The 144,179-nt window shown below is 36.0% G+C and overlaps 4 protein-coding genes across 7 annotated transcripts; all 4 read right to left on the bottom strand.

Annotated features, from left to right (window-relative positions):
* Positions 1–11,360: 11,360 nt before the first annotated feature.
* Uro (Urate oxidase) lies at positions 11,361–18,133 on the bottom strand. The gene is made up of 3 exons (XM_073969947.1): positions 17,707–18,133; positions 12,071–12,388; positions 11,361–12,013 (listed from the first exon to the last, which is right to left on the bottom strand). Exons 1-3 carry the CDS (start codon positions 17,915–17,917, stop codon positions 11,529–11,531), a joined length of 1,014 nt encoding a protein of 337 aa, XP_073826048.1. The 5' UTR covers positions 17,918–18,133; the 3' UTR covers positions 11,361–11,528.
* A 16,542-nt stretch (positions 18,134–34,675) lies between these two features.
* Positions 34,676–65,455, bottom strand: LOC141394866 (uncharacterized). 2 transcript variants are annotated; one of them, XM_073969945.1, is made up of 4 exons: positions 65,101–65,455; positions 36,145–37,362; positions 35,183–36,073; positions 34,676–34,839 (listed from the first exon to the last, which is right to left on the bottom strand). In XM_073969945.1, exons 2-4 carry the CDS (start codon positions 37,286–37,288, stop codon positions 34,829–34,831), a joined length of 2,046 nt encoding a protein of 681 aa, XP_073826046.1. In that variant the 5' UTR covers positions 37,289–37,362; positions 65,101–65,455; the 3' UTR covers positions 34,676–34,828. The 2 variants fall into 2 exon arrangements, with proteins under 2 accessions (XP_073826046.1, XP_073826047.1); XM_073969946.1 differs by having other exon boundaries at positions 36,145–37,359.
* A 4,690-nt stretch (positions 65,456–70,145) lies between these two features.
* Positions 70,146–101,335, bottom strand: LOC141394865 (uncharacterized). Its single transcript, XM_073969943.1, has 3 exons — positions 101,219–101,335; positions 82,539–83,849; positions 70,146–71,761 (listed from the first exon to the last, which is right to left on the bottom strand). Exons 2-3 carry the CDS (start codon positions 83,812–83,814, stop codon positions 70,179–70,181), a joined length of 2,859 nt encoding a protein of 952 aa, XP_073826044.1. The 5' UTR covers positions 83,815–83,849; positions 101,219–101,335; the 3' UTR covers positions 70,146–70,178.
* Positions 101,336–103,085: 1,750 nt separating this feature from the next.
* On the bottom strand, positions 103,086–136,703 carry LOC141393184 (uncharacterized). Of its 3 annotated transcripts, none has more exons than XM_073966138.1 (5): positions 136,192–136,697; positions 136,040–136,127; positions 126,038–127,003; positions 125,169–125,971; positions 103,086–103,278 (listed from the first exon to the last, which is right to left on the bottom strand). In XM_073966138.1, exons 3-4 carry the CDS (start codon positions 126,978–126,980, stop codon positions 125,169–125,171), a joined length of 1,746 nt encoding a protein of 581 aa, XP_073822239.1. In that variant the 5' UTR covers positions 126,981–127,003; positions 136,040–136,127; positions 136,192–136,697; the 3' UTR covers positions 103,086–103,278. The 3 variants fall into 3 exon arrangements, with proteins under 3 accessions (XP_073822239.1, XP_073822241.1, XP_073822240.1); XM_073966140.1 differs by having other exon boundaries at positions 136,215–136,697; XM_073966139.1 differs by having other exon boundaries at positions 136,040–136,703.
* Positions 136,704–144,179: the final 7,476 nt, after the last annotated feature.

Raw genomic sequence — 144,179 nt, 5'->3', positions numbered from 1 at the left:
CGTGGATTTTTAAAGAATAATTTTCAAGGGACAAACAGTCCCGTGCTCGTGGATTTTTAAAGAATAATTTTCAAGGGACAAACAGTCCCATGCTCGTGGATTTTTCAAGAATAATTTTCAAGGGACAAACAGTCCCATGCTCGTGGATTTTTAAAGAATAATTTTCAAGGGACAAACAGTCCCATGCTCGTGGATTTTTCAAGAATAATTTTCAAGGGACAAACAGTCCCATGCTCGTGGATTTTTAAAGAATAATTTTCAAGGGACAAACAGTCCCATGCTCGTGGATTTTTCAAGAATAATTTTCAAGGGACAAACAGTCCCATGCTCGTGGATTTTTAAAGAATAATTTTTAAGGGACAAACAGTCCCATGCTCGTGGATTTTTAAAGAATAATTTTCAAGGGACAAACAGTCCCATGCTCGTGGATTTTTAAAGAATAATTTTCAAGGGACAAACAGTCCCATGCTCGTGGATTTTTCAAGAATAATTTTCAAGGGACAAACAGTCCCATGCTCGTGGACTTTTAAAGAATAATTTTTAAGGGACAAACAGTCCCATGCTCGTGGATTTTTAAAGAATAATTTTCAAGGGACAAACAGTCCCATGCTCGTGGATTTTTAAAGAATAATTTTCAAAGGACAAACAGTCCCAAGCTCGTGGATTTTTAAAGAATAATTTTCAAGGGACAAACAGTCCCATGCTCTTGGATTTTTAAAGAATAATTTTCAAGGGACAAACAGTTCCATGCTCTTGGATTTTTTAAGAATAATTTTCAAGTGTCAAACAGTCCCATGCCCGTGGATTTTTAAAGAATAATTTTCAAGGGACAAACAGTCCCGTGCTCGTGGATTTTTAAAGAATAATTTTCAAGGGACAAACAGTCCCATGCTCGTGGATTTTTCAAGAATAATTTTCAAGGGACAAACAGTCCCATGCTCGTGGATTTTTAAAGAATAATTTTCAAGGGACAAACAGTCCCATGCTCGTGGATTTTTCAAGAATAATTTTCAAGGGACAAACAGTCCCATGCTCGTGGATTTTTAAAGAATAATTTTCAAGGGACAAACAGTCCCATGCTCGTGGATTTTTCAAGAATAATTTTCAAGGGACAAACAGTCCCATGCTCGTGGATTTTTAAAGAATAATTTTTAAGGGACAAACAGTCCCATGCTCGTGGATTTTTAAAGAATAATTTTCAAGGGACAAACAGTCCCATGCTCGTGGATTTTTAAAGAATAATTTTCAAGGGACAAACAGTCCCATGCTCGTGGATTTTTCAAGAATAATTTTCAAGGGACAAACAGTCCCATGCTCGTGGACTTTTAAAGAATAATTTTTAAGGGACAAACAGTCCCATGCTCGTGGATTTTTAAAGAATAATTTTCAAGGGACAAACAGTCCCATGCTCGTGGATTTTTAAAGAATAATTTTCAAAGGACAAACAGTCCCATGCTCTTGGATTTTTAAAGAATAATTTTCAAGGGACAAACAGTTCCATGCTCTTGGATTTTTTAAGAATAATTTTCAAGTGTCAAACAGTCCCATGCCCGTGGATTTTTAAAGAATAATTTTCAAGGGACAAACAGTCCCGTGCTCGTGGATTTTTAAAGAATAATTTTCAAGGGACAAACAGTCCCATGCTCGTGGATTTTTAAAGAATAATTTTCAAGGGACAAACAGTCCCATGCTCGTGGATTTTTAAAGAATAATTTTCAAGGGACAAACAGTCCCATGCTCGTGGATTTTTAAAGAATAATTTTCAAGGGACAAACAGTCCCATGCTCGTGGATTTTTAAAGAATAATTTTCAAGGGACAAACAGTCCCATGCTCGTGGATTTTTAAAGAATAATTTTCAAGGGACAAACAGAAAGAATAATTTTCAAGGGACAAACAGTCCCATGCTCGTGGATTTTTAAAGAATAATTTTCAAGGGACAAACAGTCCCATGCTCGTGGATTTTTAAAGAATAATTTTCAAGGGACAAACAGTCCCATGCTCGTGGATTTTTAAAGAATAATTTTCAAGGGACAAACAGTCCCATGCTCGTGGATTTTTAGAGAATAATTTTCAAGGGACAAACAGTCCCATGCTCGTGGATTTTTAAAGAATTATTTTCAAGGGACAAACAGTCCCATGCTCGTGGATTTTTAAAGAATTATTTTCAAGGGACAAACAGTCCCATGCTCGTGGATTTTTAAAGAATAATTTTCAAGGGACAAACAGTCCCATGCTCGTGGATTTTTAAAGAATAATTTTCAAGGGACAAACAGTCCCATGCTCGTGGATTTTTAAAGAATAATTTTCAAGGGACAAACAGTCCCATGCTCGTGGATTTTTAAAGAATTATTTTCAAGGGACAAACAGTCCCATGCTCGTGGATTTTTAAAGAATAATTTTCAAGGGACAAACAGTCCCATGCTCGTGGATTTTTAAAGAATAATTTTCAAGGGACAAACAGTCCCATGCTCGTGGATTTTTAAAGAATAATTTTCAAAGGACAAACAGTCCCAAGCTCGTGGATTTTTAAAGAATAATTTTCAAGGGACAAACAGTCCCATGCTCTTGGATTTTTAAAGAATAATTTTCAAGGGACAAACAGTTCCATGCTCTTGGATTTTTAAAGAATAATTTTCAAGGGACAAACAGTCCCATGCTCGTGGATTTTTAAAGAATAATTTTCAAAGGACAAACAGTCCCATGCTCGTGGATTTTTAAAGAATAATTTTCAAGGGACAAACAGTCCCATGCTCGTGGATTTTTAAAGAATAATTTTCAAGGGACAAACAGTCCCATGCTCGTGGATTTTTAAAGAATAATTTTCAAGGGACAAACAGTCCCATGCTCGTGGATTTTTAAAGAATAATTTTCAAGGGACAAACAGTCCCATGCTCGTGGATTTTTAAAGAATAATTTTCAAGGGACAAACAGTCCCATGCTCGTGGATTTTTAAAGAATAATTTTCAAGGGACAAACAGTCCCATGCTCGTGGATTTTTAAAGAATAATTTTCAAGGGACAAACAGTCCCATGCTCGTGGATTTTTAAAGAATAATTTTCAAGGGACAAACAGTCCCATGCTCGTGGATTTTTAAAGAATAATTTTCAAGGGACAAACAGTCCCATGCTCGTGGATTTTTAAAGAATAATTTTCAAGGGACAAACAGTCCCATGCTCGTGGATTTTTAAAGAATAATTTTCAAGGGACAAACTGTCCCATGCTCGTGGATTTTTAAAGAATAATTTTCAAGGGACAAACAGTCCCATGCTCGTGGATTTTTAAAGAATAATTTTCAAGGGACAAACAGTCCCATGCTCGTGGATTTTTAAAGAATAATTTTCAAGGGACAAACAGTCCCATGCTCGTGGATTTTTAAAGAATAATTTTCAAGGGACAAACAGTCCCATGCTCGTGGATTTTTAAAGAATAATTTTCAAGGGACAAACAGTCCCATGCTCGTGGATTTTTAAAGAATAATTTTCAAGGGACAAACAGTCCCATGCTCGTGGATTTTTAAAGAATAATTTTCAAGGGACAAACAGTCCCATGCTCGTGGATTTTTAAAGAATAATTTTCAAGGGACAAACAGTCCCATGCTCGTGGATTTTTAAAGAATAATTTTCAAGGGACAAACAGTCCCATGCTCGTGGATTTTTAAAGAATAATTTTCAAGGGACAAACAGTCCCATGCTCGTGGATTTTTAAAGAATAATTTTCAAGGGACTAACAGTCCCATGCTCGTGGATTTTTAAAGAATAATTTTCAAGGGACAAACAGTCCGATGCTCGTGGATTTTTAAAGAATAATTTTCAAGGGACAAACAGTCCCATGCTCGTGGATTTTTAAAGAATAATTTTCAAGGGACAAACAGTCCCATGCTCGTGGATTTTTAAAGAATAATTTTCAAGGGACAAACAGTCCCATGCTCGTGGATTTTTAAAGAATAATTTTCAAGGGACAAACAGTCCCATGCTCGTGGATTTTTAAAGAATAATTTTCAAGGGACAAACAGTCCCATGCTCGTGGATTTTTAAAGAATAATTTTCAAGGGACAAACAGTCCCATGCTCGTGGATTTTTAAAGAATAATTTTCAAGGGACAAACAGTCCCATGCTCGTGGATTTTTAAAGAATAATTTTCAAGGGACAAACAGTCCCATGCTCGTGGATTTTTAAAGAATAATTTTCAAGGGACAAACAGTCCCATGCTCGTGGATTTTTAAAGAATAATTTTCAAGGGACAAACAGTCCCATGCTCGTGGATTTTTAAAGAATAATTTTCAAGGGACAAACAGTCCCATGCCCGTGGATTTTTAAAGAATAATTTTCAAGGGACAAACAGTCCCGTGCTCGTGGATTTTTAAAGAATAATTTTCAAGGGACAAACAGTCCCATGCTCGTGGATTTTTAAAGAATAATTTTCAAGGGACAAACAGTCCCATGCTCGTGGATTTTTCAAGAATAATTTTCAAGGGACAAACTGTCCCATGCTCGTGGATTTTTAAAGAATAATTTTCAAGGGACAAACAGTCCCATGCTCGTGGATTTTTAAAGAATAATTTTCAAGGGACAAACAGTCCCATGCTCGTGGATTTTTAAAGAATAATTTTCAAGGGACAAACAGTCCCATGCTCGTGGATTTTTAAAGAATAATTTTCAAGGGACAAACAGTCCCATGCTCGTGGATTTTTAAAGAATAATTTTCAAGGGACAAACAGTCCCATGCTCGTGGATTTTTAAAGAATAATTTTCAAGGGACAAACAGTCCCATGCTCGTGGATTTTTAAAGAATAATTTTCAAAGGACAAACAGTCCCAAGCTCGTGGATTTTTAAAGAATAATTTTCAAGGGACAAACAGTCCCATGCTCTTGGATTTTTAAAGAATAATTTTCAAGGGACAAACAGTTCCATGCTCTTGGATTTTTTAAGAATAATTTTCAAGTGTCAAACAGTCCCATGCTCGTGGATTTTTAAAGAATAATTTTCAAGGGACAAACAGTCCCATGCTCGTGGATTTTTAAAGAATAATTTTCAAGGGACAAACAGTCCCATGCTCGTGGATTTTTAAAGAATAATTTTCAAGGGACAAACAGTCCCATGCTCGTGGATTTTTAAAGAATAATTTTCAAGGGACAAACAGTCCCATGCTCGTGGATTTTTAAAGAATAATTTTCAAGGGACAAACAGTCCCATGCTCGTGGATTTTTAAAGAATAATTTTCAAGGGACAAACAGTCCCATGCTCGTGGATTTTTAAAGAATAATTTTCAAGGGACAAACAGTCCCATGCTCGTGGATTTTTAAAGAATAATTTTCAAGGGACAAACAGTCCCATGCTCGTGGATTTTTAAAGAATAATTTTCAAGGGACAAACAGTCCCATGCTCGTGAATTTTTAAAGAATAATTTTCAAGGGACAAACAGTCCCATGCTCGTGGATTTTTAAAGAATAATTTTCAAGGGACAAACAGTCCCATGCTCGTGGATTTTTAAAGAATAATTTTCAAGGGACAAACAGTCCCATGCTCGTGGATTTTTAAAGAATAATTTTCAAGGGACAAACAGTCCCATGCTCGTGGATTTTTAAAGAATAATTTTCAAGGGACAAACAGTCCCATGCTCGTGGATTTTTAAAGAATAATTTTCAAGGGAAAAACAGTCCCATGCTTGTGTTTTTTGAAACAATAATTTTCAAGGGACAAACAGACCCATGCTCGTGGATTCTTTAAGAATAATTTTCAAGGGACAAACAGTCCCATGCTCGTGGATTTTTTAAGAATAATTTTCAAGGGACAAACAGTCCCATGCCCGTGGATTTTTAAAGCATAATTTTCAAGGGAAAAACAGTCCCATGCTCGTGGATTTTTAAAGAATAATTTTAAAGGGACAAACAGTCCCATGCCCGTGGATTTTTAAAGAATAATTTTAAAGGGACAAACAGTCCCATGCTTGTGTTTTTTGAAACAATAATTTTCAAGGGACAAACAGACCCATGCTCGTGGATTCTTTAAGAATAATTTTCAAGGGACAAACAGTCCCATGCTCGTGGATTTTTAAAGAATAATTTTCAAGGGACAAACAGTCCCATGCTCGTGGATTTTTAAAGAATAATTTTCAAGGGACAAACAGTCCCATGCTCGTGGATTTTTAAAGAATAATTTTCAAGGGACAAACAGTCCCATGCTCGTGGATTTTTAAAGAATAATTTTCAAGGGACAAACAGTCCCATGCTCGTGGATTTTTAAAGAATAATTTTCAAGGAAAAACAGTCCCATGCTTGTGTTTTTTGAAACAATAATTTTCAAGGGACAAACAGACCCATGCTCGTGGATTCTTTAAGAATAATTTTCAAGGGACAAACAGTCCCATGCTCGTGGATTTTTAAAGAATTATTTTCAAGGGACAAACAGTCCCATGCTCGTGGATTTTTAAAGAATAATTTTCAAGGGACAAACAGTCCCATGCTCGTGGATTTTTAAAGAATAATTTTCAAGGGACAAACAGTCCCATGCTCGTGGATTTTTAAGAATAATTTTCAAGGGACAAATAGTCCCATGCTCGTGGATTTTTAAAGAATAATTTTAAAGGGACAAACAGTCCCATGCTCGTGGATTTTTAAAGAATAATTTTCAAAGGACAAACAGTCCCATGCTCGTGGATTTTTAAAGAATAATTTTCAAAGGACAAACAGTCCCATGCTCGTGGATTTTTAAAGAATAATTTTCAAGGGACAAACAGTCCCATGCTCGTGGATTTTTAAAGAATAATTCTCAAGGGACAAACAGTCCCATGCTCGTGGATTTTTAAAGAATAATGTTCAAGGGACAAACAGTCCCATGCTCGTGGATTTTTAAAGAATAATTCTCAAGGGACAAACAGTCCCATGCTCGTGGATTTTTAAAGAATAATTTTCAAGGGACAAACAGTCCCATGCTCGTGGATTTTTAAAGAATAATTTTCAAGGGACAAACAGTCCCATGCTCGTGGATTTTTAAAGAATAATTTTCAAGGGACAAACAGTCCCATGCTCGTGGATTTTTAAAGAATAATTTTCAAAGGACAAACAGTCCCAAGCTCGTGGATTTTTAAAGAATAATTTTCAAGGGACAAACAGTCCCATGCTCTTGGATTTTTAAAGAATAATTTTCAAGGGACAAACAGTTCCATGCTCGTGGATTTTTAAAGAATAATTTTCAAGGGACAAACAGTCCCATGCTCGTGGATTTTTAAAGAATAATTTTCAAGGGACAAACAGTCCCATGCTCGTGGATTTTTAAAGAATAATTTTCAAGGGACAAACAGTCCCATGCTCGTGGATTTTTAAAGAATAATTTTCAAGGGACAAACAGTCCCATGCTCGTGGATTTTTAAAGAATAATTTTCAAGGGACAAACAGTCCCATGCTCGTGGATTTTTAAAGAATAATTTTCAAGGGACAAACAGTCCCATGCTCGTGGATTTTTAAAGACAGTCCCATGCCCGTGGATTTTTAAAGAATAATTTTCAAGGGAAAAACAGTCCCATGCTAGTTAATTTTTTAAGAATAATTTTCAAGGGACAAACAGTCCCATGCTCGTGGATTTTTAAAGAATAATTTTCAAGGGACAAACAGTCCCATGCTTGCGGATTTTTAAGAATAATTTTCGAGGGACAAACAGTCCCATGCTCGTGGAGTTTTTAAGAATAATTTTTGAGGGACAAACAGTCCCATGCTCGTGGATTTTTAAAGAATAATTTTCAAGGGACAAACAGTCCCATGCTCGTGGATTTTTAAAGAATAATTTTCAAGGGACAAACAGTCCCATGCTCGTGGATTTTTAAAGAATAATTTTCAAGGGACAAACAGTCCCATGCTCGTGGATTTTTAAAGAATAATTTTCAAGGGACAAACAGTCCCATGCTTGCGGATTTTTAAGAATAATTTGCGAGGGACAAACAGTCCCATGCTCGTGGAGTTTTTAAGAATAATTTTCGAGGGACAAACAGTCCCATGCTCGTGGATTTTTAAAGAATAATTTTCAAGGGACAAACAGTCCCATGCTCGTGGATTTTTAAAGAATAATTTTCAAGGGACAAACAGTCCCATGCTTGCGGATTTTTAAGAATAATTTTCGAGGGACAAACAGTCCCATGCTTGCGGATTTTTAAGAATAATTTTCGAGGGACAAACAGTCCCATGCTCGTGGATTTTTAAAGAATAATTTTCAAGGGACAAACAGTCCCATGCTCGTGGATTTTTAAAGAATAATTTTCAAGGGACAAATAGTCCCATGCTCGTGGATTTTTAAAGAATAATTTTCAAGGGACAAACAGTCCCATGCTCGTGGATTTTTAAAGAATAATTTTCAAGGGACAAACAGTCCCATGCTCGTGGATTTTTAAAGAATAATTTTCAAGGGACAAACAGTCCCATGCTCGTGGATTTTTAAAGAATAATTTTCAAGGGACAAACAGTCCCATGCTCGTGGATTTTTAAAGAATAATTTTCAAGGGACAAACAGTCCCATTCTCTTGGATTTTTAAAGAATAATTTCCAAGGGACAAACAGTCCCATGCTCGTGGATTTTTTAAGAATAATTTTCATGGGACAAACAGTTCCATGCTCGTGAATTTTTAAAGAATTATTTCCAAAAGACAAAAAGCCCCATGCTCGTGGATTTTTAAAAAATAATTTCCAAGGGACGAAAAGTCCCATGCTCGTGGATTTTTTAAGAATAATTTCCAAGGGACAAACAGTCCCATGCTAGTGGATTTTTTAGGAATAATTTCCAAGGGACAAACAGTCCCATGCTCGTGGATTTTTTAAAGAATAATTTTCAAGGGACAAACAGTCCCATGCTCGTGGATTTTTAAAGAATAATTTTCAAGGGACAAACAGTCCCATGCTCGTGGATTTTTAAAGAATAATTTTCAAGGGCAAACAGTCCCATGCTCGTGGATTTTTAAAGAATAATTTTCAAGGGACAAACTTTCCCATGCTCGTGGATTTTTAAAGAATAATTTTCAAGGGACAAACAGTCCCATGTTCATGGATTTTTTAAGAATGATTTTCAAGGGACAAACAGTCCCATGCTCGTGGATTTTTTAAGAATAATTTTCAAGGGACAAACAGTCCCATGCTCTTGGATTTTTTAAGAATAATTTTCAAGGGACAAACAGTCCCATGCTCGTGGATTTTTAAAGAATAATTTTCAAGGGACAAACAGTCCCATGCTCGTGGATTTTTAAAGAATAATTTTCAAGGGACAAACAGTCCCATGCTCGTGGATTTTTAAAGAATAATTTTCAAGGGACAAACAGTCCCATTCTCTTGGATTTTTAAAGAATAATTTTCAAGGGACAAACAGTCCCATTCTCTTGGATTTTTAAAGAAAAATTTTCAAGGGACAAACAGTCCCATTCTCTTGGATTTTTAAAGAATAATTTGGATTTTTTAAGAATAATTTTCAAGGGACAAACAGTCCCATGCTCGTGGATTTTTTAGGAATAATTTTCAAGGGACAAACAGTCCCATGCTCGTGAATTTTTAAAGAATAATTTCCAAGGGACAAACAGTCCCATGCTCGTGGATTTTTTAAGAATAATTTTCATGGGACAAACGGTTCCATGCTCGTGAATTTTTAAAGAATTATTTCCAAAAGACAAAAAGCCCCATGCTCGTGGATTTTTAAAAAATAATTTCCAAGGGACGAAAAGTCCCATGCTCGTGGATTTTTTAAGAATAATTTCCAAGGGACAAACAGTCCCATGCTAGTGGATTTTTTAGGAATAATTTCCAAGGGACAAACAGTCCCATGCTCGTGGATTTTTTAAAGAATAATTTTCAAGGGACAATCAGTCCGATGCTCGTGGATTTTTAAAGAATAATTTTCAAGGGACAAACAGTCCCATTCTCTTGGATTTTTAAAGAATAATTTCCAAGGGACAAACAGTCCCATGCTCGTGGATTTTTAAAGAATAATTTTCAAGGGACAAACAGTCCCATGCTCGTGGATTTTTAAAGAATAATTTTCAAGGGACAAACAGTCCCATGCTCGTGGATTTTTAAAGAATAATTTTCAAGGGACAAACAGTCCCATGCTCGTGGATTTTTAAAGAATAATTTTCAAGGGACAAACAGTCCCATGCTCGTGGATTTTTAAAGAATAATTTTCAAGGGACAATCAGTCCCATGCTCGTGGATTTTTAAAGAATAATTTTCAAGGGACAAACAGTCCCATGCTCGTGGATTTTTAAAGAATAATTTTCAAGGGAAAAACAGTCCCATGCTCGTGGATTTTTAAAGAATAATTTTCAAGGGACAAACAGTCCCATGCTCGTGGATTTTTAAAGAATAATTTTCAAGGGACAAACAGTCCCATGCTCGTGGATTTTTAAAGAATAATTTTCAAGGGACAAACAGTCCCATGTTAGTGGATGTTTTAAAAATAATTTTCAAGGGACAAACAGTCCCATGCTCGTGGATTTTTAAAGAATAATTTTCAAGGGAAAAACAGTCCCATGCTCGTGGATTTTTAAAGAATAATTTTCAAGGGACAAACAGTCCCATGCTCGTGGATTTTTAAAGAATGATTTTCAAGGGACAAACAGTCCCATGCTCGTGGATTTTTAAAGAATAATTTTCAAGGGACAAACAGTCCCATGTTAGTGGATGTTTTAAAAATAATTTTCAAGGGACAAACAGACCCATGCTCGTGGATTTTTTAAGAATAATTTTCAAGGGACAAACAGTCCCATGCTCGTGGATTTTTAAAGAATAATTTTCAAGGGACAAACAGACCCATGCTCGTGGATTTTTTAAGAATAATTTTCAAGGGACAAACAGTCCCATGCTCGTGGATTTTTAAAGAATAATTTTCAAGGGACAAACAGTCCCATGTTAGTGGATGTTTTAAAAATAATTTTCAAGGGACAAACAGACCCATGCTCGTGGATTTTTTAAGAATAATTTTCAAGGGAAGAACAGTCCCATGCTCGTGGATTTTTTAAGAATAATTTTCAAGGGAAGAACAGTCCCATGCTCGTGGATTTTTGAGAACAGTTTTCAAGAATAATTTTCTAGGGAAGAACAGTCCCATGTTCGTGGATTTTTTAAAAATAATTTTACAGAGCTGAACAGAGTCATGCTCGTGGACACGAATCTGCGTTTTTTGCAATTTATGCTGAACTCTGCTACATATTTATGCCTTCCATTGTTAGAAAACTCACATGAACTTCGGAATCATCAGCCTTAACGGAAACTGTTATAAGAATAACCAACCCATAAAGAATCCATTCAATTACCACAATAAAACACTGACTTAAAAAGGTGTTAATTTGCAAATAAACATTAAACGAAACATAATTTCAACAAACTAAAGATTTCATTACAAAAAACTTTATTAAGAATAGAAGACCAGAAAAAATACCTACATACATGAGATACAAAGAAAATAACATATCCACCGCAACCATTAACTAACTGTTTTCCCCCTAAAAAATATTTCGCATAATTCCGCAAAGACTACAATGCCATCGTCTTTGTTCCGCTTACAAGTGACTGGCTAAATCTTTACGTGCCAGCTGAGCATAAATGGTGCCGTGGGGTTTGTCGACGGGAATAAAGACTTCATTATTATCGCCGGGTACAATGGCCTGGAAAGGTTTTGTATCGAAATTGAAATAATGTTTATTTGGCATTGTCATCGATATGACGGACACTTCTGGCAAAGTGTCCAAAACTTCTTTCTCTGTTAGGTAGAGGGTGTTTTGTACGGATGGTGATGAAGTGCCGACCTTTGGATCACCAGCAAATTTCCTAATAATGATGTTCTTGACAATATTCCAGGCTTTGCAGAATAGCACCTTATCCGTATTTGAATATTCCCATGAACAATCAACCACGGTGCTAAAGATGCGATCATATTGATCGGGTAAGGAACGGAATTCATCGTTGACAAAGTTCACAAACGAGGATTGTGTTGTCTTCAGAACACGTAAGCCACGTAGGCCGCTGATGACAGTTTGTTTGGGATCTGCAGGAAATAGAAATTACTTTTATTTTCGAAATATTTATTCAAATTTACACTCACCCGATCTCCTTAAAACCACATCACAATAACGTATCTCAGTTGGAGTAAATATAAAGGCATGATTATGTCTGGGTCTATTGTTGATATTGGTATAGTTACAGTTACCACTGTCCCCACAACCGGTCTCCTCGGAACTGACTCTTTGCCATGGATATTCCTCAACGTGGATGTGAACTTCTTCAACATGGGCATATTTCTGCATAAAGTGACGTGCCAAAAGAAGGGCAAATTTTTCGGGGTTTTCTACACCATACTTCTTGGCCAGTAAATAGACGGTATTCTTCTGCGAGTCGGTAGCAACAATGTCCGAATTATCACCTGCAATATAAAGGGAAAATTAATTTAAAGACTTTGTTTTATGGGGAAATCTGTATAAGAAAACGGAGGTAAACCCTTGTAATATTGAGAAAAAGAACAAGTCCCGCACAAGTTAAAAAAAAGATATTTTATGGTCTATTTCTCTAAGGCGATACGATACCGAATTCGTTTGAATTACAACCAAGTGGTGACTGGGTGACGTACAGGGATGAAATATGATAAGCAATGGTCCTGACCGGCTTTAACATGGTAATGCTTATCTTGGTCCGTAACATGGTAAGGCTTATCTTGGTCCGTATTTCATCTTAAGTGGATTCTGACATACATTTTGTGTTACCTGGGTTGCTGCCTTTAAGAACTGTTTAAGGCTGTGATATGATAGTTAGCAGTACCAGATTTAAGAATCTTGAAATTCATAAGAACACCTGGCTGTCATCAGACCAAAACACAAGAAATCCAATTGATCACGCTGTGAAAGATGGAAGACCTTCAAGAAAACATCGGCCCGGTCACCACTTTGTCTTGAGTCGGAAGAATATCATGGTTGCCGCGGTGCAGGAAACCAAGTTCAACAACAACTGCAGCTTACAGCGTACTGATTATTACAACGTTCTGAGGAAGGGTCGTACCAGAAATGGAGGTGGGGTATTAGCTTTCTGTCCAGCCTGTTCAATACAGACCTATGTCGCTTGAGCCTGGCTCTAATCGTCCATACACCGAATGTATGGGTGTAGCAGTCAGGTGTGGAACTGCCGAGGTAGAGTTGTTTAACGTAAACGTTCCGCCAATAAATAGATCCACTCAAGGTTAAAGGGCCAACATTAGCTCGCTCCTCTGGTCTTGGGTGGCTTTAATGCTCATCAAGTGTTGTGGCATTCGGTCCTCGGAAACGAGATGGAAGACATTGATCGAGAAAATATCGACTCGGATAATGTCAGGGTGCCACCGTGGTGCAATGGTATGCACGCCCGCCTTGCACGTAGAAGGTCGGGGGTTCGATCCCCCGGCCAGTAATGTTAGCGACATTTTCTGAGTATTTCAGACTTGAAAAACTTCTCCACAAGTGGTGTCTTAAGACACGCCGTTCGGACTCGGCGATAAACAGTAGTTCCCATATCATTGAGCTAAATATGAATCGGGGTGCACTCATTGATATGAGAGAAGTCTCCCTTGTCCCGTATGGGATGTTGTGGAACAATGTTTTTGTTATCATGTCATGAATCGGAAGAATATCATGGTCGCGGCGGTGCAGGAAACCAAGCTCAACAACATCTGCAGCATACAGCGTTGTGATTGTTACAACGTATTGAGGATGAATCACACCAGAAGCGGAGGTGGGGATTAGCTTTCCTATTGCACCAGTCTGTTCAATATAGGCCTCGCTTGAACCTGGCTCTAATGACCCCTACATGGAATGTATAGAGGAAGCAGTCAGATGTGGAACTGCTGATGTAGGGTTGCAACCAGAGGGGTATAGTCCTGGCTGAGCATACTGATAGCTCTACGTCTGACACGGTCAATGAGAACCCCCCTACTAGAATTAGCGGAGAGTGTGACAGTTCGCCTGACATAACTATCGTGCCACTTGGTCTGACAAATGGCGTAACCTGGTAACCTGTTGTTTTTCTTGAGTCGGACCATCCCTCCATAATTGTCTCCATCAGCAGACCGCCCGATTTCATCAATCACGGGAAAGCTAATTTCTGAGAGTTTACTAATCACCGCTTTAGAGATCTACCCAGCCCTTCTAATGTTCGAGTAGCAGAAACGACAACATGGGCATATTCCGAGACATCATCACCGCTGCAGCCCATCGTCATATACCTGCTGCTCAAATACCCAAAGTGAGACCAAATTTCCCAGCAGAGGCGACGATCAATCGAGCGTGATGAGCTTCGTCATGCTAACCTCAAGGACCACAGAGCCAGAGATCTGAGACTGGATGTTAACATTTTTGTCGGTGAACGTTAGCGGAACAAGTGCTTAAATCATCTGAAGAGTTACCACATTGGAGCCGGAATAAGTGAATTGTGGGCAACGGCAAGTCACGATCGAACCGTAGAAAGAAAGAAGATAAAAGCAAAATCACCTTTGGCGACGTAACGCTGATTGATCCGAAGAGGTGCGCAAGTTATTTAATCGACAGTTTGTCGTGAACCCGAGTCGCATCGAGTATCTCATTAAAGTTCTCAACCTGGAAAATTGGCAGGGTGGTCGTGCTACTAAAGCCAGACAAGGATGCCAGCAAAGGTGAATCGACAAGACCGATCTTGCTTTTGGCACCCGTAGCAAAGACTCTTGAGACTTTACTACTCCCCAGTGTCCGAAGTAATTATCAAGTTGGCGATTATCAACATTGTCTCCATAAGCATCATAGCACGACAACAGTGGCAACCAGACTTATCAAATACTGTCAAGAATCCCTCGCTGCTTGAGGACATTGAGCAGACAACTCTCCGGCCAAGTTTGAAACGTTGGATAATCAATTAAATGTGTGGACGCCAGATGTACATGGAATTCAGGAACAATAAGTGGAAGCCCTGAAGAGTGTAATAGGGATTTCCACAGGGTGGAGTAATATCTCCGGAATTGTTTATTCAACTCAACCTCTCCTGTATTCTGCCCTCTCCAGACGGCAATTACATACATACATATATTGTAACGTATGCGAATGATTGTACGATCTTGGCGTCAGGTGCCTTTCTTGATTGATGTCCTTTGTGAAAGACTGAACTCCTATTTGACTGATCTTATCAAATTTTTTCACGCAAGGAATATGCAAATACCCCCACTAAATCTACGGCCACTCTGTTTACCACATGGACTGCAGAGGTGAGCACTGAGTTCAATGTCATTACCGATGGTAGCAGATTTCCGACCACAAACTACACCAAGATTCTAGGGTTCACAATCGACATTATGTTCACGTCGTCCTCACATGCCACAGCCATCTGCGATAGCTGAGATGAAGGAACAAGGTCCTCTAGTCCCAAGGCGACAGCACTTGGGGTGCAGATAAAGAAACCTTGTTGTGTCGGTCTGTGGTAAGCTATGTGGCGCTAGTGTGGCGCTAAGTGCAACACGATTTAAACCTTTCAACGTTGCAGTAATTGCTTGCGTGTTACCGTGAGGGCCATTCTAACCACCATATGGATGGTAGGACCCGACTACAAGGCATGTCAAGAGGGATCGTCATGATCTAGATAGAGAGGTCCAACGTTACAAGAGAGAACCCTTAGATTAACAAGTCTTTCAAGCACGTTTGAATATCATTCACACAGATGCAATCATTTACGCCATAAACAACGATTGTCCTGGGGGAACATTCCCCATCTATCACAGCTGAGCCACGACAAACCAGAGTCGTTTTGGCTCAACTAAGCTCGGAATGGTGCAGACGTCTAAATTCTATGGGTCAAGGATTGATGAGGCATGCGACACAGTCCCGCACAATGCACTGTACCTTTTCAATTGTCCTGCCAAACATACTTAACTAAATCCAGTATCTTTGTAGTTATAACCTATAGAAGCAGCCACATTCCCTGAACTGGAAATAGACCCAGAACCAGATTAAACAGAAAAAACGAACTTACAAGCATATCATATGATGTTACAACAACAACAACGATATTCAAAATTATAAAAGAAATTCAGCAAATAGAGAGGAGTGGTGGAAATCCATTCTTACTTCCGTTTAGGACAAATGTTCTGTAGAGATGCACTGAAATAAGTAACAAAGACCACAATGAATATTAAAAACTTAGTTCGAGAAGTGTATATTCCTGTTTATTCGGACGTTTCTTGGACTCACATCTCAGAAGTATTGGCTTCCATTAGCACAAAGCTACATAATGATGATAACCGCCTATCGGCTATTAACACGATCCGAGATGTGGCTTTAATCAGGATTAAAGCGCCAAAGTGTTGAGCTTTTACTGAGGAGGTACCTAGAATTCATATTGAATTGTAGTGGTCGTAAAGCTTATTCAGCAACATAGATCCAGGTTTTGGCATTGCCCATATATAACGGTACCTCCGGATTTTAGGTGTTTTGAAGATATTAGCTAGATATTTTTCACCGCACTAATTTCAATTTGACATTCAACATAGGTCCATGTTTTGGTTTAGCCATCATATAACGGTACTTCTGGATTTTATGTATTTTGAGGATATTAGCTGCATTTTTTGAACTATCTGTAAGTTCACATGTGAGGTTTCCAGTGGTGACAAAACTTCTCTACCAATTGTAAATACATGTCCATGTTTTGGTTTAGACCTTATAAAACGCTACCTCCCGATTTTAGGTATTTTAAAGATATAAGCTAAATTTGTTTACTGAACTTCCTGCAATTTGATATTTTAGGTATCCAGTGGTCACAAAACTTCTCCACCAAAAATTGTCAACATGGATCCGTGTTTTGGTATAGCCTCCATATAAAGGTACCACCGAATTTTAGGTATTTTGAGAATATTAGCTGCATTTGTTGTCTTAAGTGCCAGCAATTTGACATTTGAGGTTCACAAAACTTTCCCAAAAAACTTTAATTATTCTATATTAGTTCAGAATATTTTATGGTAGAAGGTATAAATCGTTCGATACGGCCGAATAAAGCGCCAGCGTCGTCTGCGAGAACCCACTATCTGCCCCCAGGTAGATATAAGATAGATACTCTGACCTCCCTATATAACATTGATCCCGTTATCCTATTGAATTTTGCCAAGTACTTATCCTTGCTTGGCAAAGCAACCGACTAACCATACTGCTACAATCAGGTAATCTACTCCTCATCACCTCTAATACAACAAGTAATAACCATAAACCTCATCATCAACTCCACATTACATTCTTCTTCGTCTTCAACTCATCGAGCAACAACTCTCATCACTCTATAATCATCTTTACTTGATAATCAGCTTCACCTCATCTTCCCCTGTACTGCATCATCATCTTACCAAAACATCATCTGTACTTTTTTACGTCATCATCAATGGACCAACGGTCTCCAAGTGAAGCATTCACCTATAGTTTTATGTGTCTGAAAAAATTTGTTACTTTTTTTTTTTATAATTAAATTTTTAGGAAGGAGTATTCAATTAAAAATCGATTTAAATGCTTCTTCGCACATTCATTCCCATGTAAATGTCATCACTGTGCAATGGTATCACCTGTACCACCCATTTAAGGTACAAAGATTAACGAAAAACAGGTGAAAATCGATTGTGTTCCAAGCCACTACTTGCATCCGATTTATATATCGATGATTTATATAATGTACAGTTCTTCCTCAAAACTTTATAAACTCACTCTTCATACTCACCGCGAAAATAATCCTTTTTACTGTACAATTTCAAGTGGGTACCAACTTCGAATTCTTTTATCGAATGCACTGGCCCGTCCCTCTTAACATGCAAGATTTTGACAGCATCTTTACCATAACCGTAATCGGATATAGCATATTGATGTGGTGCTTCAGGGTCTTGGAAGCTCTTTCCTTTGCCGGTGGGCTTTTGCAATGGACTGGCGAACATTTTTCCGATTGCCGGTTATTCTCCTCCAATTGTTTAAACTCAAAAGACGATGACTTTTTATCCGATTTCAAGAGAACCGGTGATGAAATTTCTACGGGTGCACACAGTTTGATTGCGATTCAGTCAAAGACTGATTAAGATCAAGAACTTAGACAGCATCTTTATATCACATCAGCTGTCATCGTGCATTCATTGCATTCTCCTTCGACCAATGTCAGGGATATCTAAGATCTGTTTTGATAGTAATATGTTTTTGTTTCTTCTGTTTGTTGAATTTGTTGTCTTATCTAAAGAAAAATTTAGATAACAACTAATTCCCATGAAAAAAAACATGAATTTACTTTAATTCTCACCTGAGATTAACTAAAGTAAACATGAATTGTATATTTTATGTCAAAATTTTGTGTCGCCTACAGATGGAGGAGATTAGATTTGTTTCTTTTTATTAGCCTACTTGAAGTGGTTATGTCTTAAGGGCATGTCCATTACCAAATTTTCCCAAAAAAAAGATGTTCATGGCCCATTGTGCTGATAAGAAAAGTTAAAACAAAATAACATCTGGCGCAGGGTAAATTTTGTGATAAACTTCTTCTAAAATGTATTTTATAATAAGTAATTAAAATTAATATTGGGTGCCACCGTGGTGCAAGAGTATGCACACCCGCCTTGCACACTAAAGGTCGTGGGTTCGTTTCCTCGGCCAGGCAACATCACAAATTTCAACGGTGGCAAAATACCCCTCAGTAATGCTGGCGACATTTTCTGAGTATTTCAGCCATGTACAAGTGGTGTTTTAGGACACGCCGTTCGGACTCGGCAATAAACAGTAGGTCCCTTATCATTGAGCTAATATGAATCGGGGTGCACTCATTGATATGAGAGTAGTCTCCCTTATCCCGTATGGGATGTTTGTGGAACAATTATATTATTATTATATTTAAATTAATTAACCTTCCTCTCCTTCTGATACAGCAAACGGAATTCTCAAATTACTTGCCCTTGTCATATTTTAAACACCTGTTATAGTCATGCGAGGGTACCAACATGAAGGGCGGTCAATTTGTCTGAAACCTCCCCAGATATTGGAAAGCTCCCATTGTAAATGCAAGTCATATTTCAAATGCGCACGGTAACTCTCGAACATAGCAGGTTGTTTTTACGACGCCTATTACGACGCACAGTGGTTTAAGAATCGAATTTCCTGGCCAAAAATCCAATTTTTGTCATCACTGATTGTTAATTTCTATGTGGGATTCGATAGTAAACATACTGAAACTAAGGAAACCAAAAAATTAGGTCAAAATATAGGAAGGTGTGGTCGTGGCGTGCTCCTTAAGACGACCATTTTTTTCGCAGTTTTGGAAAATACGTCATTTTTGCAAATTTCTGGAGAAAGAAATAGCTATTTCTCGGAAATATATATATACAGATATTAGGTCTGTACGATAACCCAAAAATTCGCACAATTTTTTACTGAATGCTGTTCGATAACAAAATTATCCAGCAAAATATAGCGAGTTGGGATAGATTTTTGGAAAGGTCTGTGACTGAGAACTTGCAAATTTTTGCTAGGAAAATTGGTCCGGTAAAAATTGTAAGTTCGGCCAGCTGACTTTTAATCAGCTGTTGAATGTAAACAACTTGAAATGTTAACATTTTTCAACAAGAGCATTTCAGAATTTCACATTTTTTTTTTAGATTTTAAAGCGTTGTCGATAGGATTACAGCTTCAAATAAGTCAAATACAATTTTAAAATTTATGTTTTTGATCCACTTGGTTTAAAATATCAAAAGAAACAAAAACAATTTTCATACATTTTTGGAAAAAGCTGACTTTCTTGCAAGTTTTTGCAAATTGTTGTTCGATAACTTTCTGCAATTTTTCTTGCTTGAAAGAGTAAAATTTACAGAGAGAAGTTGCTGGAACTTGCTGAGTAATTATTGCTGGGAAAGTTATCGTACAGACCTAATAATTACTCCGCAAGTTCCAGCAACTTCTATCAGAGGGCGGATATTCTGATAGATGTTTCTAGCATCTGCGACTGCATCTATGTATTTAAACCTGCTTGATAGGCTTTTTGATCCAGTCATTCTCTCTTGTAACGTTTGTCCTCTCATTCTAGATCATAAATATCCATCCTGACATGCCTGGGCGAGGCGGTCCTATCCACCATATGGTGATTAGGATGCCTCTCATGGTAACACCCAAGCAAATACTGCAACGAGAGCACGACATTATGTTGCTGCACTGGAAAAATCTTTGTCTCCTCATGTAGATGGTCCACTAAAGACATGAGTAGGCATCCTGTTGCAGTTCTCAGTGCGGCATTCTGGCAGGTTTTTTTCCGTATCGGATCACACTGGCGCCGCATAGCTTACCACAGACCGACCTATCGCGTTATATGTGGTCAACAAGGTTTCTTTTTCTGCACACAAGTGTTGCCGGCTAAGGACTTAGGGAACTTGTTCCTACATCTTAGCTTGTCGTAGATAGCTGTGGCATGTGCGGACGACGTGAACATGCTGTCGAATGTGACCTCTAAAATTTAGGGGTAGTTTATTGTCGGAATTCTGCTGTCATCGACCATGACATTCAACTCTGTTCTCACCCTTGCCCCCCATGTGGTGAAAAGAGTGACCGCAGCTTTAGTGACGGATATTTGCATATTATTCGCGTAGAAAAAGGTGGTAAAACCGATCAAATATGAGTTCAGCCTTTCACAAACGACATCAGGGAAGGTGCCTGACGTCAAGATCGTATCATACCGCATACGTTACGACCTTAATGCCATGTGGAGGGGGCGTAATACAGGAGTGGTAGAGGTTAAACAGCTCCGAAGATATCAATCTACATTGGGGAATGACCTGTTTCACTCTACGGGGCTTGGACTTATTGTTTCAAACTTGGCCTGAGGGTTGTCTGCTCGATGTCCTCAAACAGAGTGGATTGTTTGACAGTATCAAAGGCTTCCGATAAGCCGAGCGTGACCACCACTGTTCTATCGCACGACTTGCTCGGGATGAGTTCTCGACTATTATATGTGGAAATGACGTGCAACGATGTTGTTGTTGTTCTAACAGTGTTTATTATTATATTTGTATGTTCGTTCTTCTGTTCAATCTGGCTCTGGGTCTATCTCCATTTCCAAGAAAGTGGCTGCTCCTATGGGATGTAACCCCAGATCCACTGGAGTTAAATGAGTCGGTTTGGCGGGGCAGTTGAAAAGGAGTTTTCTGTCGTGCGGGCCCATGCCGCATACTGGGCAGATGACCTGCATGGCGCGGTCGATTTCCGCCCAATAAGAATTTAGGCGACTGCAATATCCCAAAACTACTCAAGTTTGTCGTGGCTGCTGCGATAGATGGGGGATGTACTCCAAGGACTTTATTCACACTATATTTGCTTATGGCCTTAGCAACTGCATCCGTATGAATACTGTTTAAACCTGCTTGATATGACTGTTGATCTAGGGGTTCTCTCCTATATTGTTGGACCTCCCTCTCTAGAGCATGAATATCCTTCCAGTGGTGCTTGCTGAACCCATTATACTGATCGACAACTGGAAACAACAATTTCTGACGCTGGAGAGGACTAAAGCCTCAGGGATCTTTGCAAGGGGCGACAAAAGCGAAATCGGTCTAAACTATTCAGATTTGCTGGCATCCTTGCCTGGCTTGAGTAGAGCCACCACCCTGCCAATTTTTCAGACTTCGGGAATGATTTGGGTGGATAGCGACAGGTTGAGGATTTTAGTGAGATACTCAACTCCCGGCACATCCAGCTGTTTCGGAATTACCATGGAGGTTCCATGAGGGCCCAATGTTTGGATGATTTAGCGTTCTTGATGACATTCGCAACATCATCCATTGTAAATTGAGGTCGTTCCTCGTCGGCAGGAAGAAATCTAATGCGACGTAGTACTCTTTTCTTCGCCCTGTCACTCGCCAAACGTAACTGAGGTCCTATGTTCCTTCTTTCCTGTTGTCGAGAGTGATTTATCCGTTGCCTTCTATTCACTTATTCCGGCTCCGGCCACTTGTTCCGCTTTTTCACCAACCAACCTGTTAACCTGTGCCAGATCCCTGACTCTGGGGTTGGCACTTCCTCTCTGCTACCCGAACATCACAAGGGTTGGTCAGATTTCCGAAGGGGTGATTAGTGAACTATCTGAAACTAGGCCAATTGCCTTTCCCACAATTGATGAAAGTCCGGTGTTTAGTGGTGATGAAATCGGGCTGATGGACAATTAGGAGGAGATGGTCCGACCCAAGAGAAACGACGGGTTGCCTGGTAACGTCATTTGTCAGACCATGTAACACGATGGTTATATCTGGCGAAGTGGGACTCTATACGCTAATTCTGATAGGGGCGTTCTCATTGGCCGTGCAAAACGTAGAGCTATCAATCACTCAGCCAGCAGTGTTCTCCTCTGGTCGTTTTCCAGGGCCGAATGCCACAACTCATGATGTGCGTCTCCCAAGACTAGACGATTATGACCTTTCAAAATCGGGCTAATGTTGGGCCTATAACCTGAAATGCAGCTATTTATCGACGGGATCCCATACCTTCCATGTACGGGTCACTACGAGTAGAGTCAATTTCAAGCGAGATATATTTGTATTGAGCAGACTGCTGCAATAGAAAAGTTAATCCCCCACCTCCACTTCTGGTGCGATCCTTCAGTATGTTGTAACCATCATACCGCTGTAAGTTGCAGTTGCTTTTCTGCTTGGTATCCTGCACCGCAGCGAACCTGATATTCATCCGACTCATAAAATCCAATATTTCCTCGTTCTTACCTCGTAGTCGACTGTAATTAAATTGCAACAAGGATGCATTTTCAGGGAATTGAACAGCAACGGTTGGTGTTAAGTGCTGGTGTGGGACTGCTGTTGGGGGACTACGGAAGAGTCTTGTATTCTGATGACGACGACAACTACTCAATGGTTCAATGTGTTCACGCCGCATGCAGTAGGCATCACATGGACGAGTCCAGAGCAACAACTGAGATGTACCCACTCCCGTTATCTGATCCATCTTGGTCCTGGGATTTCCTCTATCCCGGCAAGGACCAAAAGAATACGGAGCATTTATTAAGGGACAACCTGCTTCCAAGACAAAAAAAAAAAACAATACAAATACAAAAATGCGTACACTGAGGTGGCAGCCGGTGTCCGGAACACGGTTGTTGTTAGGTTCGTGGTCAATCCGGTATTGAAGAACCCGTCGCTGTGGGATTATTGATGTCCGTGGTAAGCTATGGTTCTAAAGCATGGGTACTTGTGCAAGCAGAAAAGGCATTACTTGGTGTGTTTGTGAGAAAAATCCTTTGAAAGATCTATGGGTCAATTTGGGTTGGCGGTGAACGCTGACGACTATACAACGACATCGGCGTAGTTAAACGTAACGTGTTACAACGATTGGGTTGGTTAGCCTTGTCATGCGAATTAAACTAGCGTTTAAATACGGTCCGAGTAAAACGGGAAGGCCAAGGCTCCGATGGAGTAAACAAGAGGAAGAAAAACATGATGTTCAAAATTGGAAAAGAAAGGGAACAAATGGAGTGAAGTGGAAATATAATCGTAGTGAGGTTTATAGGAAACATTTTCTGCAAACACAAGGAAGAATGGTGTTAAATTCGGTCGGGCAATTAGATATCTTTCCTTTATAAAAGTAGTACGGCCTTCCTCCACGTTAATGTTACTTCCTTAGAGGAGTAGAGCATCTTAACTGTGACCTGAGATAATAATAAAATTGCCCCCAAAACTGTAAACAGTGACATAGAATATTTCTTCATAGTGAATGTCTGCATCATTGTCTTCCAAACTAGTAACTATTCGTATAAGCAAAGAATAAACATCTTTCTATCTCTACATTATTTTGTTGACAAAATTTTACATTTGTAAAAAAAAACATTCAGAGATAAAAATAAAACTCCGTTTCTCGAGGCGCTGCAACGTTGTTAATAATATGTAAGAAATTTAAAATATAATTCTTTACATTTGGACTGCATTGGAGATAAGATACAATTTTAGAGAAATTTCAAATTATGATAAAAGTTAAAAGATTACAATCGCGTTTTTCATTTCCGGTACAAGTGTTTGTAGCCTTTATATAGGGGCTACACCAAAAAGTGAACATACACTATCTGATTTTTTTGCAAGGTATGTTTTGTTTCTTTAGAGAAGAAATAAAGTTTTATACTAATTTCCAAATTTCAGCAATTTTGGTGGGTTATTGAGGCCACAACCTATATGAAGACGTGGACCTATACCGTCAAATTTTTTTTGGAAAGTTGTATACCCCCAACGTAAAATAAATTCCAAATTTCGGTGAGATATTGAGGCCACAACCTTCAAATTACCGAATATCGGGAGGTACCATTCTTTAAAACTGCAAGCTGTATCTAGATTTATATCGACTTAGAATTTTATACTTATCAAGATTATATATACTATATCAAGAATATATCGTCACCATAAATTCCCAAAGACGTAACTAACAAAATAATAATTTTACAGGAGAAGCAAAAAACGTTATAAAATGATAAACTGTTTTATGGAATATTTATCTTATGAGGGTGAGTATTTGAGATATTATGAATCATATACGGAAACGCTTGGTTTTGGGATCCGTCATTACAACAAAATCTGCAATGTTATCACATTTTCCGTTATTTTTGAACGTAGAAGCTTGAAATTCAGCAAGAGCATGTATTTAATCATATGTATTAGATTTCATAAAAAAACGAATTTTGATTTTTTTTTTTTTTGAGATACGTCTTGGGGCATTTTTGGTGACGATATATACAAACGGAATGACAAATACATTGTACCCTCCATATAATGGTGGAGGGTATAAAAAGAGTATAGAACACCAAACTGTAGATTATGGTTAGCAGATATAGATCGAATCATTACTCTACGTCAAATCTTAGGGAAGACCCATGAATAAGTTGCAGTTCCTGCAAAATTGATACGATTACACTGTGCGACAACAAAAAATGACAAGGAAAACTGAGTAGATTATGAAAGTATAGCTAAAAATATGAGACACGTGTATCGGCGTTTTTAAAGTTTACATCGAAAAGTAACCAAAGAAGGCGGGGCAAGTTCCTCTCATTTCTAGTCTTTTTTTCGAAATATTCGTGTTAATAGATCTTGGAATCCTTGAATTTTGGGTTCATTGTGTCTTTGGCAACTTTACAGAGGAGGATGTGGGGAAATTTTTTGTTAAAAATTTTAACCCTTATGCTGTTCATCAAAGGGGTCGTTTTGGTCCTTTTTTCGAAAATCTTTCAAAAACTCCTTTAAAGTGTGATCATATCATATCCAAATATTCTACAAAATTGTTCGCCATAAAATTTTACTATAGGTCTCAGAATACACGAAAACTGTAAATCTTATCTAATCGCCAGGAATTTCTAAAAATGAAAAACATGTTTTAGGGTTAAAGTCGGACTTCATCTGAGTTTATTCAAAATTGTCCCACGAAACATAATTTTAGAGAGATGACGTCACAGAGAAAAATATTCTTCGTCAAATTTCACTGTGGGTGACCAAAGACATGAAATGTCTATTTATATTATCTTTATATATAAAACTCAATTGTCGTTTGTTGGTAATTGAATCAGTTGAAAACGGCTGGAGCGATTTGGATAATTTTTTGTGGAAATGTTAGTCATAGTCCAGTTTAGGTTTTTATGCAAAGAAAAATTAGCCACGCCCACTTTTCCGCCCACTTTTATAAATATGTTATATCTACGAAACTACTTAACAGATTTTCCTGAAATTTTCAGGGAACGTAGAGTGATGGCCACCTGTTGAAATAGGCTACACAATTGATTGAATTTCGGATCGGGCGGGGTACCTCCCCTATGCCCTATTTTTGTAAAAATGCAATATTTGCAAAAATTATAAATGTATCGCTTTGAAAATTAATTTCCGAGTCAATGGCGATTGTGTCTCCGACCTTACGTGCTTATTTGGGGCATTAAGACTGGACAACGCCCACTTTTTTAAATATGTTATTCTACGAAACTACTGAATCGATTTTCCTGAAACTTTCAGCGAATGTACAGGGTTGGTCCCCGATAAAAATAGGCTACATATTTTTTGACTTTCGGATCGGGCGGATACTTCCCCTATGCCCTATTTTTGTAAAAATGCAATATTTGCAACAAATACGAATGCATCGGTTTCGGAATTTATTTGCGAGTCAATGGCGATTGTGTCTCCAACCTTACGTACTTATTTTGGGACTTAAGATCCGCTCACTTTCTAATTTGGTTATATCTACAAAACTACTGAAGGGATTTTCAAAGAAATCGCGATTTGTATAAACTTTTAAATCTTTAAAAATAAAAATCAAATGTCGTTCGTTGGTCATGGCATCAGTTGAGAACGGCTGTATCGATTTCGATATTTTTTATGCAAAGAAAATGTACGCCCACTTTTTTCAATTTTCATCATTTCTACAAAAACTACTGAACCGATTTTCCTGAAATTGCCAGGGAATGTACAAGGATGGCCCCCGCTTAAAATAGGCTACAAGTTCAGTTGAATTTCGGAAGGTGGCGGGGTACTTCCCCTATACCCTACTTTTTTAAAAATTGTGTATTTACAATAATTACGAATGTATCTATTTCGGAAGACCTTACCCACTTTTTTAGGATCCAATGACTTGACCACACCCATTTTTTAAAATATGTTACATCTACAAAACTACTGAACCGATTTTCCTGAAAATGTCAGGGAATATAGGGGCATATTTTCTTGAATTTTGAAGGGGGCATATTTGAAAAAAACGCCTTACATTTATGAATAAAAATCAAATGCTGTCATAACCCAACTTAGGTTTTTTGGAAAGGAAAGTTTACCACGCCCCCCGAAAACAGGTTACATATTTTATTGAATTCCAGAGGGACCCCGCCCTCCCCTATGCGATATTTTTAAAAAAACGTTATATTTGCAAAAATTATGCATGTATCGGATTAAAAATTTACGGATTAATCTACAATCTAGGTACTTCTTTAGGGCCTATAGGCCCGACCACGCCTGTTTTTTTAATATGTCATAACTCCAATACTACTGAAGGGATTTCCGTAAAATTTGCGACAAAAGCTCAATGTTTGCCGTTGTTATGTATATATTTTGAATTTCGGAAGAGGTGGGGTACCTTCCCCATGCCTTTCTGTTAAACGCTATACATATATAAGCCAAATGTATGATTATATCGGTTTCAGCATACATTTTGGTAGGCAATGAAGTTGTGTGCACCCTAGGTACATATTTGGAGCCAAAATACCGGAACAGGCCTACTTTTTTTAATATGTTATATCTTGAAAACTGATGACCACGCCCACTCTTTTCAAAACATTATTTTTCCAAAACTACTGAACCTAATATTCAGAAAATGTTCAGGAATGTCCCGTGGTCCAAAATGCTATATATTTGTAGACGAATTTCGGGGCCTATTATTTTATAATCGCTATATTTACTAAACTTATGAGTGCATCGGGTTGCAAATTAGTTTTCGAGACAACGGTGGTTGCGCCCCCTATTAAGAAAAACTATATATTTACAAATTTACTTGAATGGTGAGGTTCAACGGTCCATCAGCCATGAAAAGTCTCAATAAGCGGGAGAATTCGATTTAACTGCTTTTTAACCTTTAAAATTAGATCGCTTTAGGATACAGACAGGGGCATGGACGATAATAAATCCTAAAAAGCATAAATTGGCGAAAAAATCCGACAAAGTCCGTAAGAGAAAAGAAAGGTTACAGACAAAAAATCCTTCTCGGTTTGACAATAGACCGAAGAAGTGAGGTACAAAATACCTATTTTTTAATTTTCAAGCATAAAGTCGATAAAAAGTTGTCATTAAAACTCAATACGACGGGCCAGCAACGCGGACCGGGGTCTGCTAGTATATCATAAAAATATCAGTATCAATTTTGCTGAAAAAACATGAAAATATTTCCCAATGAAATTTTTTTCCTTATTTTTTCGAGTTGATAAATGAAAGTAACTTGGTTCTAGGTGAAAAGAAGAAATATTCTACACAAAATTTCACTATGAGTTTCAGAATAAACCATACATATAGGTATACTATATTCTTAAGAAAATTAGACAATCTGGATAAAATTTTTAAAATATGTCCCTAAACCATATATCAAAAACAAGTGAGAAAAGGCTATAGTCGGTACGGGGCCGACTATGTGATACCCTACACCACTACCTTTTCACTCGAAAATATTTCTTTTATGGAGATACGAAAGTTTTCACCTATCTGGCTTTTATACCAAATGACTTACCCCTGTTTATATATTTCGAAACGAAAATGTGTGCGCATGAAACACACCCAAACTTTAGTTTTGGAAATGTTATTGCCTATGCTTTTGCTTGAAAAAAAAAAACAAATTTGAAAAACACACTCAAATTTGGTAGTTTTTCTTGCGTATTCATTTTCTTATCGACATACATGAACAGACCCTTAAGGCGAACTGAACCAAAATAACTAATATTTACGACAACCTACGTTACATTGTTGTAAATGTGATATTTTATACTTTCATTACCAGGTTTTGCTTTTTGTAGACCCCTTATAGACGCTGAGATATTTGCTTTGGAATAAAATGTTGACTTTTTCTCCAAATAAAGTTTTTGTTCATTCCGACCCCTAAATATTATCCGACCATCATCAAAATCAATAGGCTCCTTCCTCTGTGAGACCCTCATTAACTCTCGAAATTTCGTGACGATCCGATCAAAATTGCGCCCAGTAGCGTGATTTCCAAAAAATGGAAAAATGGGATGTATTATCGAATATTGCAATATCTCCGTTATTTGGTCACCTACGCCGACCTAGTTTGCATCATTGTAAAGACGGGATCTTCTACTTTCATAGTAAGGCTTTGCTTTTGGAAAGTATCCAACCAAAGCTGTGATATTCGTCATTATAACTTAAATCGCAAAAATGAAAATTTGGGTTTAATTTGCGATTGTGATATCTTCGTTGTTTGATCACCCACGAGAACCTACTTTACATCGTTAGAAAGGATATATTTTTTGCTTTCATTCATTCATTTCATTCATTGGTTTTGCTTTTGGTATACCCCTTATAGAAGCTGAGATATTAGCTTTGGATAAAAACGTCTTTTTATCCACATACGTTTTTTGCCCATTCCGACCCCTAAATATTATTCGACCCCCACCAATAGGCTTCTTCCTCTTCAAGATCCCCATTAAATCCCAAAATTTCGTGACGATCCGATCAAAATTGCGGCCTGTAGCGTGATTTCCAAAAAATGGAAAAATGGGATGAATTACCGACTATTGTGATATCTCCGCTATTTGGTCACCTACGCCGACCTAGTTTGAATCATTGTAAAGGAATCTTCTACTTTCATAGTCAGGCTTTGCTTTTGGAAAGTCCCCAGCCAAAGCTGTGATATTTGTCATTATAACTAAAATCACAAACATGAAAATTTGGGGTTTATTTGCGACTATTGTGATATCATCGTTGTTTGATCACCTACAAGAACCTACTTTACATCATTAGAAAGGTGATATTTTCTACTTTCATTGTCAGGTTTTGCTTTTGGTATACCCCATATAGAAACTGAGATATTCGCTTTGGAAAAAAACCTTGTATTTTTATCCACATAAGTTTTTTGCCCATTCCCTAAATATTATCCGACCTTCTTCTCCTCCGGGACCCCTATCAACACCCAAAATTTCGTGACGATCCGATCATAATTGCGACCTGTAGCGTGATTACAAGGTTTAGATGGACAGACGGACAGACGGACGGACGGACGGACTGACTGACTGACGGACGGACGGACTGACGGACGGACACACATAGCCAGATCGACTCAGCTCGTCGAGACATTAATTTTGATATATATATGTATGGGTCTACGACCATTATTTCTATGCGTTACAAACTTTTTGGCCAAAACCAACTTATAATACCCTCCCCACATAGTGGTGTAGGGTATAACAAGGGCTGCTAAGAATGTTATATGTTAGGCTTACAGATTTCTTTTATTCAGAGACTCATAGTGAAATTTGATTTGGAACATTTCTTCTTTTTACCATATCCCCAAAAAGTGAACGATTTTGTTAGATTTTAATCCAGTATGGAATTATGTAAAATTAACAGTCCAAAATTAAAACAAATTATTTCATTCTAAAATATATAAATTTGTTTTTCTTCTTTTGACACTTTTCACCTAGAACCAATTTTTATATTACTTTCTTACACCATGATTACTTTCATGTATCAACTCGAAAAAAGAAGGAAAAAAATTTCATCAAAAAAATTGGGAAATATTTTCATGTTTTTTTCAGCAAAATTTATACTGCTATTTTCATGATATATAATATAAATAGACATTTCATTTCTTTGGTCACCCACAGTGAAATTTGACGAAGAATATTTTTGTCTTTGACGTCATCTCTCTAAAATAATGTTTCGTGGGACAATTTTGAATAAACTCAGATGAAGTCCGACTTTAACCCTAAAACATGGTTTTCATTTTTAGAGATTTCTGGCAATTAGATAAGATTTACAGATGTCGTGTATTCTGAGATCTACAGTAAAATTTTATGGCGAACAATTTTGTAGAATATTTGGATTTGATATGATCACATTTTAAAGAAGTTTTTGAAAGATTTTCGAAAAAAGGACCAAAAAGACCCCTTTGATGAACAGCATGAGGGTTAAAATTTTTAACAAAAATATTCCCCACATCCTCCTCTGTAAAGTTGCTAAGGACACTATGTACCTAAAATACAAGGATTAGAAGATATCTCAACTAGGGTAACAAATGCTATAATCGGTTTTTCGATCATTCGGTTTTTGTGAAAAACTTAAAACTTATTCAAGAAGTCGACTTTCGATTAATCATTAACCGCCGAAAACCGATAATCTAATATAATCAAATATAATCGAACAATTTCTTTGATGCCATATGTGATGGTTGTATGTATAAAAAAGTACCGTCGATTTTCATTGCAATATCATTCCTTTGATCGATACCCATTCAACTCATATCTCATTTATATTAAATCTTATAACAACCTGGTGGATTGTTGTATACTGCCGGACGGACAAACTGTCTCAATGTGATCTTATCTGATAGTTACATAACGTGTTAGAATGGAGATCACCCCATGTGATCTTATCTGATGGTTATGTAACGCGTTAGAATGTAGATCACAAACTGAGCGATTTTATTGAATTTTGTTCTAGCTTAAGTACAAATCGTGAGAAGAAATAGTAGGGCGTAAATATATTTGTAATAGTTTACAGTTGCATAAAATGGTATATCGAAAGTAGTAATTAATGAGTTGTTTTACAAGAGTAGTAGAATAAATTATTTACATAGTTGCATTCTGTCAGTTAACTTTAAAATACAATGAATCAATCACAATGGGAAATTGGAATATTTACAAATTCACAATGACAAACGTACAAAACTATGAAAATTGTTACTATTGAAATGTAGAGGGCATAAACGTGTAATTATTGAAATATGGTTTGCTTCAATCTCTATTATAGACCACCAACAGTGGCTATTTAAATTAAAGCACTTTGTTTGTCATGAAAATCGCCAGACCACCATCAGTGGCTTAATCTTTCTGCTTTACAAAACTTTGTTTATTAATTGCAAAAATCTAAAGACCACCATCGGTGACCACAATTTGTGTATTTCAAACTCGCGCCTATCAAATTTCATTTAAAGCGAATCACCGAATTTGTTTATTCAGCTGCATCATACATTTCTGATGCAACTTATTTCTTTTCCCACGGTAACAAAGAAAGAGATTCGATGCCATTAGATTGTAAGCCATAAGTTCCAGCTTTTCAAGAGCTTTTTATTTAAATTACTATTTATCGTTCGTCATATGAAATAAAACTCGTTTTTATTGTCATCAAATTTATTTGACCAAGGAAAGCCCAAAAAAAGTGTAATTAAGAAAATAAAATTTCAAATGTTACCAGATTACCTTGTTGGTCTCTACAGGAGGATGTGCCTGTACCAAAGCCATCTGTTTGATGCTTCACTCTTTGGTAGAATTTTCGGACTTCATTCTGGCTCCTGTATATCTCGCTTTTCCATTTCTCTCTTTTTCTTGCGGAAAAGACGTTTCTCTTCTCTCCTTTTCTCCCGATATCTCTCTCGTGCGCTACGCGTTGCTACTGGTTGTAGAGTAGCCCTACATGCCGCATTTTTCTCTTCGGTAGCAGCACGACACTCCTGGTCATACCATGAATTCCTTTGTGGAGGTCTCTGGAATCCAAGTATGGATTTTGCGGCTGTTTGCATGGACAAGGAGCGCTCGCTTTAAGCAATTGGGCTAGTTGAGTGGAATATGCTGTGGCTATCTGTTGTGTTTGCAGCCTATCGATGTCCAACTTCCGCGTTGTGTCTGTTCGTGCTTTATTTGCAACGTTTAGACGGGTACGTACCTTTGCTGCAACAAGGTAGTAGTCCGAATCAATGTTTGCGCCTCGGAACGATCGTACATGGATGAATGCCTTCCATCTGTCACAACATTATCAATTTGATTACTTGTTCTTTGATCTGGAGACAGCCAGGTGCCCTTATGAATATCGAGATGATTAAATCTGGTACTGCTAACTACCATGTTTTTTGCAGCTGCAAAGTCTATCAGCCTCATACCATTGTCAGATGTTTCACTGTGGAGACTGAATTTCCCGACTGTTGGCCCAAAGATATTCTCCTTTCCAATTTTGGCATTAAAATCGCATAGAATGATGGCCAGGGCAACGGTCATATGTTTCTTCTAAGTGCTCGTAAAATATATCTTTGGTCTGTTCGTCCTTTTCTTCAGTGGGAGCATGAGCGCAAATAAAGCTGATTTTGAATTTAGCTTTTATTCGAATTGCAGCAAGTCTTTCATTCACTGGGGTGAAGCTGGATACCAGATGTTTTAGTCTCCGACTAACTACGGATCCGCAACCAAACTCATGCTTTACGTCATGGCAGCTATAATACAGTGCGTCACCTTTAGGTGTTGTTGTGACGCGTTTCCCAATCCATCGTATTTCCTGTATGGCAGTAATATCGGCCTTGTATTTTCAAGTACATCTGCCAATGCGAAGACTGCACCTTCTCTATAAAAAGTGCCAACATTCCAGGTGCAGATTCGCATATCATGGTCCTTAAAACGTTTGCGGGGTTCGTCAACTTTAGAGGGTTTTTTTTTCTTTTCTTTCATTTTTTCATAGTAGGCTGTATTTTTCTAGGGGAGGGTTACTAATCCGACGCCCAAACCCAAGTTTTTAACGTTCTTATGGGTCAACGCGCGGTACATGTTAGCTCACTACCTTTAACGGGTGTTAAAGACAGTTCCCCAGGTGACACCACGGGGAGGTCAGTGTCCACTTGGAATGAAAGAGGGACCAAGATAAATCCTGGGCTTTGCCATGTTAAAACCGGCCAGGACCGTTCCTTGGTATCTTCCATCCCCTACGTCACCCCTCCTAGAAAAATACCTCCTGATTTTCGTAATTCTGAAGGTTTTGACGTGAATAGCCCACAGAAATCACTGAAATTGGTATTTTTGCCTTCTTCATAAACGAAAGGAAACTAATTGTTCCATTTTACTTCAATACAACTCGTGGTGGAGGGTATAACAAGATTGACCAGGCCGAACTTAACGCTATTCTTACTTGTTAAATTATATTTTATTTTTACATTTTTAGTAAATACATTTTTTTGACCACTGAGAACAAAATTATTGTCAATTTAGGCCGAAAATTTAGATAAAAACATTACAATGCCTGAAATCGTGTAGTACCGTTATATAAAGGCTATACCAAAACCTGGACTTATGTCCAAAATTTTTGGTGGGGAAGTTTCTGTACCATTGGGGACTCCAAATGCGAAGTAACATCCAATTTTGGCTAAAAATGAAGATAAAATCCTTAAAACACTTGAAATCGGGTGGTACCACTATATGGGGGCTATATCAAAACCTGGACCTATGTCAACAATTTTTGGTGGAGAAGTTTCTGTATCATTGGGGACTCCAAATGCCTAGTTACAGCCAATTCGGCCTCAAAATGAAGATAAAATCCTCATAATACTTGAAATCGGCTGGTACCGCTATAAGGGGGCTATACCAAAACCTGGACCTATGTTCACAATTTTTGGTGGGGAAATGTCTGTATCATTGGAAATGCCAAATGACAGCTAATTCCGCCAAAAATGAAGATAAAATCCTCAAAATACCTGAAATCGGGTGGTACCGATATATGGGGGCTGTAGGAAAAATTGGGCCCATATTCATGTATTGTCATCCAAATCTGAAAAGTGTACAAAGTTTCTGTTCGATTGGTCAACTGCACCAACTGAACCAATTCTGACATTATCTTTAAACCCTATTTTCTTCTCTAATACCCTGTCTTCGTCTCACCACTCTATAATTTTCTTTCTACTTACGGGATGAATACAATGGACCATTGGGTTTCAAATTATGCGATCCCTCAATTATAGTCGCATGTCCTTAAACCTAAACGAACCCCTCTCTCTCTCTCTCTCTCTCTTTGTATTCAATTCGGGAATTCATTTTTGGGAACTGGAGAGAATCATTGGACTCAGGTCTAAACAGGCCTTTGCCTGAATAAGTGGCTAATACTTACCTTATTGACCAATAGCTTGCACTCCATGTTCGACTGGCCGAACATAAAGACATCTGCAATAATTATGACAAACTGTTCTCTTGACTAAAACTTTATTCGAGAATTCGATTTTTTGTTTCTTCACTACAAAAATCTCAGAGAGTATAAAATTTATTTTCACATAAAATAAAGCAAGCATCGAACGATAAATTAGCGAGTATAACAAAAGCTGGACACAAAAGCTCTCTCTTAGAAGTATCCTGCAAAGAAAGTATAAAATAATGCAATTGATTGTGGTAAATCGGTAAAAAAATTGTGTCGGAAAAGTGAAAATAGGTTCCAAAGATACTTCAGGGTGCCAAAGGAGATGTGAAAGTGCTTGTTGTCAAAATAGTTTCTACGGGAGCAGGTGTTGTGGAATTATATACAGGAAGAATTTAGATAGTATATGCACATTTTGTTAGTGTATGAGAAAGGCTATTAAAAGAGTAAAAAGTGTTGCCCAACACCAGTTGGTGTTAGACGGTCCACCACCACTGGTCAAATGTCGATTCACCGACTCAGCCATAATGGCTGAGGTACGAGAATTGACACGATAATCACCTGGTAATTTGAGAAGATCTGGATTTGCCCCAGGATTAAAAGGAGCTAAGGGCACTGTACCCTCTGGTATTGTGAAGGGTGTGGTCTGCAATGGAGCCAATGCTACACCTTGGGCTGTGGGTTGTATGGTTGCCTCTGTTATGGGAGTTTCACTCGAGCTTAAGGGTGCTAAACTGGCTGTGCTTGTAGGAGTAGTTTCTGTAGATGCAGCTGGGGCGGGAACAGCAGGGGCAGGAGTTGCTTCGGGAGCGGGTGCATTATAGCAGGCAATTTTTTCTACTTCAATTGTTTTGGTGCTATCATTGGGATCTGGTTCTGGTACTTTGACGGGAACACAAATTATACCACCTGGTGCAGGAGGAGCGGCGGCTTGTTCTCCAGCTGGTACTGCAGGAGCAGCGGCAGCAGCAGCTGGGGCAGGGGTTTCGGCGGGTATATTTGCCGCAGCTCCAGCAACGGCAGCTCCTGCTGCAATTGCTGGTACTGCAGCTGCTGCCAAAGCACCGGCATTATCAGGTTGTGGATTTGTGGCTTGTGTTGGTATTGGTCCTGGTGATCCTGCTGGTGGTTCGGCATAAGTGGGGTTCATGGGAGCTAGGTTAGCACTGGTTTGCCCATTGTAGGTATTAGTTGGAGCAGCAGCTGCTGGCTGACCACCATTGGTGGTAATAACAGTGGTGCCACCACCAACCTCTTGAGTTGTAACCGAACCGGGTGGACCATTGTTGATAATAATGATCTTGTCATCATTTTGGGGGGCAGCACCACCGCCACCACCACCATAACCACCGCCGCCATAGCTGGGTGCATGTTCAACAACCCTAGTCTGGGTGGGTGTAAGAGCATGACCCAAAATGGCACCAGTCAAACCGCCGGCCAATAAACCGCTACCTGAAACGTACAAGAAAAAGAAATTGAATTTTAAGGTACCCCTAAATAGTTTGAAATATTTATTTACTTACCAAAACCTAGGCCAGATGAAGATTTTTGAGGCTGTTGTATAAATGTGGCACCAGCAGGTATGGCTGAGCCGGCCGGCAAGAATGTGGCCCCAGCGGGCAAGGCCTGGGCAGAGGGATAGTACATGGGAGCCTGAACTGGCGGCGAGGGATAGTATGTGGCACCGGCAGGAAGAGCTCCAGGACTGTGGTATGTGGCTCCAGGTGGCAAGGCACCGGGACTGTGATAGGTGGCACCTGCAGGCAAAGAGGAAGCTGAGGGATAATATGTAGCACCAGCTGGCACTTGACCAGGAGCATGATAACTAGCTCCAGCTGGCAGATGACCCGATGGATGATAGGTTGCCCCGGCCGGCAATTGGCCCGCTGGATGATAGGTAGCACCAGCTGGCAGTTGTCCAGATGGATGATATGTGGCTCCTGCTGGAAGAGATGAGCCTGCGGGATAATAAGTTGGCGCCGATTGTTGCTTGGGATAACTGGACTGGACATTATGGGCATTGGTGGCGGAAATCGGTGTATGCACACCACCTCCTCCAAAACCTCCGCCGGTGCTATTGAAACGATTACGATTGTAGCTTGAATGTTGGTTGTTGTAATTGGTGGCACTGACAGGTCGGCTATTGGCATTTGTGGCAGCCGAATAACTGGGTGGTGCTGAATAGCTTGGATTGTAGGCTGGTGATTTTTCGTACATATTTGTCTTGGCACCACCTACAGGATTTGAGGCTGAATATGCTGGTGGTGGTCCTTGTGGTTTGGGTGGTACATTCCAGCCAATGGGCGATGTTGTTGGTCTGGGCGGTGAGCTATGCGTATTACTGGCATGGCTGTTTGTAATGTGGGTATTACTGCTGCTGCTGGGCCTTTTATTGGCCTGTTGATTATAGCCGGCATAACTTAAGGACGACAATCCGGTGTGTGACAGCGAGGGATTAGCATGAGAGCTGCTACCACCACCACCATAGGAGTTTGATCGATTAGTACCGCCATTAGTACGTCTTACGCTGGACGATGATGAGGAGGAGGAACGACGACTACTGGAGCTATAGATCCGCTTAGCTTCCACATTAAAATCATGACTCAATAGAAGTATCACCAGCGTCAGGAGAATACAATTTATTTTATTTCTATCACGTTTTGCCATCTTTGGCCTTTTTTTGGTTACCTTCTTCTTGGTGCTGACTGGACAATCAACGGCGTTGTTTACTCTCCGCTCTGCTGTAATTGAATAAAACAAAAAAAAAAAAAAACAAAGAAAGAAAACAAATGAACGACATGCAATTTAATTCAATAAATTAAATAATTTTCATGTTCTCGAAGACCGCTGGACAAGAAAAACGATTGTCAACGATTGCCCACATCCGGTGGATAAATTACATTGTTTTTATTTGTGAGGTTCGGTCTTAAAAGAACGCAGCTTGATCTCGTTTACATGATGGAATGGAATAGCAAGTGAAATGTTGATGACATGAAATTATGGAATAGCATGGAAAGTGACGAAGAAAATATTCAATTAACGATTACTAAGTGGCGTATTTTCGTAGGAATTCTAGAATTCTCGGCACCTTTATATGGTTGAGAATAAAAATAAACTTATAACATACCGTGGCAGCGAGATAAAAGGGAAAATATTAGAATCGAATAGAGCAGAATCTCATAACAACCTACAAATGACAAAAAGAGGAAAGTCCGTACGACGTTCGGGAAACACTTTAACAGAAGGCAAAGTTCATTCTCTCCGCTAACGATACAGTTCGCGAATGGGATGATGCAGACAAGCTCAAATATTCTAATATTGTTGAGGATTATGAGAAACACAACATTTCTCAAATCAAGTATGGCCCATATATGTACATACATACCTCCAAGCTTGAATGTAAACACCAAGAGGAAGTAACTAAAGCACGTCCTTTCAAGAATAAAACAAACCTTCACGAAGTTGTTAAGGACAACTTCACGGTTGCAGTGGCCAACGATAAAAAGGGAAATCAGTCCTCTATAACCACTGCGGAATGTGGTAAAGTAGAAACTATTTTGTTTGAACAGGTTATGGAACATGTTTTTACAAAGGTAGTTTCTCATTTCAACACTAGGGAGCTGTATCGTGGTTATAGGGTCATCATATGCATGGACGATTTTCTAAAAGGATTCCTGAAAACAAAAACATAGCTAAGCTGAGCGATGCTTGGGACCCAGGAAATCCCAATGAGACCTCGTGCCTGAGTTTGGTTGTCCAGGGTAGAGTGTGAGGGCCTCAAGCTGTTGAAATATTTGGCAAAATTACCAAGGATGTTCCGATGGATGAGTGGTTCATAATCCTTATTGAGCCAACTAACAGCAACAGCAAGAGTTTAGTTCTCTGGATAACAAAGGCTGGAGTGGAGGCACTGGAGAGATTGGAAAACAACTTGGCCAAGGTTTAAGGCCGCCAGGCCCGAATGGGGAAGACAAGGAAGATGACCCATACCGAAAATGCAGATAGAGGAACCATCCATATCATGATGTTGAAGGTCGTGCAGATCAATCTGGAACAGTGCAGAATTGCTGCAAATAACCTGCGAAGCCTAGTGTTTTAAACTCTACAGCTGAAGGATAACAAGTAAAAAATCGTTAAGCTCGGCCGACCTTAAAATATTGTGAACTAAAATGGAATAATTCGGTTTCGCTCCAGTCCACAGTTTAAATCAAGGCAGAAAATGTCTTCAACCGGGGGAGACACCTTTATATGGTGACTATATCAACGTGTGGAATTATGTTGACAATTTTTGTGACCAACAAATTTAGCTAAACTCTTCAAACACATAAAATCGGGAGGTGCCGTTATATGTAGGCTATAGCAAAACATGGATCTATGTTGAGTATTATTGGTGACGAAGTTTCGTGACTGTAGGTAACCTCAAACGTCAAATTACGGGCAATTTAGTAAAAAATAATTAGGTAAAATCCTCAAAATACCCAAAATCGGGAGGTAGCGTTAAATGGGGCTATACCAAAACATGGACCCATTTTAAGTGAAAAGGTTCTGTGACCACTGGGAAACTAAAAGGCCAAAGAAAAAGTAGTGCGGTCAAAAAATGCAGCTAAAATCCTCAAAATTCCGAAAATCGGGAGGTACCTCAAATTACATGTCGTTATGTAAAAAATTTAGCTAAAATCCTAAAGGGAGGTACCGTTATCTGGGGAAACGGAAAATTACAGACAGTTCGGTCAACATATGTAGCTAAAATCCTCACCATACCAAAAATCGGGAGGTTCCGTTATGTGGGGGCGATACCAAAACATGGACCTAGGTCAAATGTCAAATTATGGCTAGTTCGGTCAAAAAATGTAGCTAAACCAAAAATCGGTAGGTAAAGTGTTGTTGTTGTAGAAACGCATATATATTCGTTGGTGTATTATTTCAGTTATCAGGTTCTGGTTCCTCTGTATCCTGACTTAAGAATTCTGCAACCTGCCAAGTTGCGTCCATGAAGAATCAAAAAACAGGTGAGTGGGGTTAGCTAGTGTGTCGTGTGTCCCAATCCACATGCCGGGCATCGTGGTATCAATTCGGGCCCAATACGGATTGAGGCGGCTGCATTGTCCGGATCTAAACTGGGCTAAAACCACTCATTTTTGCCTTGACAGCTGGCGTTCTTTTGCTGAGATGGATGGGGGTCCCCCACAATGTATTCACACTGTATCTCTGTACTGCATGTTCAACCATGTCAGTGTGAATGCTATCCAAGCCTGACTGATAGCCTCGTTGGTCTAGCGGTTCTCTTTTATACCTTTCGACCTCTCTCTCTCTCTCTCTAGATCATGAAGATATCTTCTGACGTGCCTGGATGGGGAAGCCTGCCCATTAAATCGTGACAGGGATGCTCAATGCGTTAACACCCAAGCAGGTACTGTATCGACAACATTTTGTAAAAAAATCTTCGCCTCCTCATGAAGATGGTGTCATGAGGAGACGCCCTGTTGCAGTCCTCAGGCCGGCATTCTGGCAGGTTTGAATATTCTTCCACTGCGTAGCGCTAACATTTGCATACCACGCTGGCGCCGCATAGCTTACCACAGACCGGATTAATGCATTGTAAGAGGTCAACAAGGTTTCTTTGTCAGCACCCCAAGTCCTGCAGGCCAGGTTTGAATATTTTTCCACTGCGTAGCGCTAAGATTTGCATACCACTCTGGCGTCGCATAGCATACCACAGACCGGATTAATGCATTGTAAGAGGTCAACAAGGTGTCTTTGTCAGCACCCCAAGTCCTGCAGGCCAGTGACTTGAGGACCTTGTTCTTACTTCTAATCTTAATGCAAATAGCTGTGGCTTACGCGGACGACTTAGACATGCTATCGGACGTTACATCCAATATATTGGGGTAGTTAGTGGTCGGAATCAGTACAACATCGATCAATATGTTCAGTGGGAGACTCATTTTACCGTCCAAGTGGTGAACAGTGTGGCAGTGGACTTAGCGGCGGATATTTTCATATTGCTCAGGTGGAAGAACTGCACTAAGTCAGGTAGACATTTAACCTATCACATATGTCATCGACGATAGGACCCGACGCAAAGAACGTACAATCATCCGCATACATTACAATCTTTATGCCGTCTGGAGGGTGTGGAATTTCAAAGAGGTAGAGGTTAAACAGTTGCGGAGATATTACCCTTTCTTGGGGAACTCCTTGCTTCGAGGTTGAGGTTAAACAGTTGCGGAGATATCACCCCTTCTTGGGGTACTCCCTGCTTAGGGGTTTGAACTTCTTGTCTCTGAGTTCCACAAACGACTGGCGTCCGCACATATAGTAGATCACCCAACGTTTCAAACAAGGCTGGAGAGTAGTCTACTCTATATCGTCGAACACCTTGGCATGGTTGACAGTATCGAAGGTCAAAAGCTACCATGACAGTTCGGTCGCATGGCCTGTTCCGGTTCAGTCCTCTGCTGATATGTGTGGATAGGACGTCTAATGCTGTTGTAGTACTATGCATTTTCCGAAGCAACTGGGCAACTGGAAAACAGCTTTCATCGTAGGGAGGAGTAGGGCCTCTAGAATCCTTGCTACTGGCGAGAGAAGTGAAATCGGCCTGTACGACTCACCTCTGTTGGCATCTTTGCCAGGCTTCAGTAGCGGGACCACCATACTAACTTTCTAGGCTTTTGGTACAATATGGGAGCCTAACGATAGGTTGAGGACATTTGTTAAATACGCAACTCTGGGTACATTCAGTTGATTAAGCATTACCATCTATATTCGGTATGGGCCCAACGCTTTGGGTGATTTCGCGTTTCGGATGGCATCAGCAACATCGCCCATGTTGACAATTTTTGGTGAAGAAGTTTCGTGGTTTGGTTAAATATTGTAACTAAAATCCTTAAAATACCGAAAATAGGGAGGTACCGTTAAATGGGCCTATACCAAAACATGGACCTACTATGTAGACATTTTTTAGTGAAGAATTTTTCTGACCGCTGGAAAACTAAAAGATCAAATAACAGATAGGTTGGTCAAAAAATGTAGCTAATATCCCCAAAATACCGAAAATCGGGAGATGCTGTTATATGGGGGCTGTACCATAACTTGGACCTAAGTTGACAATTTTTGGGATAGTATTTTCGGATAGTTCAGTCACAAAATGTAGCTAAAATCCTCAAAATACCGAAAACCATTATGAGGGGCCTGTACCAAAACATGGTGGAGGGAAGCTATTGCCAGAGCAAAAAAGCAATCCTGCATTGAATTCTGTGGATCAGAAATACAGCCAGACTGTGTAATGTTATGGAAAAAGGCTAATCGTATCGCACTTATATGAAGGGAAATCACGATATCTGCTTGGAAAACTCTGGCGAATCTCTTGAAGTTCAGCATGTGTGGATTGAAATACTTTTTCCCAAAAAAACTTATGTATTTAGGGGGTTTTCAAAAAATTGGGGGGGGGGGGGGGTGTGATATCGATAGATACGGTTTTTTTTATCACACTAGCCTACAAAAAAACATAATAACGTTGTAAACAGGGCCACTAGGAAAACCGTCGTTAAAAATGTCCAAAGGATCCTCGAACCACACAAAAATGTTGAACATTTGTGTGGGTGGTAACACAAGGATTGCACAGATAGGGCATAAATTTGAACATAAACCAAGTTTCGACAATATTTAGAGATCCAAAGTTTGGACCAAATCGGTTGATACGTCGATGTGAAATCGCGCGTACCATTTTAGCGAATATTTTCGAACTTTTGTGGGGGAGGTACCGAAAGGAGTGGACCTATAAGCACCCCCTTCGAATTTCATCTAATATTCGAAGAAATATTACAATATCCAAAGTTTGGACGAACACAGTATTCGGTTCGAGCTCTCCAGCCACTACATAGGTACTGTAGGGGTTTTTTTTACAATTTTCCGGCTGTTTTCTCAAGAAGTATGGACTTCCCCCTGAATAAACTTTTACTGTCGTAATTGAGGCAGAGAATGCAAGTTGCTTCAACAAAAATCAAAGTGATTGGGGAGCAGGTCTTAAAGTCAATTTATCCAAAATTGTGTGTGAGATGTACCCGAAGGAGTGGACAAATATAGTCCATATTCGAACCTGGTCTATGTCTGGTAGATATATTAGGATGTGTAAAGTATGGACCAAATCGGTCATTCCCATCAAGAGTTATCGTGCGCACAATTTTTCCGAACATTTTTGAAGTTTTGTGGAGGAGGTACCTGAAGGAGTGGACCGATATGGCTTACCGAACTTCGAACTTAAACTAAGTTTGCACAAAATATTACCAAGGCCACAATTTGGACCTAATCGGCAGATCCGTTCGAGAGTTATCTGGCGCTCCAACCACTACACACGGTGTCATAGAGTTTATTTGTACCTTTCGGGCTATTTTCTCAGGAAGTATGGACTTGCCCCTGATGAAACTTATACCGTCGTATGGGGGTAGTGAATACAAGTTGCTAGAGCAAAAATCAAATCGATTCGAGATCAGGTCTTAAACTGAACTTTTCCGAGATTTTGTGTGGGAGGTACCCGACGGAGTGGACCGATTGAGTCCATATCGGAACCTCATCTAAATCTGCTAGAAATTTCACAAAGTATGGGCCAAATCGGTTACTTCCTTCATGAGTTATCTCGCGCACAAATTTTCCGAATGTATCCGACCTTTTGTAGGGGAGGTACCGGAAGGAGTGGACCGATATAACCCATATTCGAACTTAAACTTAGTTTGGACAAAATATTACGAAAGACATTTTGGACCGAATCGGTTGATCCGTTCAAGAGTTATCGTGCGCTCTAGCCAGCCAGACAGACAGACAGACGGACATTGCTAAATCGACTCCAAATTGTCTGAAATACATTTCGTCCAAACATACTTGGGGTCTAAAACCATTATTTCGATGAGGCACATTTTGCCCGCTTTGGCATAAATGCTGAGGGTATAAAAATAAGTTTTATATCGTCTATAAAAGTACTGGAACGAAGCTATTTATAGGAACGATATCTTTAAAATATTTATAAAAATTATTCGGTGATCAGAAGTGATCTATATAGATTAACGGTAGAACCCTCATATTCCCGTAATATTTCTTGTAGTTACTAAAAATTAGTCGTAAAACTATTTCAATCCCCATAGGATTGTTATTGATGGGGGAGGAATCGAAGAGAATATCGTAAAATTAAAAAAGTGATCATTAAGTCAAGGCTTATTCTTGGGAGAAGTGGAATATTTTTACTGAAGAATATCAATTTCCTATAAATAAGGTTTAATATGAATGAGACATCGTTGTTTTCTATCAATTTATAATCCGAAATACAGCCGCTGCAGTAGAAAAATCCTCATCAAAATCATTTCGGTTGAATAATGTGGCTTAAAACTTCAAAATACCGAAAGTCGGGAGGTACTTTCTATGGAGACTATTACAAAATGTGGATCTATACCGACAATTTTCTGCACTAATGTTGTTTATTTCCAACGATGACTATATGCGGAAGTTTCCTATTTATGTAGGATTATGCGGCTAAAACCCTGCAAATACCGAAAATCGGGAGGTACGTTTTTAGGGGGGTCATATCAAATTGTGGATCTATAGCAAAAATTTTCTGGGCGAATTTTTAATGCTCCTAAATACGAAATTTAAGCCATTTCGGTGCGATAATGAGACTAAAACCTAGAAAATACCGAAAATCGGGAGGTACAGTTCTATGAAGACTAAATCAGAACGTGGACCTATTGCAACAAATTTCCATACGTAGACTTACTTACTTACTTAGCTGGCCCATTACAGAACATTTGTTCTATAGGCCGAACTAAGAAGAGATCTCCATTCCTCTCTATTTGTTGCTTCGCACTCTGGAATACCGCGCCTTTCCATCTCATCATCCACTTGTTTGCGCCATCTATTCCTTGGCCTGCCAATTCTGCGTGCACCGCCATGTGGCATGTATTCATACGCCATTTTAGCGGGTTCATCATCGCTCATTCTTATGATATGGCCTAGCCAACGCAATCGCTGCATCTCGATACGTTTAACTATATTGATGTCGTTGTATAGCAGATACAGCTCGTGGTTCATGCGACGTCGATCTTTCGAAGAATTTTTCTCTCAAACACACCAAGCACTGCCATGTCTGCTTGCGCAAGTACCCAGGCTTCGGAGCCATACATCAGCACGGGTAGTATCAGTGTTTTGTAGAGCGTTATTTTTGTTTGACTAGATGTGGCTTTGTTTTTAAACTGCTTACTTAAACCAAAGTAGCATCTGTTGGCCAATACAATTCTTCTTTTTATTTCACAACTGATGTCGTTTGTTGTGTTTACGGAGGTGCCGAGGTAGACGAAGTCTTTTACTACCTCAATATTATAGGAACCAACTTCCACAGTCGGTCCGAGCTCAATGGACGCATTGCGCGTCGACACCATCAACTTGGTCTTCTCACCGTTTACCGCCAGACCCACTTTAGCAGATTCTCCTTCGACCTTCATAAAGGTATCAGTTACATCTTTTACTGATCGGCCTATGATGTCTATATCATCAGCATAAGCAAGTAACATGTGACTATTGGTGTAGATTGTCCCACTTCTTTTGACGTTTGCCTCTCGTATAACCTTTTCCAGCAGGATGTTAAAGAGATCACACGAAAGGCTGTCTCCTTGTCTGAAACCTCTTTTAGTACCAAACTCTTCGGAGAGGTTCTTTCCTATTTTAACTGAGGACCTCGTGTCAGTTAAAGTCATTTTACAAAGCCGGATGAGCTTTGCGGGGATACCAAATTCAGACATGGCTTGGAATACCTTTGAACGCAGCGGGCTGTCGAAGGCTGCTTTATAGTCGACAAAAAGGTGGTAGGTGTCGATCTGCATCTCTTGGGTCTTCCCCCAGGATTTGCCGCAGGGTAAATATCTGGTCAATGGTGGACTTGCCAGGTCTAAAGCCGCATTGGTATGGTCCAATTATCTCGTTGACCATAGGCTTTAGTCGTTCGCACAATATCCCTGACACGATCTTGTAGGCAATAGGGAGTAGACTTATGCCCCTATAGTTAGAGCATACAGTCTTATCTCCCTTCTTATGGACGGGGCACAGGATACTCAGGTTCCAATCGTCGGGTACTCGTTCTTCCTGCCAGATGGTGCTAACTAGCTGATGAATACACCTTATCAGCGTGTCGCCTCCGGTTTTGAACAGCTCGGATGGTAAGCCATCGGCTCCTGCTGCCTTATTATTCTTCAGCCGATTTATTGCTGTCTTTACCTCATCTTGGCTGGGCGGTATACATTCAATACCATCTTCTGGGATTGGGACTGTGGTATCTTCGTCGTCTTCGCTGCTATTGGATACCAACAGTTTTGAAAAATGTTCTTTCCATATCCTGAGTACACTATCTGTATCAGTTACCAAATTACCTTGCTGGTCTCTACAGGAGCATGTGCCTGTACCAAAGCCATCAGTTTGATGCTTGACTCTTTGGTAGAATTTTTGGACTTCATTCTGGCTCCTGTACATCTCGAATTTTTCACACTCCCTCTTTTCCATCTCTCTCTTTTTCCTGCGGAAAAGACGTTTCTCCTCTCTCCTTTTCTCCCTGTATCTCTCTCGTGCGCTACGTGTTGCTACGGATTGTAAAGTAGCCCTATACGCCACATTTTTCTCTTCGGTGGCAGCACGACACTCCTCATCATACCTTGGATTCCTTGGTGGAGGTCTCTGGTATCCAAGTATGGATTTTGCGGCTGTTTGCATGGAGTGGGCAATGCTTTGCCATTGCGCTGATATGTTATCGGGATGAGGAGTGCTTTGATTAAGCAATTGGGCTAGTTGAGTGGAATATGCTGTGGCTATCTGTTGTGATTGTAGCTTACCGATGTCTAACTTTCGTGTTGTGTCTGTTCGTACTTTATTTGCTACGTTTAAGCGGGTGCGTACCTTTGCTGCAACAAGGTAGTGGTCCGAATCAATGTTTGCGCCTCGGAACGATCGTACATCCAACACGCTCGATGAATGTCTTCCATCTATCACAACATGATCAATTTGATTTCTTGTTTTCTGATCTGGAGACAGCCAGGTGCCCTTATGAATATCGAGATGATTAAATCTGGTACTGCTAACCACCATGTTTTTTGTAGCTGTAAAGTCTATCAGCCTCATACCATTGTCAGATGTTTCACTGTGGAGGCTGAATTTCCCGACTGTTGGGCCAAAGATATTCTCCTTTCCAATTTTGGCATTAAAATCGCCTAGAATGATTTTAATGTCATGGGCAGGGCAACTGTCATATGTTTCTTCTAAGCGCTCGTAAAATATATCTTTGGTATGTTCGTCCTTTTCTTCAGTTGGAGCATGAGCGCAAATAATGCTGATGGTGAAGAAATTAGCTTTTATTCGAATTGCAGCAAGTCTTTCATTCACTGGGATGAAGCTGGATACCAGATGTTTTAGTCTCCGACTAACTACAAATCCACAACCAAACTCATGCTTTACGTCATGGCAGCTATAATACAGTGCGTCACCTTTAGGTGTTGTTGTGACGCCTTTCCCAATCCATCGTATTTCCTGTATGGCAGTAATATCGGTCTTGTACTTTTCAAGTACGTCTGCCAATGCGAAGACTGCACCTTCTCTATAAAGAGTGCGAACATTCCAGGTGCAGATTCGCAGATCATGGTCCTTAAAACGTTTGCGGGGTTCGTCAACTTTAGAGGGGGTTGTTTTTCTTTTCTTTCGTTTTTTCATAGTATGCTGTTTTTTCTAGGGGAGGGTTACTAACCCGACGCCCAAACCCAAGTTTTTAACGTTCTAATGGGAGAACGCGCGGCACATGTTAGCTCACTACCTTTAACGGGTGTTAAAGGCAGTTCCCCAGGTGACACCACGGGGAGGTCAGTGTCCACTTGGAATGAAAGAGGGACCAAGATAAATCCTGGGCTTTGCCATGTTAAAACCGGTCAGGACCGTTGCTTGGTATCTTCCATCCCCTACGTCACCCCCCAACGTAGACTACATAACAAATTTCATCACATTTCTGTAAAACCGTGAAAAAACTGAAAATCCTGAGTCATTTTTCAATACTAAACAAAAAAATTATAAAGCTATGTCTTAAAAATAAAAATGTATTGCAAAACATTTTTCAATAAAGGTCGTTAAGTCAAAAAATTCCAATTGGAATTTGAGCAAACATAATTAATGGGAATTTCATGATTTTCTAAAAATCGCATTGTTTTATTAAACAAGAAATTATTTTTTATTATTTAAATTAATTCTATAGCGAAAAAATACTTTCTTATCACTAAAATTAATGCTAAAATGCTCGAAGCTTGACATGGGATGATCTCGCCTACTGATAATCTAGAATATAACTCTGCTCTTCCAGAACAATAACAAAATTTACTGGAAAAGCCAATTGTCGTTGTTTGTTGACTATTTAGCAAGTAAGTGGAATATGTACTTATGTATGTAACAGCAAATTAAATAAACGGCGTAGAAAATGAACATTAAAATTGTAATAGAGGCATACTTGAGGTGTGTGTGTAATTGACTTATGTTTCCTTGACTCTGGGTCATTATTCTGATTTGCCTTTTTTCATTGGGTTGTTTTTTTAAAAGCCAAAGTGAACAAATTAATATAATCAGTTGGCTAACAATCTTTTGGAAAACACCATTCAATAACAAAAGGAAACTTATGATAATGGTCCTATGGGTAATAAACAGTTTTGAAAATAAATTTTAGTGAATACAAGACAAGTTGCGGGAAACCCCAAAATATGCTTTATTATTATTTTTATTTATACACATGAGTTGGATTTAGAAAACCCGCACCAAGAAATGAGGATTTTACCACTGAAATAATTTTTATAAGTATTTGTAATATTTTATTTCTATAAAAAACAGCATTAGTTGGTTTGTAATAGTCATTAAATTTTTTTTTTTTGGTTTTTGTCTGAGTCATTCAGTTAATATATGCTCTGTTCCAGAACCTGCAAGAAGCTACTACTTTTTACTACGATAACATTTTTTCCTTTATGTTATCGAAAAAATTGTAAAAATTAGTAGATTCTTGCAGTACTGGAACAGACCAATTATTGTATGTATACACATATGTATAATCATACAGAGGACGGTTGGCTCAGCCATTGTATTGCCGCTGTTTTTAATGATTTTTTTTTTAAACGTTGCGGTTACTGGGAAATTTGCAAATAAATCTGTTTTGTAAATTTGTAGCTGAACGTATATTTTTATGTATCCAGTATCTGAACGCTTTTGCAAACGAAATCGAGGCATTACAATTAAAATCCAAAAAAGTAACAAGTAAAAATACCCTTTTTATACGCTCCACCATAAAATATTCTGAACTAAATTTGAAACATTAGTTTCCTTTCCTGTCCACAATTTTAGGTGGAGAAGTTTTTCGACTACAAATTCCCCCATAACCCAAATTAAGCCAGAAAATGTCTATAACAAGGCGGTATCTTTATATGGGGGCTATATCAAGGTGTGGACCCATGTCGACAATTTTTGGTGGAACATTTTTGTGGCCACTTGGAACCACAATACATAAAATCCGGAGGAATCTTTATATGGGGCTATACCAAGACATTGACCTATATTGACCATTTTTAGCTGAGAAGTTTTGTTACAACCACACACAGAAAAATACAGCCTCTCTAACATATGTCCCAAACATATTTTTCAGCAAACATATATTTGTTTGCATTCAGTCCCAAACATAACATATGTTTTGGTCCTGCAAACAAATATATGTTTGGGTGCAAACAAATTATATGTTTGGGTGCAAGCAAATACAAACCCAAAAGCCACAAAAGAAAAAAAAACAAACAAATACATGCACCAGTGGACGCTTTCTGAGAGCAAGGGATGTGAAACACATTGAAATGTATGCTCTCAGCAAGCGCTCACTGGCTATTTTTAACATATATACACATTTATAAATGGTGGTGTTTTTTATTGAAGCGCATAGACAAAAAAAAAACAAAAGCAACAAAGACACATAGTTACATACAAAATTCCAAAGAAATACATAACACACTTTAATAAAAGAAAAACTGAATGAAATAACTTAAAAAATGTCGCTTTTTTAAAAAGAAAAAATTATGTAGAAACATCGTTGAACGCTTCTTCTTAGTTGTGAAATAAAACACATTTTCTTCAAAGTTGAAATCATCAGCGGGAAATCGGCATCTGTAATCAAATGATTATAATAATAATAATAATAATTGTTCCACAAACATCCCAGATGGGACAAGGGAGACTTCTCTCATATCAATCAGTGCACCCCGATTCATATTAGCTCAATGATATGGGACCTACAGTTTAACGCCGAGTCCGAACGGCCTGTCTTAAGACACCACTTGTAAAGAAGTTTTACATGGCTGAAATACTCAGGAAATGTCGCCAACATTACTGAGGGGTATTTTGCCACCGTTGAAAATTATTTGATGTTGCTTGGCCGATGAATCGAACCCACGACCTTTAGCGTGCAAGGCGGGTGTGCATACCATTGCACCACGGTGGCACCCAAATGATTATATAATGTAATAAGTAGGTACATCCATATTTCAAATATACATATGCATGTATGTATGTATATGAAAAATGTACTGATGTAATTACCAATATTAAATGCGATTTCTTCCTTGTCCCAGGGTTTCGGAGTCGAGGTATTTTTGGCTCGACTCCGACTCCGACTCCAGGCGAGTTTTTTTCACGACTCCGACTCAGACTCCGGGTCGACTCCGAGAGTGAATTCCTATACCACTAAAAATGAATAAAATGTGCACAAATTTTTAACTTTTTCCTATATTTTGGCCTATATAGGCTAATGTGTTAGTTTTTCCTTACTTAGTCATTAGAAAGGGGCATTGGTTCGAATACATTCGAACATATCAATATTGTTTCTGCCGAATCTTACATTGAAAAAAAGTTTGAAAGTTTTTGTCGGTTTTCATTTTCTTGCACGAGTATAGGGTGTTTTTTAAGCTAGATAGAACTTTAAATTGTAAAAAGTAACACAAAAAATTAAATTTTGATGAAACTTTTTTTAGTTATTTCAGTATACTCTGACAAATCATCATGAATAGACTCACGCTTGAACAAAGCTACGAAATTATCCAAATTTACTTTGAAAATCAGTCGTCGATTCGCGCAACTTATAGACGACTTCGTCATTTGTATGGCGTACATAATCGTCCATCTGAACAAGCGCATTTTTGGCTTAACGGGTTTTTAATAAGTAAAATTGCCGCATATGGAGTGAGACCAATCCACAAGAGACCCTACAGACTCCATTACATCCAGAAAAATGAGCATGGTGCGGTTTTCACGCTGGTGGCATCATCGGACCTTATTTCTTCAAAAATGACGGCGGAGCTCGCGTTACGGTCAATGGAGATCGTTACCGCACCATGATCAATGATTTTTTGTTTGAAAATATGGATGACATTGATCCGGAGGAGATGTGGTTTCAACAGGATGGCGATACGTGCCATACGGCGAACGCAACCATCGACTAATTGAAATCAAAATTTGGCGATAAGTTGATTTCGAGAAGTGGACCTGTCAATTGGCCTCCAAGGTCGTGCGATTTGACACCTCTCGATTATTTCCTGTGGGGCTACGTGAAGTCACTGGTTTATGCTGATAAACCAGCAACAATTGATGCCTTGGAGGTCAGCATTGTTCGTGTTATTCGTGACATACGGCCAGCAGTGCTCGAAAAAGTGGCCAAAAATTGGACGTCCAGAATGCACTTCGTCAAGAACAGCCGCGGTACCCAAATGTTAATGTCACGTATTGATCTTTCGAATAAAAAAAAATTGATTACAATTTAATTTTTTGTGTTATTTTTTACAATTTCAAGTTCTATCGGGATAAAAAAACACCCTATATATTCTGGACGGATTTCTTCCGCGTGAGAAAATCTTTAAGCCTTCAAAATATTTGAAAATGAAGGGGCAATACAAATCGTAAGGACTACATGCAATAAAAACTATAAGCAATTTACGATTTAGTGTGCTTAGCCTTAAAAGGAGACCAATTGTAAAGCTCAATAAAAGCCATTTTTCATGCTTTTTTTCCGAGAAAACTACGTAACTTTTTGACAGAATTTTTTTTCATCTGAAAGAGAAAAATATTACGAGATCGTCTACGAAAATTTGTTTTCATTAAAGCATTTTGCGGTGCCAACTCTATCTCGAAAACTAATAAACCAATTGTCATATATTTTTGTGGCCGATTTCGATAAAAACAAGGTTTATATGCTGCATACAAAATAAAATAAATTGTTCCCATCCAACGCTCATACTGAGGCAATATTGTTCCGATCGACTTAAAAAATTGACCACATATTCTATGCTATTTATACTTTCTACCTTTTTCTGAAATTTATAAATAGGGATCACCCCTTAAACTAAAATTCAGCGCTCACGTTTTGAACTTTGGTGTGGAGTGGATAATGTTGCTAGGAAAATTGTATGTAGTGTCGCTTCACTAGGACAAGAAATCGATGTTGTCATGTTTTTATTGTCCTTTATCACTTTTACCCGATCCTTTCTTATGAAAACTCTATGATTATGTATTTCATTGAATTTCGTATATGCAATTGAATGTGCAGAAAACTCTGACAGATTCTGTTATTTGAATATCTACATCTAAAGCCCTCATTGAGTATTTAATGAATCCTAGATGAAAGATTCTCCGTTTGTGAGGCCTCTGAGACGAATTTATGATGCCTAATTCAGAAGCGTAACCATCCGAATTTGATATATAGTTAATAGATTATGCGAACTTAACCGAAATACATAAACATAGGTTTTTTTGAGAAAGTAACGGGTAAAACTGATAACGGACAATTAAAACGTGACAATATCGATTTCTTGGATATGGGAAACCTACATATAATTTTCGGTGGAACATTTTTGTAGAAAATTTCATTTTGTTTTACTTTATGAGTTCAAGAACAAAAAGGACATTGAAGAAACTGAGCTAGAAGGACAGGATATTTGACATAAAGGTTCGTCATTCCATTTAACTGAAAACATGTAATCTAAAAATGATGAAACAATATCTCCAAACAGAGATATAAAGCTATTTTCTCAATGATTGATGAGGGTCTATCAAAAAATCTTTATGTCATGACTCAGAAATTTCAGCTATGGGATCCTTTGGGGTTCTCAATTGGGGCTTTCATTCCCAAAAGGAATTTTCCTCCTCAGATATTAACTTCCGCTTTGTGTCACAGTGTATTCAGTAAGATTTCCCATAGAGACCACAATGTCTTTAATAGAAGACAATGATGACTGCTCATAAAAAAACAAGATGAGAATACCAATAGACATTTGTGAGAAGACCAGTAAGACTTCTGACGAAAGAGATTAAAGGTCCAATCTTAATTCGATTGATAGAACGTTACTATTGTTTGCAAAAATGTGAAGAATCAATTGGATCAACAAAATAGGGATGAATAGACTACACTTCAGAGGATAGTAAATATCCTGTGAATTGTCCTTTAACTTCGTATAATATAATTTGCATATATATATTCTTTTACCTTTCATTTAAAATAAATAATCATTTTAAAGAAATGTTCTTGTTCCAAATTTAAGGTTATATATCTATAACGTAGAAACAAATTTTGCCCGGAGTCGGAGTCGAGTTAATTTTTTCGACTCAGACTCCGACTCCGACTCCAGCAAAATTGCTCGACTCCGACTCGTAGACTCCGACTCCGACTCCGACCCCGAAACCCTGCCTTGTCCAATAAAAAATTTCCATTCACCTTTCTGATTTAATTATAAAATGTATTGGACATTTAATTTACAAAAAAGCACCGTTTCTTTAAGAAGGGACAAAACACTGATTTATTCACTCACTTTACCGTCTTCAATCAACGATGTTCTCTAGAACATTGATGAAAAAAGACCAACATAATTCACACAATTTTTTCCTTTTCCTCTTCGCTTGCTACGTTGGTTGACAACAACAAAGCACGAAACACACGTGTTTTACGCACACACATCACAAAACGTCTGCGTCTCCTATTATACCATGCACACAGCATTCCGCAGCTGCGGGAGCACTGCGCCATAAAAATATGTTCTAACATAAAAAATATGTTGGTACCCAAACATATACAATTGAGATATGTTACAAAATGTTGCAAACATATATTTGTTTGGACACAAACAAATTACGTTTGAATCCAAACATATATTTGTTTGCAATCAGTCCCAAACTAATATTTGTTTGGATCCAAGCATATTTCTAACATATATTTTTCTGCGTGCATGACTATTTTCAACATTTTTGACATAACCCAAAATGCGTAGAAAACAATGGTGTGCACGGGCATCCACTGGTGGCTGCTGTAAAATACTCTTACTTTTATTAATTCAACAAAACTCAGACGTTTAAGTATTTTTATACCCTCCACCATAGGATGGGGGTATATTAAGTTTGTCACTACGTTTGTAACTACTCGAAATAATCATTGTAGACCCCACACAGTATATATATTCTTGATCAGCGTGCAATTCTACATCGATATAGCCATGTCCGTCCGTCTGTCTGTCTGTCCGTCTGTCCGTCTGTCCGTCTGTGGAAATCACTCTAGCGTCCGAACGGATTGACGTAGGTTGATGAAATTTTGGGAAAATATGTTATATTTACGTAGGACTTTTGGTATTGAAAGCGGGCTATGTAGGTCCACGCTTTCGTATAGCCCCCATACAAAATGACGCGTGACGCGTCGTCGTTTTAAGGAATTTTTAAGATATTTGGCCCATTTTACCACCGAATTGGTTGTAATTTGGTACTTTGTGTCTCCAGAGGCCAAAAAATATTCCTACCAAAGTTGGGTTATATAGGTCCACGTTTTGGTATAGCCCCCATATAAGGCCCCATATAAAGTACGCGTCATTTTAATATATTTTGAATGTATTAGACCCATTTGACCACAGAATTGGTTGTAGTTTGGTATTTTGTGTCTTCAGAGGCCAGAAAACATTTCTACCAAAGTTGGGTTATATAGGTCCACGTTTTGGTATAGCTCCCATATAAGGCCCCATATAAAGTACGCGTCATTTTAATATATTTTGAATGTATTAGACCCATTTGACCAAAGAATCGGTTGTAACTTTGTATTTTGTGTTTCCAGAGGCTAAGAAACATTTCTACCATAAAATGTTTCTATAGGTCCACTTGTTGATATAGCCCCCATAATACAATATCTCCCGATTTTCGATATTTTGAACGTTTTAGCCTCGTTATCACACCGATATGGCTGAAATTTGGTATTTAGTCTTCTTTAGGCGTATAAAACTTTCCCCCAGAAATTTGTAGGTATAGGTCCACGCCATCATATAGCTCCCATAGAACGGTACCTTCCGAATTTCGGTATTTTGAAGGTTGTGGCCACATTAATCCACCGAAATGGCTGAAATTTGTGGTGGAGGGTATAAAAAGTTCGGCCCGACCGAACTTAACACTTTTCTTACTTGTTTGTAATTATTATTTAATAAATAATTTCATCCACGATTTTAGATTAACACTGTGTTTTCACAATTAAAAAACAACTTAGAAAAACCATGAAAAACGACAAATGTTAAATTCTCTTATATTCTCTTAAATTCTGTTTGCTCACCATTGGTAGAAAACGGCATGGGGTTTTAGTGGAAATTCAAAGAGAACATTTAAGAGAAAAATACAAACAATTTTCTCACGACCTTCTCGACACTCTTTTTTTCTATACTCTAATACATTTCAAAACTGTGAAAAATATGTACATATTTTGAAGATTTGTTGGGCATATTTCTGCAACACTTTTGTAAGAACAAATTTTGTCCAAAATATTAAGAAATACCTCTTCTTGATACATCAATATTAAAAATGGCACTTTTATATATTAAAAACTACGTTATCACCGTTCACTACTACCCAAATTTGTGTTTTTTCAACTGTTCGCAAAAACTTGAACATTTTCTCAATTTTAACACAGTGTAACAAGAAAAGTAAACAACATACGGCATTGCTATTTTGGATTATGAGATAGAATTTTGTCCTCTTTAACCCTGTCAAGACAGTTTATTAAGAAAGTATGTTTTAATTTTTCAATTAAGCGCCGTTTTTTCGTATTTTAACCCTACGTGCGTCGTAACAACCAACAAACCAAACAAAGACAGTGTCGAAAAAACAATTTTTTAATTTTTTTAATATAAAGGCAACATCTAATATCTCAACCCAGTGAAAATCATCAGAAGAAACAGTAAGTTACAATAATACAAAATAAAAGCTTTATAAAAAGCAGCAAAATTTGTCTATGGTTTGGTTGGTTGTGTGTGGTGGTTGTTAGTCAATAAAAACAACTCGCCAAAATTGTTTTTTTTTAATATCTCAGAAGAAACCAGTATTTTTTGCTTTATGAAAGCGTTCATGAAATGTAGAAATTTGAACCTTGGCAAGACTTTATGAACACTATTCCTAAAATGCAATAATTTTTTTCTGTGTATCGTTCTAGACAAGAGCACAAGTACTACATTCGGTAAAAACTTAATCCTAAACTCTTAATCTTAAGTTTTAAATTTTTGTGGGGAAATATTAAAAGAAATTGTCCGATATAGCCAATTTTCAAATGTGCAAAGGCCAATTACAGTCATTACTTTCGATAATTATCGTACTCATCAGTCATTTCTGTTGGTCACGGTAGGAATTTTTAGAGCGTTTTGAGCGTTATGCCAGAGGCATGAACTTGCCCTCGAATTGTACTTTTTTAATCTGGACCACGGGGACTAAATTTGAAAACGATCTTTAACAGACCTAAACCTGTACCTAAGGAGTTATCTGATATAGATTTGCTTGGAACTTGTAATACTACGATTTGCAAAGTTTCGGTCAAATTGGAAGCTCAGTAGAGCGCTTCTCTAACTCATTTTTTGAATTACTGACAAAAATCGGTAACATATAAATGCAAAATTATGAATGAAAATTTTAAATAAAAGTTGAAAACACTGTTGCTATCGATAGAACTTTACGACTATGTTTTATTGGTCGCTAACTTACCGAATAATTTCGTTAATTACCAAAATTATAAGCATTTTAATTTTAACGATTTGTGTCGGTAACTCAGAAAATGTGTTAGAGAATCGCACTACTTATGGCCGCCCCAGTTTTTAGAGCTTTTGAGCCATTGCCTCCTGAAATATGAAATATTCTGAAGCAGCCTTCGTACAGGCCTTAAAATGCACTTAATTAAACAATGTAAGCGAAGATTTATAGCATTGGGAGATAGATATTCGAAAGAGTTGTTAAAACTTTATGCACGCTTATCAGAAGCTCAATTCGGTCTAAAAATATTATTTATATGAGGTACATTTCTGATCGTAACAAAGTGTATTTTCTCAACAATTATTTCCTGTTGCACGAATAAATATGCAAATAAATGTTCATTCAGCAAATTATTTTAATTTATTTACATACATAGACTTTTGTACATTATATACACACATGTAAAGGATTTGTATACAAATAATTAAAATCTCATTTAAAATCCTCAGAGTATGTGATTAGTAAAAAACTCATAATAAATCAAGCGTGCAGACATTTACATTTTAAACAATACAAAGTTGATCTAGATGAAAATGAGCCGATTTTTCAGTCAGTCATTCATCATTTAAAAATAACATAAACAAAAGCCAAACTTTGCAACTGTTTTCCATGAATGGATGACTCATTCGTCTGGTTTGTATTTATTTGACTTAGTGTGGAATCTCATACCACCCACCTTATAACGCCCATACTAAATGTAAATCACGCAAAATTTAATGACGAAATTCGGTATTGTCTCCTAACACAGCCAGAAAAGAACTGGAAAAATACAGTCATCACCTCATGTCATCAGTATATTTCGGATGTAAATTACACTGTACAACATAATTGAATTGTTTATGAAATTACAAGAAATCGCGGGCAGATTATGAAAGGGGACCAAGGGTGTATTGTTGTGTGGGACCAAGGGTGTATTGTGCCTATTTTGATATTTTTTTTAGGAAAAGTCAATACTTCCTGATATAAGGGCTCTAATACATCAAAAAACCTTGCCGACACTAACTAAAATGACTAATGAACACGATTGAGTAACGAATTGAGTATCCGACATGGCAAAAACTTTACCAAAAATTAAATTTAACTTCGTTAATTTCCAAATGTACATCTACTTCCTTCTTGGGTGACGTAGGGGATGGAAGATACCAAGGAACGGTCCTGACCGGTTTTAACATGGCAAAGCCCAGGATTTATCTTGGTCCCTCTTTCATCTCAAGTGGACACTGACCTCCCCGTGGTGTCACCTGGGGAACTGCCTTTAACACCCGTTAAAGGTAGTGAGCTAACATGTGCCGCGCGTTCACCCATAAGAACGTTAAAAACTTAAGTTCGGGCGTCGGGTTAATAACCCTCCGCTAGAAAAAAAAGCCTACTATGAAAAAACGAAAGAAAAGAAAAACAAACCCCTCTAAAGTTGACGAACCCCGCAAACGTTTTAAGGTCCATGATCTGCGAATCTGCACCTGGAATGTTCGCACTCTTTATAGAGAAGGTGCAGTCTTCGCATTGGCAGACGTACTTGAAAAGTACAAGGCCGATATTACTGCCATACAGGAAATACGATGGATTGGGAAAGGCGTCACAACAACACCTAATGGTGACGCACTGTATTATAGCTGCCATGACGTAAAGCATGAGTTTGGTTGCGGATTCGTAGTTAGTCGGAGGCTAAAACATCTGGTATCAGTGAATGAAAGACTTGCTGCAATTCGAATAAAAGCTAAATTCTTCAATATCAGCTTTATTTGCCCTCATGCTCTCACTGAAGAAAAGGACGAACAGACCAAAGATATATTTTACGAGCGATTAGAAGAAACATATGACCGTTGCCCTGCCCATGACATTAAAATCATTCTAGCCGATTTTAATGCCAAAATTGGAAAGGAGAATATCTTTGGCCCAACAGTCGGGAAATTCAGTCTCCACAGTGAAACATCTGACAATGGTATGAGGCTGATAGACTTTGCAGCTGCAAAAAACATGGTGGTTAGCAGTACCAGATTTAATAATTTCGATATTAATAAGGGCACCTGGCTGTCTCCAGATCAGAAAACAAGAAATCAGGGATATTGTGCGAACGACTACAGCCTATGGTCAACGAGATAATTGGACCATACCAATGCGGCTTTAGACCTGGCAAGTCCACCATTGACCAGTTATTTAGCCTGCGGCAAATCCTGGAGAAGACCCAAGAGATGCAGATCGACACCTACCACCTTTTTGTCGATTATAAAGCATCCTTCGACAGCCCACTGCGTTCAAAAGTATTCCAAGCCATGTCTGCATTTGGTATCCCCGCAAAGCTCATCCGGCTTTGCAAAATGACTTTAACTGACACGAGGTCCTCAGTTAAAATACGAAAGAACCTCTCCCAAGAGTTTGGTACCAAAAGAGGTTTCAGATAAGGAGACAGCCTTTCGTGTGATCCTTTAACATCCTGCTGGAAAAGGTTATACGAGAGGCAAACGTCAAAAGAAGTGTCACAATCTACACCAATAGTCACATGTTACTTGCTTATGCTGATGATATAGACATCATAGGCCGATCAGTAAAAGAAGTAACTGATACCTTTATGAAGGTCGAAGGAGAATCTGCTAAAGTGGGTCTGGCGGTAAACGGTGAGAAGACCAAGTTGATGGTGAACACAACAAACGACATCAGTTGTGAAATAAAAAGAAGAATTGTATTGGCCAACAGATGCTACTTTGGTTTAAGTAAGCAGTTTAAAAACAAAGCCACATCTCGTCAAACAAAAATAACGTTCTACAAAACACTGATACTACCCGTGCTGATGTATGGCTCCGAAGCCTGGGTACTTGCGCAAGCAGACATGGCAGTGCTTGGTGTGTTTGAGAGAAAAATTCTTCGAAAGATCTACGGACCAATCTGCGTTGACGCTGAATATCGACGTCGCATGAACCACGAGCTGTATCTGCTATACAACGACATCAATATTGGTAAACGTATCGAGATGTAGCGATTGCGTTGGCTAGGCCATATCATAAGAATGAGCGATGATGAACCCGCTAAAAAGGTGTATGAATACATGCCACATGGCGGTGCACGCAGAATTGGCAGGCCAAGGAATAGATGGCGCAAACAAGTGGATGATGAGATGAAAAGGCGTGGTATTCCAGATTGCGAAGCAACAAATAGAGAGGAATGGAGATCTCTTCTTAGTTCGGCCTATAGAACAAATGTTCTGTAATGGGCCAGCTAAGTAAGTAAGTAAGTAAGTAAGTAAGTATTGTTTATATTATATGTAGCATTTATATCGAAATTATTTGAAAAAAAAGCAAATAGGAATTTTATACAAACTACATAAAAATAGTTTTTAAAACAAAAAATTTCCAAAGTAAACAATTTTTCTCAAAACAATTTTTCTTGTGTTGTTCGAAAATGATATCGTTTTCAAAACTTGAGGCGAACATTCGAAAAATATCAGCAACTGGTATGGTATATGATGTTGAGTAAGTAGGTCAACAAAAAAGAAAAATTTTTTGTAATTGTCCCTTATTTTTTCCATTTGATCCAAAAACCTTATATATGCAATTTAATGGCGAACGGTTAACATTAACCCGTGTCAACCGAGCGATCTTTGTTTCCATAGTAATTTGTATGGGACCAAAGGTGCATTTTCACGAAAATTTTTTAAAGGCCGCAATTATGATCCAAGTGATGAAAAAATAATGAACTGGTAATCATTGTTGTGGCCTAAAACGATTTCTACAAAAATTTATGACGATCGGTTAACGATAACTCGTTCTTCCCCCTTACTTACTTACTTAGCTGGCCCATTACAGAACATTTGTTCTATAGGCCGAACTAAGAAAAGATCTCCAATTCTCTCTATTTGTTGCTTCGCTTTCTGGAATACCGCGCCTTTTCATCTCATCATCCACTTGTTTGCGCCATCTATTCCTTGGCCTGCCAATTCTGCGTGCACCGCCAAGCGGTCCGTGTTTATACACCTTTTTAGCGGGGTCATCATAGCTCATTCTTATGATATGGCCTAGCCAACGCAATCGCTGCATCTCAATACGTTTAACAATATTGATGTCGTTGTACAGCAGATACAGCTCGTGGTTCATGCGACGTCGATATTCACCGTCAACGCAGATTGGTCCGTAGATCTTTCGAAGAATTTTTCTCCCAAACACACCAATCACTGCCATGTCTGCTTGCGTAAGTACCCAGGCTTCGGAGCCATACATCAGCACGGGTAGTATCAGTGTTTTGTAGAGCGTTATTTTTGTTTGACGAGATGTGGCTTTGTTTTTGAACTGCTTACTTAAACCAAAGTAGCATCTGTTGGCCAATATAATTCTTCTTTTTATTTCACAACTGATGTCGTTTGTTGTGTTTACGGAGGTGCCGAGGTAGACTGCACCTCAATATTATAGGAACCAACTTCCACAGTCGGTCCGAGCTCAATGGACGCATTGCGCGTCGACACCATCAACTTGGACTTCTAACCGTTTACCGCCAGACCCACTTTAGCAGATTCTCCTTCGACCTTCATAAAGGTATCAGTTACTTCTTTTACTGATCGGCCTATGATGTCTATATCATCAGCATAAGCAAGTAACATGTGACTATTGGTGTAGATTGTGCCACTTCTTTTGACGTTTGCCTCTCGTATAACCTTTTCCAGCAGGATGTTAAAGAGATCACACGAAAGGCTGTCTCCTTGTCTGAAACCTCTTTTGGTACCAAACTCTTCGGAGAGGTTATTTCCTACTTTAACTTTGGACCTCTTGTCAGTTAAAGTCATTTTGCAAAGACGGATGAGCTTTGCGGGGATACCAAATTCAGACATGGCTTGGAATACCTTTGAACGCAGCGGGCTGTCGAAGGCTGCTTTATAATCGACAAAAAGGTGGTAGGTGTCGATCTGCATCTCTTGGGTCTTCTCCAGGATTTGCCGCAGGGTAAATATCTGGTCAATGGTGGACTTGCCAGGTCTAAAGGCGCATTGGTATGGTCCAATTATCTCGTTGACCATAGGCTTTAGTCGTTCGCACAATATCCCTGACACGATCTTGTAGGCAATAGGGAGTAGACTTATGACCCTATGGTTAGAGCATACAGTCTTATCTCCCTTCTTGTGGACGGGGCACAGGATACTCAGGTTCCAATCGTCGGGTACTCGTTCTTCCTGCCAGATGGTGCTACCTAGCTGATGAATACACCTTATCAGCGTGTCGCCTCCGGTTTTGAACAGCTCGGCTGGTAAGCCATCGGCTCCTGCTGCCTTATTATTCTTCAGCCGATTTATTGCTGTCTTTACCTCATCTTGGCTGGGCGGTATACATTCAATACCATCTTCTGGGATTGGGACTGTGGTATCTTCGTCGTATTCGCTGCTATTGGATACCAACAGTTTTGAAAAATGTTCTTTCCATATCCTGAGCACACTATATGTATCAGTTACCAAATTACCTTGCTGGTCTCTACAGGAGGATGTGCCTGTACCAAAGCCATCAGTTTGATGCTTGACTCTTTGGTAGAATTTTCGGACTTCATTCTGGCTCCTGTACATCTCGATTTTTTCACACTCCCGCTTTTCCATCTCTCTCTTTTTCCTGCGGAAAAGACGTTTCTCCTCTCTCCTTTTCTCCCTGTATCTCTCTGGTGCGCTACGCGTTGCAACGGATTGTAAAGTAGCCCTATATACCGCATTTTTCTCTTCGGTGGCAGAACGACACTCCTGATCATACCATGGATTCCTTGGTGGAGGCCTCTGGTATCCAAGTATGGATTTTGCGGCTGTTTGCATGGAGTGGGCAATGCTTTGCCATTGCGCTGATATGGTATCGGGATGAGGAGTGCTTTGATTAAGCAATTGGGCTAGTTGAGTGGAATATGCTGTGGCTACCTGTTGTGATTGCAGCTTACCGATGACTAACTTTCGTGTTGTGTCTGCTCGTACTTTGTTTGCTACGTTTAAGCGGGTGCTGCAACATGGTAGTGGTCCGAATCAATGTTTGCGCCTCGGAACGATCGTACATCCAACACGCTCGATGAATGTCTTCCATCTATCACAACATGATCAATTTGATTTCTTGTTTTCTGATCTGGAGACAGCCAGGTGCCCTTATGAATATCGAGATGATTAAATCTGGTACTGCTAACTACCATGTTTTTTTGCAGCTGCAAAGTCTATCAGCCTCATACCATTGTCAGATGTTTCACTGTGGAGGCTGAATTTCCCGACTGTTGGGCCAAAGATATTCTCCTTTCCAATTTTGGCATTAAAATCGCCTAGAATGATTTTAATGTCATGGGCAGGGCAACTGTCATATGTTTCTTCTAAGCGCTCGTAAAATATATCTTTGGTCTGTTCGTCCTTTTCTTCAGTGGGAGCATGAGCGCAAATAAAGCTGATGTTGAAGAATTTAGCTTTTATTCGAATTGCAGCAAGTCTTTCATTCACTGGAGTGAAGCTGGATACCAGATGTTTTAGTCTCCGACTAACTACAAATCCGCAGCCAAACTCATGCTTTACGTCATGGCAGCTATCATACAGTGCGTCACCTTTAGGTGTTGTTGTGACGCCTTTCCCAATCCATCGTATTTCCTGTATGTCAGTAATATCGGCCTTGTACTTTTCAAGTACGTCTGCCAATGCGAAGACTGCACCTTCTCTATAAAGAGTGCGAACATTCCAGGTGCAGATTCGCAGATCATGGACCTTAAAACGTTTGCGGGGTTCGTCAACTTTAGAGGGGTTTGTTTTTCTTTTCTTTTGTTTTTTCATAGTAGGATGTTTTTTCTAGGGGAGGGTTACTAACCCGACGCCCAAACCCAAGTTTTTAACGTTCTTATGGGTGAACGCGCGGCACATGTTAGCTCACTACCTTTAACGGGTGTTAAAGGCAGTTCCGCTGGTGACACCACGGGGAGGTCAGTGTCCACTTGAGATGAAAGAGGGACCAAGATAAATCCTGGGCTTTGCCATGTTAAAACCGGTCAGGACCGTTGCTTGGTATCTTCCATCCCCTACGTCACCCCGTTCTTCCCCCTTACCAATCTTTATTTCCATAGAACTTTGTATGAGGGCCAAAGGCGAAAATCGTTTTAAAGGTCACAATTAGTTTCCAATCGATAAAAAAAATTTACCAATTCATTGTTGTGGCTAAAAAACGACTCCTAAAACATTTATGAAAATTGGCTCGGATTTTAATATTGGGTTTTTTTTTGTTTTGTTTGTCACAAACAATGAACTGTTAAAGTTTTTAGATATTTTGAATGCTTTAGCCACAGTTATCAACCGAATTTGTAATAAGAATTTGGCATTAAGGGTTATGTCTGGGTAGAAAGGAATATGTCCTTGTAAAAAACAGTTTTAAATGAATTTAAGGGCATTTGAAAGAAGGTTTTTCCTGCAGAATTTTTCTTATTAAATATTTTTAACATCACTAAACGTGTTCAATAGAGTGGTTTTAAAAAATCGATATCTGATTTTTTTAGGCGGCATCCCCCTAAAGTGTTTAGTTTTGTTAGATTTTAAAATTGCCAAAGTTTGAGAACAATCGGAATATGTTAACACGTGCCACTGGGGCCTCAAAATTTTCATGGGCCTATATATAGCTAATATTAAAATCCTTCCCGATTTTCAAAATTTTTTGTAGGATTACTTGTTTACCAACAAAAATTATCTGGTAATAATTTCTCATCGATTGGACAATATACCTATGTGACCTTTAGAGCAATTTCGTGAAAATTCACTTTCGGCCCCATACAAATTACTATGGAAACATTGAGTGGATCCGACATACATTTTTTTCCCTTTGAGTTAAAACCAGTCTAGTGTTTAACTTTGCGGTAAATAAATCATAACAAGTTACTTAAAATCTTCACTCTTTTTTTGGCGGAATGACGTGTAGTAAAATAAGTCGATATTGACCTCCTTCCCTTTTACTTGGCGTAACATTATTATTTCCAGTTATTATTGGCAATTTCTTTGATGTTTGTTATTATTTTATTTCATGTATTTTTTTTTTTCAAATTTTTATACTTAACAATTCATGGAATTGTTGTTGTATTCAATTGGAAACAACTTGTACACATTTTATTCATTAATGCACAGTAAAGTTTGGCTATAGCGAACACCGTTATTGCAAATTGCCTATTTAAAATGTTTTTCGGTTTGAATTTTTCTTTGTTACAAATTAAGGGAGATGGAACAGAAATTTCGATACCAATTAGACCGTTTCATGCTCATTTATTTTTGTTTATTTCAACCATAAAAATGCCATTTTAACCGCATTTGCCAAAATTGTTGTACATAATAAAGATACTAAATATGAAGATATGTATTTGCTAATTTAACTAAGAAAAAGTGTCACAAAAATTATTACCGTTTCTTCAATGGATTTTGACACACGGTCTGAATCACTTTTGGACGTCAATATGTTTTCGTTTGTCTGATTGTTGTTTTTTGTTCACTCTTCTTTTATGTTGTTGTTTATTTGTTATTGACTATATATGTATATAGTGGTTGTCTTTATTGTTTATACAATTTTTTTGTATAATTCAAAAATATATATTAAAATTTATTTGAGAATTAAACACTTGTGTATTTTTCACAAGGCAGCCAATCACTGGCCTATTCTTCTCCACGTTTGTCTTGTTTCGCGCTCAACGTTTGTCAATGAACTGAATACGGTTTACGTTTGTGCGATCTATGTTGTTTGTTGAGTAGTATATGACGACCATTGATGTCAACGCCTGCACGTTAGCGTAACAACAGAGAATAACAAATCAAAATGAGAGCTATGTCAGCCGTTGTTTAACAAAGGGACATTGCCCTCCCATCAATTCTCTCTCATTTATTTTGGACACCAATGATGACGACGGTGATTACAACAACATTGGAGAGAGAATTGATCAGTTAGTTAGTCAGTCGCCCACAATTCAATCTCTGGTGGTCAGTGATGATAAAAACGAACGAAATACTCGAAATTGTATACTTTTGTTGGTACCAAAAAGTTGTACTAGAACTGGTTTTGACACGACAATCACTCAATATGCCATTAAAACACATTTTTTTTAAACGAATCTGATATAACAATTTATGTATATGTTTATTTAATTAATATTGATTGTTGTTGTAGCAGTGAAAGATATAGTCGTATGTTAGTTTGACTTTTTAATCTGGCTGTAGTCCAATCTCCTGGTCTAGCTTCAACAGGCTGTGACAACAAAGTTTCTGGAGCTTTGAGTTGAAAACACACAAATTTCGATAGACTTGGCGGGACAGTTGTAAACGTAATGTGAGTTGTTCGAGTCTGCGCCGTGTGCTGCACGTTATAGCCAATCCTTTCTCAATATGTATTGTGCATCATTTAGAACGTAATTGAGACAGCGTTCTCCAGCTGCGATCAATGATCAATTCCTCATCGATTACGCAATAGTTGTTTATGTTGCATCTGTGTTAATGTTTTCAATCCTGCCTGGAAGCTCTTCCGGGAACGAATTTCATGATGTATGCTATTCAAACTGATAGACCCCTTAAGGGGTCTTTCTTTGTCTGTATAAAACCTCAAAAAGTCTTTACCTGTCTGTAGAAGACTTTAGGTGTTCTTTTCTTCTCTGTAGGAGACCTTTAGAATGTCTACCCTTGTCTGTAGAAGACCTCAAGAAGTCTTCTCTTGCGTATAGAAGACCACAGGAGGAATTATCTTGTTTATAGAAGACCTCAAGAGGTGTCTATAAACAACTTTAAGATGTCTTCCCTTCTCTTTGAAGACCTCAAGAGGTCTTATATTGTCTTTGGAAGACCTCAAGAGTTTTTCCCTGCTCTGTAGAAGGCTTCAAGGGGTCTTTCCTTGTCTATAGAAGGCCTCAGGAGGAATTATCTTGTCTATGTAGACCTCAAAAGGTCTTTCCATGTCTATAGAAAACCTCAAGAGCTCTCTCCTTGTCTATGGAAGACCTCAAGATGTGTGTTCTTTAGAAGACTTTAGGTGTTCTTTTCTTCTCTGTAGGAGACCTTTAGAATGTCTACCCTTGTCTGTAGAAGACCTCAAGAAGTCTTCTCTTGCGTATAGAAGACCACAGGAGGAATTATCTTGTTTATAGAAGACCTCAAGAGGTGTCTATAAACAACTTTAAGATGTCTTCCCTTCTCTTTGAAGACCTCAAGAGGTCTTATATTGTCTTTGGAAGACCTCAAGAGTTTTTCCCTGCTCTGTAGAAGGCTTCAAGGGGTCTTTCCTTGTCTATAGAAGGCCTCAGGAGGAATTATCTTGTCTATGTAGACCTCAAAAGGTCTTTCCATGTCTATAGAAAACCTCAAGAGCTCTCTCCTTGTCTATGGAAGACCTCAAGATGTGTGTTCTCTTATATACAGAAAACCTTAAGAGGTCTTCTCTTGTCTTTGGAGATTTCAAGAGGTCTTTTCTTGTCTGCAGAGGACCTCAAGATGTATTGTCTTGTCTATTGATGTCCTTAGGATATTTTTTTGTCTCTACATGACCTCAAGAGGTCTTCTCTTGTCGTTGGTGACCTCAAGAGCCTTTTCTTGTCTGTAGAAGACCTCAAGGCGTCATTCCTTGCCTATAGAAGACTTCAGGAGGTATTTTCTTGTCTATGGAAGACATCATGATGTCTTCTCTTGTCCACAGAAGAGGTCAACGGGTGTTCTCTTATCTACAGAAAACCTTAAGAGCTCTTCCTTTGTCTTTGAAGACCTCAAGAGGTGTTTTCTTGCCTGTAGGAAACCTCAAAATGAGTTGTCTTGTCTATTGAAGTCCTCAGGATGATTTTTTGTCTCTAGAAAACCTCAAGAGGTCTTCTCTTGCCGTTGATGACCTCAAAAATCTTTCCTTGTCTGTAGAAGACCCCAAGAAGTATTTTCTTATCTATAGAATACCTCAAAAGATCTTTCCTGGTATATAGAAGACCTGAGGAAGAATTTTCTTGTCTATAGAATACCACAAGAGGTCTTCTCTTGTCTTTGGAAGGCCTCAAGAGGTCTCCTCTTGTCTTTGGAAAACCTTAAGGGTATTTCCTTGTCTATTGAAGACCCCAGGAGCCCCAGGAGGTATTCCCTTGTCTGTAAAAGACCTCAAGAAGTCTTCTCTTGTCTATAGACGATCACAAGAGGTCTTTCCTGGTCTATAGAATACCTCAGGAGAAATTTTCTTGTCTATGGAATACCTCAAGAGGTCTTCTCTTGTATATAGAAGAGATCAAGAGATATTCTCTTGTCTATAGAAGATCTCAAGAGGTCAAATGGCTTTATCTTGTATGTAGAAAACCTCAAGAGGTCTCCTCTTGCCTTTGGAAGACCACAAGGGTATTTTCTTGTCTATTGAAGACCCCAGGAGCCCCATGAGGTATTCCCTTGTCTGTAAATGACCTCAAGAAGTCTCCTCGTGTCTATAGACGATTTCAAGGGATCTTTCGTGGTCTATAGAAGACCTCAGGTGGAATTTTTTGTCTATGGAATACCTCAAAAGGTCTTCTCTTGTCTATAGAAGATGTAAAGGGTTTCCCTTGTCTGCAGAAAACTCCAAGAGGTTTTCTCTTGTCATTGGAAGACCTCAAGGAACTTTCCTTGTCTATAGAAGACCTCAGGAGGTGTTCCCTTGTCTGTAGATGACATCAAGACCTCTATGGAATATCTCAATATCTCTAGTCTACAGAAACCCATAGGAGAAATTTTCTTGTCTATAGAATACCTCAAGAGATCTTATGTTGTCTTTGGAAGACCAAAAGTCCTTGTCCGAAAAAGAAGACCTCAAGAGTTCTTTGCTTGTTTATAGAAGACCTCAGAAGGAATTTATTGTCTATACAAGATCTCAAAAGGTTTTCTCTTATCTAAAGGTTTTCGCTTGTACCTTTAGACCTCTCGCTATTCAGATCTTGAAGATCTCTCTTAACGTGCCTGGGTTGGGGAAGCCTGTCCACTAGATTGTGGCAGGCGATAACACCCAGACAGTTACTGCATCGACAACATCTTGTTGTACAAGTAGTACCGTTAAAATCTTTATCTCCTCATGAAGATGGTCCACTGTTGACATGAGGAGGCTGTGCCTCCGAGGCACCCTGTTGTAGTCCTTAGGGTTTCATTCTGGCAGGTTTGAATACTCTTCCACTGCATAGCGCTAACATTTGGATATCATACTGGCGCCGCATATCTTACCGCAGACCGGGCTATTGTTTTGCAAGAGGTGAACTAAGTTCCTTTGTCAGCACTCCAAGTGCTGCCGACCAGCGACTACTTCTGATCTCGTCGCAAATAGCTGGTGTTTTTGTAAGAATATATGATATGTTTGTAAGATTGTATTTCTGCTTAATTTGGCTCTGGGTCTATCTCCAGTTCCAGGAATGTGGCTGTTTCGATGGGTTTTAGCCACAAAGCTGCTGGACTTAGTTGAATAGGTTTGGCCGAGTAGTTGGAAAGGTGCACAGGAATTTAGACGGCTCCACCGTCTCGAGCGTAGTTGAGTCAAAACTACTCTGGCTTGTCGTGGCAGCTGAAGCTCCTTAGCTGCGATGGATATGGGAGGTTTTCCGAGGACCACATTTGTCTTCTCATATTGTAGTTCTCAGGGGTGGCATTCTGACATGTTTATTTTCCCATTGCGGTTTAATAATATTCGCGGACCACACTGGCGCTGCATAGCTTACCACAGACCGATATATCACACAATATGAGGCCAACAAGGCTCTTTTATCTGTACCCCAAGTACTGCCGGCTGGTGGCTTGAGTACCTTGTACCTACATCTCAGCTTGTCAATGATAGTCGAGGGAAGGGAGGAATTCTGCTGCAATCGCGTATGTCATTCAAATCGGTGCTTACTTCTGCCATCCATGTGATGAACAGAGTGGCCGCGGATATTTGCATATTCCTCGCGTGGAAAAATCGTCAAAATCAGTCAAATAGGAGTTCACAAATGAAAAGTAAAGGTTAAACAGTTCCGAGAATATCACTCCGCCTTGGCGAACTCCTTGTTTCACAATACGGGTCTTAGACGTCCGAACTTAACTGGGAGCCTCAAATGGCAAATTACATCTAGTTACATCATCAAAATACCTAAAATCAGGAGGCAAAGTTTTATGGGGCCTATACTAAAACATTTGACTATCTTGACAATTTTTAGTGAAGAAGTTTTGTGACTACAGGGAACCTCAAATGTCAAATAATGGATAGTTCGGTCAAAAAATTTAGTAAAAAATTATATGTGGGCCATACCAAAACATGCACCTATGTTGACAATTTTTTGGAGGAGAAAATGTTTGACTTCAAATTACCCCCAATGTCAAATTAGAGGTAGGTCAGTCAAAAACTGTGGCTAAAATAATTAAAATACCTTAAATCCGGAGGAACTTTTATATGGATGCTATCTTTACTTCCACGTACCTGAATACGAATGAAAAAAATATTAGAACACATTTTATTTAAAAATATTTTATTGGGAGCATTTGTTATTTGCAAAGCAATAAAATTATGACACAAAGGGATGCATATAACTTAAAACTATATTCTGTAACAGAACATCCTGATGCAGCCACATACGCAACATTCATCTTTGGATTTTTGTATGAATATTCTCCTACATTCCCTGTCTCAATATTTGCTTGTATGTTTGTAGGAAGCAATGGATTTGGATATTGATTTAATTGTTCTGAAGGTACCTCAGCGGTACTCGGATTTACGCTGGGTAGCTGTGCATCGTAACAAACATCTTTTAGAACTTCTCGAATATGCGTACTGTTATTTGGATCCGTTTCATTTATTAACATTTTATAACAAATTATTTGACCGGGATACATTGCAGGTTGAGGAGGGGTGTATGGAGGATTCTGGGGATATTGCGGTGAATAGTTTTGTGGATAAGCTGGATAACACACTTCCTTTTCAATTTCAAATGTAGTGGTGCTATTGTTGGGATCGGTCTCATTAACCTTTATTTTGTTGCACACAGTTTGTCCATTCGGATAAGTTTGTGGATATTGTGGTGGATAACTTTCTGGATAAGCTGTATAACAAACCTCTTTCTCTACCTCAACGGTACTGGTGCTGTTATTTGGATCGGTTTCATTAAATTTAAGTTTAGCGCAGGTAATTTGCCCATTCGTATCAACTTGGGGATATTGTAACGGATAATTTTGTGGATAAGCTGGATAACACAATTCTTTTTCAACCTCAATCGTTTTGGTGCTATTGCTGGGATCTGTCACATTAATCTTTATATTGTTGCACATAATTTGTCCATTCGGATAGGTGGGGGGATATTGCAATGGATAATTTTGTTGATAAACTGGAAAACAGAAATCCTTTACTACTTCAATAACCTTGGAGCTATTGTTAGCATCGGTTTCATTTACTTTGATTTTATCGCAAACAATTTGACTATTGGCATCAAATTGAGGATACGACAACGAATAATTTTGTGGATAATCTGGATAACACACTTCCTTTTCCATTTCAATGGATCTTGTGGCATTGTTGGGATCTGTCTCATTAAATTTTATTTTACTGCACATAATTTGACCATTCGGAAAAGTTTGTGGATATTGTTGTAGATAAGCTGGATAACATACATTCTTTTCTACCAGTACGGTACTCGTGCTATTATTGGGATCGGTCTCATTAAATTTAAGTTTAGTGCAAGTGATTTCCCCATTTGGATTAACTTGAGGATATGGTAATGGATGCATTGGATACATTTGAGGATATTGTGTGGGGACATTGGGTGCTGGATCAGCTGGACTGCACACTTTCTTTTCGATTTCGATGGTGTTGGTGCTATTTTTAGGATCCGGTTCATTCACCTTTATTTGTGTGCATACACTGTTGTCTTGTGGACTTATTTGCGGATCCTTTTTAATATTGGCATATCCTTGTTGAGTATTTCCTTCGTTAACTGCAGTTATAGTTGGATCTTCAGTAGATTTTTTATTACCATAGTTTGGTTTGTAATGATACTGTTGTTGTTGCTGCTGCTGTTTGCGATTGTGTTTACGTATACCCTCTACCACACCTTCAGCAAGTCCTTTCAATAATTCTAAAATAAAAACAAAAACATTAAATAAAACAAGTAAGAACAGACTATAGTCGGACGGGGCCGACCATGTGATACCCTATACCACTATCCCTGTGCACTAGCTTTCCGGGCTAGCTGTTATAAGATGTGCATTAGAAATTTTACCAATTTTCACACAAAAGTTTTGATCAATTTAACCCGCTAAATATTATCCGATCATACCGTTGACTTGCACGCTACTTCTTCATCTCAAACCAAAACTACGTTTAAAATTTCGCGCCGATCGGACTATTATTGCGACCTACAGAGCGGCTACAAAATCGAGCAAAAATTTTGTTTTTGGTCCATTTCATCCCTTTAACATTTCACGATCATCGCCAAAAACTAATCAGTTCTATTCTGGTCCAAACCCGACCTCCATACTAAATTTCGTGACAATCGGTCCATAATTGCGGCCTCTAGCTTGATTACAATTTTTAATGGACGGACAGACGGACGGACGGACGGACGGACACACATCGCTAAATCGCTTTATCTCGTCGAGATATGAAGTTTGGTATACCACATGAGGGGTCTACGACGAATATTTCGCGGCGTTACATGAATTTTTGGGAAAACAAACTTATTATACCCTTTTCCACATTGTGGTATAGGGTATAAAAATTGTTAAATATATGCCAATATATATGAAGTAAAATATTCTCAACTAAGAACTTCACATGTCAATTGCGGGTAGTTCAGTCAAAAATTGCAGCTAACATCATCAAAATACCCAAAATCGGAAGGTAAAGTTATACGGGGCTGTACCTAAAAAAATTTTGGTGGAGAAATTTCATGACTCTAGGGAATCTCACATGACTAATTACGGATAGTTCAGTCAAAAAGTGTAACTAAAATCCTCAAAATACCGAAATCGGAAGGTATCTTCTATGTTTTAAATTTTTGGTGTAGAATAATTGTCATCACTGGGAACTTCAAATGTCAAATTACAGGTAGTTCGGTCAAAAACATTGACCTTTTTTGACAATTTTTTGTGGAAAAGTTTAGCGTCTGCAGGGAACCTCAAATTTAAAATTGCGGGTAGTTCAGTCAAAAACTGTACCTAAAATCCATAAAATAGGGGGCTATACTAAAACCTGGACCTATGTTGAATATTTTTGGTGGAGAAGTGTTGTGACCATTAACAACCTAAATGACCACACTACAGTTAGTTCGGTTAAAAAAATTTTAACTAACTAACTACCATTATATGGCGGCTATACCAAAACATTGACTTATGTTGACAATTTTTGTGTAGAGGACCACTGGGAACATGAAATGTCAAATTACATATAGTTCGGCCAACAAATGTTTGCTAAAATCCTCAAAATACCTAAAATCCGGAGGTACGGCTATATACCAAAACATGGATCTATGTTAACAATTTTTGGTGGAGAAGTTTTTTGACAGCAGGGAACCTCAAATGTAAAATTGCAGATAGTTTGCACAAAAAATGCAGCTAAAATTCTCAAAATAACTAAAATCCGGAAGTACCGTTATATGCGGGCTAAACCAAAACGTGGACCCTTGTCGAAAATTTTTGGTGGAGAAGTTTTGCAGTGGTCGCAAAGTAGTCAAATGTCAAATTACAGCTAGTTCGGACAAAAAAATGCAGCTAAAATCCTTAAATTAACTAAAATTCGGAGGTACCGCTATATGGGGGCTATACCAAAATATGCACCTATGATGACCATTTTTGGTGGAGAAGCCTTGCGACCACTGGCAACCTCAAAAGTGAAATTACAACAAGTTCGGACAAAAAATGCATCTAAAATTCTTGAAATAACTAAAATCCGCATGTACCGTGACATGAGGGCTAAAGCAAAACATGGACCCATTTCGAAAATTTTTGGTGGATAAGTTTTGTGACCACTTGGAACCTCAAGTGTCAAATTACAGGTAGTTCGGACAACAAATGCAGCTAAAATCCTCGAAATACAGAAATATGGGGGATATACCAAAACATGGACTTATCTTGACAATTTTGAGGAAGAGGGTTTTTGACCACTGGTAACATCAAATGTCAAATTACAGCTGGTTCGGACAACAAATACAGCTAATATCCTCGATAACGAAAATTTTCAGGTACCGTTATATGGGGGCAATATCAATACATGGATCTATGTCGACACATTTTGGCATAGAAGTTTTGTGACCACTGGGAATCTCAAATGTCAAATTACAGCTAGTTATGTTAAAATTTGTGACTAAAACTCTCCAAAATACAGTGGGTCACAGCTTACCTCCCGATATTCGGTATTTACAAGTTTTTAACCCAATTATCAAATCGAAATAGCTTAAATTTCGCATTTAGTCTTCGTTGGGAGCATTCAAATTTTCCTCAGAAATTTTATGCTATATGTCCACGTTTTGATATAGCCTCCCTAGAAAGGAACCTCCCGATTTTCGATATTTTCAAAGTTTTGGCCTAATTGTCACACCGGAATGGCTGAAATTTCGTATTTTTTCTTAGTAGAAACTACTGAACTATCCCCTAGAAATTTGTTGCTATAGGTCTAGTCTGAAACGGCCAAGTCTTAAACGTTTTATAACACCGTCCGACAATTTTGTTACACTTGAACCGGACTATATACGTTTGAAAGTATAGGCAAAATGGAGTATAATGGTATTTTTAATTTTTCGTTTTCTCATCGTTTTGACCTTTTAGAGGTCAAACAAATTTCAAAGGTCAAAATTTTTCAAAAAAATATTTTAAATACTTGTAATCGTCGTACGATGCTGGTATTGGTGTCATATTAAAGAGGAGAGTATAGGCTTTATATAATAATTACAAATTATTGCATTCCAGGACAAAAAGGACATCAAAAATATCCTTGAAAAATTAAGTCAAAAGTCAGCATTTTGGCAGGCGCATATCTTCTAAACCGCGAAGAATTTTAATTTGCTCATGGAGGCAAAGTTGTAGCTCTTGTCATAAAGAACATCAATTCTGGACAAATGAATCCACCAAACCTCATTTTCAAGGTCAAAATCGCCAAGGTCAACCCCCTAGAAAAAGTTATAGAAGATGATGAAGATGAGGTTTGGTGGATTTCATGTGTCCAGAATCTATATTCTTTATGACAAGAGCTACAACTTTGCCTCCATGAACAAATTAAAATTCTTCGCGGTTTAGAAGATATGCGCCTGCCAAAATGCTCACTTTTGACTTAATTTTTCAAGGATATTTTTGATGTCTTTTTATCCTGGAATGCAATAATTTATAATTAATATGTAAAGCCTATACTCTCCTCTTTAATATGACACCAATACCAGCATCGTACGACGAGTACAGGTATTTAAAATATTTTTTTGACAAATTTTGACCTTTGAAATTTGTTTGACCTCTAAAAGGTCAAAACGATGAGAAAACGAAAAATTAAAAATGCCATTTTACTCCATTTTGCCTATATTTTCAAACGTATATAGTCCGGTTCAAGTGTAATTTTGGCTGTCGGACAGTGTAATCAATTATATGTGAGGACGCCAGTCGTACATGGAATTCAGGAACAAGAAGTCCAAACCCCGTAGAGTGAAACAGGGATTTCCCCAAGGTGGGTTGATATCTCCGGAGCTGTTTAACATGTAGCTTCCTGTATTCCGCCCCTTCCAGACGACATGATATCGTAACGTATTTACGATCCTGCCGTCACGTACCTACTCTGATGACATCTGTGAGTGAGTGAACTCCTATTTAACCGATCTTAACAACTTTTTCCACGCGAGGACGGCGCAGTATAGGAGAGAGTTGAATGTCGTTGTCGATGGTAGCAGAATTTCGACCACAAACTGCCCCAAAATTCGAGGGGTCACATCCGACACTACGTTCACGTCGTCCGCGAATGCCGCAGCTATCAGCGACAAACTGAAATGCAGAAACAAGGTCCTCAAGTCCCTAGCCGGCAGCACTTGGAGTGCAGATAAAGAAACCTTGTTGACCACATATAACGCGATAGGTCGGTCTGTGGTCCTCCAATTTAGTTAATACTCATTGGAAAGAGATTCAAACTTGTCAGTATGCCGCTCTGAGAACAGCAACAGGGTGTCTCCTCAAGTCTTCAGTGGACCATCTACATGAGGAGGCAAAGATTGTTCCAGTACAACAACACAATGAGATGCTTTCGTTGCAGTACCTGCTCGGGTACAGACTTCGGGAACAATGAGGGTGGCTAGCGACAAGTTGGGAACTTTAGTGAGATACTCTACTCCCGGCTTATCCAGCTGCTTCAGCATTACCATGGAGATTCCATCAGGGTCCAACGCTTCGGATGATTTAGCGTTCCTGATGGGATTCGCAACATCATCCATTGTAAACTGTGGTGGTTCATGTTCGGCCGGAAGAGATCTGATTCGACGTAGTACTCTCCTCTTCGCCTTGGGTGCTTGACAACCTGTCGATTAAAATAACTTGCGCACCTCTTCGGGTCAGTCAACGTAACGTCGCCAAACGTGACTGAGGTCCTATCTTTCCTGCTTCAGAGGTTGGAGAGTGACTTAACCATTGCCCACAATTCACTTGAACCGGCACCGATGTTGCAACTCTTCAGATGATTTAACCACTTTTTTCCAATGGACACATGTACAAACTTCTGTGGGAAAGTTTAATGCTCCTAACAACCACTAAGTACGAAATTTGAGCCATTTCAGTGTGATTATAAGGCTAAAAACTTAAAAATCGGGAGGTACTGTTCTATGGGTGCTACATCAAAACGTGGACCTATACTGACAATTTTCTGGAGAAAAGTTCAGCGTTGCCAACGAAGGCTAACTACGACATTTCAGCCATTTCTGTAAAATAATTAGGGTAAAACCTTGAAAATACCGAAATCGGGAGGAAGCGTTCTGGGGCTTTGGTCTCATACACATTACTATGGAAACAAAGATCGCTCGGGTGGCACGGGTTAACGTTAACCGATGGCCACAAAATTTCACATATCAAGCTTTTTGTAGAAATTTAACTTATGTTGAAACTGAGGTATGAGCTATTGTAACTCGCGATCAGTTTTACTATACCATAACTTTTGACCGCATTTCGGTAAAATAAACTGTTTTAGCCCGATTCACCGAGGGGTTTCTTAAAATAATATTTTGAGCGGAAGCTGTGATCGTACTAATGTAAAAAAATCGGAAAAAATCGTTGAAAAAAACGAGTTTCATTATGTTATTTTCCAATTAGTGATTTTACAACACAATGTAGAGCTTAAAGCTCAAAGGAGAAGTTAAAGAGCACACTTCAGAGTTGAAGTTTCTAAAGTATGATTTTTTAATATATCCACTGTATCTACCTCAAACGGATGCTGACATTTTGAAACCAGAAAAATTGGGGTTTTTCAATTTTTGTTCTAATCGGGACGCGCAGCTGGATTTCACCAAAAGCTTATTATTTGATTATAGTACTCACGATTTCGCATTTTTTAATGTATAACATGAGGGTGTAGCCCTCACAGGATCACAGTAATCTGCGCCCAAACACGAAATTTTTGTGCGTAAATTTTTCTCAAAAACCTATTTTTTTGGTTTAAAATTTACAAACGTCAATCGATTTCCGTGGAAACCCGCGTAAATTTAGTTTTTTTGCGTTCTGAATCTAACAAGCCACGACGCGTAAAAATCCACCCACTAGATCGGCGGATATGATACCCCTCAAATTTTGAAAATTTGCAAAAAATTATTTTGAAAATATCGCATATTAAAACGCGTTTTGGATGTGTCACTTCTACTCAAATAAATAGATCGATACGCGTGTTTAAACTGCGCGAAAACAGATATTTAAAAACTCTCGTAAATCCAGAGATATAATAGATTTTATCTAAAAATTGAGTGCGATGCTACATCCACGGTTCTTGATGGATCGCATTGAAACGGCATAGAATGATGTATTTTTTAATGGTGATTATTGAAATCGGATGCGCATAAAATGTAAATGAACTTCGCGGAAATTATGACCATTTTACTGTGTTTTGCACCCTAATATGCAGCAGATGCTACATCGTGGTCGCCAAATAGAATTTGACAAACTGTACATCAAATAAGAGGGATTGATTCGCTGTGTTGGAAAATCGGATGCGCATCATGTCATTTTCACAATTGCGCGGTTTATATGCATCTCAAATGTTGTAATATTCAATATAACATTATTTTAACGTTATGCCACCATTGGAATTCCTTGTGATTTGATATAAGGTTCTAATAATATTATCCAATAGGAAAACTATAAGCGAAAAATTTGTTACAACGGAATATCATCATTATTGCGTGAAATTTTGACGAAAATGCCGAAGAACTCAAACATTTTTTCTCCGACTTTTCCTAGAAAACCATAAAAAAATAAAATTAGAATAATATGATTTTAATTTTTTCGTAATATTTTCTTCGTATTTTTGCAAATAACTTGAATACTATAGCTCCAACCTTCACAACTTAGGTTTCATTTTACTCCTCAAAATGTCTGGATGCTGTTATAATTTTTTTTATATATTTTTCGTAAGTATGAGCGCTATTGTTTCAAAAATATGTTTGTAAATACGTGAAATTATTTAACAAATTTGATTTTTCGCGAATCCATTGAGACTTTGCGATTATTTTTTTGCATCATCGCAAAGGTTACGAATTCAGTTGACGATAATAGCTAACAATATTAAGCCGCGATTTTTTTAGAATTTTTTCTAATTATCATAATTAAAACAGTCATATCTTTTGCGCGCAACGATCAAAGTTAGTAACGAAACCAGATTTGGAATGCTGATTTTTTTCTTAATCTATGTGCCAAAAATCATTGATGTAATATCAAAATTTTTTTTTGATTTTTTTGAAATGAAAAAGACAATTTTAGAAATTTTTCCTGATATAAGGGTTTTGGATCAAATGGAAAAAATGTAGAGGGTAGGCGTTTCAAAAAAAAAAAACAAAGTATTCATTTTTTGGGCCGCCCTTTTCTACATACATACAATCACTTTCTGAGTCGATTTATGATGATCCGTCCGTCCGTTAGCAACGTAAAAGTCGCAATTTAGTATCCGATTCGGCTAATAACTGGCGAAGATAATTTGTTTAGTCACAGGTAGAACGCTATTGCTTTTGGTGAAAATCGGTTCAGATTTATATTTTCGGACGACTTGAGGTATTTGATGAACCAATTGATAAAATTTGGAATGTGTGACAGAATTTGGTCTTGAAATATATATGTACATACATACTTCAAATCGGGCGAAAATATGTATGGGAGCTATATACAAATCTGAACCGATTTCCATATAATTTCGCAAATTTATTTCTAGACCAAATATATACATACATATAAATATATACATAATACCTCAAGTCATCCGAAAATATAAATCTGAACCGATTTTCACCAAAAGCAATAGCGTTCTACCTGTGACTAAACAAATTATCTTCGCCAGTTATTAGCCGAATCGGATACTAAATTGCGACTTTTACGTTGCTAACGGACGGACGGATCATCATAAATCGACTCAGAAAGTGATTGTATGTATGTAGAAAAGGGCGGCCCAAAAAATGAATAATTTGTTTTTTTGAAACGCCTACCCTCTACATTTTTTCCATTTGATCCAAAACCCTTATAAGTGAAATTTTGTGGCCATCGGTTAACGTTAACCCGTGCCACCCGAGCGATCTTTGTTTCCATAGTAATGTGTATGAGACCAAAGCCCCAGAACGCTTCCTCCCGATTTCGGTATTTTCAAGGTTTTACCCTAATTATTTTACAGAAATGGCTGAAATGTCGTAGTTAGCCTTCGTTGGCAACGCTGAACTTTCCTCCAGAAAATTGTCAGTATAGGTCCACGTTTTGATGTAGCACCCATAGAACAGTACCTCCCTATTTTTAAGTTTTTAGCCTTATAATCACACTGAAATGGCTCAAATTTCGTACTTAGTGGTTGTTAGGAGCATTAAACTTTCCCACAGAAGTTTGTACACATGTGCACGTGTACATTGGGAACAAGTGGTTAAATCATCTCAAGAGTTGCAACATCGGTGCCGGCTCAAGTGAATTGTGGGCAATGGTGAAGTCACTCTCCAACCTCGGAAGCAGGAAAGATAGGACCTCAGTCACGTTTGGCGACGTTACGCTGACTGACCCGAAGAGGCAAGTTATTTCAACCGACAGTTTGTCGAGCACCCCGGGATTGACAGGACGAATAGACGAGTACTACGTCGCATCAGATCTCTTCCGGCCGAAGATGAACCACCACAGCTTACAATAGATGAGGTTGCGAATGCCATCAGGAACGCTAAATCATCCAAGCGTTCGACCCTTATAGAATCTCCATGGTAATGCTGAAACAGCTGAATAAGCCGGGAGTGGAGTAGCTCACTAAAGTTCTCTACTTGTCGCTAGCCACCCTCATTGTTCCTGAAGTCTGGAAAATGAGCAGGGCAAGGATGCCATTAAAATTGATCATCAGTTGCCGATCATCAGCATGGATGCAGTAAGCAGTACAGCACGACAACAGCGATGCACGCTATCTCTACATATATTTGTCGAGGACTCAACCAGGAAAGGCCGTGTGATAGAACGGTGATAGTGGCGCTTGACTTATCAAAAGCCTTTGATACTGTCAGGCACTCCACGCTGTTTGAGGACATTGAGCAGATAACCCCCGGCTTAGTCTGAAACGTTGGATAATCAATTATATGTGTGGACGTCAGTCGTACGTGGAATTCAGGAGCAAGAAGTCCAAACCCCGTAGAGTGAAACAGGGAGTTCCCCAAGGTGGATTAATATCTCCGGAACTGTTTAACCTCTACCTTTCCTGTATTCCGCCCAGTCCATACGCCATTGAGATCATGGATGACAGCTGTGAGAGACTGAACTCCTATTTAGCCGATCTTACCACCTTTTTCTGCTCGAGGAATATGCAGATATCCGTCACTAAATCTACAGCCACTCTGTTCACCACATGGACGGCGCAGTACAGGAAAGAGTTAAATGTCGTGGTCGATGGTAGCGGAATTCCGACCACAAACTGCCCCAAAATTCTAGGGGTCACATTCGACACTACGTTCACGTCGTTCCCGTATGCCGCAGCTATCTTCGACAAATTGAAATGCACTTGGATGCAGATAAAGAAACCTTGTTGACCACATACATAGCTATAGGTCGGTCTGTGGTAAGTTATGCGGCGCCAATTTGGAAGATACCCTTCTAGTTCATACGCATTGGAAAGGGATTCACACTTGTCAGAATGCCGCTCTGAGAACAGCAACAGGGTGCCTCCTCAAGTCTTCAGTGGACCATCTACATGAGGAGGCAAAGATTGTTCCAGTACAGCAACACAATGAGATGCTTTCGTTGCCGTACTTGCTCGGATGTTACCGTGAGAGCCATCCCAACATCATCTGCTTTCTAAGCCCTACACACCCAGGCATATCAGGAAGGATATTCATGCTATAGAAAGGGAGGCCCAACAATATAGGAGAGAACCCCTAGATCACAGGCATATCAGGCAGGTATGAATAGCATTGTCGTGGCAACTAACGCTCCTCAACTGCGATAGATGGGGGATGTGCTCCGAGGACTCTATTCACACTGTATTTGATTATGGCCTTAGAAACTGCGTCCGTGTTAATGCTATTCAGACCTGCCTGATATGCCTGTTGATCTCCTAAATTGTTGAACCTCCCTCTCTATATCATGAATATCCTGCGTGTGTCGGGCCTAGGCAGAAGATGGTGATTGAGATGGTCTCACGGTAACACCCGAGCAGGTACTGCAACGAAAGCATCTCATTGTGTTGTTGTACTAGAACAATCGTTGCCTCCTCATGTAGATGGTCCACTGAAAACTTGAGGAGACACCCTGTTGCTGTTCTCAGAGCGGCATTCTGAAATTATATGGAAATCGGTTCAGATTTGTATATAGCTCCCATACATATTTTCGCCCTATTTGAAGTATTTAATGTACCATTTGCAATGTATGACTGAATTGTTCTAGAAATAAATGTTCCAAATCCAGGCACATTTATTTACAAAAGTATTGTTGTTATTTAAAATTTTATGTCAAAGAAAATATTGAATAATGGGGTCGTTCTAAAAATTTTCTCAAGAAAAACATAAGTAAATACATTTTGAAAATCCTCTAAAATAGAACAAATTTGAATCAAAATGTAAACATAAAGCATACAGAACTGTCTTAGGTCATTGTTATTACACGTTTACGATGAAGGGAAGTATTTGATGGTAGCAAATTTCAAAGTTTCAAATTGCATGAGTAGACCCTATTACATTTTGAAAACCAAATTTACAAAAAAAGTAAAATTACAGCTGAGTGTCACTTCTACCTTATATAAATGGGCCTTGTGCCAAATTATATCGAAGTTGGTGGAGATTTGGATATAGTTCCCACGTGTATTTTATATATTCACAGTAGCTTAGGGTATTATACAATTGGCTCGGCCCTACGATGATCCCTTCCTAACTCTAGCATGCTGAGTGTGTTCCATTTTCGGAACCAACCCGTTTGCTTGCTCCATTGTAAACCACACGTTGAAACTTTCATACGAAACTTTCACAGCTTTTAGGAGAGAGCTGATGTGTAGGAGCTCCTTAATCTCCACTCTCTCTCTCTCTCTCCAAAAAGCTGTGAAAGTTTTGTATGAAAGTTTCAACGTGTGGTTTTAGAGTTATTGGTTTACAATGGAGAAATCAAAACGGGTTGGTTCCGAAGATGGAACACACACAGCATGTCCATTAATAATTGAATCATTTGTCAATCCGTCAAACGAATAAAACTTACCTTCCGTAAATGAACTTTTCTTCGGCTGACTCACAACAATTGGAATTACAGAGGGGAAATGCTGATGCGGATGATTATAGGGTATACCTTGTGGCACTGACACTGGTACAGATTGTGGATAGTTTGCATGTATTGGTGTTGAGGGATTATACGTATTTTGGGGGTATGAACTGTGGGGGCCAGACGGATATGAAAGATCTGCGGGCTTATAACCATTTTTATGCCATGATGTTACCGTTAGTGGTGCAGATGGTTGTGGAGATGTTGGGGATGGGATTTGCCATCCAATGGGAGAACTGTGGTGATTGTGTTGAGTTGTGTGACCATTTGTTTTGAAAGTTTGTTGTGATGCTGAGGATGGGTTTTGCCATCCAATGGGAGAGCTGTGATGATTGTGATGGTATGTCTGACCATGTGAATTTGTATTATTTGGTATTTGCCATCCAATTGAAGAAGTTTGTTGTTGGTTTTTGTGGGATGTCGTCAAATGATGGCCGTTTGTTTTTGTTACTGTACTATTATTAGTAGACCATAATGGAGGTGCTGAAGGTTCATATTTGTGTCGGGAAGATTGATGATTTTCAGGTATTTGCCATCCAATTGAGGCATTGTTTCTGTGATTCGCATTGGAATAATGGCCTTTACTTTTTGTCAACGAACTGTGATTAGTTGAGGCGGACGTTTCAGTTTTGTGACCAGAAGTTTTGCTGTAATTCTCACTTCGATCTGGAATTTGCCATCCAATTGTCGAATTGTGATGATTTTTGTGGGATGCTGTTAAGTGATGGCCTTTAGTTTTCCCCGTTGATGAATCATCGCTTGGTAATGGTGGTGCTGAAGTTTCATAACTTTGATGATGATGGTGGTGTTTATTGGAAGAAGACGATGTTTTGTTGTGGGTTTCTTTGTGTTGTTTGGCTGGTGTTTCGTGCCGTGAAGATTCGTGTCCTTTATGAGTATCTTTTGTTTTGGAAGAACTAAACAAATTCCATATAGACGAAGTTTCTTTTTCTTTGCCTTTTGTATTTGTTGTTTGAGTGTGAGAATTGTAAGTATCCTTCGGACTGGTGTCATGGGTAGTAATTTTTGGCTTGTGTTGTGATGATGAACCATTGTTTGAAGAATGAGAAGAGCTGCTATGGTGTTTGCTATTGCCAGAAGATCTATCAGAATATTTTGATTTAGGCTTGTGACTTCTTGCCAGGACATTGCAATCTAAATTGGCGATAAGAATAGCCAAGACCAATAGTAGAAGACAGAATTTATTTCTGTCCATGTTGTTGAATGGATTGATTGGAGTAAGTTGGTAATCTGTAAATAATTAAGGTGGACTTAATTAATTTAAATTTAGTGGCAATATATATATGCGAGTTATCTATTGAGGAACGTAGGAGTTTGGAATTCTAAAGCCAACATTTACATGGTCCGATATAAAGAGTTCAATACATACTGACAGCGATACGGACTTTTGTTAGAAGCAGACTTTTAATTAATGTTTGGAGATCGATCAAGCCGATCCGAAAAATATTGCGGTATGAACGTTTGAAAAGAACACTTCATGCTGTAACGACTGATGTGTTAAAGTTTAAGGATTGTCCCCAGTTACAACTGGGCCAGATAACATCAAGATTTTTTATACCCTCCCTATTTTAACCTCAATATTCTACCGAAATGGCTGAAATTGGGCATATAGTCTTTGTTGGGGGCATACAAGTTTCCACATGAAATTTGTTGGTATGGGTCCAAGTCTTTATATAGCACCATAAAACGGTACCTCCCGATTTCCTGTATTTTGAAGGTCGTTGCCTCAATATCCGGCCAAAATGGTTCAAATTTGGCATTTAGTTTTCGTCGGTACTATATAATTTTCCACCAGAAATTTGTCGGTATATGTCCACGTCTTTATATAGCCCCATAGAAATTTACATCCCGATTTTCGGTATGTTGAAGGTTTTAGCGACAATATCTTACCGAAATAGCTTAAATTTTTTAAGGCGTGGATTTTTTAGGGTTCTATTCTCAGGGCGTGGATTTTAAAGATTTCTTTTTTGGAGTCGTGGATTTTATGAATTTTTTCAAGACGTGGTTCTTTAGAACTGTTTTCAAGGCATGGATTTTTAATAGCTTTCTTCAAAGCGTTGATTTTTTAAGATTTCTTTTTTGGAGGCGCGGATTTTTATGAATTTTTTTAAGACGTAGATTTCTTTAAATTTTTTTTCAATGCGTGGATTTTTTATAGTTTTTTTTAAAGCGTGGATTTTTTTAAGATTTCTTTTTTGGAAGCGCGTATTTTTATGAATTTTTTCAAGACGTAGATTTATTTAGATTTTTTTTCAAGGCGTGGATTTTTTTATAGTTTTTTCAAAGCGTCGATTTTTTATGAATTTTTCAAGACGCTTTTTATGATTTTTTTTTTTTCAAGGCGTGCATCTGTTAGGAATTTTTTTCAAGGCGTGACTTTTTTTTGGAATATTTTCGAAAGTGTAGATTTTTCTGTAGGAATTTTTTTCAAGGCGTGGATTTGTTTAGGATTTTTTTTTCACGGCGTGGATTTGTTTAGGATTTTTTTTCACGGCATGGTTTTTTTTGGGAATTCTTTTCGAAAGTGTTGATTTTTCTGTAGGAATTTTTTTCAAGGAGTGGATTTGTTTAGGAATTTTTTATGGTGTGGATTTTTTAGGAATTTTTTGAAGGCGTGATTTTTTAGGAATTTTTTCAAGGTGTAGATTTTTAGGAAATTTTTTATGGTTTTTTTCAAGGTTTGAATTTTTTAAGATTTTTTTCAAGGCGTGATTTTTTTTAGGAATTTTTTCAAGGCTTGAATTTTTTAGGAGTTTTTTTCAAGGTATGGATTTTTTAGGATTTTTTTGAAGGCGTGGTTTCTTAGGAATTTTTTCAAGGTGTCAATTTTTTAGAAATTTTTTGAAGGCGTGCTTTTTTAGGATTTTTTTCAAGGTGTGAATTTTTTAGGAATTTTTTGAAGGTTTGAATTTTTTAAGAATTTTTTCAAGACGTGAATTTTTATAGGAATTTTTTCAAGGCTTGGATTTTTTAGGAATTTTTTTTTCAAAGTGTGGATTTTTTTCTGAATTTTTTTCAAGGCGTGGATGGTTTTAGGATTTTTTTCAAAGCGTGGATTTTTAGGTGTTTTTTTTCAAGGTGTGGTTTTTTAGGAATTATTTTCAAGGCGTGTTTTTTAGGATTTTTTTCAAAGTGTTTATTTTTTTAAGATTTTTTTCAAAACGTGGATTTTTTTTCAAGGGGTGGATTTTTTCGGAATTTTTTAAGAATTTTTTCAAGGTGAGGATTTTTTAGGATTTTTTTCAAGGCGTGGATTTTTTTTAGGTATTTTTTTAAAAGTGTGGATTTTTTTAGGCATTGTTTTTCAAGTCGTGGATTTTTTTAGGATTTTTTCAATGTGTGGATTTTTTAGGAATTTTTTTCAAGGCGAAGATTTTTTAGTAATTTTTTCAAAGTGTGGATGTTTTAGGAATTTTTTCAAGGCGTAGATTTTTTAGGATTTTTTTTTCAATGAGTGGAGTTTTTTAGGAATTTTTTAATAAGGCGTGGTTTTTTAGGGATTTTTTTAAGATGTGGATTTTTTAAGGAACTTTTTTCAAGGTGTGGATTTTTTAGGCGTAGATTTTTAAGGAATTTTTTACAAGGTGTGGATTTTTTAGGAATTTTTTCAAGACGTGGATTTCTTTAGAGTTTTTTTCTAGACGTGGTTTTTTTAAAGTTTTTTTTCAAGTCGTAGATCTTTTAGGCATATTTTTCAAGAAGTGTTTTTTTAGGATTTTTTTGTCAATTTTGCTTTAGAAAAAATTGTGAAGGAATGGTTTTTAGGAATTTTTTCAAGGTGGGAATTTTTTTATGGTTTTTTTCAAGTTTTGAATTTTTTAAGATTTTTTCAAGGTGTGAATTTTTTTAGGAATTTTTTCAAGGCTTGGATTTTTTAGGAGTTTTTTTCAAGGTGTGGATTTTTTCGGAATTTTTTTCAAGGCGTCGATTTTTTAGGAGTTTTTTTAAGGTGTGTTTTTTTAGGAATTGTTTTCAAGGCGTGTCTTTTAAGGAATTTTTTTCAAGGTGTGGATTTTTTAGGAATATTTTCAAGGCGTGAATTTTTTTAGTAATTTTTTCAAAGTGTGGATTTTTTACCAATTATTTTCAAGATGTGGAATATTTTAGGAATTTTTTCAAGGCGCGTATTTTTATGAATTTTTTCAAGACGTAGATTTATTTAGATTTTTTTTCAAGGCGTGGATTTTTTTATAGTTTTTTCAAAGCGTCGATTTTTTATGAATTTTTCAAGACGCTTTTTATGATTTTTTTTTTTTCAAGGCGTGCATCTGTTAGGAATTTTTTTCAAGGCGTGACTTTTTTTTGGAATATTTTCGAAAGTGTAGATTTTTCTGTAGGAATTTTTTTCAAGGCGTGGATTTGTTTAGGATTTTTTTTTTCACGGCGTGGATTTGTTTAGGATTTTTTTTCACGGCATGGTTTTTTTTGGGAATTCTTTTCGAAAGTGTTGATTTTTCTGTAGGAATTTTTTTCAAGGAGTGGATTTGTTTAGGAATTTTTTATGGTGTGGATTTTTTAGGAATTTTTTGAAGGCGTGATTTTTTAGGAATTTTTTCAAGGTGTAGATTTTTAGGAAATTTTTTATGGTTTTTTTCAAGGTTTGAATTTTTTAAGATTTTTTTCAAGGCGTGATTTTTTTTAGGAATTTTTTCAAGGCTTGAATTTTTTAGGAGTTTTTTTCAAGGTATGGATTTTTTAGGATTTTTTTGAAGGCGTGGTTTCTTAGGAATTTTTTCAAGGTGTCAATTTTTTAGAAATTTTTTGAAGGCGTGCTTTTTTAGGATTTTTTTCAAGGTGTGAATTTTTTAGGAATTTTTTGAAGGTTTGAATTTTTTAAGAATTTTTTCAAGACGTGAATTTTTATAGGAATTTTTTCAAGGCTTGGATTTTTTAGGAATTTTTTTTTCAAAGTGTGGATTTTTTTCTGAATTTTTTTCAAGGCGTGGATGGTTTTAGGATTTTTTTCAAAGCGTGGATTTTTAGGTGTTTTTTTTCAAGGTGTGGTTTTTTAGGAATTATTTTCAAGGCGTGTTTTTTAGGATTTTTTTCAAAGTGTTTATTTTTTTAAGATTTTTTTCAAAACGTGGATTTTTTTTCAAGGGGTGGATTTTTTCGGAATTTTTTAAGAATTTTTTCAAGGTGAGGATTTTTTAGGATTTTTTTCAAGGCGTGGATTTTTTTTAGGTATTTTTTTAAAAGTGTGGATTTTTTTAGGCATTGTTTTTCAAGTCGTGGATTTTTTTAGGATTTTTTCAATGTGTGGATTTTTTAGGAATTTTTTTCAAGGCGAAGATTTTTTAGTAATTTTTTCAAAGTGTGGATGTTTTAGGAATTTTTTCAAGGCGTAGATTTTTTAGGATTTTTTTTTCAATGAGTGGAGTTTTTTAGGAATTTTTTAATAAGGCGTGGTTTTTTAGGGATTTTTTTAAGATGTGGATTTTTTAAGGAACTTTTTTCAAGGTGTGGATTTTTTAGGCGTAGATTTTTAAGGAATTTTTTACAAGGTGTGGATTTTTTAGGAATTTTTTCAAGACGTGGATTTCTTTAGAGTTTTTTTCTAGACGTGGTTTTTTTAAAGTTTTTTTTCAAGTCGTAGATCTTTTAGGCATATTTTTCAAGAAGTGTTTTTTTAGGATTTTTTTGTCAATTTTGCTTTAGAAAAAATTGTGAAGGAATGGTTTTTAGGAATTTTTTCAAGGTGGGAATTTTTTTATGGTTTTTTTCAAGTTTTGAATTTTTTAAGATTTTTTCAAGGTGTGAATTTTTTTAGGAATTTTTTCAAGGCTTGGATTTTTTAGGAGTTTTTTTCAAGGTGTGGATTTTTTCGGAATTTTTTTCAAGGCGTCGATTTTTTAGGAGTTTTTTTAAGGTGTGTTTTTTTAGGAATTGTTTTCAAGGCGTGTCTTTTAAGGAATTTTTTTCAAGGTGTGGATTTTTTAGGAATATTTTCAAGGCGTGAATTTTTTTAGTAATTTTTTCAAAGTGTGGATTTTTTACCAATTATTTTCAAGATGTGGAATATTTTAGGAATTTTTTCAAGGCGGGGATTTTTTAGGAATTTTTTTTCAATGAGTGGAGTTTTTTAAGAGTTTTTTTTACCAAGGAGTGATTTTTTAGGGATTTTTTAAGATGTGGATTTTTTTAGGAATTTTTTTCATGGTGTGTATTTTTTAGGCGTAGATTTTTAAGGAATTTTTTACAAGGTGTGGATTTCTTTAGAATTTTTTTCTAGGCGTGGATTTTTAAGGAATTTTTTACAAGGTGTGGATTTCTTTAGAATTTTTTTCTAGGCGTGGATTTTTAAAGTTTTTTTTTTCAAGTCGTGGATCTTTTAGGCATATTTTTCAAGACATGTTTTATAGGATTTTTTTCAAGGTGTGGATTTTCTTTAGAAACATTTTTCAAGTCGTGATTTTTTAGGAATTTTTTTCAAGGCGTGGATTTTTTAGGACTTTTATCAGGCGCTGGACTTTTTAGGATTTTTTTAAGGTGTGGATTTTTTGAGGATTTTTTTTCACGGCGTGGATGTTTTAGGAATTTTTTTCAAGGCGTGGTTTTTTTAGGATTTTTTCTCTAGGCGTGGATTTTTTAGGAATTTTCTTCAAGGCGTGGTTTTTTTAGGATTTTTCTCTAGGCGTGGATTTTTTAGGATTTTTTTTCAAGGCGTGGATTTTTTTTAGTAATTTTTTCAAAGTGTGGATTTTTGAGACATTTTTTTCAAGGCGTGGATTTTTTATGAATTGAATTTTGAAGGCGTGGATTTTGTTTAGCAATCTTTTTAAAGGTGTGGATTTTGTTTAGAACTCTTTTTCAAGGCGTGATTTTTTTTCAAGGTGTGGATTTTGTTTAGAACTCTTTTTCAAGGCGTGAATTTTTTTAGGAATTTTTTTTAAGGTGTGGATTTTTTTGGGAATTTTTTTCAAGTCGTGGATTTTTTTAGAATTTTGTTGGATATGTGGATTGTTTTAGGAATTTTTTCAAGGCGTGCATTATTTTTAGGAATTAGTTTCAAAGTGTGTTTTTAGTAGTTTTTTTTTTGAAGGTGTGGATTTTTTAGGATGTTTTTCAATGCGTTGTTTTTTTAAGGTGTGGATTTTTTAGGTATTTTTTTCAAGGCGTGGTTTTTTTAAGAATTTTTTTAAAGATGTGGATTTTTTTGGAATTTTTTTCAAGATGTGGATTTTTAGGCGTAGATTTTTAAGGAATTCTTTACAAGGTGTGGATTTCTTTAGAATTTTTATCTAGGCGTGGGTTTTTAAAAGTTTTTTTCAAGTCGTGGATCTTTTAGGCATATTTTTCAAGACGTATTTTATAGGAATTTTTTTCAAGGTGTGGATTTTCTTTAGAAAAATTTTCCAAGTCGTGTTTTTTTCAAGGCGTGCATCTGTTAGGAATTTTTTTCAAGACGTGTTTTTTTAGAACTTTTTTTTTCAAGGCGTGGATTTTTAGGAACTTTTTTCAAGGCGTGGATTTTTTAGTAAGTTTTTTCAAGGCGTGGATTTTTTAGTAAGTTTTTTCAAGGCGTGGATTTGTTAGTAAGTTTTTTCAAGGCGTGGATTTTTAGTAAGTTTTTTCAAGGCGTGGATTTTTTAGTAAGTTTTTTCAAGGCGTGGATTTGTTAGTAAGTTTTTTCAAGGCGTGGATTTTTTAGTAAGTTTTTTCAAGGCGTGGATTTGTTAGTAAGTTTTTTCAAGGCGTGGATTTTTTAGTAAGTTTTTTCAAGGCGTGGATTTGTTAGTAAGTTTTTTCAAGGCGTCGATTTTTTAGTAAGTTTTTTCAAGGCGTGGATTTGTTAGTAAGTTTTTTCAAGGCGTGAATTTTTTAGTAAGTTTTTTCAAGGCGTGGATTTGTTAGTGAGGTTTTTCAAGGCGTGGATTTTTTTGTAAGTTTTTTCAAGGCGTGGATTTGTTAGTAAGTTTTTTCAAGGCGTGGATTTTTTTGTAAGTTTTTTCAAGGCGTGGATTTGTTAGTAAGTTTTTTCAAGGCGTGGATTTTTTTGTAAGTTTTTTCGAGTTGTGGTCTTTTAGGAATTGTTTTCAAGGTATGGATTTTTTTACGAAATTTTTTTCAAGGCTTGAATTTTTTATTGGAATTTCTTTTAAGTTGTGGATTTTTTCTTAATTTTTTCAAGGTGCGGATTTTTTTTAATTATTTTTTCAAGGTACGGATTTTTTAAAGTTTTTTTGAAGGCGTGGATCTTTTAGGAATTTTTTTAAGGCGCGGATTTTTATTTTTGGGAATTTTTTCAAAGCGTTTTGAGAGCGTGGACTTTTTATAATTCTTTTTGAAAGCGTGGATTTTTTATAATTTTTTTTTTGAAAGCATGGATTTTCATGCATTTTTTGAGACTTTTTATTAATTTTTTTTTGAAACGATAGTTTTTTCAAGTTGTGGTTTTTCTTTAGAAAATTTTTTCAAGTCGTGGTTTTTTAGGAATTTTTTCAAGGCGTGGATTTTTTAGGAATTTTTTCAGGGCATGGCCTTTTACGATTTTTTTAAGGTTTGGATTTTTTAGGATTTTTTTAAGGCGTGGATTTTTTAAAGTTTTTTTCAAGGTGTGGATCTTTTAAAAAATGTTTTCAAGGTGTGGATCTTTTAAAAATGTTTTCAATGCGTGGTTTTTTAGGAATTTTTTTCAAGATGTGTATTTGTTCAGGATTTTTTTTTATGGCGTGGACTTTTTATGAATTTTTTGAGAGCGTGGATTTTTTATGATTTTTATGAAGCCACAAACTTTAAAATACCGAAAATCGGGAGGTACCCTTCGATGGACGCTTTATACCGACAAATTTCTGGTGGAAAATTCTATACCCCCAACGTAGACTAAATGCCAAATTTCAGCTATTTTGGTTGGATATTGGGGCCACAACCTTCAAAATAATGAAAATCGGGAAGTTAAGTTTTATGACGTGATCCCATATTTCGGGTGGAAAGTTTATAACCTCCAACGAAAACTTAATGCCAAATTTAAGTCATTTCGATGGGAAATTGAGGCCACAACCTTCAAAATACCGAAAATCTGGAGGTACAGTTATATGGGGGCTACACATAAACATAAAACTATGTTGAACATTTTTGGTATAGAAGTGCTGTGACCCCTAAGAACCTCAAATGTCATAGTGTTGTGACCCCTAATATATCAAATTGCAGGTAGTTCGGTTAAAAATTGTAGTTAAAACCCTTAATGTATCGAAAATCGGGAGGTACCGTTATGTGGGTGCTATACCTAAAGAAGAAACTATGTTGACAGTTCTTGGTGGAGTAGTGTTGTGACCCCTAGGAACCTTAAATGTCAAATTACAGCTAGTTCGGTTACAAAATGTAGCTAAAATTCTCAAAATACGGAAAATCGTGAGGTACCGTTATATAGTAGCTATACTTAAACGTGGACCTATGTTGAAAATTTTTGGTGGAGTAGTGTTGTGACCTCTAAGAACTTTAAATGTGGAACTACTGCTAGTTTGGTTAAAAATTGTAGGTATAACCCTCAAAATACCGAAAATCGGGAGGTACCGTTATATGGCGGGTATACCTACGCAAGGACATATGTTGACAGTTTTTGGTGGAGTAGTGTTGTGACACTTAGGAACCTTTTATGTCAATTACAGCTAGTTCAGTTAAGAATCGTAGCTAAAACCCTCAAAATACTGAAAATCGGGAGGTACCGTTGTATGGGATCTTTACCAAAAGATGGACCCATATAGTTCATCTTCGAACTTGACCTGCCTATGGAATTAATATACTCGTGTGCAAAAATCTAGCGCTCTAGTTAAATTTTTGCGGACGCCGTGGCAGACGAGTGATTACAATGGACTCAGAATTTTATCCTGATCAATAATATAATATATACTTCATAGGGTCGCAAATTATTATTTCAATGAGTTACAAATGGAAAAACAAACTTAATATACCCTCTATGCTATGGTGCAGGGTATAACAATTTCAAGAATATCGAAGAGCACAATCATTGATAAAAATTGATTTATAATATTAAATCGCAAAAATTGCATCCAAGCTCACTGTGCACATTTTTCTATTTTTATACCCTCAGCCTTTAGGCTAAAGAGGGTATTTACACTTTGATACGACCAAAAATGTGCCTCATCGAAATAATGGTTTTAGACCCCAAGTATGTTTGTACGATATCCGTTTCAGACAATTTTGAGTAGATCTAGCAATGTCCGTCCGTCTGTCTGTCTGTCTGTCGGTCTGTCTGGCTGGCTGGTGCGCACGATAACTCTCGAACGGATCAATCGATTCGGTTCAAATTTTGGGCATCAAAATATTTTGTCCATATTCGATTTAAGTTCGAAGATGGGCCATATAGGTCAACTATTTCAGGTACCTCCCCCACAAATGTTCAAAAATTGTCGGAAAACTTGTGCGCACGATAACTCTTGCATGGAATAACCGATTTGGTACATACTTTGCACATCGTGTAATTTCTACCAAACTTAGATGAGGTTCCAATATGGACTCAATCGGTCCACTCCTTCGGGTACCTCCCGCACAAAATTTCGGAGAAGTTCAGTTTAGGACCTGGTCTCGAATCGCTTTGATTTTTGTTTACGCAAGTTGTATTCGCTGTCCTCTATACGACGCTGTAAGTTTCATTAGGGGCAAGTCCATACTTCCTGAGAAAATAGCCTGAAAGTTACAAAACACCCTATGACACCGTGTGTAGTGGTTGGAGCGCAAGATAACTCTCGAACGGATCTGCCGATTCGGTCCAAAATTTGGCTTTCATAATATTTTGTCCAAACTTAGTTCAAGCTCAAAGATGGATTATATCGGTCCACTCCTTCCGGTACCTCCCCCACAAAAGTTCGAAAATGTTCGGAAAATTTGTGCGTACGATAACTCTTGAAGGGAGTAACCGATTTGGTCCATACTTTGCACATTATGAAATTTCTACCAGACTTAGATGAGGTTCCAATATGGACTCAATCGGTAAACTCCTTCGAGTACCTCCCACACAAATTTTCGGAAAAGTTCAGTTTAGGACCTGCTCTCGAATCGCCATGGTTTTTGCTGTAACATCTTGTATTCACTGTCCCCTATACGAAGGTACAAGTTTCCTCAGGGGCAAGTCCATACTTCCTGAAAAAATGCCGGAAAGTTGAAAAACAAACCCTATGACACCAAGTTTATGGGTGGAAGCGCAAGATAATTCTCGAACGGGAATGCCGATTCCGGCCAAAATTTGGCCTTCGTAATATTATTTCCAAACTTACTTTAAGTTCGTAGATAAGCCATATCGGTCCACTCCTTCAGGTACCTACCCCACAAAAGCTCAAAAATATTCGGAAAAATTGTGGGCCCGATAACTCCTGATGGTAGTGACCGATTTGGTCCATACTTTACACATTCTCATAATGTCTACCAGATATAGATCAGGTTCGAATATGGACTATAGTTGTCCACTCCATCCCGTACCTCCCAAACAAGATTTTGGATAAGTTCACTTTAAGTCCTGCTATTGAATCACTTTGATTTTTGTGGAAGCAACTTACATTCGCTGCCTCAATCACGATGGTAAAAGTTGTTTCAGGGGCAAGTCCATACTTCTTGAGAAAACAGTCCGTAGGGTGTAAAAACTCCCTATGGCACCCCCATGGTCTATGTCGGTCCATTCCTTTAAGTACCTTTTCCGCAAAATTTTTGAACTTTAATCCTAATCAACATTTTTGTCGGTTCATACGACCAAAATTTTGAAACCCCCTAAATACATGAGTTTTTTTGTGAAAAAAGTGTTTCAATTTGCACAGGCTGAGGGTATATCTCTGTCGGCTCAGCTGACTGATACTTTCTTACTTGTTTATTAGATAGCTGATAAAAAAACACAAAATAAAAAATTGGATCTTTTCCCTTTGGACCAATATTAAAGAAGTTTTGAGTATTTGTTTGCGTATAGTTATTACAGATTTCGAAACTGAAATATTTTGGAAGGAAATAAAAAACCACGCAGTGTCCGATTTCACTGAGAATTCCCATATATTCTTTATAGGGTTTTCGATGAATACTTTAATTTTATATTGTTAATATTTAAATGGTTGAGGGTATAATAAAAGATTTATATGCTTCCTTAAGGGGTTACCCCTAGTTGTGCAGGCCAAACAAACTAATTGTTCATGAATTTTTTTTTCAAAGAAACTATTAATATTTTTAAGTAGATCTTTTTACTACCTGAAAGAGCACATCTTCAACTACTTCTGTAGTGCGATTCTGTAACTCCTTAACGACAAAATTAACGACGAATGTCGGTACTTAACGATAATTTTCGGTAAGTGGTATTTTGTAACCAATTTTAACGATTTTTGTCGGTAAATTTTGTCGTTAATTACCGAAAACAAGTGAGCCAAGGCTATAGTCAGGTCGGGGCCGACTATGTAATACCCTACACCACTACCCCCGTTCATAAGCTTTTGACTAATAAAATTCAAAATATTAAAATTGGGATAGCTTAGCGCCTTTGCTCTGAATGTCTTCATTAACACGGGTCAATTTTTTTTGAAACGCATTTAAGTGCATCGACAGTACAACCCAAATAAAAAATGGAAAAGTGGGATGTATGCCAACCATCAATAGGCTTCTTTCCTTTTAGACCCCCATCAACCTCCAAAATTTCGTGAGGATCCGATCAAAATTTCGTAGTGTGATTGCACAAAAATGGAAAAAGGGATGCATTACCGACTATTGCGATATCTCTGTTGTTTGACCACCTATGACAACCTACTTCACATCGTTGTAAAGGTGATATATTCTACTTTCCTTGCCAGGTTTTGCTTTCGATATACCTCCTACAGAAGGGAGATATTAACTTTGAAATAAAACGTTGGTCTTTTTTCCAAATATTTTTTTTCACATTCCGACCCCTGAATAATATCCGCCCATTATCAAAAATCAAAGGGTTTTTTCCTCTGTGGGACCCCCAATAACACGCAAAATTTCGTGACGATCCAATTAAAATTGCGACCTGTAGCGTGATTTCCAAAAAGTAGAAAAATGGATGTATTACCGACTATTGCGATATCCCCGTTATTTGGATACCTACGCCAACCTTTACATCATTGTAATGATGGGATTTTTTACTTTCATTGTCAGACTTTGCTTTTGGAAGGTCCCGAACCAAAGCTGTGATATTCGTCATTATTATTAAAATCGCAAAAATGAAAAGTTGTGTTCTATTAGCGGCTATTGCGATATCTTCGTTGTTTGACCACCTACGACAACCTACGTTGCAAAGGTGATATTTTCTACTTTCATTAGCAGGTTTTGCTTTTGATATACCCCTTTTAGAAGCGGAGATATTCGCTTTGAAATAAAACGTTGACTTTTTCCCAAATAAGTTTTTTCCCATTCCGACCCCTGAATATTATCCGACCATCATCAAAATCAAAAGGCTTCTTTCTCTGTAGGATCCCCATTAACCCCCAAAATTTTGTGACGATCCGATCAAAATTGCTACCTGTAGCGTGATTACAAAAAAAAAAAAAAATGAAAAAATGGGATGTATTGCCGACTATTGTGATATCTCCGTTATGTGGCCACCTACGCCAATCTACTTTGCATCACTGTAAAGATGAGATTTTCTACTTTCATAGTCGGACTTTGTTTTTGGAAGATCCCCAACCGAAGCTGTGATATTCGTCATTATTATTAAAATCGCAAAAATAAAAAGTTGGGTTCTATTAGCGGCTGTTGCGATATATTCGTTGTTTGATCACCTACGAGAACCTACTTTACATCATTAGAAAGGCGATATTTTCTACTTTCATGGCCAGGTTCTGCTTTTGTTATACCCCATATTGAAGCTGAGATATTCGCTTAGGAAAAAAACGTTGTCTTTTTCTCCAAATAAGTTTTTTGCCCATTACCACCCCTAAATATTATCCGACCATCACCAAAATCAATAGGCTTCTTCATCTGTGTGACCCCCATTAACCCTCAAAATTTCGTGACGATCCGATCAAAATTGCGACCTGTAGCGTGATTTCCAAAAAAGTGGAAAAATGGGATGTATTACCGACTATTGCGAAATCTCCGTTATTTGGTCACCTACGCCGACCTAGTTTACATCGTTGTAAAGATGGGATCTTCTACTTTCATAGCCAGGCTTTGCTTTTGGAAGATCCCCAACCGAAGCTGTGATATTCGTCATTATTATTAAAATCGCAAAAATAAAAAGTTGGGTTCTATTAGCGGCTATTGCGATATATTCGTTGTTTGATCACCTACGAGAACCTACTTTACATCATTAGAAAGGCGATATTTTCTACTTTTGGTATACCCCGTATAGAAGCTGAGATATTCGCTTTGGAAAAAAACGTTGTCTTTTTATCCACATAAGTTTTTTGCCCATTCCGACACCTTAATATTATCCGATCATCACCAAAATCAATAGGCTTCTTCCCCTCCGGGACCCCATCAACATCCAAAATTTCGTGACGATCCGATCAAAATTGCGACCTGTAGCGTGATTACAAGGTTTAGATGGACAGACGGACAGACGGACGGACGGACTGACGGACGGACACACATAGCCAGATCGACTCAGCTCGTCGAGACATTCATTTTGGTATATATAAGTATGGGTCTACGACCATTATTTCGATGCGTTACAAACTTTTTGGCCAAAACCAACTTATAATACCCTCCCCACATAGTGGTCTAGGGTATAATTATTGTAAAGTTAACAACCAAAATTTGGGCTAAAAATTTTTTTAAAAAAATTTGTCTCGCATAAAATCCTATACCCTATACCACAATGTGGAAAAGGGTATTATAAGTTTGTTTTGGTAAAAATTCATGTAACACCGCGAAATATTCGTCGGAGACCCCCAATGTGGTATACCAATCGACGAGATAAAGCGATTTTGAGATGTGTGTCCGTCCGTCCGTCTGTCCATTATAAATTGTAAACACGCTCCAGGCCGCAATTATGGACCGATCGTCACGAAATTTTGTATGGAGGTCGGGTTCAGATCAGAATAGATCCCTATTCTTATTGGTGATGATCGTGAAATATTTAGCGGGTGAAATGGACCAAAAACATAATATTTATCCAATTTTCTAGCGGCTGTGTAGGTCTCAATAATAGTCCGATCAACGCGTAATTTTAAATAAGGTAAGAGTATATCACAAAGGAGAAGCTTGCAATTTGAGATGGCGATCGGATAATATTTAGAGGGTTAAATGGACCAAAACTTTTGTGTGAAAATTGTGAAATTTTTTAATATACAGCTTATATCTGAATTCCTGGAAGTGACATTCCGGATAAGTGAGATATGCTTGAAAGTGGAACGCTTGACCTTTCAATTGATGCCAATTATGTTGGTGTGCATGATCAGATAACAGAGTTACAGCCTAATATATTCCGTTATTTGTTTGTAGTGTAGTAATAAACTCGCTAGAAGTCGCAATTATACATCAATAGTCACGAAATTTCGCACCGGGTAAAAGTATAGGTCGAAAAAGATGCCTACAATTTTGAATGATGATCTGATATTCTTTAGCGGGTGAAATGGACCATTACTTTTGTATGAAAAATATAAAAATTTTATTTTTGGTCGATATTTTAATTCCTTGAGGACATGTATCGGCAAAGTAGCCTGCATATGGAAAAAACGACTGACCTGATGTAAATTGCAATAAGGTGTTTGCTAGATAACTGACCTACTGCCTAATATATAATGGGTTCTGTGTAGAGAACCACATTTTTATCCCATGCTACATATTGTCTCTCCAAAAGTTTATGTAACACCATGAAATATTCGTCCTAAACCCCTTATTTGGTATGCCAAAATTCATATCTCGACGAGATATAGCGAATTAGCGATGTGTGTCCGTCCATTAAAAATTTTTAACAAGCTTAAGGCCGCAATTATGGACCGGTTGTAACGAATTTTTTTAAGGAGGTTGGGTTCGGGCCAAAGTAGAAATGATTAGTTTTTGCTGATGATCGTGAAATGTTCAGGGAATGAAATGGACCAAAAACCAATTTTGTAGCGGCTCTGTATGTCAAAATAATAACCCGCAAAATTTTAAACAAAGTTTGAGTTTATGATGAAGAAGAAGCGTACAAACCAACGTGAAGATCAGATAATACTTAGCGGGTTAAATGGACTGAAACTTTTGTGTGAAATTGGTAAAAATTTCAATAACGTAGCGGTTAAACAACGGAAGTAGTAGTACTACATAAGTGGGTGTCGTTACATTTTAGTTTGTGTGAACTAAATTTTCCTTTCCAGCTACAAAAATGTCTTTGTCATGCTAGATAACTTTTTGATTTTGATCATATGTAAGTATTATACATTCCATCTCTGATATTTGATAATTTAATTTTCACAATCAAGATAGAGAGTCAAAATTTGGTACAGAAGTTTTTATTACTTGCAGGATGGTTGGTATTGAAAATGGGATATATCGGTCCACGTTTTGATATAGCCCCCATAGAACGGTACCTCCCGTTTTTCGGTATTTTGAAGGTTTTAGCTTCATTATCACACCGAATTGCTGAAATTTGGTACTTAGTCTACGTTGGTGGTATAAAACTTTCCCCCAGAACTTTGTCGGTATCGGTCCACACCTTCATATAGCCCCCATAGAACGGTACCTCCCGATTTTCGGTATTTTGAACGTTGTGGCCTCAATATTCCACCGAAATGGCTGAAATTTGGTATTTAGACTTCGTTGGGGGTACTTAAACTTCCCCTTTAAATTTGTCGGTATAGGTCCATGCCTTCATATAGCCCCCATGGAAAGGTACCTCCCGATTTTTCGTATTTTGAAGGTTGTGTCTTCAATATTCCACCAAAATGGCTGAAATTTGATATTTAGTCTTCAATGTGATATAAAACTGTTCGCCAGAAATATGTCTGTACAGGTCCACGCTTTCATATTGCCCCATTTCTGACTAAAATTCGTCGGTATAGGTCCACGTTTCGATATAGCTCCCATAGAAAGGTACCTTCCGATTTTCGTAATACTGAAGATTGTGACGTCAATATCCAACCGAAATTGTCCAGGTCCACGTCTTCCTATATCTCCATAGAAGCGTACTTCTTGATTTTCGGTATTTTTTAATTTTTAGCCACATTTTCTTACCGAAATATAGGAAATTTGGTATTTAGTCTTCTTTAAGTCTAAAAACTTTTCGTCAGAAATTTGTCGGTATAGATCGACGTTTTGAAATAGCCCCCATAGAATGGTGCCTCACATTGTTTTACCGAAGTTGCAGAAATGTAGTGTTAAGTCCTCTTCATACACGAAAGGAAACTAATTATTCCATTTTACTTCAATACAACTTGTGGTGGAGGGTATAACAAGTTCGGCCCGACCGAACTTAACGCCTTTCTTACTTGTTTCTACCTTAAAAAGCACATCATACACAACTTCTGTAATTTTTGTTGTTGAAAGATATTGCATAGTCTTGTGGTAAATGGCTACCTGCCAAACTCTTTTTTTAAAAGCATTTTGCGGTGCCAACGATAGCTCGAAAACGGATGTGCCGATCTTCGTTTATTTTTGTGGGCGTTTTAAGAACCTAATTTAAAAAAAATCGATATAAAAAAATTCGATTTTAACGAAAAAAAAATTATTTAAGAAAAAATCTGTCTCGCTTATGGCTATATTACACCATATCCTTTTTCACATGTATGTAGTCACTTTGGGTATACTAATATACAGACCAGCTGATGTCATACATGTGAAAAAGCATATGGTATAATATAGCCATTAAAGACAAGCTTTTTATGTATATAATAAGCTCACCCAACCATATGAAGATCGGTCGATTCGTTTTAGAGCTATCGTTGGCACCGACTTCAAAAATGACATTTCGGAAAGCACGACTTGAAAGATTCCACCCTACATACAAATCACCATAAATTGTTCCCTTCCAATGATCATATCGCAGGCAATACTACAATACTACATGTACTTCAAAATAAGCCAATAATATTTTTTTTTCGATTTTTTGAAAGTGACAAGTATAGGTAACCCCTTAAAAAGCGCTTTTTTGCTTTTTGATTTTTCTCATCTATGAACATTGTAGTTTCAGAATCCGTTAAAACTTCCCAGGTGTAAGCACCTTCCATTTAAATTTGGTTCAAGAGCACCGTGATAATTCAACACATATCTGTAATTTGGCATTTGCCAACATATGTAGTTCCACACTTTGACATAGGCCCCATATAAAGATGGCGCCCGATTGAAGAAATTTTGTGATAAATTTTCCGACCTTATTTTGGCATTTGGGTTTCCATGTTGTAACAATAGGAAAGGAAAGTGACTAATATGTATTTTAAGTTGGAGGGTATAACAAGTTCTGCCAAGATCTTGACATCTTTTTTTCTTGTTGGTACCAAATAAAGTGTCAACCAAATTCCAATCAGCATCAAAAATGTCAATCCAAATTATTATCTCGTTATAGTTTATCCGAATATTATTTGAACACATTATTTATTTTAAGTTATTTGTCAAATGAATTTTTATTTGTCAATTGAATTTTTTACTTATTTCCCATCACTTAATTTTTAATCATTTGCAAAAATTTATTTATTAATTTTTTCCACAACAAATTTCTGGCGTCGACTCACATTGTATTTGATAGCCGGCAATCTTACGCGTTAAACATCTTTGCAAAAACTGACAAATAGTCTCATTTGAAATATGGCACAATCAACTAGTATGTTTTTATATACTTATATACATTAGGGCTATAACCAAAAAAATACCACCACATAGCCGTGTAGAGCATGGAAAACTATTATGAAATACGGCGTCAATTTTTCCCTATCGCGAAAAAAGTTTCCGCACCAAATGCATTGAAGTTCAGTAATGCATTTTTTAATTTTAGCTGTTACGACAACATATTTGATTTTAATTAAAATTTTTATTTTTTTCTAATCTAATTTAAAATCATTATCAAAGCGTTCTGGACCAATTTGTTCTCAAATCGCGCCATTTCGGAGCATATTAGAAACTTTTGGTACTATTGCAATTTTTGCTTTTTCTTTATAAACTCGTGAATTTTATGTTTATATTTTTTGTACCTACCGGACAAAAGAATATGTGGTCATTTGCAACGAAGTCGCGAAAGTTACAGGCTGTTTTTGTTGACTTTGCCTGTGAGAATCGTATATGTTTTTTACAAAAATACAACACCAGTACCACGTGGGGAATTTTGTCCTAATAATGAAAACGCGTTTCTAAGATCGATTCGCCAAAAAAAGTTTCCGCGCCGACTGTAATTACTAAAACTCTTTTGATATTTTTTCTACTTATAATTTTAAATTTGCTTTGTTTGAATAAATATTTATAGAAAAAATACAATTCTCACAGGCAAAGTCAACAAAAACAGCCTGTAACTTTCGCGAATTAGTTGCAAATGACTCCATATTCTCTTGTCCGATATGTTAAAAAAATATAAACATAAAATTCACGAGTTTATAAAGAAAAACCAAAAATTTCAATAGTGTCAAAAAATCCTAATATGGTCCTAAATGGCGCGATTTTAGAACAAATTGGTCCAGAACGCTTTAATAACGATTTTAAATTAGATTACAAAAAAATAAAAATTTTAATGAAAAGCAAATATGTTGTTATGACAGATAAAATTAAAAAATGCATTACAGAACTTCAATGCATTTGGTGCGGAAACTTTTTTCGCGGTAGAGAAAAATTGACACCGTATTTCATAATAGTTTTTCATACTCTACACGGCTATGTGGTGGTATTTTTGATATTTGCAAAAAAGTGCAAAAAGTTATATCCCTAATATACATTTATAAATACATATGTATATTTTATTAGTAATTTTTTTAAATGGCAATTTTATTTGAATTTTTTAATTTCACTTTAGTTTGTTGAATAGATAAAAATGTGTTGTTTAATTATTCCTTCCAAGACAAAAAAATTGTACTAAAAACTAATTTGATTTTTTTATTTTATTTGATTGCCGGCAGTCTTAAACGATGAGCATAATTGAAAAAACTGCCAAATATTTATGTATGTATTTCCATTTAGAATAGTGCATTATTAATCTGTTTGTTATTATATGAATACATACATATGCACTTGTATATTAAACATTCATAAATATTGTTTTTAATTCTTCAAATCACTATAATTTTATCAACACCCAAACAATATGTTCAATCAGTTTTTTTTGTGCAACAAATATCTATAACGTATTTGCTCTATTTTTTGACTTGTCCAATTTTTAAAAACTCAAAATCTGTATTTTGGTTTGATAACCGACCGACTCAATCGTGCATGCTGGTATGTTTTCATAATAAAAGCTGTTCATACTCTGAGTGTCAAATGTAGGTATGTATGTATACAAAATATTTATACAGATGATTGTGTGATTGAGTAGCTGCTTGGATGGTTCATTAATGACAAAAAATTAAAACTAACATTTTGAAACTGTGCCAACAAAGTGGAAGCATTTCCTTCCTTAAAATTTGTTACGTTTTATTAATAACAATATGTCAAAAATATTATAGAACAAAACATTTGTTTATGTACTTAAACTATCAAATAAATAATGGTTACATTTTACAAATATATGTATGTATGAATGATTATTATGAAGACATTAACATAATTTTTTAAAGACCTTATCATTTGCCTTCGATTTTTGATCAATAATTGCCTAGAAAAGAAAAAGAGAGAGAGAAAAATAATATTAGATATTGTGTAAATAATGTATCTTAAAAGAAAGTGGTTCAACATCCATCAATTCAATCACAAGAAATATAATTGCGGATTTTTAAAGAATTTTTTTTGATGATCACCAATAAAATAATCGTGGATTTTTTAAAGAAATACTTTTGAAGATCACCAATAAAATAATCGTGGATTTTTTAAAGAAATATTTTTGAGGATCACCAATGAAATAATCGTGGATTTTTTAAAGAAATATTTTTGAGGATCATCAATAAAATAATCGTGGATTTTTTAAAGAAATATTTTTGAGGAGCAACAATTAAATAATCGTGGATTTTTTAAAGAAATATTTTTGAGGATCACCAATAAAATAATCGTGGATTTTTTAAGAAATATTTTTGAGGATCACCAATAAAATAAGCTTGGATTTTTTAAAGAAATATTTTTGAGGATCACCAATAAAACAGTCGTATATTTTATAAAGAAATATTTTTGAGGATCACCAATAAAATAATCGTGGATTTTTTATAGAAATATTTTTAAGGAGCAACAATAAAATAATCGTGGATTTTTTAAAGAAATATTTTTAAGGAGCAACAATAAAATAATCGTGGATTTTTTAAAGAAATATTTTTGAGCAGCAACAATAAAAAAACCGTGGATTCTTTAAAGAAATAATTTTGAGGATCACCAATAAAATAATTGCGGATTTTTTAAAGAAATATTTTTGAGGATCACCAATAAAATAATCGTGGATTTTTAAGAAATATTTTTGAGTATCACCAATAAAAAACCGTGGATTTTTTAAAGAAATATTTTTGAGGATTACCAATAAAATAATCGTGGATTTTTTAAAGAAATATTTCTGAGGATCACCAATAAAATAATTGCGGATTTTTTAAAGAAATATTTTTGAGGATCACCAATAAAATAATCGTGGATTTTTTAAAGAAATATTTTTGAGGATCACCAATAAAATAATCGTGGATTTTTTAAAGAAATATTTTTGAGGATCACCAATAAAATAATCGTAGATTTTTTAAAGAAATATTTTTGAGGATCACCAATAAAATAATCGTGGATTTTTTAAAGAAATATTTTTGAGTATCACCATAAAAAAAAATAATCGTGGATTTTTTAAAGAAATATTTTTGAGGACCACCAATAAAATAATCGTGGATTTTTTAAAGAAATATTTTTTAGGATCACCAATAAAATAATCGTGGATTTTTTAAAGAAATATTTTTGAGGATCACCAATAAAATAATCGTGGATTTTTTAAAGAAATATTTTTGAGGATCACCAATAAAATAATCGTGGATTTTTTAAAGAAATATTTTTGAGTATCACCATAAAAAAAAATAATCGTGGATTTTTTAAAGAAATATTTTTGAGTATCACCATAAAAAAAAATAATCGTGGATTTTTTAAAGAAATATTTTTGAGTATCACCATAAAAAAAAATAATCGTGGATTTTTTAAAGAAATATTTTTGAGGAGCACCAATAAAGTAATCGTGGATTTTTTAAAGAAATATTTTTGAGGAGCACCATAAAAAAAAATAATCGTGGATTTTTTAAAGAAATATTTTTGAGGATCACCAATAAAATAATCGTGGATTTTTTAAAGAAATATTTTTGAGGATCACCAATAAAATAATCGTGGATTTTTTAAAGAAATATTTTTGAGGATCACCAATAAAATAATCGTGGATTTTTTAACGAAATATTTTTAAGGATCACCAATAAAATAATCGTGGATTTTTTAAAGAAATATTTTTGAGGATCACCAATAAAATAATCGTGAATTTTTTAAAGAAATATTTTTGAGGATCACTAATAAAATAATCGTGGATTTTTTAAAGAAATATTTTTGAGGATCACCAATAAAATAATCGTGGATTTTTTAAAGAAATATTTTTAAGGAGCAACAATAAAATAATCGTGGATTTTTTAAAGAAATATTTTTGAGGATCACCAATAAAATAATCGTGGATTTTTTAAAGAAATATTTTTGAGGATCACCAATAAAATAATCGTGGATTTTTTAAAGAAATATTTTTGAGGATCACCAATAAAATAATCGTGGATTTTTTAAAGAAATATTTTTGAGGATAACCAATAAAATAATCGTGGATTTTTTAAAGAAATATTTTTGAGGATCACCAATAAAATAATCGTGAATTTTTTAAAGAAATATTTTTGAGGATCACCAATAAAATAATCGTGGATTTTTTAAAGAAATATTTTTGAGGATCACCAATAAAATAATCGTGGATTTTTTAAAGAAATATTTTTGAGGATCACCAATAAAATAATCGTGGATTTTTTAAAGAAATATTTTTAAGGAGCAACAATAAAATAATCGTGGATTTTTTAAAGAAATATTTTTGAGGATCACCAATAAAATAATCGTGAATTTTTTAAAGAAATATTTTTGAGGATCACCAATAAAATAATCGTGGATTTTTTAAAGAAATATTTTTGAGGATCACCAATAAAATAATCGTGGATTTTTTAAAGAAATATTTTTGAGGATCACCAATAAAATAATCGTGGATTTTTTAAAGAAATATTTTTGAGGATCACCAATAAAATAATCGTGGATTTTTTAAAGAAATATTTTTGAGGATAACCAATAAAATAATCATGGATTTTTAAAGAAATATTTTTGAGGACCACCAATAAAATAATCGTGGATTTTTTAAAGAAATATTTTTGAGGATCACCAATAAAATAATCGTGGATTTTTTAACGAAATATTTTTGAGGATCACCAATAAAATAATCGTGAATTTTTTAAAGAAATATTTTTGAGGATCACCAATAAAATAATCGTGGATTTTTTAAAGAAATATTTTTGAGGATCACCAATAAAATAATCGTGGATTTTTTAACGAAATATTTTTAAGGATCACCAATAAAATAATCGTGGATTTTTTAAAGAAATATTTTTGAGGATCACCAATAAAATAATCGTGGATTTTTTAACGAAATATTTTTGAGGATCACCAATAAAATAATCGTGAATTTTTTAAAGAAATATTTTTGAGGATCACCAATAAAATAATCGTGGATTTTTTAAAGAAATATTTTTGAGGATCACCAATAAAATAATCGTGGATTTTTTAACGAAATATTTTTAAGGATCACCAATAAAATAATCGTGGATTTTTTAAAGAAATATTTTTGAGGATCACCAATAAAATAATCGTGGATTTTTTAAAGAAATATTTTTAAGGAGCAACAATAAAATAATCGTGGATTTTTTAAAGAAATATTTTTAAGGAGCAACAATAAAATAATCGTGGATTTTTTAAAGAAATATTTTTGAGGATCACCAATAAAATAATCGTGAATTTTTTAAAGAAATATTTTTGAGGATCACCAATAAAATAATCGTGGATTTTTTAAAGAAATATTTTTGAGGATCACCAATAAAATAATCGTGGATTTTTTAAAGAAATATTTTTGAGGATCACCAATAAAATAATCGTGGATTTTTTAAAGAAATATTTTTGAGGATCACCAATAAAATAATCGTGGATTTTTTAAAGAAATATTTTTAAGGAGCAACAATAAAATAATCGTGGATTTTTTAAAGAAATATTTTTAAGGAGCAACAATAAAATAATCGTGGATTTTTTAAAGAAATATTTTTGAGGATCACCAATAAAATAATCGTGAATTTTTAAAGAAATATTTTTGAGGATCACCAATAAAATAATCGTGGATTTTTTAAAGAAATATTTTTGAGGATCACCAATAAAATAATCGTGGATTTTTTAAAGAAATATTTTTGAGGATCACCAATAAAATAATCGTGGATTTTTTAAAGAAATATTTTTGAGGATCACCAATAAAATAATCGTGGATTTTTTAAAGAAATATTTTTAAGGAGCAACAATAAAATAATCGTGGATTTTTTAAAGAAATATTTTTAATTAGCAACAATAAAATAATCGTGGATTTTTTAAAGAAATATTTTTGAGGATCACCAATAAAATAATCGTGAATTTTTTAAAGAAATATTTTTGAGGATCACCAATAAAATAATCGTGGATTTTTTAAAGAAATATTTTTGAGGATCACCAATAAAATAATCGTGGATTTTTTAAAGAAATATTTTTAAGGAGCAACAATAAAATAATCGTGGATTTTTAAAGAAATATTTTTGAGGATCACCAATAAAATAATCGTGGATTTTTTAAAGAAATATTTTTGAGGATCACCAATAAAATAATCGTGGATTTTTTAAAGAAATATTTTTAAGGAGCAACAATAAAATAATCGTGGATTTTTTAAAGAAATATTTTTGAGGATCACCAATAAAATAATCGTGGATTTTTTAACGAAATATTTTTGAGGATCAGCAATAAAATAATCGTGAATTTTTTAAAGAAATATTTTTGAGGATCACCAATAAAATGATCGTGGATTTTTTAAAGAAATATTTTTGAGGATCACCAATAAAATAATCGTGGATTTTTTAAAGAAATATTTTTGAGGATCACCAATAAAATAATCGTGGATTTTTTAAAGAAATATTTTTGAGGATCACCAATAAAATAATCGTGGATTTTTTAAAGAAATATTTTTGAGGATCACCAATAAAATAATCGTGGATTTTATAAAGAAATATTTTTGAGGATCACCAATAAAATAATCGTGGATTTTTTAAAGAAATATTTTTGAGGATCACCAATAAAATAATCGTGAATTTTTTAAAGAAATATTTTTGAGGATCACAAATATAATAATCGTGGATTTTTTAAAGAAATATTTTTGAGGATCACCAATAAAATAATCGTGAATTTTTTAAAGAAATATTTTTGAGGATCACCAATAAAATAATCGTGGATTTTTTAAAGAAATATTTTTGAGGATCACCAATAAAATAATCGTGAATTTTTTAAAGAAATATTTTTGAGGATCACCAATAAAATAATCGTGGATTTTTTAAAGAAATATTTTTGAGGATCACCAAAAAAATAATCGTGGATTTTTTAAAGAAATATTTTTGAGGATCACCAATAAAATAATCGTGGATTTTTTAAAGAAATATTTTTGAGGATCACCAATAAAATAATCGTGGATTTTTTAAAGAAATATTTTTGAGGATCACCAATAAAATAATCGTGAATTTTTTAAAGAAATATTTTTGAGGATCACCAATAAAATAATCGTGAATTTTTTAAAGAAATATTTTTGAGGATCACCAATAAAATAATCGTGGATTTTTTAAAGAAATATTTTTGAGGATCACCAATAAAATAATCGTGGATTTTTTAAAGAAATATTTTTGAGGATCACCAATAAAATAATCGTGAATTTTTTAAAGAAATATTTTTGAGGATCACAAATATAATAATCGTGGATTTTTTAAAGAAATATTTTTGAGGATCACCAATAAAATAATCGTGAATTTTTTAAAGAAATATTTTTGAGGATCACCAATAAAATAATCGTGGATTTTTTAAAGAAATATTTTTGAGGATCACCAATAAAATAATCGTGAATTTTTTAAAGAAATATTTTTGAGGATCACCAATAAAATAATCGTGGATTTTTTAAAGAAATATTTTTGAGGATCACCAATAAAATAATCGTGGATTTTTTAAAGAAATATTTTTGAGGATCACCAATAAAATAATCGTGGATTTTTTAAAGAAATATTTTTGAGGATCACCAATAAAATAATCGTGGATTTTTTAAAGAAATATTTTTGAGGATCACCAATAAAATAATCGTGAATTTTTTAAAGAAATATTTTTGAGGATCACCAATAAAATAATCGTGAATTTTTTAAAGAAATATTTTTGAGGATCACCAATAAAATAATCGTGGATTTTTTAAAGAAATATTTTTGAGGATCACCAATAAAATAATCGTGGATTTTTTAAAGAAATATTTTTAAGGAGCAACAATAAAATAATCGTGGATTTTTTAAAGAAATATTTTTGAGGATCACCAATAAAATAATCGTGAATTTTTTAAAGAAATATTTTTGAGGATCACAAATATAATAATCGTGGATTTTTTAAAGAAATATTTTTGAGGATCACCAATAAAATAATCGTGAATTTTTTAAAGAAATATTTTTGAGGATCACCAATAAAATAATCGTGGATTTTTTAAAGAAATATTTTTGAGGATCACCAATAAAATAATCGTGGATTTTTTAAAGAAATATTTTTGAGGATAACCAATAAAATAATCATGGATTTTTAAAGAAATATTTTTGAGGACCACCAATAAAATAATCGTGGATTTTTTAAAGAAATATTTTTGAGGATCACCAATAAAATAATCGTGGATTTTTTAACGAAATATTTTTGAGGATCAGCAATAAAATAATCGTGAATTTTTTAAAGAAATATTTTTGAGGATCACCAATAAAATAATCGTGGATTTTTTAAAGAAATATTTTTGAGGATCACCAATAAAATAATCGTGGATTTTTTAACGAAATATTTTTAAGGATCACCAATAAAATAATCGTGGATTTTTTAAAGAAATATTTTTGAGGATCACCAATAAAATAATCGTGGATTTTTTAAAGAAATATTTTTAAGGAGCAACAATAAAATAATCGTGGATTTTTTAAAGAAATATTTTTAAGGAGCAACAATAAAATAATCGTGGATTTTTTAAAGAAATATTTTTGAGGATCACCAATAAAATAATCGTGAATTTTTTAAAGAAATATTTTTGAGGATCACCAATAAAATAATCGTGGATTTTTTAAAGAAATATTTTTGAGGATCACCAATAAAATAATCGTGGATTTTTTAAAGAAATATTTTTAAGGAGCAACAATAAAATAATCGTGGATTTTTTAAAGAAATATTTTTGAGGATCACCAATAAAATAATCGTGAATTTTTTAAAGAAATATTTTTGAGGATCACCAATAAAATAATCGTGGATTTTTTAAAGAAATATTTTTGAGGATCACCAATAAAATAATCGTGGATTTTTTAAAGAAATATTTTTGAGGATCACCAATAAAATAATCGTGGATTTTTTAAAGAAATATTTTTGAGGATCACCAATAAAATAATCGTGGATTTTTTAAAGAAATATTTTTGAGGATCACCAATAAAATAATCGTGAATTTTTTAAAGAAATATTTTTGAGGATCACCAATAAAATAATCATGGATTTTTAAAGAAATATTTTTGAGGACCACCAATAAAATAATCGTGGATTTTTTAAAGAAATATTTTTGAGGATCACCAATAAAATAATCGTGGATTTTTTAAAGAAATATTTTTAAGGAGCAACAATAAAATAATCGTGGATTTTTTAAAGAAATATTTTTGAGGATCACCAATAAAATAATCGTGAATTTTTTAAAGAAATATTTTTGAGGATAACCAATAAAATAATCATGGATTTTTAAAGAAATATTTTTGAGGACCACCAATAAAATAATCGTGGATTTTTTAAAGAAATATTTTTGAGGATCACCAATAAAATAATCGTGGATTTTTTAACGAAATATTTTTGAGGATCACCAATAAAATAATCGTGAATTTTTTAAAGAAATATTTTTGAGGATCACCAATAAAATAATCGTGGATTTTTTAAAGAAATATTTTTGAGGATCACCAATAAAATAATCGTGGATTTTTTAACGAAATATTTTTAAGGATCACCAATAAAATAATCGTGGATTTTTTAAAGAAATATTTTTGAGGATCACCAATAAAATAATCGTGGATTTTTTAACGAAATATTTTTGAGGATCACCAATAAAATAATCGTGGATTTTTTAACGAAATATTTTTAAGGATCACCAATAAAATAATCGTGGATTTTTTAAAGAAATATTTTTGAGGATCACCAATAAAATAATCGTGGATTTTTTAACGAAATATTTTTAAGGATCACCAATAAAATAATCGTGGATTTTTTAAAGAAATATTTTTGAGGATCACCAATAAAATAATCGTGGATTTTTTAAAGAAATATTTTTAAGGAGCAACAATAAAATAATCGTGGATTTTTTAAAGAAATATTTTTGAGGATCACCAATAAAATAATCGTGGATTTTTTAAAGAAATATTTTTGAGGATCACCAATAAAATAATCGTGGATTTTTTAAAGAAATATTTTTGAGGATCACCAATAAAATAATCGTGGATTTTTTAAAGAAATATTTTTAAGGAGCAACAATAAAATAATCGTGGATTTTTTAAAGAAATATTTTTGAGGATAACCAATAAAATAATCATGGATTTTTAAAGAAATATTTTTGAGGACCACCAATAAAATAATCGTGGATTTTTTAAAGAAATATTTTTGAGGATCACCAATAAAATAATCGTGGATTTTTTAACGAAATATTTTTGAGGATCACCAATAAAATAATCGTGAATTTTTTAAAGAAATATTTTTGAGGATCACCAATAAAATAATCGTGGATTTTTTAAAGAAATATTTTTGAGGATCACCAATAAAATAATCGTGGATTTTTTAACGAAATATTTTTAAGGATCACCAATAAAATAATCGTGGATTTTTTAAAGAAATATTTTTGAGGATCACCAATAAAATAATCGTGGATTTTTTAACGAAATATTTTTGAGGATCACCAATAAAATAATAGTGAATTTTTTAAAGAAATATTTTTGAGGATCACCAATAAAATAATCGTGGATTTTTTAAAGAAATATTTTTGAGGATCACCAATAAAATAATCGTGGATTTTTTAACGAAATATTTTTAAGGATCACCAATAAAATAATCGTGGATTTTTTAAAGAAATATTTTTGAGGATCACCAATAAAATAATCGTGGATTTTTTAAAGAAATATTTTTAAGGAGCAACAATAAAATAATCGTGGATTTTTTAAAGAAATATTTTTAAGGAGCAACAATAAAATAATCGTGGATTTTTTAAAGAAATATTTTTGAGGATCACCAATAAAATAATCGTGAATTTTTTAAAGAAATATTTTTGAGGATCACCAATAAAATAATCGTGGATTTTTTAAAGAAATATTTTTGAGGATCACCAATAAAATAATCGTGGATTTTTTAAAGAAATATTTTTGAGGATCACCAATAAAATAATCGTGGATTTTTTAAAGAAATATTTTTGAGGATCACCAATAAAATAATCGTGGATTTTTTAAAGAAATATTTTTAAGGAGCAACAATAAAATAATCGTGGATTTTTTAAAGAAATATTTTTAAGGAGCAACAATAAAATAATCGTGGATTTTTTAAAGAAATATTTTTGAGGATCACCAATAAAATAATCGTGAATTTTTAAAGAAATATTTTTGAGGATCACCAATAAAATAATCGTGGATTTTTTAAAGAAATATTTTTGAGGATCACCAATAAAATAATCGTGGATTTTTTAAAGAAATATTTTTGAGGATCACCAATAAAATAATCGTGGATTTTTTAAAGAAATATTTTTGAGGATCACCAATAAAATAATCGTGGATTTTTTAAAGAAATATTTTTAAGGAGCAACAATAAAATAATCGTGGATTTTTTAAAGAAATATTTTTAATTAGCAACAATAAAATAATCGTGGATTTTTTAAAGAAATATTTTTGAGGATCACCAATAAAATAATCGTGAATTTTTTAAAGAAATATTTTTGAGGATCACCAATAAAATAATCGTGGATTTTTTAAAGAAATATTTTTGAGGATCACCAATAAAATAATCGTGGATTTTTTAAAGAAATATTTTTAAGGAGCAACAATAAAATAATCGTGGATTTTTAAAGAAATATTTTTGAGGATCACCAATAAAATAATCGTGGATTTTTTAAAGAAATATTTTTGAGGATCACCAATAAAATAATCGTGGATTTTTTAAAGAAATATTTTTAAGGAGCAACAATAAAATAATCGTGGATTTTTTAAAGAAATATTTTTGAGGATCACCAATAAAATAATCGTGGATTTTTTAACGAAATATTTTTGAGGATCAGCAATAAAATAATCGTGAATTTTTTAAAGAAATATTTTTGAGGATCACCAATAAAATGATCGTGGATTTTTTAAAGAAATATTTTTGAGGATCACCAATAAAATAATCGTGGATTTTTTAAAGAAATATTTTTGAGGATCACCAATAAAATAATCGTGGATTTTTTAAAGAAATATTTTTGAGGATCACCAATAAAATAATCGTGGATTTTTTAAAGAAATATTTTTGAGGATCACCAATAAAATAATCGTGGATTTTATAAAGAAATATTTTTGAGGATCACCAATAAAATAATCGTGGATTTTTTAAAGAAATATTTTTGAGGATCACCAATAAAATAATCGTGAATTTTTTAAAGAAATATTTTTGAGGATCACAAATATAATAATCGTGGATTTTTTAAAGAAATATTTTTGAGGATCACCAATAAAATAATCGTGAATTTTTTAAAGAAATATTTTTGAGGATCACCAATAAAATAATCGTGGATTTTTTAAAGAAATATTTTTGAGGATCACCAATAAAATAATCGTGAATTTTTTAAAGAAATATTTTTGAGGATCACCAATAAAATAATCGTGGATTTTTTAAAGAAATATTTTTGAGGATCACCAATAAAATAATCGTGGATTTTTTAAAGAAATATTTTTGAGGATCACCAATAAAATAATCGTGGATTTTTTAAAGAAATATTTTTGAGGATCACCAATAAAATAATCGTGGATTTTTTAAAGAAATATTTTTGAGGATCACCAATAAAATAATCGTGAATTTTTTAAAGAAATATTTTTGAGGATCACCAATAAAATAATCGTGAATTTTTTAAAGAAATATTTTTGAGGATCACCAATAAAATAATCGTGGATTTTTTAAAGAAATATTTTTGAGGATCACCAATAAAATAATCGTGGATTTTTTAAAGAAATATTTTTGAGGATCACCAATAAAATAATCGTGAATTTTTTAAAGAAATATTTTTGAGGATCACAAATATAATAATCGTGGATTTTTTAAAGAAATATTTTTGAGGATCACCAATAAAATAATCGTGAATTTTTTAAAGAAATATTTTTGAGGATCACCAATAAAATAATCGTGGATTTTTTAAAGAAATATTTTTGAGGATCACCAATAAAATAATCGTGAATTTTTTAAAGAAATATTTTTGAGGATCACCAATAAAATAATCGTGGATTTTTTAAAGAAATATTTTTGAGGATCACCAATAAAATAATCGTGGATTTTTTAAAGAAATATTTTTGAGGATCACCAATAAAATAATCGTGGATTTTTTAAAGAAATATTTTTGAGGATCACCAATAAAATAATCGTGGATTTTTTAAAGAAATATTTTTGAGGATCACCAATAAAATAATCGTGAATTTTTTAAAGAAATATTTTTGAGGATCACCAATAAAATAATCGTGAATTTTTTAAAGAAATATTTTTGAGGATCACCAATAAAATAATCGTGGATTTTTTAAAGAAATATTTTTGAGGATCACCAATAAAATAATCGTGGATTTTTTAAAGAAATATTTTTAAGGAGCAACAATAAAATAATCGTGGATTTTTTAAAGAAATATTTTTGAGGATCACCAATAAAATAATCGTGAATTTTTTAAAGAAATATTTTTGAGGATCACAAATATAATAATCGTGGATTTTTTAAAGAAATATTTTTGAGGATCACCAATAAAATAATCGTGAATTTTTTAAAGAAATATTTTTGAGGATCACCAATAAAATAATCGTGGATTTTTTAAAGAAATATTTTTGAGGATCACCAATAAAATAATCGTGGATTTTTTAAAGAAATATTTTTGAGGATAACCAATAAAATAATCATGGATTTTTAAAGAAATATTTTTGAGGACCACCAATAAAATAATCGTGGATTTTTTAAAGAAATATTTTTGAGGATCACCAATAAAATAATCGTGGATTTTTTAACGAAATATTTTTGAGGATCAGCAATAAAATAATCGTGAATTTTTTAAAGAAATATTTTTGAGGATCACCAATAAAATAATCGTGGATTTTTTAAAGAAATATTTTTGAGGATCACCAATAAAATAATCGTGGATTTTTTAACGAAATATTTTTAAGGATCACCAATAAAATAATCGTGGATTTTTTAAAGAAATATTTTTGAGGATCACCAATAAAATAATCGTGGATTTTTTAAAGAAATATTTTTAAGGAGCAACAATAAAATAATCGTGGATTTTTTAAAGAAATATTTTTAAGGAGCAACAATAAAATAATCGTGGATTTTTTAAAGAAATATTTTTGAGGATCACCAATAAAATAATCGTGAATTTTTTAAAGAAATATTTTTGAGGATCACCAATAAAATAATCGTGGATTTTTTAAAGAAATATTTTTGAGGATCACCAATAAAATAATCGTGGATTTTTTAAAGAAATATTTTTAAGGAGCAACAATAAAATAATCGTGGATTTTTTAAAGAAATATTTTTGAGGATCACCAATAAAATAATCGTGAATTTTTTAAAGAAATATTTTTGAGGATCACCAATAAAATAATCGTGGATTTTTTAAAGAAATATTTTTGAGGATCACCAATAAAATAATCGTGGATTTTTTAAAGAAATATTTTTGAGGATCACCAATAAAATAATCGTGGATTTTTTAAAGAAATATTTTTGAGGATCACCAATAAAATAATCGTGGATTTTTTAAAGAAATATTTTTGAGGATAACCAATAAAATAATCATGGATTTTTAAAGAAATATTTTTGAGGACCACCAATAAAATAATCGTGGATTTTTAAAGAAATATTTTTGAGGATCACTAATAAAATAATCATGGATTTTTAAAGAAATATTTTTGAGGATCACCAATAAAATAATCGTGAATTTTTTAAAGAAATATTTTTGAGGATCACCAATAAAATAATCGTGGATTTTTTAAAGAAATATTTTTGAGGATCACCAATAAAATAATCGTGGATTTTTTAACGAAATATTTTTAAGGATCACCAATAAAATAATCGTGGATTTTTTAAAGAAATATTTTTGAGGATCACCAATAAAATAATCGTGAATTTTTTAAAGAAATATTTTTGAGGATCACCAATAAAATAATCGTGGATTTTTTAAAGAAATATTTTTGAGGATCACCAATAAAATAATCGGGGATTTTTTAAAGAAATATTTTTGAGGATCACCAATAAAATAATCGTGGATTTTTTAAAGAAATATTTTTGAGGATCACCAATAAAATAATCGTGGATTTTTTAAAGAAATATTTTTAAGGAGCAACAATAAAATAATCGTGGATTTTTTAAAGAAATATTTTTGAGGATCACCAATAAAATAATCGTGAATTTTTTAAAGAAATATTTTTGAGGATCACCAATAAAATAATCGTGGATTTTTTAAAGAAATATTTTTGAGGATCACCAATAAAATAATCGTGGATTTTATAAAGAAATATTTTTGAGGATCACCAATAAAATAATCTTGATTTTTTTAAAAGGTATGCTTGAGGAGCACCAATAAAATAATCTTGAATTTTTAAGGAAATATTTTTGAGGATCACCAATAAAACAATCGTGGATTTTTTAAAAAATATTTTTTAAGATCACCAATAAAATAATCGTGGATTTTTTAAAGAAATATTTTTGAGGATCACCAATAAAAAAATCGTGGATTTTTTAAAGAAATATTTTTGAGGATAACCAATAAAATAATCATGGATTTTTAAAGAAATATTTTTGAGGACCACCAATAAAATAATCGTGGATTTTTTAAAGAAATATTTTTGAGGATCACCAATAAAATAATCGTGGATTTTTTAAAGAAATATTTTTGAGGATCACCAATAAAATAATCGTGGATTTTTTAACGAAATATTTTTGAGGATCAGCAATAAAATAATCGTGAATTTTTTAAAGAAATATTTTTGAGGATCACCAATAAAATAATCGTGAATTTTTTAAAGAAATATTTTTGAGGATCACCAATAAAATAATCGTGGATTTTTTAACGAAATATTTTTAAGGATCACCAATAAAATAATCGTGGATTTTTTAAAGAAATATTTTTGAGGATCACCAATAAAATAATCGTGGATTTTTTAAAGAAATATTTTTAAGGAGCAACAATAAAATAATCGTGGATTTTTTAAAGAAATATTTTTGAGGATCACCAATAAAATAATCGTGGATTTTTTAAAGAAATATTTTTGAGGATCACCAATAAAATAATCGTGGATTTTTTAAAGAAATATTTTTGAGGATCACCAATAAAATAATCGTGGATTTTTTAAAGAAATATTTTTGAGGATCACCAATAAAATAATCGTGGATTTTTTAAAGAAATATTTTTGAGGATCACCAATAAAATAATCGTGGATTTTTGAAAGAAATATTTTTGAGGATCACCAATAAAATAATCGTGGATTTTTTAAAGAAATATTTTTAAGGAGCAACAATAAAATAATCGTGGATTTTTTAAAGAAATATTTTTAAGGAGCAACAATAAAATAATCGTGGATTTTTTAAAGAAATATTTTTAAGGAGCAACAATAAAATAATCGTGGATTTTTTAAAGAAATATTTTTAAGGAGCAACAATAAAATAATCGTGGATTTTTTAAAGAAATATTTTTGAGGATCACCAATAAAATAATCGTGGATTTTTTAAAGAAATATTTTTGAGGATCACCAATAAAATAATCGTGGATTTTTTAAAGAAATATTTTTGAGGATCACCAATAAAATAATCGTGGATTTTTTAAAGAAATATTTTTGAGGATCACCAATAAAATAATCGTGGATTTTTTAAAGAAATATTTTTGAGGATCACCAATAAAATAATCGTGGATTTTTTAAAGAACAATTTTTGTTTGATACTACATATATTAAAACGTGCGCTACACATAATAAATATTACCTAGAAAAAAGGCATGAGAATAAATGCCACACGCCATTCTGACTTTTATATCAACAATCAACCTCTTGAAAATATGAAACTAGTTTCTTATCTTAGCATCCTGCTAACAACTTCGGTCGGCTCAAGTGCAGATATAAAGAGCAAATTATGTATATGCACTCCACAAACCGATGTCTTAGAAGAATAATGCGTATATTTTGGCTTAACGTCATTTCCAACCAACAGCTTTGGAACCCCATAAGAAATGAAATCAGGCACACACTGCAGAAACCAATATTGCTATTGAGTGGAACCCACATGGTAGTCGATCATTATGGGACCTATAGTGAAAATAATAAAAATAATGTTAAAACTTTCAATGAAAAAAGTTGAATAATTTGATATTTTTATCGCCACCTAGACGAGGTGTGTGCCTTTTGTCACATAAACACAGTGTGAAATGCAAGCGAAATTAAAGAACTAGTTCAACAGGCTGTCTAGTTTAGTGGGATTTCTAGTTAATATGTGTAGAGAAGACGAAGGTTGAGCAGACGAAGGTAATGTGCAGCAATAATTTATCGCAGATAGAATACGTAGCTAGCAGGAAGTATGATAAATAAGGAATTGAAGAAGATATAAATAACAGGATCTACAAAGCAGGTTCAGCGTGTGGCCATCTAAGCAAGTTATTAATGTCATCGAAAATATCGGTAAAAATTAAAAACTAGAATGCTTAATTCTTAACACACGAGTTCCAATCTACATACTGTATGGCAAAGAAACTGAAAGGTGACGGGTGCTATACCTCACAGACGGCAGATCTTCGCCTAATGTGTCAAGTATTTTATCCTAAGCAGATAACAATTGCCACTATCCGAAGGTTAACAAACGAGGAAACTAAAGAGTAGGAAACTGGAAATGTAAGGGCCACCTACTGCAAATGTCTCATAATAAAATAGTCAGGTCAGTTCTTGAAAATAGTTCTCAAGGTAACCGGCTTATTTGATACTATGTATTAACAAAATATTCCCATGAAAGAATCTCAGAAGATATTTCTCATATAGAAAGGAAAGCTTTTTGAACTTCCTAAAAATGCTCGTTTAGAGATAATATGAGTGAACTCTGGTCTCGCTGTAGTGTCATCAGGAAAACCGTGACAAAAATATTTCTCTATCTAACTGTCAATAATTTTCTATATTTTTTCCGGACGAGCAAAGACTATGAAAACCAGTAAAAAAGTATCAGTCGGCTTTGCCGACTGGGATATACCCTCAGCCTATGTGAATTGAAACTGTCATCAACGGACAGATCGACTGCATTTAGGGTCGTTTCAAAATTTTGTGGCCGTTTTTGGACTTTTGAACTTGCCGACAAAAATGTGGATTAGGATTAAAGTTCAAATGTGTTGCGAAGGAGGTAGGTGAAGGAATGGACTGACATAGTCCATTATGAAAGTGGAATCTTATTTTGGGAGTCATATCTTTTCGTTAGATGTAGCTCCCACTAGTGATTTCACTGGGTCATCGTATTACTTTTGGACCAGTATGCCAGGAAGCATAGACTTGTCCACGGAGAACATAATATCGCTGTAAACAGGACTACAATGCACATCATCGGTATACATTTCCAAAGGACCTTTAAACAGACCCTAAACTGCACTTAGACACAAATCTTGAACTTTTGTGGGGGAGGTACCCTAAGCAGAGGCCCATATCGGTCATTTTAGAAGTTAAACTAAATTTTGACAAAACATTAGGAGATCCAAAGTTTGGACCAAAATGGTTACCCCGTTCAAGAGATATCGTGCACACAATGTTAGTGATTCGAGAGGAGGTCTTAATGTAAACTTATCCACAATTTTGGGTGGGAGGTATTCGAAGGAGTGGCAAATATACTACATACATTCGAACCTGATCTATATCTGGTAGATATATAAGGATGTGTAAAGTGTGGACTAAATCGGTTACTCCCTTCAAGAGTTATCGTGCGCACATTTTTGAAATTTTGTGGGGAAGGTAGCTGAAGGAGTGGACCGATGTGGCTTATCTTCGAAGACTATTTTTTGGTACTGAATCGGCAGATCCGTTCGAGAGTTATCTTGCGCTGCAAACACTTCACACGGTGTCATAGGGGCTTTGCACCAATGCGGCGGCGTACAAGTTGTTACAACAAAAATCTAAGCGATTCGAGAGCAAGTCCTAAACTGAACTTTTTCGAAATTTTGTGTGGGAGGTACCTGAAGGAGTGGACCGCCTGAATCCATATTGGAACCTCATCTAAGACTGTTGGAAACTTCACAATGTGAAAATTATGGACCAAATCGGTTACTTCCTTCAAGATTTATCGTGCGCATTAATTTTCCGAATATATTCCAACTTTTGTGGGGGAGGTACCGGTAGGAATGGACCGATATAACCCATCTTCGAACTTAAACTAAGTTTGGGCAAAGCCAAATTTTGGACCGAATCTTTTGATCCGTTCGAGTGTCAGCCAGGCAGACGGACAGGTTTGCAGGTTTTTAGCTTCAATACAAAATTCCAGATATTTCGGGGTTAAAATGAAGCTAAAAACTTCAAAATAGCGAAAATCGGGAGGTACTGATCTATGGAGGCTGTACCTAAACATGGGCCTGTACTGACAAGTTTCTGTGGGAAAGTTTTATAGTCCCCATGAAAGACTAAATACAAAATGTCAACCATTTTGGTGTGATAATGAGACAAAATCCTTCAAAATACCGAAAAATCGGGATGGACCCTTCTATGGGGGCTTTATGAAGACGTGGACATATACCGACAAATTTTTGGCGCAGAGTTTTGCACCCCTAACGAACAGCAAATACCAAATTTCAGTCATTTCGGTGCGATTTTGCAACCACAACCTTTAAAATACTGAAAATCGGGGGATGTCGATCTATGGGGCTATTTGAAGATATGAACCTGTACTGACAAATTTCAGGTGGAAAGTTGTAAATTTCAGCAATTTCGGTGGGATATTGAGGACACAACCTTCAAAATACCGAAAATCGAGGGTACCGTTTTAGGCGTAGACCTATACCGACAAGTTTAAGATGAAAAGTTTTATACCCCCATCGAAGACTTAATACCAAGTTTCAGCCATTTCGGTGGGATATTGAGTCCACAACCTTCAAAATACCGAAAATCGGGAGTTATCGTACTATGGGGGCTATATGAAGGCGTGGACGCTGAAACCTTCAAAATACCGAAAATCGGGAGGTACCGTTCTATGGGGGCTATATCAAAAAGTGGACCATTACAGAAAACTTTCTGGGGAAAAGTTTTACAGCCCCAAAGAAGACAATATTCCAATACCAGCCATTTTCAATGGCAAAGATGCTAAGTGTAATATAAGCGTCTGTACCAAATTATAAAGCTCTATCTTAAATGTTGCGAGCTGTATCTTGACGGACGGACAGACGGACACGGTTATATAGATTTAGAATATTTAGATGTGTTACAAACGGAATGACAATGTTAACTATATCCTCCATATTATGGTGGAGGTATAAAAAGGTCACGCACACCCCAAACTACGTTACGAGGATCACAAAAAATCCTTCTGTCCTAGGCGTCATTTGACATTTTTTTTTTGGAAAGTTTAACAGTTTTTTGCCTGATCGTAGAGGGTCACTAAAATTCCTTCTATCCTAGGACAGACATTTGACATTTTTTTTTTTGGAAAGTTTTTTTTGGAAAGTTTACCAGTTTTTAGAGCGTACTCAGGACAATTTCACATACGACCATGTGTTGAGTTGTTTATAGTGACTTCAAAAAATCACTTTGCAAAAAAATGGAATTTACTTGTGAACATTTTCGTCCGATAATTTTTCATAACATCCGAGGTGAATAATCACGGCAAGAGTGCGTCGATCAAATGAAATCTTTGTATGTTGATAAAGGGCCATCCTGGAGCATTATGAAAACCCGGTTTAATGAATTTAATCGACACTCGCTTTTATACGAAGATCATGAGGGTCGTCCAAAAACGGCCGTTGTGCCACCAAAAATTAAGCCGTGTGTGAACGGATAATGCAAGAACGCAGTGCTATATACCGTGAGATAGAGGCATCCTTGGGCATTTCTTCTACGAACTAACATTTGATATTGCATGAACACTTGGCGTCAAAAATGTATTTTTTCTCGTTGGATCCCCTGTCGATCGGTGCATGATATTTCGAAAAATTCGATCGTGGCGATTCAAAAGACGTTTATAATATGGATCCAGGTGACGAATCATGGAACTATGCCTATGAACCCGAAAAATAGCAGCAAACGCCAGTGGATGCTGTAAAAACGTTCAAAAACCATGTTTTGGAGGTGTGTCGAGCAAGCCACTGTAAACAACCCTGGCACAATTACCCAGGTAGTGGCATCGTGAATATGTTATGTCAAAACTTTCCTTATGTTGTTGGGGAAATTACAACAAAAATAATTTTTTTATAAAGGGATTTGACTTTTCATATTCGATCAACTGGTGTGATACCACTACCTTTTTAATTGCGCCATGAAACAACCCAACACATGGTCGTATGCCAAAGTGTCTAAGGCTTAAAACTGTCAAACTTTCCAAAAAGAAATGTCAAATGACGCCTGGCGATACTGAGTGTTTCCTAGGCCAGAAGGTTTTTTTCGTGACTCTCGTAAAACTTTCCAAAACGGAAAAAGTGTCAACACCATATCAGTCAGGACTGAACAAGGCTAGGCACAAGGAAGTTGCTTGGCTGAAGTAGTACTTGGTAAGCTCGTTTTATTGGAAAAGTGTAGCATGCACTTTGACGACAAACATCTTGAGGGCTTTGAATAGCAGGCCGTGTGTTAGATGTGTTCAACCTGTGGGTATAAATTGTGATGATTGTTGCCGATATGACAGGCTTTGTAGTTCGACTTCAGCAAATGTTCGAGAAGAAAGTCACCCCACACCCAAGTTCAGCATCATCCAAGCCAGATCGCGTTGTCATGAAAGATGACTAATGACGAAAAATCGAACATTTATTTGTCCAGGATTTGATCAGCAATCTATTAAAAGCAGATTAAAGAAAGGGGCGGTTCCAGAAACGAATGAAGTTTCTGTTCCATCACATCACCGAGAGGAGTGAGATCCCTTTTTTAAAGTTTAAGCAGATATCAAACATGCACAATGCACGCTGGAACTCTCTTGTCATTCTAACTTTTCTTCCGTTTCTACTGATGCCCGAAAACCGGAACAGGTTGCGTCAAATCTGTTCGTTTATTTCTTACTCAGGGTTTGATCATTAATTCAGAAATCAATTCTTTCGCTCGGAAAATTTTAAAAATCTCTCTGTAGCTTTTAGTGACTACTCAAAAGTTCTCAAATACCTTAAGACCCACTGAAAAAAAAGATGAATCTCCAATCCACATTGCCCGAAGCAACCAGTGCTGTGAACGTTCGATCGAAGTTGTGCAAGACTTATACAACTATTGCCGCAAGAAGGCCAACCTATCACTAACACCGAATGAAGTTTTCCAAACATAGAGAATGTTCAAAGTACCTACAGGTACCTCTTGGGAAAAAGTTATAAATTGTTCATTAAAACAAAAATGCGCATAACAACTCTCGAAGGGAGTAATCAATTTTCTCCAATATTTCATGTTCAATATTTTTATGAGCATATCCGTACTTCCTGAGGGTACCAAAATTGGTCAAAACTTTTGAAATCCTATAATAAACTCTAACCTAAATCCTATCCGAAATCCTATAATAAACTCTAACCTAAGATTACCGGGACAATATTTGTAAATTTTTGCAATTAGGCACCCCTTTGGAAAATAATTATTTTTATACCCTCAGGTATTTACACTTTCATACGGGCCAAAATGTACCTCATCGAAATAATGCTTTTAGACCCCAACTATGTTTGGACGAAATCCGTTTCAGGCAATTTGCAGTTGATTTAGCCATGTCCGTCCGTCTGTCTGGCTGGAGCGCCCGATAACGCTCGAACGGATCAACCGATTCGGTGCAAACTTTGGGTATCATAATATATTTTTCCAAATTTAGTTTAAGATTGAAGATGGTTTATATCGGTCCACTCCTTCCGGTACCTCCCTCGCAAAAGTTGGAAAAAGCTCAGAAAATTTGTGCGCACGATAACTCTTGAAGGGAGTGACCGTTTTCGTCAATACTTTGCATATTGTGACATTTTTACCAGACTTAGATTCCAATATGGACTCAATCGGTCCACTCTCTTCATCACAAAATTTTGGAAAAGTTTAATTTAGGACCAGCTCTCGAAACGCTTAGATTTTTGTTGTTACAACTTGTATTCACTGCCCTCCATACGACGGTACAAGTTTCATCAGGGGCAAGTATATACTTCCTGAGAAAATTGCCTGAAAGTTGCAAAAACCCCTATGACACCGTGTGTAGTGGTTGGAGCGCAAGATAACTCTCGAACGGATCTGCCGATTCGGCCTTCCTAATATTTTGTTCATACATAGTTTAAGTTCGAAGATAAGTCATATCGGTCTACTCCTTCAGGTACGTCTCCCACAAAAGTTCAAAAATGTTCGGAAAAATTGTGCGCACGACAACTCTTGAAGGGAGTAACCGATTTGGCCCATACTTTACACATCCTAATATATATACCAGATATAGATCTCCTTATATTTTGTCCAAATTTAGTTTAACATCTAAAATGACCCATATGGGTCCTCTCCTTAGGGTACCTCCCCACAAAAGCTCAACATTTGTGTCTAAGTGCAGTTTACGGTCTGTTAGAAGATCCTTTGGAAATGTATACCGATGATGTCCGTTGTGGTCCAGTTTACAGCGATATTATGTTTTACGTGGACAGGTCCATGCTTCCTGACACACCGGTCCAAAAGTTCAAATGTCCAAAAAGGGCCACAAATTTCTGAAAAAAAAACCTAAATACATTCGATCTGTCTGTAGATGACAGTTTCAATTCACATAGGCTGAGGGCAAATCTCTGTCGGCAAGGCCGACTGATACATTTATACTTGTTTTTATTTTCAAATTACCTATGATAGAGCCGGAACACCTTGCTGGGGTGTGTTTGATGCAACATTATGTTCTGGTACACTGGTGATATGAACCATTGGTGAATATACCGGTGCAACATTTTGTTGTGGCATGGCACTGGCTTGAGGCATATATACTGGTCCTGACTGAGCCACATTCGTTGGGTTTTCAAATGCAACACCTTGTTGTGACATGGGGGTGGCTTGTGGCATATATACTGGTCCTGATTGTAGCGATTTTATAGGATCATCAGATGACAAGGGTTGTTGGGGCATACTAGATACTTCAGGTACATAAACAGGTGCAGATTGCGGAGCCTCAGATTGTTGTGGTACATATACCGGTGCTGATTGTACAGTAGCCATGGGAAGATTTGTTGTCGCAACAGGTTGCGGCATATTGGTCGTCATTGGAGCCATAGGTTGGGAAATCGAAATCGGTGCTGATTGCAGTTGTGATGTTGTCAATGGTGCCATTGGCACATTCGATGCTCCAGGAATGAAAGGTTTTGATGTAGTTGTTGCTTGTGAGGGGGCAGGTGCTGGATAACATACCGTTTGTTCAACCTCTTGCATTTTCATTGGATCCTTGGGATCGGGTTGTGGTACTTTAAGTGGTACACAAACAACACCATATGGTGCAGTATTTGGATTTGGTGGACCATCAGCGAGCAACTGATTACCTGGTGTAACTGTGGTACTTGTTGCTGTTGCACCATTGGCATTTTGTTGTTCTTGTTGTTTGCGGCGATTTTTACGAACAATGGCTTCGGCTACTCTACGACCGAAAGCTTTGCCTTCCTCTGAAACGGGGGAAATAAAATGAATGAAAAAAATGGAATAGGAAAATGTGTTCACAATTTTCTTACCATACGCCAAATCTTCATACGAAGGGGCATTCTGAACATAAACCACATTCGTGGTGGGATATGTTGCGCCAACGGGTACAAATTGTGCTCTTGGCGGCAAGGAGGTGTGATAATTGTTGTGACTAGGATAGGGTAATATGGTTCCGTGGCTTGGATGGATCGGTGTTGGTTGGTTTGATGGTTCCTGCATGGGATAACTATGGGCTGGATGATTCTTTACACCATGATGTCCTCCCGTTTGGCCCTGAGTTGAAGGGCTGTTATGTAAAGGATGCTTGTGGTGTGGTTGTTGGTGGTCTTCTGTAATCGTTTCTCCCTGCTGCTCCTGCTTGTGATGACTGTGAACGGGATGATTTTTAATGGGTGGTGCATGTGTGGGCGAACTTTGGCTGGGATGATTTGGTTTAGCATGTCCATGATTTGTGGGATTTTTATTCGGATGATTGTTTACACCATTTCCGGGATGTGGCACATTTTGTCCGGGATGATTATGAATTGGACGATTGTGTGTTCCCTGCTCAGAGTTTCCACCACTTTGGCTAGGATGTTTGTGATAGGGATGTTTATTACCCGGCACACTTTGTCCCGGATGATTTTGTCCAGGATGTGGATTTTCTATGGGAGTGTTATGAGATGGGTGGTTTGGTTTGGCCGGTTTATTTTCATGATTGCTTTCGCTCATGCCTGTTTCTGGTTTGCTGTGATTACCATGTGAGGAGGTATTTCCACTGTGTGGTTTTTTGTTTGGAGTTGTAGTGTCATGAGTGGTACTGTGACTGCTACTACCACTACCACCACTGCTACCATTCTTTTTGTGTCCACTGGAACTTTTGTGTTTATGGCGTCGTTTTGTTTTCGCCTCTACATTCGGTATCATGCTGGCCATGAGAATGCAAACGATTAGCGCTATGCAACATAGCTGTAGACTTCTTTTCGGAGTCATTTCTGTGGGTTGGAGTTTTTTTTCTGCAAAGAAGAAGAAGAAGAACATTATTAGAAATGGTTACAGAATGTGGCACTTATAGCCATCACCGTAAGATGTGATGGCATTGTGCCTTTAATTCCTGCTATACATTACGATGTAACAAATTGAATAATGCAACATCTACAAATACAAATTAATTCATTGATAATAAGTATTCTTAATAATATTTTTCGATTACATAAAGTAGTAAAATGTTTACATCCTTGCAGGTTCTGGAACAGAGCAATATTTATTGTATTTTTAATATAGATTGCATAAATAGATTCTAAATTGTTTTATTATATGCCAAAACAGTCAAATAATTATATAAAAAATATTGAAATATTTTAATTCTTTAAAAAAAAACAACTTGCTTACATTGGCTTGAACTCGGATCCTGTATAAACTTGATAGTATAACAATTTTAACATTTGAGCGACTATATCTAAATCTGTATACATGTATCTATATCTCTTAATCCAGCATCGAGGTCGTAGTCTTGTTTTACCGATATAAACTGTCCAAAAAATACGCTATTGCCCATGAAGTAACCTAATTTTTTTAATTGTCAATAACGAAGCAATTATTTAGTGTTATTTGATTTATGTAATTAAATGAACATTTTTAACATTTTAAATCACCATAATAATATATTACCAACAGTTATACATACCAGTGAAGTGAATACATGTTGTTACAACAAAAATCAAAGCGATACGAGAGCTGGTCGTAAACTGAACTTTTCCGAAATTTTGTGTGGAAGGTACCCGAAGGACTGGACCGATTGAGTCCATATTGGAACTTTATCTGTTTCTGGTAGAAATTTTGCGATGTGCAAAGTATGGATCAAATCGGTTACTCCCTTCAAGAGTTATCGTGCGCACAAACATTTTCGAACTTTGGTGGGGGAGGTCTGTGAAGGAGTGGACCCATATAGACCATCTTCGAACATAACTTAAGATTGGACAAAATATTACGATAGCCTGATCGGTTAATCCGTTCGAAAGTTATCGTGCGCTTCAGCCAGACGGACGGACATGTCTAACTCAACTCCAAATTGTCTGAAAACAATGACGCCTAAGACTCCAAATGTTTTTTTTAATGCCCAAAAATAAATATTTTCAAATGATGTTGTGCATGCGGTGTTTTTATCAAATCACAGTATAATTTAGATTTTATTTAATCTTAGATAAAAACCCATCAAAACATACGAGTTTGTAAAAAACGTATAACAGTTTTGGTGAGCAAGTTTTGTGACCTCTAGAAACCTCTAACATCAAATTATTGGTAGATTGGTCAACAAAATTATAAAATCCTCAAAATACCGAAAATCGGGAGATACCGTTATTTGGGGGCTATACCAAAACATCGACATATGTTGAAAATTTTTGGTGGAGATATTGTTTGACCACTGGCAACTACAAATCTTAAATTACAAGTAGTTCGGCCAAAAAATTTACCTAAAGTCCTCCAGCGAGTTTTTCTTGTTTTTAGATTTTTCTCATCTATGAACATTGCACTTTCAGAATCCACCAAAACTTCCACCGTGTAGTCAAACAACGAAAATGTCGAAATAGTCAGATTTTTTCATTTTCTCCTCATTGGAAAAGTGCCCGATTTCACTCAGAAATCCCTATAAAGTTCCTTTTAATGTATCTGACACTTATTACTAAAGCAAAGAGTAAGAATAACAAGTAAAAAAAGTATCAGTCGGCTTTGCCGACCGAGATATACCCTCAGCCTGTGTGGATTCAACAGTTTTTTTTTCCAAAAAAATTATGGATTAAAGCTCAAAAAGTTGTGAGGGATATCGATATATAGGGCTTTTGTACCATACTTGCCTACGAAAAACATAATATCGCAAAAATGTTGAACAATTGTATGGGTAGTAGCCCAAGAAATGGACCGATAGGATCCACATTTGAACATAAACTAAGTTTGGATAAAATATTTAGAGATCTAAAGTTTGGACCAAATCGGTTGCTACGTTTATGAGATGCCGCGCGTACCATTCTAGCGAATATTTTCGGACTTTTCTGGGGTTGGTACCGAAACCGAGCACCACCTTCGAATTTCTTCTAATATTTGATGAAGTATTACGATATCCAAAGTGTTGACGAAAGAAGTATTCGGTTCGAGCTCTCCAGCCACTACATACGGTGCCATAGGGGATTTTTACACCTTTCCGGCTGTTTTCTCAAGAAGTATGGACTTGCCACTGAAAAAAAAATTACCGTCGTAATTGATGCAGCGACTGCAAGTTACTTCAATAAAAATCAAAGTGATTCGAGAGCAGGTCTTAAAGTGAATTTATCCGAAATTTTGTGTGGGAGGTACCCGAAGGAGTGGACAAATATAGTCAAAATTCGAACCTGATCTATATCTAGTAGATATATTAGAACGTGTAAAGTATGGACCGAATCGGTCACTCCCTTCAATAGTTATTTTGTGGGGGAGGTACCTGAAGGAGTGGACGGATATGGCATATCTTCGAACTTAAACTAAGTTTGCACAAAATATTACGAAGGCCACATTTTGGACCGAATCGGCAGATCCGCTCGAAAGCTACCTTGCGCTCCAACTACTACACACGGTGTCATAGGGTTTCTTTGCCGCTTTCAGGCTATTTTTTAGGAAGTATGGACTTGTCCCTGATGAAACATATGGGAAGCCGTAAATACAAGATGCTACAACAAAAATCAAAACGATTCGAGAGCAGGTCCTAAACTGAACTTTTCCGAAATTTTGTGTGGGAGGTACCCGAAGGCGTGCACACTGGTCGAAACCACCAGCGGCGCGAAAGTCAAAAAATTGAACTATAAAATTGATAAATATTTTCCATTGTATCGATTACAGACACTTTGCAGACAAAGATTTTGTTTTTTCATTTTTCTTGTTGTAAATTTTCACTCAGTTATTCACTATCAAATACAAGAGTTTTTGTTGCATCAGATTTTAAAAAATTGTTGCAAAAAAATTAACTTCATATTTGTTAAATGTTAAATAAATTCGTAATGAAAATGGACAAGATATATTTTAAATTAATAGAAGAGGGTGTGTTTTACATTATAAAAATTAGTTTGTGGCCTGGAGGTAATTAATTATATAGCAATAAATTTTCAAAAAAATTCAATTTTTTAGTGTTTTATGGGTTGTACGCGCTTGTTCCATAGAGTGCATCTTGTAAACTTGGCCGAACTTAGGTCCGATTTGTTTTTGGGGAATGAAATTGGACTCTCTGGATACTGAATAACCACATTCGGGCTGCAAATATTTGCAAATCTTTAGATGACTGCACTTTTAAAATAAGGGATTTTGCGTGAAATTTATACAAATTTAGCTGTGCATTTGTATGGGAGCTAAATCAAAATATGGACCTATCTTGAGAAATGTTTGCAAGGAGGAGTTTTACCCCCGGAGACACTATAATACCATATTATAGCTAAATATATTATTAAATATGGGATAACAAGTAAAAATTCAACGAATCGGGGGTACCATAAAAGGGACTACATCGAAACATAAATCCGTATTGAAAATGTTTTGCAAGAAGATTTTATACGCAGTGAGAACACGGAGTGCAAAATTATAGCCAAGTTGAATTAAAAATGTGGTCATGATATTCAAAATACCTTAAATTGGGAGGTACGGTTACATGGGGGCTATAACAAAACGTGGACCTATGTTCATAATTTTTGGTGGAAATATTTTGTGACCACTAGGAACCCTAAATACCAAATTACAGCTGATTTGCTACGAAATTGTGGCTTAAATCCTCAAAATACCGAAAATCGGAAGGTACCGTTATATGGGGGCTATACCAAAACATTAGCCGATATTGTTCATATTTGGCCCATTATTACCCACAGGTACAAGCTGAGTTTGCGCAAAATTTCAGTGACGTGTCTCAATTCGTTTGCAAGTTATGAATTTCGCGCCGCTAGATCAGTGCTTTCGACCACCGCACAGTGGATCCACCCATTGGCCAAAAATAAAAAAATGAAAGTCAAAATTTTGGTACAACATCTGGCAACTCTCACAGCTATGACATGGACCTTTTTAAAAATATATTAGTTTTTGTTTAATTCGAACGCGATCTTCTTAAGAATTGCTTCAAAAGTCGGAACATTTGACTAATATTTTTTGTTGTGAATACTACCTATATTTTAAGTGCAAGTTAATATATTCAAAATATCGCGAAACTAATACGTATAGCAAAATATTATAGTGGATTTCAAAGGAGGAGGTAATAGCTTAATTTTCATTAAAAAATAGTGTTTTAGCGTGTTGTGGAATTCTAGTTAGCTGCATATTTTCTTAGTTTATTTTGTAATGACAATTCGAACTTATACTTAAATTTGACCTAAGGTTTTAGTCATGATGCCCACCAGTGCCCACCTCGGGAATAATTTTCCAATGTAGTTCATGGGTTTAAGATTATTCGGTAATAAAATCAGCTGCCATCTAGTGCCAGACTATAAATGGTGGGCTGCTGACTAAAGCTGCCATAGAATAGGGTTTCTATGGATACATTAGCGTATAACTCTGTTATCTGACCACGTACATTAATATAATTGGCATCAGTGGCAAGATGAAGAAATCTTGTTCCAAATGTGTCCTACGTTGGCGGTACGTGCCTTTCAGGAACAACGCTATAAGATCTATATTAAAAATTTTACTAATTTTCAGACAAAAATGTTGATTTTTTTTAATCCGCTAAATTGGTTGGATTTTGTGTTGTTATGGAGATTGTTTTGTTTCCCCAAGCCTATTTTTGCATCATAAGATAATCGGGACCTTTGTTCATGTCATTTTGTATTAACAGCATAAAACAATTCTTACCGTATACCCCCTCCAGAGGGGAAAGGGGGAGAATGTTACGATCGTAGTTTCTTAAAACACTCTTCGCAGCAGCACAAAGCTGTAACCGGTGCATTGGCTTGATTTTTACACTCTAACTATTTTTGGCCACGTTCTCGATACAAGTGGATCCACTGTGCTGTGTGAACATTGTTTGAAATAAGTTTTGTAAAAGGTATGTTTTGAAATACACCTTAAACAACGTGAAATAACCATTCTAGAGTTTCAGAATGTTCTGAAGAATTGATGGTCACATTATTTGGAAAATTTTTAGAATGGTTACTTGTTTCAACTCCCAACAGTTTAGTTGTTACTGACCAGAATTTCAGAAATTATTTTAACTTTTCTATATTTTAACGAGTTTGATGCGCTAGATGCAGCTTTTCCTAATTCATCTGTTTGACACATAAGTTCCACTACTTAAGGTCTACAATATTGCTGAAGACTGCAAAGCAAGATTCTTGTTAGTTTCGCAGATAAAGGTCCCATCAGTGGAAAAAAGGCTCATTTTAGGTCGGTTTAGATGAGGCCATAAAATCTAAAGCCGATCTAAGAACACAAAACCCAATTAAGGTTTTTGTAGTCTCAATATGTACTTTCAGAAAATGTCCATTAGAAGTTGTTTGCATTTGCAGTGTTGCACAGTGTAATATATTGTGAATAAAACATTTTATTTATTATCCTGAGACATCATAAAGAAATCATGTTAACTTAATAAATTAATATATCTTTTGGAATCTTGTGCTCCCTGGATAATTGTTAAATACCAAGGTTTTATTCAATAGTCTAGAGTCCAGATTAGAGTCCCGGAACTTCCTAAATGAATTTGGATTACTTAAGCTGATCGGCTCCGATAAGAACTTAAACATATTTGCAAAAAATACTACTTTTACATGTTTATATATACTAGGGTTATAACTTTTTTGCAATTTTTGCTAATATCACACAAAATTTCGGAAAAGTTCAGTTTACGACCTGTTTATGAATCGCTTTGATTTTTGTTGTAGCAACTTGTAATCACTGCCCTCCATATAACGGTATAAGTTTCATCAGGGGCAAGTCCATACTTTCTAAGAAAATAGCATGAAAGGTGCAAAAAACCCCTATGACACCGTGTGTAGTGGTTGGAGCGCCAGATAACTCTCGAACGGATCTGCCATTTCGGTCCAAAATTTGGCCTTCGTAATATTTTGTGCAAACTTAGTTTAAGTTCGAAGATTAGCCATATCGTTCAACTCCTTCAGGTACCTCCCCCACGAATGTTTAAAAATGTTCGGAATAATTGTGCGTAAGATAACTTTTGATGAGAGTGACAGATTTGGTCCATACTTTACACATCTTAATACATCTACCAGATATAGGTTTAAATATGGACTATATTGGGACTCCCACACAAAATTTCGGATAGGTTCACTTTAAGACCTGCTCTCGAGACACTTTGATTTCTGTTGAAGCAACTTGCATTCGCTACCTCAATTACGACGACAAATTTTTTTTTCAGGGGCAAGTCCGTACTTCTTGAGGAAACAGCCCGAAAGGTGTAAAACCCCTATGGTACCATATGTAGTGGCTGGAGAGCACGATACCTCTCGAACTGATTAACCGATTTGGTCCAAAATTTGGCCTTCGTCATATATTGTTCAAATTTAGCTTCAGTTCGAAGATATACAATACCGGTCCAAAACATCCGGTACTTCCCCCAATATTTAAAAAAAATGCTACTAAAATGGTATACACGATATCTCTTGAACGGGGCAACGAATTTGGTCCAAACTTAGGATCTCCTAAAATTTGTCTAACTTCTAAAATGGCCCATATCGGTCCTCTCCTTGGGCATACCTCGTCCCCAAAAGTTCAACATTTGTGTCTATACAGTTTAGGGTCTGTCTGTCTGGATATGTATACCGATGCTGTTCGTTGTGGTCCTGTTTATAGCGATATTATGTTATCCGTGAATAAGTCCATGCTTCCTCGCATACTGGTCCGAAAGTTATAAGATGACCCACTGAAATGACTAGTGTGCCCAATATATATCAAAAAGATATGACTCTCAAAATCAGATACACTTCCTATGTCGTCTATTCCTTTAAGTAACCCCTCCGCAAAACTTTAATCCTAATCCACATTATCGTCGGCAAGTTCAAAGGTACAAAATGGCCACAAAATTCTGAAAAGACCCGAAATATATTCGATCTGTCCATATGTTAATATTTCAATTCACATAGGCTGAGGGTATATTTCTGTCGGCAAAGCCGACTGATACTTTTTTACTTGTTCTTAAAAAAATTAACCCTCGTGCGAGTCATAAAGGGGGTCTTTTTGGTCCCTTTTTCCACAAATCTTTAAATTCTCCTATAAATTGTGATGGCATCAGATCAAAATATTCTAGAAGTTTGTTCTCAATAAAATTTTACTATAGGTCTTAAAATACATCAAAACTCTAAATTGTACCCAAACGCCAGAAAATGACCCTATACCATATTCTGACATTCTGAATCTAAGAAAATCTGTACTTATCTGCTAGACAAAATATCACATAAAAACGAAAAGTGCAAATATGTGCAGGATGTTTCGATGGAAATTGGTAAAAACATCTTTCCTTTTTATGAAATGGTAAGGTACACAGACCAACTCGATCTTACTCACAACTATTTTCATCATTTATTATGAAAACTGACCCATAAAAAATCAACAAGTACGGACATCAATTATTAAAAAAACGCGCACTTTATTGGCGACACTAAACATTTTAAATTCGATTCACATACCTTTCATTACAATTACACCAAAAAATATTTAAAATCCGTCGTTAATTTTGGATATTATAATATTTTAATAAACAACTTAAATATTGAGAATATTTTTTTTTTCTAAATAGGGTCACTTCGCCCTACTTTTATACCCACTTACTAAACAAGAAACGTATATATTTTTTCATAACTACACGCAGTGGGATCATATAAACAATATTTGACACTATCTTGCGTAAATTGATAAAAGTTTTTTTTTCGATTTATGGCCAGGTTTTTCGGAGATTTGGCCACTGTGCAATGGGGTTTTTAAGACTAGTCTAATATGGGGGCAAGCTTGGCTTATACAGGACTTGACAAATATAATTAAATTGTTTGTACGTACTCTAGACATAACCGTTAATGATTTTTCATTTCATTTTTTTCATTTTTTGGAAAATAACTTCAAAAACTAGAAATGTCTATCCAAATTGCCTACAAAGGGCATTACTTACAGTCATGCCAAAATTACATAGGACGATAGGCAACCTATTACTCCACCATTGTGATTACTAAAATGGCAAAAAAGCAAACAATTTGGAAATTATTAATCGATTAGCGCACTTCTTGCGATTATTCTGAAAATTTTTTGAAAAAAAATCTTTATCAGGAGCATAACTACACGAAAAAACTCAAATGCATGAAGACCCACTGCAAAAAGATGAATCTCCAATCTGCATTTCATTAATCAGCCATTGCTGTGAGCAATTAAGTTTATGCAAGACGTATAAAACTCCTACCGCCACAAGAACATCTTTGACATCATTGAGATTCATCCTCTTTAAAGATAACGTGAATGTTTAACTTTCTTGTGTGTTTGAAGATGTATGATCGACAGAATATTTGCGAAAACAATTTTACGCTGAGGGATTTAACCATGACCTTCAAAGACACTGTCTTCTGTGTGCAAAGCGGTCATGCTAATCACTGCATCACGATTTAGAACTGATAAACAAATCAAAAATAACTATTATCGCCGTAGGTATTTTTGCATAATTTTCAAAATGTTTTCCATGATCATTACCATAATAATGAAGTGTATGTTTGATATACTCGTACCACCTTCTTGGCATTGAAGAACGCGTGTTGTATTAATTGTGTTCACAAATCTAATCGAACTATTTTCTTAATTTGTATTTCTCGAAGGTATCTCCTCATTATAAATGCACATAATAAATATAATAATCAATTTATAATAGTTTTTGGTGCATTGCAAAAAAACAAACGATGAATGAATTCAATTCCTGACCAAACTTAACAAACCGCATTTTGATTGTTTTTGTTATTTTCCACTTAGCATCACCACAAAATAATAATTATACAAGTTTATGTTTCTTTTAACGAATTCAGTTAACAAGCATAAAACTACTTTTTTTATTTTTTACTCACAAACAATTTCTGCTTCCTGGAGCGGCCAAGTTTTTTTTTTTCTCCGATGCAACTTAAAGATCTTCAACTTTTGCCAGCTTTTTAAAGACTAAAATTAAATTTTATTTTGTTTCAGTATTTTCTATTATTTTGCAGATGATGATTATAATTACAATAATACTGATATACTACCAACCAGCGACGCGATACCGCCGACAACAAAACAAAATATACGCTGCTAAAATACAGAATACGTTTAAATCACACACAGACAGACCTTCATCATCACCGTACCGTTGTTTCGAATAAAAGACCAGCAACAGAAAACAAAAAAACGTTAAACTTGTTTCAGTAAATGATTTCTTGAATTTGAATTGCTCTGTTTTTTTTTTTTTTTGGTATTTGATTACTTTCGCAATTTTTAGATTTTCGGCAATAAGATCGGTCGGCTTTTGATTTGCCAGAAAAAGAAATTTTCGTTTAATTAATTAGTTGAAATGCAGTCGATACCGATGCGACCTGCATTCTAAGAAGGTCTTTAGCTGTTAAAGTGAACAAATAAAATTTATTGCCACACTTCTCGGAGAAGAGAAAAGCACTGAATCTACGTCCAAAACTTCGGTTTTGAAAAGTTTGCTTGTGCGGACGGACTGTTGTTGTCTGTTGGAGTTGTGTGTCTGTTTTGAAATGCAAAGCGATGCTGATAATCACATCCAAACCATCGACGACAGAGTAGCAATTGTGAAAACTAGTTTCCCAAGTATGTATTTTGGGGCCATAATCGATAATGGACTTTGAATCGATAGCATTTAAAAAAAATCGATAATATTCATATCATCATAGCAGTCACATCTCCACTAAAAATTGTCAGCGTTGGTCCATGTTTCCCCCATATAATAGTACCTCCCGATTTCCAGTATTCTGAGGGTATATGCTACCTTTTTGGACTGAACTACCCGTTATTTGACATTTGATGTTCGCTTCATTTACAAAATATCTCCATCAATAATTGTCAATATAGGTCTATATTCGTGTATAGCCGCCATATAATGGTACCCCCCCGACTTTCGGTATTCTTAAGGTTTTAGCTAAATTTTTTGACACAACTACGCGTAATTTGTCATTTGAGATTCCTAGTGGTCACAAAACATCTTCATCAAATTGTCTACATAGGACCATGTTCATAACCGCAGTTTTTAGGCTAACAAAGGTATATGCAGTTTCATACGGTCAAGATATGCTTTATCGAAATAATGGTTATAGACCCCAAGTATGGTTGGACGAAATCCGTTTCAGAAAATTTGAAGTCGTTTTAGTTATGTCCATCCGTCTGTCTGTGTGGGTGGAGCGCACGAAAACTCTCGAAACGATTAACAGATTCGCTCCAAAATTTAGCCCTCGTAAAATTTTGTCCAAACTTAGATCAAGCTTCAAGATAGGCACCTCACTCGGGTACCTACCCCACACAAGTTCAAAATTTTTCGCAAATATGGTGAGCACGATAGGAAGTAGCCGATTTGGTCAACACTTTGCACATCGTAATATTTTTACCAGACACAGATCAGGTTCCAATATGGACTATATCGGTCCACGCCTTCGGGTACCTGTCACACAGAAATTTGGGGGAAAAGTGCAGTTTAAGACCTGCTCTCAAATTAGTTTGATTTTTATAGCAGCAACTTGTATTCGTTGCCCTTATTACATTGGTACAATTTTTTATTCAGGTGCAAGTTCATACTTCCTGAGAAAATTGCCCGAAGGTTGAAAAAAACACACCTACGCACATACGGGTAATATAGGCCAAAAGTTGATCAAAACTCAACATATAAAAATCGCGTTTTTAAAACAAACTATTGGTAAACAGTCACCTGACCCTTTTCCCCATTCGCTATGACCATCCGCAACTATCTGCGGTTAACCAATCCAAAGCAGCAGCCGATGGAACTCAGCAATAATGAAAGCAAAAAAGTACATGTTCAAATATTATAAAATGAAGTGAACTTTGAAATAAAAATATTTTCCTCAAAAAATATAATTTTTTAAGTTTTTTTGTTTTTGTGTATTCTCCGTACAAGATAAGCTTATAAAAGTTCCAAATTATTTTTGCAGCTTCACTCTTTAATAATGGTGGTACGTCTCTTACTTCATGCATATTTTTTATGATAATTTTTAAGATAACTCAAATGTCAAAAGTGAAAATGTGCATGATGCGAACGTTTGCGGACCATAATTACTTTTGGTGATTTATGCACTGAAGTCTCCAACATTAGATCCAATCATAATATATTTCGCATATTTGCGCCATTCTGAAAAAATCTCATTTTTATCAACTAAAACCATTGAAATATTTAAATATGGAAGTTAGATGGCTTTTATACTAAACAGAACGTCTTGTTCCATAAGCCGAACTAAGAATAGATTTCCAAATGCACCGATCTTTTGCCTTACTTCTCCAATTTTGGACGCCATGTTTTGTGATATCTTCTACAACTTGGTCTTTCCATCGGAGTTTTGGCCTTCCCTTGGGGCGTATACCGTCGAGTGGCTCGTATTCAAATGCCTTTTTGGCGGAGGCATCTTTATCCATCCTGCTGACATGGCCAAACCAACGCAATCGTTGTAGTTCGATACGTTTTACTATATCGATGTCGGTCGGCTGGTATAGCTCGTGGTTCATACGACGTCGGTATTCACCTTCAACGCATATTGGTCCATAAATCTTTTGAAGAATTTTTCTCTCAAACACACCAAGTTGTGCCTCATCTGCTTTCGCAAGTACCCATGCTTCAGATCCATACAAAAGAACGGGTAGTATCAGTGTCCGGTAAAGTGTAAGTTTTGTTTGACGAGAGGTGGTTTTGCTTTTAAACTGTTTATTTAGACCAAAGTAGCATCTGTTGGCCAATATTATTCTTCTCTTTATTTCAAGGCTTAAATTGTTGGTTTTATGGCGGTGCCGAGGTAGATAAAGTCATTTACTATTTCAAATTTATAATTATCAACATCCACAGTTGGTCCGAGTCTACTGGACGACTTGCGTGTTGATAGAATAAACTTCGTCTTATCGCCGTTGACACTTTGGCAGACTCTTTTTCAATTTTTGCAAAGGTGGCTGTTACGGCTCGCGCTGATCTACCTATTATGTCTATGTCATCTGCGTATGCAAGCAACATAACATCTTTATTGTATATCGTGCTGTTTTTGTCTCTGGCCGTATATATATTCGCATCTCGTATGACCTTTTCCAGTAGGATATTAAATAGGTCACACGATAGACTGTCACCTTGTCGGAAACCTCGTTTTGTGTTGAAAGGCTCGGAGAGGTTCTTTCCTATTTTAACCGCTGATCTTGTGTCAGCTAAACTCAGACATGGCTTGAAACACCTTTGCTCTAATTGGGCTGTCGAACGCGGCCTTATAGTCGACGAATAGGTGGTATGTGTCGATCTGTCTTTCGTGGGTCTTCTCCAATATTTGGCGCAGTGTGAAGATTTGGTCAATTGTCGACTTACCAGGTCTAAAACCGCATTGGTATGACACGATTATTTCATTGAACATGGGTTTCACACAGTATGCTCGACAACACTTTATATGCGATGGGAAGGAGACTTATACCTCGGTAATTTGCACAAACCGTTTTGTCTCCTTTCTTATGTACGGGACATAGTAGGCTGAGGTTCCAATCGTTGGGTATGCTTTCTTCCTGCCAAATTTCGCAAATTAGCTGATGCATACTCCTTACCAGCATTTCGCCACCGGTCTTGAACAATTCGGCGGGAAGTCCATCAGCTCCTGCTGCCTTATTGTTTTTCAGCCGATTAATGGCTGTCGTAACCTCGCTTTGGCTAGGTGGTAGACATTCAACATTGTCATTTACGATTGGTTCTGGGGTATCTTCACCGCCATCCATATTCGATACCAAAAGCTTCATAAAGTGCTCCTTCCAGATCATCAGTACGCTATCTGTATCAGTTACCAGATTCCCTCGGTTATCTTTGCAGGAGAATGTGCCTGCACCATATCCTTCAGTCTGGTGTTTTACACTCTGGTAAAATTTTCGGACTTCATTTTGAGTCCTGAACATCTCGAGTTTCTCACGCTCACGTTTTTCTTGCTCCTTCTTTTTTCTCCTGAAAATACGCTTTTCCTCTCTCCTCTTCTCCCGATAAGTTTCTTTCGTTCTTCGTGTTGCTACTGAATGCACTGTTGCTCTATATGCCGCGTTCTTTTCTTCTGTAGCTTTACGACACTCCTGATCGTACCATAAATTTTTAGGTGGAGGTTTTTGGTACCCAAGTATGGTTTTTGCGGCAGTCTGAAGGGAGTGGGCTATTCTTTGCCAACGTGCTTCTACATTATCGGGACAAGGAGTGCTGTTTTCCAGCATGCGAGTCAGTTGAGCGGAGTAGGCTTGTGCTGTCTGTTGTGTTTGCAGCTTCTCGACATCCAACTTCCGTCCTGTGTTAGATCGCACTTTTACCGCAACATTAAGACGAGTGCGTACCTTGGCTGCTACAAGTAAATGGTCCGAATCGATGTTCGCACCTCGAATCGATCGGACATCTAACAGTGTCTTCCATCTATCACAACATGATCAATCTGATTTTTTGTTTTCCCATCCGGGGATATCCACGTAGCCTTGTGTATGTCGAGGTGTGGGAATCTGGTGCTGCTCACTACCATGTTCTTTGCCGCTGCAAAATCAATCAGCCTCATTCCGTTGTCGGATGTTACCTCATGAAGACTGAATTTGCCGACCGTGGGACCGAATATATTTTCCCTTCCAATTTTAGCATTAAAATCTCCTAGAACAATCTTAATGTCGTGGCCAGGGCAGCGGTCATATACTCTCTCTAGGCGCTCGTAGAATATATCCTTGGTCTGTTCGTCTTTCTCTTCGGTCGGAGCATGGGCGCAGATGAGACTGATGTTTAAAAACTTTGCTTTTATACGGATTGTGGCAATTCTCTCATCAACCGGAGTAAAACTGGATACAAGATTTTTAAGCCTCCGGTTTACCATGAATCCAACACCTAGCTCATGCTTCGTTTCATGGCAGCTATAATACATTGCGTAATCGTTTGTGACCTTTACGTCTGCCCGATGCCATCGCACTTCCTGTAAGGCGATAATATCAGCATTGTACTTGTCAAGTACATCCGCCAATGCGTAAACTGCACCTACTCTGTAAAGAGTCCTGACATTCCAGGTGCAGATTCGCAGATCATGGTTCTTAATACGTTTGCGGGGTCGTCAATTTTAGAGGGGTTTGTTTTTCTTCTTTTTCTTTGTTTTTTCATAGTAAGCATGTTTTGACGGGGTGAGTTACTAGCTCAACGCCCAACCCAAGTTTTTATCGTTCTTATGGGTGAACGCGCGGCACATGTTAGCTCACTACCTATAACGGGCGTTTGTAATGTACCATCTGGACAGACATTAATATTGCTGTTGGTAAGATGTTGTTACCTAATGTTCTTTGTGAGAGAGGACTACGGGAGCCTTTGTAAAGCTAAGCTTCAGCCGGTGGGGGGTTCTCGTCCATCTCCGCAGAACTAGATTTGTTACAAAAAAAAATATTTTAGACTCCCTTTTTATTGAAAAAGTCTACTAGTTAATAGCAGTAAAATGTATTACTACAGGAACAAAAACGAAAGAAAAAAACTATTGAGTTACCCCAAAGCAACGGTAAGCATTCAACTCTTTAACGTATTTCTATCTCTCTGATGTTTTCGAGAGATTGCGCATCTTGACCCACCCTTTCCATGGTCCTAATAGCGCTAGAAGTATTTAATAGAACCCCATAGCTTGACTTCAACCTAGCTTAACTCTACCACATCATTCGTATGAAAACACAATCTTGTTTATTTACCAATTTTTCATTTTGAAGGTTATTTATTCAAATAATTTTGTAAATATCCATACAGGAGAGAAAATGTATTTATTCTACTTATTAAAATCCTGACTAATAATTTCCTGATTTAATCATATTTGTAACATTATTGGATAGAAATTTCTATTTCTATTCACTATTAGTTTCAAAATCGAACAAATATCATTTAAAGTATGTTTTATGTTTATGCGTGAATAATTTCATGAGTTTGGATAGCAAATTTTATGCTTAACAATATTCTAAATTTCATAAATTGCAACAAATATCAACAATAGAATACACTCATTGGTAACCCTTATTATTCAAATGAGATATCCATAAAACAATAACAAATAGTGGAGATTAAAATAATAATTGCAAGCCCCAATCAACAAAAAACAAAACATCGTGATATGCAAGAGATTAAACAATAATTACATAATGCTTATGCGTACTCACCAAACAGCAAAAACGTTGAAGGCCTCCAATGAATTGCAATGTGATGATGATGATGTTCGTAATGAAGGGTCGATGATAATGTGCTTGCAGTTATTGATATGTGATCATACTAATGATGTTCGATCAAACACTCAATATGATTTTTATGATCACTGTTAACGCTTAGGTATATCCAAATTTTTTTTCGCTTAGCTATTAAATGTATGTATGTTTGTTCGAGATTATTGTTGCGATTTATGAATATTAGGGTGAATCTTAGAAAATGTGTATTAACATATGGAATTATACCTTAAATTAAAGAAATGTATATATTAATATAGCTTAATCATTAGAATGCATATACTTTTAAATAGATAATTTATGGGTTGAGGTTATACTTAATTGAATATAAAAATGGCTGACTTTTTCTCCTTATTGGGCAATTTTGCCATGATTTTCAAACTCGAAACATGTGCAATATCAGTGACTTTGTGTATTTTTTTTCCTTTTAGTGTCTTGGCAATGAAATAAACAGCAGTCCCAAAACCTTTGGCTTATGGAATTTCTGTACCAAATATTTAGATCCTGGGGAGGTTATGGAAATACTTGCTGTTGTAGGCTCTTGTGGTGCTAATTTGCAAATAGTGGCGGTTTGCCTTTGGGAATTTTCCATAAAAAGATCGTCAGTTTGAAGCAGCTTTAAGACTAGTTTCGGCGTATTGTAGATTCTTAGGCAATATGATACACGAAAAGTATTGGAGCCTGGTATAGCGTGTATACACGTTTTCTGTTGCCCCGGCTTCCTCACGTGTTCTGACGACTTCTCTTCAACAATGTCGTTTAGCAAGGAAATTTACCGGGGTAGAGTGTATGCCAATATTTAACTATCAATGATTCACTTCACTAATTTATTGGATTATGTCAGATGTATGTAATAATTCCAGAATATTTCCTATAAAATTTAAACACCTTAATGAACACTGTATTTTTTTTAACACACACGAATTAAATTACCTTGAGATTTTATGTGGATTTTTCTATTTTTATTTAAGCAAATTTTAAAGCTGGTGTAATTTATTACCGCAAATCTTAAAGTTTATTTTATTGTATTTAAGCAAATCTTAATACATGTGAATTTTGACTGCACTTTAAAAATAATTAAAAAGACAATTTTGAACAGACTACTATGAATTGAATGGTTGTCTGTACTAATTAGAACTTCTTTGCAGGTCGAATGTTGGAAGAAAAAGAAATTTGGCTTGTGCGTTTGTCTAGTCATAAGTTCTGGTTTTTTCCATAGCGGGAGTACAACAACATCACAATTGAGATCTCATTTGCATATCATTACATTGTTGTTTTTGGGTTGAATATCAATTGTAATAGATTTACCTCATATTAGTGGGTAACAGCAACAGGGTGATACAGGGTGGTACGAAAGCATGTAGTTTATTATGTATAGGCCGTTAAAATGCAATTGTTACAAACCAAGTAATATTGCGTAATTACATGCAATATTAATTGGAGACCATTTATGTTCGGATATCCTTTGCATGAAAGGTTCCGACTACTTTACCGTTCATGTCCTCCAAAACATAATAATTTTGACCAAGTTTTTCTTTAATTTTGGATTTTATGAAAAGAGGAGAAAGTTTTGCGTTGAAGGACTTCTCAGCACTACTTTGTGCGAAGTTCCTTCTGAATACTTCTTGGCCTACATCAAAACATATTGGCCTTGCTCTCAGATTGTATTGAGACTGATTTCGTTTGTACGCTTCAGATATATGTTTTCTAATGTTTGATCGTAGGAGCTTAAGGCTGTCATCTCGGGAAAGAATATTGTAAGGCTCGTCTAAC

This window comes from Musca autumnalis, unplaced genomic scaffold, assembly GCF_047663935.1.
Source record: "Musca autumnalis isolate F117 unplaced genomic scaffold, ASM4766393v1 scaffold_2, whole genome shotgun sequence".
NCBI lineage: Eukaryota > Metazoa > Arthropoda > Insecta > Diptera > Muscidae > Musca > Musca autumnalis.
The sequence above is the reverse complement of the archived record's forward strand: the minus strand, read 5'-3'. Positions and strand labels throughout refer to the sequence as shown.

Bases quoted from the DNA above. Each gene is read 5' to 3' on its own strand.
- Uro (XM_073969947.1), bottom strand. From the start codon at position 17,917: ATGTTCGCCAGTCCATTGCAAAAGCCCACCGGCAAAGGAAAGAGCTTC. The intron at 12,389-17,706 runs GTGAGTATGAAG...TTTATATTGCAG, and splicing joins TAAAAAGGATTATTTTCGCG to GTGATAATTCGGACATTGTT. The intron at 12,014-12,070 runs GTGAGTGTAAAT...TATTTCCTGCAG, and splicing joins TGTGGTTTTAAGGAGATCGG to ATCCCAAACAAACTGTCATC.
- LOC141394865 (XM_073969943.1), bottom strand. From the start codon at position 83,814: ATGGACAGAAATAAATTCTGTCTTCTACTATTGGTCTTGGCTATTCTT. The intron at 71,762-82,538 runs GTAAGTTTTATT...TTTTTATTTTAG, and splicing joins GAAAAGTTCATTTACGGAAG to AATTATTGAAAGGACTTGCT.
- LOC141394866 (XM_073969945.1), bottom strand. From the start codon at position 37,288: ATGGCAAAACGTGATAGAAATAAAATAAATTGTATTCTCCTGACGCTG. The intron at 36,074-36,144 runs GTAAGTAAATAA...TGTACGTTTCAG, and splicing joins TTCATCTGGCCTAGGTTTTG to GTAGCGGTTTATTGGCCGGC.
- LOC141393184 (XM_073966139.1), bottom strand. From the start codon at position 126,980: ATGACTCCGAAAAGAAGTCTACAGCTATGTTGCATAGCGCTAATCGTT. The intron at 125,972-126,037 runs GTAAGAAAATTG...CCCCCGTTTCAG, and splicing joins GTATGAAGATTTGGCGTATG to AGGAAGGCAAAGCTTTCGGT.